The sequence below is a fragment of the Heterocephalus glaber genome, unplaced genomic scaffold (genome assembly GCF_053883595.1).
Source record: "Heterocephalus glaber isolate CG9 unplaced genomic scaffold, H.glaber_assembly_v1.0 deba00000071, whole genome shotgun sequence".
NCBI classification, from domain to species: Eukaryota; Metazoa; Chordata; class Mammalia; order Rodentia; family Bathyergidae; genus Heterocephalus; species Heterocephalus glaber.
Genome location: NW_028258137.1, coordinates 5,493,541 through 5,614,912, shown reverse-complemented (window position 1 = coordinate 5,614,912; position 121,372 = coordinate 5,493,541). Strand labels below are relative to the sequence as shown.

At 47.9% G+C, this 121,372-nt stretch overlaps 2 protein-coding genes and 2 long non-coding RNA genes across 4 annotated transcripts; 2 read left to right on the top strand and 2 right to left on the bottom strand.

The window, feature by feature from the left end:
* Positions 1–22,171: 22,171 nt before the first annotated feature.
* Positions 22,172–28,510, bottom strand: LOC147830589 (uncharacterized). The gene is made up of 5 exons (XR_015448349.1): positions 27,712–28,510; positions 26,537–26,588; positions 25,541–25,706; positions 23,019–23,070; positions 22,172–22,378 (listed from the first exon to the last, which is right to left on the bottom strand). It is a non-coding gene; the product is annotated as an uncharacterized LOC147830589 (long non-coding RNA).
* A 12,246-nt stretch (positions 28,511–40,756) lies between these two features.
* On the bottom strand, positions 40,757–59,921 carry LOC110348750 (uncharacterized). The gene is made up of 6 exons (XM_087189988.1): positions 59,819–59,921; positions 59,462–59,776; positions 54,905–54,974; positions 46,856–46,934; positions 45,576–45,674; positions 40,757–44,564 (listed from the first exon to the last, which is right to left on the bottom strand). Exons 1-6 carry the CDS (start codon positions 59,919–59,921, stop codon positions 44,355–44,357), a joined length of 876 nt encoding a protein of 291 aa, XP_087046114.1. The 3' UTR covers positions 40,757–44,354.
* Positions 51,500–53,455, top strand: LOC147830588 (uncharacterized). The gene is made up of 2 exons (XR_015448313.1): positions 51,500–51,963; positions 52,911–53,455. It is a non-coding gene; the product is annotated as an uncharacterized LOC147830588 (long non-coding RNA).
* Positions 59,922–67,161: 7,240 nt separating the features above from the next.
* On the top strand, positions 67,162–78,041 carry LOC101714597 (1-phosphatidylinositol 4,5-bisphosphate phosphodiesterase gamma-2-like). The gene is made up of 7 exons (XM_021256488.2): positions 67,162–67,469; positions 71,269–71,373; positions 73,831–73,920; positions 74,332–74,507; positions 74,613–74,813; positions 75,757–75,891; positions 77,612–78,041. The coding sequence occupies exons 1-7, from the start codon at positions 67,194–67,196 to the stop codon at positions 77,622–77,624; spliced, it is 996 nt and encodes a 331-aa protein (XP_021112147.2). The 5' UTR covers positions 67,162–67,193; the 3' UTR covers positions 77,625–78,041.
* Positions 78,042–121,372: the final 43,331 nt, after the last annotated feature.

The following is a 121,372-nucleotide window of genomic DNA, read 5'->3' as shown; positions in this document are numbered from 1 at the left end:
CCAATTAGGACAATTTCTAATCACTGTTAGAAGCTTGCTTTGTGACTAGGATTACTGGGGCTGTGGCAGAGATCTTGGGACCTCTGTTTTAAAAGTCAGACACCAGACACTGCTGGGGGGTTGGCCAGCTTCTTGCCCCTGCTCTCCCTGCTGGAAGGCTCTGGACTCACTCTCCATGCCCAGAGCCTCACTGAGTGGCTGGGAGGGTGCTGGGAAAGCCCTGGGGTCCACAGACAAGAACTTTAAGGGGGCAGATGAAAGGTGTGTGGAGGAATCTCTCTCAGCTATGCACTATTCTGGAGGAAGGAGTCAAGGTTTAAAGCTCAGGCATTAGGGTGTTACAGCAAACCTCAAATGCAGCTGCTCCCAGAGGGGTAAACACATCCAGATCGTGACTGTACATGTGGTTGGCTGGGATTTTACACCTCTGCATTCTGAGGTATAACATCAGTGATTTAATAAAACTGTTGAGACAACAGTCTGTGGGGCACGTGGGGTCAGTAGTCACAACTGCTCAGAGAGAATCAGAAACTGACCCAGGAAAGCAGGTGTATGAGAACTGCAGATATGGTGCACAGGAACAAACTAGCAGGACATAGGTAGAAGCAGGTCCTAGAAACCATTCAGCCCCACCCCTCCCCTGGTTATCCAAATCTGGGCTTAGCATGTGTGCATTGCTGAAGAGCTGATAAGAACCAACTAGGCTCCATCTGACCTCAAAACGCCATCCCTTCATGCCACAAAATCTTGACCTTCCACATGCCAAGTACCCTGCCAAAGTCTTTGATATTGAAAAACATCCATAGTTTCTGATCTCCCAGACTATATCCACCCATAAGCTCCAAGACATCTACCTTCCTTAAAGCTAAGGGATCTGGAGCCTGATCAAGGTGGGGCCACTACCTTGTGACACTGGTTGATCCTGGGTTTGGGAGCTGCTGTTTTATTCAGCAGTCAGCAACCCAGGGAAGTGGAGTCCTCACAGTAGCCAGTGTTCAAAGCAACTTTCAAGAAAGGTTGATGGGAAGGCATGGAGCTGAAGGCTGGAAGGGAGGAAGTGTCAGGTGATGGCCAGTGCCTTGTTAGCTGGTGACCAGAGCCTACTGCTCACAGTGCCAGTCCCAGCCCCTTTCAGCTCTCTCATTACAGCTACACACCAGAGCTCAGGGGTGCTGTCACTTCCTTTCAGCTCCTGCTTCACTCTACTTTGAAGCTGGATTGCTAAGGCCTGTACCTCTTTTGATTAAAAGAGTATTGCCACAGTATCAAAGACATTGGGTAGAAGAGGCATCCCTTCAGCTGGTTTTGTGTGCAGTCTATATGCAGCCCACCTCTGCAGAGAAGGAACAGGACAGGCAGGTGACAACAGCAGCGGGGCTGGGAAGGACCCATTTCCTCCAGTGACAATCACTGGATTCTACCACTAGACAGTATTTGCTGTGGTTCTGTCCCACCCTAGTACAGCAACACAGGAATCTGGTTCTTGGTGGTGTCGGGCCTCAGTGAATCTTCTCAGGAAAGAAGTGGATGGAATTGTGGCTTTTCCCAGGCAGAGTCTGTCAGAAGCCAGGTAACCTAACCACTCAGCTGGGATGAGCTCATGGCATGGCTGTTAAGCCACAGGCAACTCATGTCATACAGCAGGGTGGTGGGGACATCCTGAAAGATGGCAGCAACACTGGTGGAGCCAAGTCCCAACCACATGTGCATCACCTCTCCTCTGCTCACCACTGCCTCACATGCACTATTCTGGAGTATCAGTTATTACGTGGAATATAAAGCGGGGAGCCTGGAAGGTCACAGATTGGGAAACTTAACTTATACAAAGATAATTTCACCACGATGAGACTTGATATGCAGGGGTTCAGGGGGCTGTCAAGGGTCACATTCCCCAAACTTGATGGCAGAATCCTGTTGTCAAGCAGTGGCTCATGTGACAGGTGGGCTGCAGAGAACACATGAGGGCCTGGTGCTCCTAAGAAGGTGGCCAGGCAACAAAACCAGTAATTCAGATGCTCTGTGACCAAGGCCAATGGCTTTTGTATCACAAGGTGATGGCAACCCAGCTTTACCCCTGGGGTGTAGCAGAGTTTTTCAGAGCATCTCTTTTCAGATCCTCCTGTTGTTCTTGGTGTACTGTTTAATAACACTCACCTCTCTGAGAAAATGATCTTTTCTCAGCTTACAAAAGAAATACAGCTTCTCCCATCTCCTCCCTATCTATCAGAGATTATGACCCAAGGTGTAGAACTCAAAATATGGATGTTTAGAAAGTGAAAGACTAAAAAGGGTACAGATCCTTTGGAAAATCCAGTGGTTCCCAATTCTTTAATTTCACAAAATGGACAGAACACCCAGTAGATTTTTGTATTTTGACATGTACCTGTAAAGGAGTTGCAAGGACTTAGCGATACTGCACCCACAAACATTTCCACTCCCATCTCATATACGTGAATAGGGACCAGTGACCCGCTCCATGCATAAAATTTAAAAGGGAGACTAATCTGGGTATGGTGGCACACTTCTATAATCCCAGCACTCTGGAAGTGCTGCACGTTCAATCCCAGCTTGGGCCACTTACCAATTTAGCAAGACCCTGCCTCAAAATTTAAAAAGAGGCCCAGGGATGTAGCTCAGTGTGAGCTACATCTCTGGGTTTGATCACCAGTACTGGAAAACCAAACCTAAGCAGACTTGGTGCTACATCTCGTTTCATTCTGAAAATATTAACCTACAGATAGATGCAACTGGAGAGAAAAACCTTCATCACATTGATACATTTTCAATGAAGTTTTGCTATGTTTGTGTATTAAAATTTGTACTTAACTGATCAAGAAAAAAAGAAAAAAATTTTCCAGAAGAAAGTTTTAAAGGTTTAGAGTATTTTGATTATAAAATACCATGTAAATGTGTTAAAGATACAATTAAGCAATATAAAAGCCAAGAGTAGGCTAAAATTCTGAGGAAGAGGTATTAAAATGCAAATTCAAAAAGTAAAAGAGAAAGTGTGTCATTTTCTACTATGAAAAATTGTTTTGTCCTTTAATTTTTGAAAGAAGAGGTATTTATAAGTAACTTTTATATGTAGAGCCTCTTGGTTAAATTTAAAAAGAAAATAACAGTTTTATTTGAAAATGTAGTAACAATTTGTCAGCACTTACATCCTTTGCAATTATTCATGATGAGAAATTTTAGTGGTCAATTTAGAAATGTATATGGGGGGGAATGTATAAGGGGATATGATACCCAGATTTTCAAAATTCACTTAAGTATCTGAGCATAACATTTTCCGTGATTTTTTTCTTCTTTTTTTTTGGTACCGGGGATCGAACTCAGGACCTTGCACTTGCAAGGCAGGTGCCGGAACCACTGAGCTAAATCCCCAGCCTGAGCATAACATTTTAAGATTGCTGATCTAGGGCCACTTAATTATATCTAGAAGCAGAGATTGCTAAAAGGGGCTGCAATCCTTTTTACTTCAAAAGGAATGTAATTTTACTACTAACTTTTATGCCATTGTACTTTTTGGAAGCAAACCTAAAAGCTGTATTCTAGCCAACAGAAAGTTAATTCAGAAATATGCAAAATTGGCATTTTAAAAATTACTCAATGATTTGTCCTAGGGTTAATTTTCAAAAAATTACCTTGAAGAGACAAGAGTCTACAGTGATCTTATCTTAGACATTTATACATTCCTTATTTTTCACTAGGTTTTGAAAAGGTGCATCTGGAAGCTTATGTTTCATTATTAAAGTGTAATTTATTTTTCATATAAATAGTATGTACTTGTGTGTACATAGAGAATTATGTGAATGAGTCACGTGTTGGCTGCTGTTGATGTGAAAGTAAATAGCTGTATCACACTTGAAAAAATAAAAATTTGATCTGGATGAATACAGCGGTCTGCTCAGAACTTTGTTTTTAACTGCTATTCACTTTTTCTGTTCTCAAAAGAAACAAAAAGTAATTCAGCCAGGACATAGGTACAGTTATAATTCTTTTTTAAAAAAATGTTTCTGGTAGCTCAGTGGCAGAGTGCTTGCCTAGCATGCACATGGCCCAAGATGTGTACAGTATATAAAATGTGGGACATTTGTAAGGTGGAAGAATATAAGGAGGTGACACAGCACACATTCATATGATATTACAGATGCCTTATTAATATGGATACATTTGTGAAACATGGAAGAAAGAGAAAATGCCGAACAGTGCTACCCACCAATACCATTTATAAAACTTCAGATTAGGAAGACAGACTCTTTTGCTCTCTTTTTCCTGCTACTGGCCTCATTCTTGTGCATAGGACCACAGTGCGCTGCAACATTTTTATGGGAGGCACCAAAGTGACCAGGCCCAATTCCATTAAGTTGAGTAGTTCAAAGAGGTAGACACACACCAAGATGAAACAAATCCAAGAGCACATCAATGAACAGAAGAAACTAACTACAGAGATCCCACATTAGCACCTGTCTTTCCATTGTACTCCTGAAACCTCAGCACACGGGCACTGCTCACATATGTGCACACACTCCAAAACAGAAACATGAGAAAACAAGGCAACAAAATGCCTCCAAAAGCAACTTCCCAAAACATATCCAAGGGGTACTAATGAAAAGGAAATAAACCAAATGGCTGAAATATGCAAAATAACAAAAGCAAAGAAACTTTGCAAGCTCAAAGATGGTATACTAAACAGACAGTGTACCTAATAAACTGATTAGTGAGCTTAAAGATACAAATACAAAACTAGCAGAGCTAACCAAAATAATTCAAAACATGAATGACCAATTTAACAAAGAATCAGTTAAAAAAAAAAGACCTAGGTGTGATGATGCACACCTATAATCCCAGGACTCAGGAGGCTGAGACAGGAGGATCACTGCAAATTTGAGGCAGCCTGTCTGCTAGTGAGCTCGAGGCCAACCTAAAGTACACAGTGAGACCCTGTGTCAAAAACCAAACCTCCAAATTAGAGTCCATGAAAGTACCAAACAGAAATCCAGTACATAAAATTTATCAAAAGTATAGGCAGTAGAAATGACCAAAGTGAGGACAATGTCAGATCTAGAAGATAGAGACGACAGGTGATCACATAGATATGTTGTACCTTAAAAACAACAGTGAGGCATATAGAATCCCAAATAGTCATGACCAGAAAAGACTTTCCCCACAACACATCACTGTCAAAATCTTAGAAGTTCAATACAAGAATAGAATCTTAAAAGCTGTTAGAGAAAAGCAACAAATCAGTTATAAAAGTAAGCCCATAAAAGTTATAGCAGACTTCTCAACACAAACCTTAACATGTTCCTGCTGGCTTGAGCCACTGATGTTACATGCATAACTGTCTCATCAGGCAGCTTGTACCACTTCTACCACTGGTGGTACAAATGGTACCAGCAGCGAGACATACAAATTATGGCTCCGTCAGGAACATATTAAAAGCCAGGAGCATTCACAATAAAGTGCTTCATCTCCAAAAGAAAAAACTTTCAACCCAGACTAATATATCATGCAAAACTATCCTTTAAAACTGATAGAAAAATAAGGACATTCCATGACAAAAAAAATCTTAAGGAATTCACAGCAAAACCAGTACTTAAAAACATGCTCAAAAATATATTGTACACAGAAGACATGAAGCCACCAATGCCCAAAAAATCAGATGGAAAGAATACAAGTAGTTAAGCAAAAGGGAAAAAGGAATCAACAAGAGAAAAAATACAATGACAAGTGTTAAGTCAGTAATGATCTTATCTTCTATATCTGAAATTCCGTCCTCACAATGACTCATTCTGCTGCATAGACTTTCAATGGAGTTTTTAATCTGGAAATCTGTTTGCATCTGTTTTATGGATTCCATTTGTTTCCTATGTTGGGATTCCATCATGTTCCTCAGATCCTCTGTTTTTCAATCTGTGTCCTCTCTAGATTTATTAATCATGTCTTGCACTATGAGCACAATCTTTGCTGTTATCTGAGAAATTATTTATTTCATTTTTTCCAGATCCTCTTTTGTTGCCAGTTCAGGGAGTCCATGTGGTTGAGCATCAGATTGTTCCATCTTGTTTCCCTTTGCGGTTGCTGTAGGTGATCCGGAAGTCTGTTTTTGAGGCTTGTTTACATGTCTTCTCATTTCCACGGGGGAGAGGGGGTTTGCTGCTGGCACCCCTGCGGCTCACCTCCTCTGCCCTAGGAGTGGTGGAATGGCAGCAGGGGAGCCTCCTTCTGGGCGCTGGGACTGGCTCACCTCCTCTGCCCTAGGAGTGGTCTATCAATCTTTTTAATAATAAAATGGTATAAGCTGCCCAATAGGACAGTTATGTATATATCACTGGTGGTTGAAGCTGGCAGAAACACAACACATTCAAATTGGAGCCACCTGGCAGCAAGACACAGAAAGTACAGTCCCATAGTGAACATATGAATACCCAGCTCTCATAGATCAACAAAACAGAAAATGAAAGAAATATCAGGGGTGAACCACACTTTCATACAAGTGGACTTAATAGTTATCTTTAGGGCTGGGGATTTAGCTCAGTAGTGCCACTGCCTGCTTTGCAAGCGCAAGGTCCTGAGTTCAATCCCCAGTACCCCCCAAAAAAGTTATCTTGACTGTTCCACACTACAACAAGGAATTCATCTCACCATCACACAGAACTTTCTCCAAAATACACCACATACTAGCCCATAGAGCTTGCTTAAATACAAAAGAATCAAAATTATTTCATTGATATTATCAGATCATAGTGTAATGAAATTGGAAATCAATAGCAAAGAAGCAAGAAATCCTGCAAAAACATGGCAATTAAATAATACAATCTTGGGCCAGGGATTTAGATCAGTGGTGCCACTGCCTGCCTCGCAAGTGCAAAGTCCCGAGTTCAATCCCTGGTACCAAAAAGATAAATAAATAAAGAAAACAATTTTTTTTTCCTGGTACCAGGGATCGAGCTCGGGACCTTGCACTTGTGAGGCAGGCATGGTGCCACTGAGCTAAATCCTTGGTCCCAAATAATACAATCTTGAGTAATGAGTCACAGAAGAGATCAAGGAAGAAATTAAAGTTTCTAGATTCAAATGATAATGTCATTACAACATACCAGAACTTATGAGACACAATAAAAGCAGTCCCAAAGGGGAAGTTTATTGCTATGAATGCCCACAGTACAAAAACAGAGCAAGCCCAAATAAATACCCAAATGATGCACCTGAAGATTCTAGGCAAAACAAGAACAGTCCAAATCCAAACCTAATTATAAAGATGAGAGCAGAAATTAATGAAACTGAGACAAAAAAATCAGTGAATTAAGGAGCTGGTTCTTCAAAGAATAAACAAAATAGACAAACCCTTAGACCAAATTTACCAAAAGAAAGAAGGGAAAGACCCATATCAATCCAATTAGAAATGAAAAAGGTGAGGGCCGGGGATTTAGCTCAGTGGTTTCGCTGCCTGCTGCGCAAGTGCAAGGACCCGAGTTCAATCCCCAGTACCAAAAAAAAAAAAAAGTAAAAGAAATGAAAAAGGTGAAATCAAAATGCATACTGCCAAAATTCAGAAAATTCCAAAATTCTGAAGATTAGTAATTACTTTGAAAACTTGTATTCCAAATAAACTGGAGAATACTGAAGAAATGGATAGATTCCTTGACACATATGAATTATCAAAACTGAATCAAGAAAATAAAAGCTTGAACAGTCTGATAAGAGGCAACAAAATCAAGGCATTAATAAAAAAACCTACTAAGAAAAGCCGAGGACCCAATAGATTCACCACTAAATTGTATAAGAACTTCAGAGAAGATCTGATACCAATCCTCCTCAAACTCCTTAATGAAATTAAAAGGGAAGGAGTACTTCCAAACTCATTCTTACAAGTGAGCATTATCTTAATTACCAAACCGGACAAAGACTTAATTAAAGCCGGGTGTGGTGGTGCATGCCTGTAATCCCAGCACTCGGGACGCAGAGGAAGGAGGATAGCCTTGAGTTTGAGGCTAGCCTGGGCTACATACAATTACAAAGTGAGACCCTGACTCAAAAAAATAAAATACAAAAAAAAGACAACTGAAAAAGAATACTACAGGCCAATCTCTTTTAACACATTTCTGCTGGCTTGATCTTGATCCACCAATAATACATGCATGACTGTCCCATTGGGCAGTTTGTACTACTGGTGGTTTAAGTGGTACAGCCATGCATGGGACAGTCATACATGTTCCACTGGTGCTTCAAAGCACATAGCAGCAAGACATACGAACACTGGCTCCATCATGAATATGTTAAAGAATATAGATGAAGAAATCCTCAACAAGATAATGGCAAACAATGTAACAAATCAGTAAAAAGATCATACATCATGACCAAGTAGCTTCATCCCAGGGATGCAAGGATGGTTTAACATATACAAATCAATACATCACATAAGCAGAAGCAAGCACAAAAGCACATGATCATCTCAGACACATAAAAAAATGACAAAATCCAACATCCACTCATGACAAAAATAGAAGAAAATAGGTACAGAAGGACTTCATCTCAATCTGACAAAAGCCATTTATGACAAACCTCCTGCCAACATCATATTAAGTGGGGGATAAACTGAAAGCTTTTCTTATAAAATCAGGAAAAAAGATGTTCACTATCACTACTCCAGTTCAATATATTACTTGAAACTTTAGCCAGAGCAATCAAGCAAAAGAAAGAAGTAAAAGGGATACATATAGGAAAGGAAGAAGTCAAATTATCATTATTGGGCCAGAGATTTACCTCAGTGGTTCTGCCCCAACCCTAACCCTAAATGTATACACTATATTAACAGAGTCAAGGACAAAAACCATATGATCATCTCAATAGATGCAGAAAAAGCATTCGACAAAATCCAACACCCATTCATGATAAAGACCCTACAGAAAATTGGAATAGAAGGTCTTTATCTCAACCTGATTAAGGCTATCTATGAAAAACCAACAGCCAACATAATACTAAATGGTCAAAAACTGAAAACTTTCACGCTAAAATCAGGAACAAGACAAGGATGCCCACTATCACCACTCCTGTTCAATATGGTTGTGGAAACATTAGCCACAGCAATTAGAAAAGAGAAAGAAATAAAAGGAATAAAGATAGGAAAGGAAGAAGTGAAACTGTCATTATTTGCTGATAATATGCTACTTTACATAGAAGACCCAAAAAACTCCACCAAAAGACTTCTAGACTTAATTGACAGATTCAGCAGAGTAGCTGGATACAAGGTCAACACTCAGAAAATAATAGTCTTCTTGTACACAAATAATAGACTCACTGAGCGAGAAATTAAGGAAACAATTCCTTTCATAATAGCATGCAAAAAAATGAAGTATCTAGGAATCAGTCTAACAAAGGAAGCAAAAGACCTCTACACTGAAAACTACAGCACTCTGAAAAAAAAGAGATCAAAGATGATAGAAGAAAATGGAAAGACATCTCTTGCTTCTGGGTAGGAAGAACCAATATAGTGAAAATGGCCATACTGTCAAAACTACTATATAGATTTAATGGAATGCCAATTGAAATTCCAACAATATACTTCACAGAACTAGAGAAAACAATCCAAAAATTCATTTGGAAGCAGAAGAAACCTAGAATAGCAAAAGCAATTCTAGGTAACAGAGGCATGGCAGGGGGTATCACAATCCCTAACCTGAAACTATACTACAAAGCTACTGTGATAAAAACAGCATGGTACTGGCAAAGAAACAGTGGAATAGATTAGAAGATGCAGAAACAACTCCAGACATACTCAGCCACCTCATCTTTGACAAAGGAGCCAACCATCCTCACTGGAGGAAAGATAGCCTCTTTAATAAATGGGGTTGGAAAAACTGGATTTCAACCTGCCAAAGATTAAAACTAGACCCATACCTCAGCGGTTCCACTGCCTGCCTTGCAAGCAGAAGGACCGGAGTTCGATCCCTGGTACCAAACAAAACAAAACAAAACAAAACAAACTAGACCCATATCTATCACCATGCACTAAACTAAGATCAAAGTGGATTAAAGATCTAAATATTAAAACAGAAACACTAAACTTGCTGGAAGATAAGTTAGGTAGAACTCTTGAAGACAATGGCACAGGAAAAGACTTTATGGACAAAACCGCAGTAGCACAGGAACTAGCACAAAGAATCAACAACTAGGATCTATCTTATTAAAAAGCTTCTGCACTGCAAGAGAAACCACCAACAGAGCTAAAAGACAACCTACAATGTGGGGAAAAAAATTTTAGCAGCTATACCTCAAAGGATTACTATCTAGAATATATAAAGAACTGAAAAAAATCAGATCCCCCAAATTCAAAGACCCAATTCAAAAATGGGCATCTGAAATGAACAGACATTTCTCAAACAAAGAAGTAAAAGCAGCAAATAAATATATGAAAAATGTTCAACATCACTGGTCATTCGAGAGATGCAGATGAAAACAACACGGAGATTCCACCTCACCCCAGAAAGAATGGCTGCTGTCAAGAAATCAACCAATAACAAATGCTGGCGGGGCCATGGGGAGAAAGGAACCCTTCTCCATTGTTGGTGGGAGTGCACACTGGTGCCACCATTGTGGAAATCAGTATGGGGATACGTCAAAGAAGTAGTGCTAGAGGTCCCATTTGACCCAGCTATTCCCCTGCTAGGTATCTTCCCCAAAGAATTAAAAGAATCATACCACAGCAATGAATGTGCACCCATGTTTATAGTGGCACAGTTCGTAATAGCTAAAACTTGGAAACAGCCCAATTGCTCATCAATGGGAAACTGGATAAAGATGTGGGTTTTTTTTTATAAAATGGAATACTACTCAGCCATAAAGAACGAGAAACTAGAAACATTTATAGCTAAATGGATGCATATTGAGGCCATACTCTTAAGTGAAATAAATAGGACACACATGTGTAAATACCAAATAATTTCTCTGGTGTGAGAAAGTGAAAGTGTAAATAAGGATTAAAATGAATAGTTGATAATTTGAAGCAGGAAGAAAAGGTCCAAAGGGGTAGGGGAAGTAGGAGGGGAAGGGGAAGGGAAAGAAGAGAAAGGAAAAATTATGAGAAAAGAAAATAATGGAAACAAAGTCTATGTAAATAGGGAAGGGTGGAAGAGGGGAAGGTTACACAGGTAATGGGAAAAAAATTAGAACCAAGATACATCATGTACAGGTACAAGCACCCAATGATAAATGTAAATGTACTGTATACCTAAAATGTACCAATAAAAGAATTTAAGCCAAAAAAAAGAAAGAAAGAAAGAAATGCAGGGCCTCTCCGTTAAGCAGACAAAAGGTTATCAGGGATCAAGGTCATGGAAGACTTGAACACTGTTCGCCAACCTGCCCTGATAAAGACACCACCTGCAACAACTGGGGAACACATATTCTTTTCAACTATGCACAGAATAGGCTCCAAGAGAGATCATATTAGCCACAATATTTAAGTCTCAAATGTTTAAGGATTGAATCATCCAAAGTGTTCTTTGTAAAATAATTAGACATGAAAAACGAAGATATCTGTGAAAATCCCAAAAGAGGGGCCGGGGATTTAGCTCAGTGGCACCACACCTGCCTCACAAGTGCATTTTGATCCCTGGTACCCTCCCCTCAAAACCCAAAATATTTGTAAATTAAACACATTTTGAGATAACTGTAACATGAGTCAAAGAAGACATCTAAAAGCAACCTAGACCTTTTCAATTTAAATGACATGGAAAACGCATGTTAAATGTGGAGAATGCAGCTGAAGCAATGTCTAGGAGGAAATTCACAGCTTTGAATGCTTATGTTACAAAGATTTAAAAGAAATTAAACTTCTACTTTAAGAAACTAAAAAAAAAAGCAGATTAAACCCAAAGTAGAAGGAAAAACAAAAGGACAGAATTACTGAAAAACAAAAATATATAAATAGAATAAAGAAAAAACTCAGTGATCCCAAAGTCCATAAAAAAGACTATATACAGAAATACCTGAACATGAAAGGCTGTTTCTGATTCAATAATGCAAATTTTAAGTTACCTGGGACCTTTTCTACCTTCTTTCAAGAATGCCTTCAAAATTGCTAATGACAGGTAGAAGGAAAATATTTCCCTAACATCAAACTAGAACCATCTTTTAAAGATTCAAATACAAAAAGGACTTTGGTCACCTCATACAATCCCAGTCATCCAATAAGAATACTCAAGTCAATGAAATCCTGGGAAATTATTTTTAAAAAACATAAGGAAATATAAATAAAGAAAACCTCTCTTTACTTGCCACTCCAAAAGAAAACAGATTTCTTTCTTTTCTAACACAAAAGGACAATGTGTCCTGCACATCTGGCAAGCACTGTTTTCTGTAGCCATCAATGATATGAAGACAAAACATCTTTTCCAGGATTTTCTATGGAAATTAATTTGGATACATGCATTGAAAGAACACCAAAGACATCAACTATTATCAAAACACACACTTTTTTCACCTTCAGCAAAATGTTTTGAAATTCTAGTCATTTCAAATAATCTGCCATGTTCATATTCCTTTAACCACTTCTGGGTAAAGACAATCATACAGCTTTATATTGTAACAAAATAGGAAGAAAATGAAAAAAGAAAAACTTCTTGAATAAGAATAATGAATAAAAAATACCTAACAAAGGAGCTAACAACAAGCACTTATCATTCAAACTCAAAAGGTTTGGCGCCACGACGTAGCTCTATGGTAAAGTGTTTGCCTAGCATGGGTGAGGTGCTGGGTTACATCTCTAGCACCTCAAAATACACCCACACCCACCCACACACAGTGATAGTTTGCAGAACAAAGGGCAAAGGTTTCAATCTAAACTAGGTTAATGATATTTCTATTTTGTAACTATATTACTAACAGAGGACAACAACTAATTTAACCATCAACATGAAATACTGGAGAACCTTTTAAAGTATAAAGAGCAATTATTTACTTAAAAATACCCACAGAAGGAAAACTTACCTGAAAACAACACAAAAACACCAGGTTCAAGATCAGCAGGCTGTTCTAGAGCTTACTCTAAAACCAGTCTACACACTCTAACAAAATTGCCTCATGTAAAACTGTCAAGCAGGTGATTCTTTGGCAGCAAAAGTCCCAGGTGTTTCCAAGATTCTTCTCCTTCCAATAATTGCCAGGGTTGTGAAATGATGAGCTATCCCTCCCGTGATCAGGCTGTGCTATGCAACACAGCTGACTCTGAGAAAAGGATATCATCATCTTGGGGCTTGCCTAATCAGACCACCAGTGAACCTAAAGGTTTGTTCTGAGAATGAATCAAGATAGTGAGCAGGTCTCAGGCCACACGAGCTCTCTCTCTTCAGGGAAGCCACTGTTACAATCATCCAAGTACTAGGAACTACTGGAGTTGTGAAGATAACTACAAATGACAGTTCAACTTGAGTTGCTGAGTGCCTTCTTTACGCCGAGCACTGTTGTAAGGATGTCACACAGATGAACTGACTTCTGCCATACAGCAAGCAAACAAGTCTTGCTCCCCTGAGATTATCCACCTGGTTGTGGTGGAGGTGAGATTCAAACCCAGAGTCTCTGGCTGCAGTCTGTGCACTTAACTGGTCAAGAATTTTCAAGGTTAGAGTCTAATGTGAGTTTAAGGGAAAAGGCCAACTTCATCATTGGAAAAATAAGGAAATGGAGAGATGAGTGACTTAGGAAGAAAGTGGGCAAAGGAATGTGGCCAAGAGCTCTGAGTTGGGGACATTTGATCAAAACTCAGCTGCTCCATGCCACTTCATGGCTGTGTGACCTGTTAGTCTCTGCCTTCCCCCTCTCCAATGGGAATGGCAACTCGGCCAAATTCCCACTGTTGTGTAGATGGAAGCCCAGCACACTGCAAACCCCCAATAAGCGCTGGCCATCACGATCCCCGGGTGAGGGAGGCCCGCAGCAGCAGCCGCCGCCACAGAAAGCACCACACCCAACCCCTAGGCCAGCACCGAGCCACCCGCAGGTCTGCAGCGCGGAGGGAGAGAAGCCAACGTAGAGGGGACAGTGGGGTCACCAGCAACTGTTCCAGTGGCTTCCTCGGCTATTAACCCACGGGACGCTCACTCCTCCGGGATGCCGCGAGGGCTCCTTCCCTCTTCACAGAGGCTCCGAGGGTTCACGGCCTTCTGCCCGAACCGCGCGCCTCGCCCTCGCGAGGGTGCGCTTCCCGGGGCGCGGGCGGCCGAGGCGGCCGGGCAGGAGCTATCAGCCCGGGGCCCCACTCACCTCCTCCTTCCGCGAACGCTTGGACACCTTCTCGTCCATCGTCCATCGTCCATCATGGCGGCCTTCTCTGCAGCGCGGCCCTTCGCGCCCTCTTCGCACCTCCGCCCCACGCACCACAGGTGGGCGGCGCACCAGGTGCCAGCACGCGCTGGGGGCGGGGGGGGGGACGACGCAGTGGGTGGGCAGAAACACGTCACTTCCGGGCTGACAGTGTCCAAAACCCGGAAAGGGCTGAGGATGCCCCTCGGTGGGGAGGCCCTGGCTCAACCCCAGTACCACAAATAGAGATGGGTAGGGCCAGGGGCAGATAAAGAGATCACTAAAGTAAAGAAATGAATAAATAAATATTGAAAAGTAGGAGCACCAAGACCCCAGCGGACATGAGCCCTAAGAAGCATTCACTAAGTGTGCTGCAGCATTTCCTTACACTATCTTTCCTCAGGCTTACTTTCCTTACAGTATCCACACCCCTCCCAGCCCTGCCACGACCTCCTACTTGGAGGACGAGGACAAAGACTAAAGACCGCTGAACCCGGACCCAGAAATGCTGGAAAGGGGGAAGAGCATGCTGGCCGATCATGGTCACTGATGCTGGGCTGTTGGCTCGTCCCGCCCAGCTGAAGTCTTGGCCAGGTCTGGGTGGCCTGGGTTCCTCCTGCATGGCCGTGTGGCAGGAGCAGAGACTTCACAGAGGCTGCATGGAACCTGGTAGGTTCACTTCTCAGGGCCAAAAAAGGACTCACAGCCCAATCCCTGTCTCTGTGCTGAAGAACAACGTCCCTGTCTCCCTGCTCTGCAGGTGTCTTGAGAAACAGGAGGTGCTGCCTGAAGCTGCTGCCTGGCCTCTACAGAGGACCCTGGCTTCCTGCCCTGCCTTGTGTTTGTGTTCTTTTTCCAGGTTGTCAGTCTTGGTACTGTGAAAGTTGCCAGGTGGTGGAGCAAGTGCCTAGTATGCATGAGACCCTGAGCTCCATCCCCTGCACTGCATATGCACACACAAGCACAAAGTCTGAAGTCTGTAAGGAGGGAGGTGTTGCGCAGGAATGCCTTTCTGAGATCTTCTCACAGGGGGTTAGAATCACAGTATTCAGATAAGCTGCTTGGACAAGAGCCCCTCCTCCGAAGCCACAAGCCCCAAACCAAGAACTTTGTTTTCAAACAGCTTAAGTGGATGTCCTCTCTTTGTCTTTAGAAGTCCTCTTTGCCTGAGCCTCTGAGATAAACCTCATGCTATCTGGTCACTATCACTATCAAGGCAGGCTGATGCTGCAGGGGTGGTCTGGCACAGTAAGAGGTGGATGAGAGGCCCATCTGCCCTGCAGGTGTCTCACTGGCAGCACTTAACACCCAGGGGGCCAAAACTTAGGAGGACAGAGACAAAACTATAGGCAACTTGGTGCCCAGAAGGGATCTGGGGACAGGAAAAGTGTGAGAGGTAAGACCAGAGAAATCTGCACCGTGTGGGTCTAATTACCAATCATTTGTTCATGATGGTGCATCAGCGTGACTGTTCATACCACCAGGGCGGAGGAGCCAGGGAGCTTCCTGTGCCTTCCTTAGCCTTCTGCAAACTGGAAATTCTTCTAAAATAAAAATTATATTATTTTTGAGACAGAGTCCAGGCTGGCCTTGAACTAGCTATGAAACATCAGACACCGCCCTCAGCCAGCCCCACATTTACTAGAGGACACACCGAGGCACAGGACAGGGCAGAAAGGTGAGCGCTAGGTGAGGTCACACGGGCCTCTGACAGTCCCGGCCCTAGAGCCAGGCCCCAGGCCCTTTCCATAAAATCACCATGGAAGGGGCAGAGGCTCCGATCTGAGGCCTCAACCTCACTGTGGCTAAGTGGACCACGTGGAGGGATGGGAATGAGGGTGCCAAGGCTGGAGAGAAGGGTTATTCCAAAGCGGGTCAAGGAAGAACAGAAAAAAGCGTTGCTCAGAATGGAAGGAGACAAGGGCGGGCAGTGAGTGTGGCCACAGCCCAAGGTCCTTTCTAATGCTTCCTAACTAGACCTACAAACCGCTGCAGGGAGGACGTGACAGTATACTTCACCATCCTCTCTCCCTCTGTTTTCCTAGCTTGGCAGGCTCTTTGGGAAAGTGTGTTCTCAGTCCTTGAGCTGAGTGTGCAGAGTGGCACAACACAGTAATGCAGACAGCATTTTCTGAGTTGCTATTTTCAAACCTCATCATACCTGCTTCAAAGGGCTGAGACTAAAAGCTTTTTTTTGGAGATTTTACTTCATGAAAATAACTGACCCAAAGAAGCTGGGCATGGTGGCGCATGCCTATAATCTGAGCACGCTGGAGGCTGAGGCAAGAGATTCCAGGCCAGCCTGAACTACAGAACAGGACCTGGTATTAAAAAACAAAAACCAGATGACTTAATTCTTCAAACATAAAACCTTTAAAATGTCCAGCTGATTTAATCAGTGGGCTGTGAAATCAATATGGTGCAAGGTAAAGTGTAGATTCCACATATAAAAATGAAAACAATGCTGAATTCCATTATGAGCAACAGGAGGCGCATTGCTTTTCCTTGTGAGTTTCAATGAAATTAATACTTCTATCTTACACTATTTTGTATTCCAGGTAGTCTGGGGTCATGTTCTTCCAGCTGAGAGGATGTAGCTCGCAATCCAACCACTGCCCTGGTTCCCTGTAGCTGCTTCCGGGTCAACAGACAGACTGGCTGGGAGGCAGGGGGGCCCCCTGCAGGCTGATGGAGGTGCAGCCCTTGTGCGGGGTGAGCACACGCTGGGGCCTGCTGAGCTGCTGACCCCAGAGCACGGAGGAACAGTGACCCCTCTGATGGGATGGAGCTTTGTGAAGACACAGCCACCCCACCCCACGCTCTCGCCATGTAACGAGACCCTCACAAGTGTGCTCGAGGTGCTCATCTTACTTCAAGTCACTCAGGCTGGGACACGGGAGCTACAGAGACCGAGGACGACCCAGCCGTTCCTGTCACTGCTCTTCATCTCGCCATCTCTCACGGCCGGCTCCTTCCCTCTGGCCCTCTGGGTTCTCTCTTCCCTCCCACAGTTTCCAGCCAACCCTCCCTTGACAGGCGGACTGCTCTAAGCGGCACCTTGTCCTGTGTCCTCACTCATCTTACGGGGTCTTGACAATGGCAGCCCTGGGTTCAGGTTGCCCACCTTAGCTTGCTGAAATGCCCCTTCTCTTCTGAGGCCATGAGACACAGTGGAGCCGCACTGCAGACTCTAACTGCACGCTGGGGAGGGAAGTGGGAAGGCAGCAGGGACTCAGTGCCTAAGCAGCTCACCAGCTGTGTGGTGGGAAAACCTCCCGAGGCATCTCCATCTGGACTGATGGCCCTTTGTGGGGCCCAGCAGAGCACCCCAGCTAACGTCAGCTTCAGCGAGTCCATCCAGGGGTCCAGACCTGATCCTGGGAACCCAGGTCTTTTGGCCCAGGGCTGTGCTTCTGGGGATGGAGACAAAACTGACCTGAGGCCAGGAGGGGGCGCCCGCCTGCAGCCATGGTTGCCATTTCCCTTCCTAGTAAGGGCACTTTCACAACTCAAACTCGGCCTTTATAGGTCCCCGCTCAGAGGCAGGGCTTGATGTAGTCTGGTCCCCAAGAGAGGCCAAGAAGGGGAGCTGAGTGCACGTGATTGGTGAGGCCCTGCTCCCGGGAGGAAGAGGTGGTGGAGCTGGCCAAGCCGGGAAGGCAAGGCAGAAAAGCCAAGGAGCTGTGTGGCCTCAGGGAACGCGGCCCTTCGTGTGAGGAGGATGACAGTCCCACTGGGCTTCCCTGCGGCAGTTACTGGGCTGTCAGGACAGCAGCCGTGGGAAGAGCAGAACTGAGACTGCAAACAGGACACAGGGAATGAAAGGCTTGGCAGGGGCAGCCCATGGAAAACACAGGAGCGACCTCACGGGGTTCCCTCAGCTGCTGGGGAGCACACGAGGACAGAGGAACTACAGGCACTGCGCACGGTCCTAGGGGACAGCTATGGGGAGTGAGCACCCAGAGGCACAGAAGTCATTACCTCTGTGCCCTAAGCTCAGGGCCTGGGAATCTGCAGGTCATTTCCCACTGGCGGAACCGTGGTTTCCTTTTCATCATCGTCTGTCTCAGGGCAGTGGCTGGATCAGGAAGGCCGTGGGCCAGAATCTCATGGGTGGAACATCCTGAGCCTTCGAGAGCATCACGCTCTGCATTGGGAGGGTTCTTCAATCCAAGGGAAGCATCCACATTCAGCTCTGAAACACAAGGACGGCCATCAGGACCCGGTGTTACTCAGGGCCTCACTGTGTCACGTGCTTCCACCCAAGAGCGTCATCAATAGAGAAAGAGGCTTTGCACGAGGAAGTCCAAGGAGATGGAGTCTACAGAGACTGGCATTCCCTTGTTGTTGGTGTTTCTGACATGAGCAGCAATGTTGAGATAGCGAGGAGGCAAAGTATTCCCGATTTGAAATCACTCACGAAAAGGAATCTGTGACAAGCACCAGCTAACAGGAGAGAGGGCAAAGATGAGGAAGCCGCAGTGGACATGCAATGTGCTTTGTGGAGGAAAAGGTGGTGAAAAGGGAGACAACTCAGTTTAGGGAAAACCTCACGAGAGGAGCACTAGGAGGCCGCACCGTGGGAAGATGCACTTCGGGGAGCAGGAAGCAGCCTGGTCTCTGCACCGTGTGCATGAAGGCTGTCAGACACAGGGCTGGGCTCAGGACTTACACTGGCCCTGAAAAACTGCTGGACCCAGGGTGAAAATTCCCTGCGATCACTTTGTGTTCAACCACAGGTTCAGGTATTCGATCTTTCATACTGGAAGCTTTGATTGTGCTGCTTGTATGGAATCGGGTACTGGTGACACTGAGAATTAACGACAGCGCAGAATAGTCAGTGTGGATCAGGCATGTGCAAGCATTAGGCCACAGGCAGATGCCCCTGATGCAGAGTGTGTTTCCTGGGCTCAGGTACGGGCACTGAGATGTCAGTATCTAAGAAAATGCACAACCTGCCAGGTAGGATCAGTGACCCGCAGGTCAGGACCTGAGTGTCTGAACCCCAGGCTCCTGCGGGCTCCTCGCTCTGCTAGAGAATCTCGGATTCCAGTCTGGCCCTGAGAGAGCACAGAGGCTCCTGTCTCCTCCCCCAAGGGGCCCTGGCAACCCACACACAGACGGGAGCCTCGGACCCTTCCCTCCTACCTGAGGAGAGCAGCCACTGCTGTCCAGCATCAGTGTGGGCTGTGAATCTCCAGGGGGCAGAGCAAAGGCCCAGGGCCACTCTGCCAGCTCCAGAGTCAAGGTGCTGAGCAGGCTGCGTTCCCACACAGTTGTTCCCGGGGAAGTATGAGTCCACGGGCACCTCCCATGCTTGGCTGGGAAGCCCTCGTGGCCAGGCTACCTGGGGGCAGCTGAAAGGAGAAGAGCCTTCAGGACACACAGCTGCGCTTCTCCCTTTGCTGTGCTCTCCCACAGCACCCATTTCTGACGTCCCCGCCTGTGGGTGGCACCACTGAGTGATGCAGGCCCAGAGGGAGACATCGTGTGCATGCAGGAGACCTCACCTTCTGTGTCCCTGGGGATGCTTGGTTGGCAGTGCCCAGACAGGACTGGCCCTAAACAGAACAGTCACCCACCCGAGCCCGAGGGCTGCAGTGACAGAGGAGGCCCCATCTAGCACTCCCCCCTCCTAACCATGGTCCCTTGTCCCATCAGAAGGCTCCACAGGGGGTGCCGGGCCCAGGACACAGAGAGGGCGGCTCTCTCCACAGGAACAAAAGGACATGGAAAGACAGGGCCTCACAGCGGGCCCAGGGGAAGGGAATGGAGTAACTGCGCAGCGGGCAGGTTGTTGTAGGAACTCTCCAGGCCTTGGAACCTGGCGACCGCGCTGTGTCTGAGGTTTCTGTCCTCCCTGCATCCCCAGTGTGCTGCACACAGGGGTGACAGGAGCTGAGAGCAAGGCAGTGGTGAGGCCAGTCCCTTACAGCAGGTGTGGTGGAATCTGGATCCTTGGCTGTCTAGGGGATGACGCCAGTGTGACCCTTACGTCACCTGTCCCTGCAGTGGGGCCAGCGCCCCTCATGAACATCAGCTCTATTCCCGCAGGGACCTGAGAGGCTGTGCTGGAGAGGGAGAGGGCTGAGGAAAGGCACGAGCTGCAGGGATTGAGCGGGGCCACAGATGCAAGGGCCTCTCAAGGACTCCATCACATCCTGCAGTTCCTTCTCAAATGTCCCAGGCGGCGAGCTCATGAACAACCTGCCTGTCGGCCACACCCAGCTCTGGGGTGGGAAAGCTGCCCATCTCTGCCAAACATGGACATCCTGGGCCCTGGCTTCACAGAGTTACTGATTTAGCCCCAGGAGGGCAGGAAAGGAGTCTGTTCCCTTCCCTGAATCCCTTCAAAGAGCTGAAGCTGGATGCCTCCCTGTGTGACGGCATCACCAGTGGGAACTTTCTCTCTCTCTCCATGGGAGTCCACACCTCTGGCCCTGTCTCCTGCACTGTGCACTGGGAAGAGCGCCCCAGGCGAGCAAGTGCGCGGAGTCCTCTCCTCCCTCCTGCATCTCACACTTGAAAGGCTGCAGACTCAGACTGATGGGACTTTGCAGGCAGCAGTGGCTCAGGATCAGCCTCTGCTCCGTGTGGACCCCTGTTCCTGCCCCTTCTGGGGAGGGGCGCACAGCCGGGTCTCCCTGTCCAGGTTCTCTGCCATGGACCAAAGCCATCTCCTGCGCTTCCTTTACAAAGACACACAGAGGACCAGAAATTGAACCTCCCAGATCCGGGCTTGGGACAACTGCACAGAATGAGGGGACCCACGGGCTACGTCCAGAGCAGAGTGCACTTCATGCCTTCCCTGTCGGCTGCACGGAAATGGTGTGGGATGACAGGCTGCGCCTATGCACAAAATGTCCCTGTTTGTGGGGGACTATCGTGGCGTCCTGGGAGAGTCACTGGGCCAAGTGCACAGATCTAGGGCAGCTGAGCCCCGGATGCTCCTCCCTCCTGTCATCAACTGGGCTGCAGGGTCAATGCCTCTCCATCTCAGCTCGGCCCTCGCCTGCTAAAGAAAACACGAACAACCCTGTCCCACAAAGCCCCACACCAGAGACCTCCCGCCCCTAATCTTCCTCCTGTCGTTTAACGAGGGAAAGTTCTCTCCTGTTACCTGCTGAGAATGCTAGTGTCCCAACGTCCCACCACCACATTCTACCACATCCAGTCCCTATGCCACCGCCTGGAGTCACACCCCACACTGAATGTACTCGCGGAGATTCCCTGTTTGACTCAACAAACACCATCAACACACAGACTGACTATTTTAGAGGTGAGGAAACAGAAATGCAGGGAGGGCTGGGTGTGGTGGCACAGGCCTGTAATCCCAGCAGTTGGGAGGCCTGGGCGAGGGGACCAAGGTGAGTTCAAGGCCAGCCTAGGAAGGATAGTGAGTTCAAGGCGTGCTGAACACAGTGAGATCCTATCTCTAAAAATAAAATACAATAAAATTTTAAAAAGGAAAGAAATGTAAAGCGATCCAGAGCAATCCATGACGCCCTGCAGCACAGTAAGTCAGCACACTAAGCACATGCGGGAACTCACCCTCAGCCGGGGATGTGAGGAACCACACACACCTCCCGCTGCCGCCTCTCCTTCCCGTGAGGATGCTGAGTGATGCGGCTGTTCCCCAGGAGCCCCGTCCTGTCAGGGAGGAAGGGGAGAGGAGAATCGTGTGGCTTCCCATCCTGTGTTTCTGCTTGCTCCTGCCCCGAGGAAGCCCCCATGTGCCCACACTCCAAGGAATATGTAGACGGTAGGAGAAGTGATGCGAAGGCAGCTTGTCTGGGGGGGTCTCCCAAGAGCTGCATGCCTTGGAGAGGCCCAGGGCTGACCAGGCCCAGTGGTCACCTCACCTGGGCAGGGCTGGAGGGCGAGGGGCTCAGTCATCTTGTGCCTCTCAGCATGGTCTCGGTGACTCTGCCCCTCTTGTCTCACAGGGCCATCCCGGGACCGCAGGTTCCTAATGCTGTGACAGAGGAAGAAGATGATATCCTTCTAACTGTGGAAAGTTTCCCCCAAGTTGGTCGACATCTGGGCCAGAAGTTCCATCACAGAACTGAAATCCCTAAGGGAGGAGAGAAGGTACCATTTATAACGAGAACTCAGCTTTTGGGCATGCTCAGGAATGATGACGCAGCAGGTCCTAAGGGAGAGAGGGCATGCTGGGTGAGTAACCAAAGAAAGTGACGACAGCAATGCGCCAGACAAGGCGCTCAAGCAAAGGAAGCACCATGCTTTGAACACATACTTTGTGGGCGCCTGGCTGGGAGCTTAGGTGCGCTCAGGAGGTGTGAGGCTCTGCTGAGGGAAAGAGACCATGGGCCCAGGGCTGTCCTTTCAGGACTGGGATCTCACACCACCTCTTTTTGCCCTGGTTCCATTTCTAGCTATGGAATCCCAGCCAAGCAAGGCGAACCTTGCAGCAAGAGGGGAGCATCTCCTCCCCACAGCCTCCCACAGGAGAGCCTATCCTTCTCCTGAGCACAGGAAAACCTCACGTTACTGCCCCTTGGGGCAGAGGGACGCTGGCTGAGTAAACATGAGAAGAAATGAAGGGGGGAACTGAAGGAAGCAGCACCAAGAACAGAATGCCCACTCCCGGCTGGTGCAGGGAGGCGGTAGAAATACAGAGCACTTCCTGCTTCCCTGCACCTTGGAGCTCAGGTGTCACCACTGCGTTCACAGGCCCTGACTTTCACACTCACCTGCGCAGCTCAGTTGCCTGCTCCTCCTGTGGTTTGCGGATGCCTTCAGGTTCTGCAAACAATGCACACACAATAGTCATGACACAGACTCACCTTATGACCCATTACACACCCTGTGCCCTGGGACACACGGGCATCAGTGTTCTTGGGGTGAGAACAGGATACTTGAGCAGAATATCCGAGGGATCTCAGGTTGTGTCTTCAAAAAGAGCTGGAAGGGGGCTGGGGATTTAGCTCAGTGGTTCTGCCTCCTGCCTTGCAAGCGCAAGGCCCAGAGTTCCATCCCCAGTAACAAAAAGCAAAAAGAAATGCTGGAAGGTCCCCTTCCCTATGGCACTGGGCAGACTGTCCCTGACCTCGTGAAACAAGATCACTCAACGCCCCTGGCACTGAATCTAGGGAACAGTGACGACAATCCTTTATCACACTGTTCAGGAAATGTAAAATAGTGGCTCTCTACAAAAATGCCTGCAGTGCCGACCCCGTACCCCGTCAGACACTGCTTGGTGTTGGCGCTTTGGAGACTGAACTGAGGTCATGTGGACGGATGGACTCTACAGAGGCTCACGGAGGAAAGATGTTGAGCCTCCCCTGGAGACGGTTGCCCCTCCTCAGCCCAGCCAGGACCCAGGTGTCTCCCACCATCCTCCTCACTGTCCACAGGCACACACTTGGCAGCTCCGTCCCCACACTTGCTCAAGACACTGTTTATTCTGGCATGACAAGCCTTTCTGGACACTCAGCAAGATTCTGAATACATGCACTGAGCAGAGGGAAAACATCTTCAACCTATCAACCTGCTCTTTAACGAACTGCCAAGAAGGGATAACAGGACGTGAGAACTGGAGGGATTGGACAGGGCACGGATGCATGGATCTCTCCAAGGACTCTGCCACATCCTGCAGTTCTTCTCAAATGTCCTGTGAGGTGAGCTCACTCACAGTCTCCCACTTGCCACCCTCAGCTCTGGGGTCAGGAAAGCATCAGATCACAGCCAACCCCAGACATCCTGGGTTCCTGTGTTTCAGGCTTCCTTGTGTAGCATCAGGATGGCAATAAAGAAATCTGTTCTGTTCCCTGTACCTAAATTCCTTGAAAGAGTTGGTTCTGGTGCTGCCCTGGGTGATCTGTCACCGACCTTAACATTTTCGATTGTGTCAACTGTGTACAGACATCTGGCTCCTGCTTCCTCTACCACCTGACAGGAAAAGGCCCAAATCAAACAAGTCCCCGTGGAGTCTTGTCCTTCCTCAGGGATGTTGCACTTTAATGACTGCAGACTCAGATGTTTTAAAATTGAGATGTGTTTTTAAGTTTGAAATTATCCAAAACGAGTTGTTAGATGGAGAAAGCAAATGGGTGAACCCATGCAATCTCTGTCCCTGACCACTGAGGCTGCAGCACTGAGGACAGGGCCTCAAGCGTGGACTCGGGCACATGCTCCCTGGGGATTCCTGGGCAGGTTGGTGACCTTGCTGAGCCTCAGTGTCCTCAGCTCTAACATGGAGACCCCACCCTGCCTGAGGGGGGACTGGAGGATAACAACCTCTGCCTCTTCCACCTCAGCAGAACAGGAACAGGAATAAGAACAGGTTGGTCGCGCTGTGAAGAGGCGCTGACTGCCCCACGGGGCTAGGGAAGGACATATGTCATGCCTACATTCACTCTACAGCATTCAGATTCACGGAGGGATGTCACACAGCTTGGTTTTCCCTAACAGTTGAATCAATGAGTACAAACACCCACAAATTCCAAGACCTTCTCTGTGATCAAAGACCAGAAGAGGTTGAGTGAGAAGAAAAGACATGCTAGGAGGCCTGGCCATGGGCTCCTGCCCAAGAAGACAGAGACAGGAAGCCTGCTGTCACCTCGTCAATTAGGGCAGGGCCCATCGCATGCAGCCTTGTTCATGACTGACAGGAAGCATAACTCTGAGACGAGACATGTGACTGAAATTCTAAAGCCAGACAGGGACAAAAGCCCTGGTGCTGGGAAGAGGACGAAACCGGGCCGTGGAGGGAGGAGGAAAGCACATTGGAGTGCTGCCCCAGAGGAAGGCACCGTGCAGGAGCAGCTGCTGTGAGGGGAGCTCCCAGCCTCGCTGATACACCTCCAAAGACCTGGGAAGTCCGCTGGCCCGTGTGCATGTGCAGAGCAGAGGGGGGACTGGTCAGGAGACGCCACTCCCAGCAACGCGACGGGAGCCCCGAGAGGACCCTGCAGAAAGAGGTCTGAGCCCGCTGTGCACAGGCTGCAGGGCGCCCTGAGGGCCTCCTGTCCCCTCCCCTCACTCTGTCCCATGTGCTGATCCGTGGTCTGCAACCTGAGGCCCCCTGACAGAGCCCTGCCAGGCACAAGGAACATGGCCCCAGAGCCCCCGGACCTCTGCCCCTGCTCTGCACCCTAAAGGGACTCCTGGACGGCTGCAGATGCCTCTCTCAGCCGAGACACCAGAGCTCAGCACAGAACTGGGGGATCCTGGACCCAGGAGCTGTACTTGTAGCAGGATGACAGGGACTCACTGGTTCCATCGGGCACAGAACTTGCTTCAGGCTCCTCTGCAGGCCGGCAGCGCGGATGTGATGTTGCCATTGGTAAGGTGCATCAGGATGCCCAGAAGCGAGGGGGCAGTGTTCTTCTACTGAATCTGACAGGAGTTCATCCACTTTCCCATCCTGCTGCTCACCACTGAGGGACGGGAGAAAGAGTGGGAAAAAGACTCAATCAAGATGGATGAGGAAATATAGCTTCCCAAGTGGGCCTCAACCAAAGCTTCAGGGTGAGTACAACACGTCTGACACTTGCTACAAAAGACAGAAGGAGACTGCTCCCCTCTGACCCAGGCATTGCTCGCCTACTGTGAGAATGTGACAGATACAAAGACAGGGAGAGAGACAGACAGATAGGCAGAAAGAAAAAGAACACAGGGAAGAGAGAGATGCCTCTGCTCAGGGCACTGTCCAGATAAGCAGCTCATGAGGGGAGAGAGCCAGCTTCCCGCTGAGGTGCAGGCAGGACAGGGAGCACGCAGTGCGAACCACAGCAGGGCCCCACCTTCTGTGTGAACAGGGTCCTGTGAATACAGGCTCCAGTGGTGGAGACTGCAGAACCTGGGCCTTCTGAGCCTTTGCTTAACAATGTTGAGACAAGAAATAGTTTTCTGTCGGGTGATCCACAGCTTTCCTTGCTGTGCCTCAGCTCTCCATGCACTCAGAGCAACAGTTCAGAGCCAATGTGCACATTATCCTGACTTTAACCTCTCTGAGGCTTCTTTCAGGACAGTAACGCCCCCAGACTGCTTAGTTCTCCCTGCACAGATGCCCTCTCCAAATCCCCAGAGGACACACAGGGCCTTGGTGAAGGCTGTGGTGCCTTTGGCTGGGTGGATGACACCGTGGCCATCGGCAGGCTTTTCTCACCCTGACTGAAATCTGTGGCCACTCCCGACCCCGGGTCTTGGCTTTCACACAACCCCTCTCCCGTCACACTGGCTTACAGCCCTGACCATGCTCAGTTACCTGGAGTCCAGGGACTCTGTTTCTTCCTCATCATCCCCATCACAGTGCTGCTCTGCAAGCAAATTCAGACAGGTGCAGGCAATCACTCCATGGTGCCACTTCCGCATGCCCACCCCGCCCACCTGAGTGCAAGGACACGAATGAGCAGGCAGGGTTTCCAGAGGGACGCGGGGAACTGCACTGAATGACCTCTGTGTCGCCTCAGCAGAAACAGTCTAGGGTGCATGCTGCTCCTCCATGCACAACGTCCCCATCTGGGGATGATTATCCTGGGAGCTCTGAGTTTCACTGGGCCAGGTTCACAAGGACCCTGGTCTGCTGAACCTGGAACCCCCCCGCTCCTGTCATGTGGTGGAATCGCCTGGTCAGTGGATCTACATCTCTCCGAGGCTCTCACATGCCACCTACTCCTCCTGCTAAGGAAAGAAGCAACAACTTGGCCCATGGTGCTCCACATACTGGGGACTCCCCAGCACCCCACATTCTCATCCTACCATTTGTACAGTAGGAGTTCTCCTGTGTTCCCTGCTGAGAATCCCAGTGGCCTCAAATCCCAGCACTAAGTTCTAATACATCAAGTTTCCAAAGCCACCCCTGGGAGTGGCTTGGCCCACGGACAGGACACTCACAAGGAGTCCCTATTAGAGTACTCCAAGTGTGATGCAACACACATTGGGACATTTTAGAGATGAGGGAACAGCAGTTCCAAGGATCAAGACCCTGTCAGCCATAATAATGTCAGGGTGAAGATACTAGGAAAAACCACCCTCACCCCAGGGTGTGAGAAATCTTTTTTTTTTTTTTGGTACCAGAGATTGAACTCCGGTCCTTGCACTTGCAAGGCAGATGGCGGAACCACTGAGCTAAATCCCCGGGCCCAGGTGTGAGAAATCTAACCCAACTCCCTCTGTCCCTTCCTTCCCGTGTGGATGTGGGATGAAGGCTGCTGGTGTCAGAAGCCCCATTCTATTAGGGATGTCAGTGAGAGGGGGAATCACGCGGCCTCCACCCCATGTGTTCCTCCTCTGTTCTCCAGTGCGGCATCCTGATGAGCCAAAACTCCCAGGAAAATGTAGAGTAAGGGAAGTGATGCAGACATGGCCTGTCTGCTGGGGTCTCCAGGAGCTCGGCACGTTAGAGGAGTCCAGTGTTGACCAGGGCCTGCAGCCCCTCACCTGGGCCGAGATTGAGGCTCAGGCTCTCAGCCAGCTTGTACCACTCTGCCAGCTGTAGGAGGCTCTGCCCTTGGGGTTCATCCAAGTCATTCTCAGTGATCAGGTCTTTGAGATTTTTGTGGAGGATGAATGTGACATTTCTTCCTTCTTCCAACTTCTTCCTTAACTGGGTCAGCTCTCGGGCTTGAAACTGAATCAGGAGGTTGAAATTGCTGAGGGACAAAAGAGGGGAAATTAATAATTACAACTCAATGGATGATAGATCAATAGGCTTGTTACAGTGATTCCTAGGAAAATATCCTATTAAAGCTTTCAAGAGATTCCTGGCAATGAGTGAGCCTCAATATTTTAAATATCCTATTCACTGGTCGTGTAGATCCTGGACATCTGCGAACTGCTAGGGTCGCTGCGGTTTCTTTTCCTCTGAATGTGCGATAGGACACATGTACATACACACGTGTGTGTACATTCGTTTGTAACGGCCTTCTTCTCAGTGAAATCCCTGACAATCAGCTCAGAGGATGTAATGTAAATCACTCACACTCTGCCTTTTGACCATACACAAGAGGACAGGTGTGACCTGGGAGGGCAGAGATAGCCTGAGATGGACTCGGAGGAACGCTCCAAGTACCAGAGAGAATGCAAACCTTGCTACGAGGAAGGCAATGGTGGGTGGGGGAATGAAGCCAGTAAAGCCAGCAGTCTGTGCGCCCTCGGCAATTGTGACTGTGGCCACACACTTCCTTGTCCTTTCAAGGACCCTCTCATGTCTTACCTGCTCCGATCGTCCATTTGGTAAAGTGGCTCTTTCTCGTCCTCATCTGTCTTGTTTCCAGTTTGCTGCAAATTGTGAAATGTCTAGTCAGTTATGGAGTAGCTCAGTGTCGTGCTGATCTATCTGGGCCTGATGATATCATTTTTTCTGGGTGATTTTAGGGTATAAGGAAGGAAGTGTACTGAATGGTCCCATAGTCTCTTTAAAGAAATGACCTGGCGTGGTTCTGTGATCCTCTAGGAAAACGACTGATGTCCTGGTGGGGTCACGTTTAAAATGCCTTTTGTCCTGAGGTCCCAGGTACTGGTCCCACTGCCCTCTGCACGTCTGCACTGCTCACCTCGGTCCTGACACGAGCTTGGTGCCCAGGCACGGGCACTGTCCCTTCCCAGCTCTCCCTTAACGCCGTGCCAAGTCCCTTCTCTGAGACAAGGACAGAGCCCTGCCCCGGGCCCCTCTGCTCTTCCAAGCACCACCGCGGACTGCAGGGCGGTGTCTGCTCTGTCCTCCAGGAAAAGCCTCTGTGCAGGAAATCATGCCCGTACAGCAGCCTGCCCACCACCATTTCATCCACAGTAAATTCCTTCTCTACCCCGACACAGAGCCTTTTCCTTTGCCAAAGTGGCTCAGAGAACATGCCTACATGTTTTACACAGCTACCATGCAAAGCATGTGTCACCAGTTGAGCCAAAGGAAAAGAAATTTCTCAAGGATCCTTCCAGCACTCCACCACATGGAGTCCAGTCAGCACCAAGGACAGCGCCAGAGATACTCCTGAGTTGTCCAGTGCTTTCTTCATTCTGCAAGTGGCCTCCTGTCCCTCAGCAGCGGATGCCCTGCGTGGTGTCCCTGACTTTCCAGCCCGCAGTGCTCATCTTGTCTAGGCACAGGTGTGATGGGAAAGGACAAGGCTGGTAAAGGGTTGCTTGTGGCATGTGCAGTGGCCCGTGAGGAGGGACCGCACGGCAGGTCGTGTGCTTAGGGCCTGGGGTCCCCTCACCTGCGTGGAGCTGGAGGACAAGGTGTTTGGCCAGCCTGCAGCCCTCCACCAGCTCCTCTCTGTGTCTCTGGGCCCAGGAGGCATCACCAGCAGGTTCTTCCTGGGTGTGGAGGTGCTAGAGACACTGTCCAAGGGAGAAGGCAGCATCCTTCCCTTTCTGTAGCGGGTCACAGAGTCGGATCAGCTTCTGGGCATTGTTGTGGATTATGACACACCATGTCCTAAGGAAGGGGGGCCCAGCAGAGTGTAAATGGGGTCAAGAGAGTGACAATCATGTGGAGAGGGAGATCTCTGAGTGCATCCCAGGGGAGTCTTCCAAGAGAAAGCTCCGAATGTTGGGTGGCCAGTGCATGAAAGGTCTGGAGCATTCACAGGCAAAAGCAAGTGAATTTCTGAGCCACTCTATACAAAGATACTAGGTTTGGTCAAAGTTTTTCTGAATAATTAGTTTTCTGCTTATAAAAACTCTGGCAATGAGCTAAGGATCCAAATGCAGAGACCAGTCCTGCCTTCCTATCTGTCTTTCATCATAGAGAACCGGTCACATATGTGTGAATGTTGAAGCCATGAACATTGATTTTGTCCCTGATTTGTCTGTTGGGTAACATAGGAAATTGATAAGAAGTGACATTCCATATAAGAAAACCAAACAAAGTGAGCCACATTCCTTAAACACATACTTTGCAGCCTGTGATGGGAGGAACAGGTGTACCCAGGACATCTGTGGCCCCTGGGATGTGCACAAGAGGTCTCCCTGGCACCGTAGTTACCATCGCTAGTCCTCGATTGTCAGTTACCTGGGGGCCTCTTGCTCCCGTGGATCCTCATCCTCACACGGATTCTGATGTGCTGTGAATAAATCAGATGGGGAAGGTCACATCACAGCTGCCCTGCCTCATACACTGCGGCCCAGGGAGCTGCATTCTCTATGTAAAATGGAGCTTTCTCAGCATGACATGGCAGGAGCCTAGCACGTTTTCTGTAGGAACTAATGGGCTTGTTTCCCGAGCCACTGAACACACAGCCCATTCTGACAGGTCAGCAGCACAGGGCCCCAGCCTGCACCTTGGGACACAGTTAAGCATGCATCTTCCCCCGATCCTAGGGACCTTCCTAACGGCTACCCAGAGCTCTTGCTGCCACCGGCCCCAAAGTGGATCCCCTGTAAAGAACAGACACAGAGACGACACTGAGGTGAAAGATACCAGCTCTCCAGACAAAGAACCCTGGGTGCTCACTAAGGCACAGGACCCGTGGCTAGCGGTACAGGGTGTGGGTGCCAGGATGCAGCTTCAGGACTCTTGTCTTCCAAAAGCCCATGCACAAGCACAGCCTGTGTACAAGTTTAGGCCCTAGGAGCACTGCTTATTGAGAGCAAGCCACAGAGCACAACCTGAGCTCAGAGCCTGGAAACCTCTGTACCTTCTCCAAAAATGCAGGGGAGACTAAGGTCCCCATGAAGAGCCACTGATATTCAAGGAACACTACTGAAAAAAGACAATCACGGGCCTTTGTGGCCTATCTGTGCAATGCAGTGATTAAAGAGAATCTGTCTGTAAGTAAACAAATTGAAAAGGGCTGGAGATGTGGATCAGGGCAAAGCAAATGACTTGCGTCCACAATGTCAAAACAAAACAAAATACATGCAAGAAAATCAATGAGAAGATAATGGCTCCCAATGCAAAACATGCCGGTGGGCAGAAAAGGTATCATCCTTTTAGAAGCACCGTCCGTGTGTGCGGGACATCCTGGCTCTCCAGAGCCTTGCTGCCCGGGACCCACACGCTGCATTTCCCAGTGAGTATCCAGGTGAGAGTCCTGCGCCCTGGGGTCAGGAAGAGTATATGCTGCCTGACACACCTGGCCCCTGTGCCTCAGCCCTTCCTCCAGCTTGACCCACAGCAAGGTCCACACAGGCCCATCCGAGGACACCCCTGACCTGCAGACAGGGTTGAGGACAAAGCACATGGAGGCAGCTGGGACACACAGGAGCTGGAATCTCTTCTCGGGGGGGGCACTCACTGGGCTCACCCAGAGCAGAGGGAACCCCACGCTCCTCACCTGGGAAGCCTGGACTCTTGGCAGGCTTGGTGGACGCTGATAAGTCCTGGCAGGTGGAAAATGCCAAATACCTTTCATCTAAAGTGTACACCAGTGAATCGCTGACATCGTCTCCGTCCTCCAGGTACCTGGAAGGAGAACAGCATGGTAACCAGGAAGGACTGGACTTCACAGCTATCCCCTGGTCCACCCTGGACCCCTAAAGAGAGGTCACAGGATACACAAGGGACATTCTTGAGCAGTCAGAGTGCTGAGGCAGGAGGATCCCAGGAAAGGCCCAGCAGCCTGCACACATCAGCAAATTCTCAGGGTCCCTACTCAAAAGAAGATTTCCATAAAGGGCCTGGAGGGGTAGATGCAGCTCAGGGCGAGCAGGTGTGTGGCGCACACAGTGAGAAGCATCCAGGGGCTCCAACACCAGAAGCACTGGGCTCCATGTTACTTGCAGGGCACCTGGGAACAAAGGGACCTGAGGAATTGCTGAATCCCAGGGATCCCGGGTCTGCCAAGCCTGTCCTTTCCATACTGCAATTCTGCAGGATTTGCTTTTTGGCCTGGTTCTGTTTTGTGCTGTGGAATCCCCACCACCAAACTAAGCCCAAACTGCAGAAAAAGGGGGAGTGTCTCCGCTCAATGGCCTCCCACACGAGAGTGTCGAGCTTCCTTGATCTGAGTGCAGGGAAACCTGAGTGTAGTTCACTGTGGGCGACAGGGACTCCAGGTGATGAACCCTGGAAAGTAAGGGGAGGTGCGATCCAAGACAAAAAACCTCTGAAAGTAGTTCAACTCCGGCTTGGCAGAATGGATCAGGTAGGGAAGTTGAGCACTTCCCGCTTTTCCCTGCCCCTGAGACCTCAGAGGCCACCTCTGCCTCCACAGCCTGTGACTTTCACACTCACCAGGTCACCACTACCACCTCCCCCTCTTCCTCTTGCTTCAGGGTGGCTTGAGGTTCTGCAAACACACACACACACACACACACACACACACACACACACACACGCACAACAGTCACGACATGAACTCACCTCAAGACCCAGTACAAACCCCGGTGCCAATGGAATCGAATGAATGGCTCTCTGAGTGCTAGAACAGGACACCTGGGGGAACATCCTTGGGAGCCTCAGACTGTCCCCTAAGGAACGGGAAGACTTCCTCACTTCCATCCCTGGGCAGACCACGAGAGACAGAATGGTACTGATACACACACAGATGCCTGGACACACGGAACAGAAGAGAGGGTGCAGAAACAACCTGGAACACTTTCAGCCATTGGATCTTGGACAAAGGGGGCAATAACCTATGCTGGAGAAATAACAGGCCACAGACAAACGGCGCTGGGAAAACTGGTGATCCACATGCACAAGACCGACTCTGCCCATCTCTCTCACCCTGTGCTGAAAGCAAACCCCAGTGGACCATAGGTCTGGGATAAAAACACAAACTCTTGAAGACAAAGCATAGGCATGGAGGTCCTCAGCAGAATGCCCACTGTATAATACTAACAAGCTACAAAATCTACAAATGGAATTGTATCCGATCACAAAGGTTCTACAAAGTAAAGGAAACCACCAAGAGAATGAGCAGAGACCTACCAACTGGGAAAGACATTTATGCCAGCCAATTCCTCAGACAGAGGCAGAATATCTACAAATAGGAGAACTGAAAAATATCAGATGTTACATATAAAAGGTCCTGGCATGCCCACTGTGGGACACACCTGGCCTCTGTGCTTCACTTCCTTCCTACAGCTTGACTCACAGCACAAACTGGGTAACTGAAACCAACACATCCCATCAAAAGCAGAGGAAATGGCCAATAGGCACGTGACAATATGTTGAGCATCTTGGGAAGTCAAGAAATAACAATCAAAATAACACCAGAGTCTGTGTTATTCCAGTAAGAATATCTATCATAAAGAACAAATGCTTGAGAGCTTGTGAGGAAAAAGGAACCTTCTGCTTTGCTTAGGAGAATATACATTGATACCACCACATTGGAAATTAGTGTGGACTTTCCTCAGAAAACTCAGAAGAGAATTCCATTGGACCCAGCTATCCCTCTCCTTGGCATCTGCACGAGAGAGTGGAAGTCATTGTAGCACAGTGCTGCATGCACATGCATGCTTACCATTATGGCTTACATCTAGATGTCCCCCCAAAGCCTTCTGTGCTCAGAGGCAGTGCTTCTGGGAAGTGACTGGATCCTGCCTCTGATACTGGGCTAGTTTACTCTGATACTGGATGGGTTTACATCTGGGTGTGATGCTGGGAGGTGAAGCCGGTGGTGGAGTGGGTCCCTGTGGGCATGGCCTGGAGATAGCTATACACCTCCTCCTGCCTCCAGCCTTTGCTGCTTCCTGCCCACCATGTCATGAACTCTTTCTTTTCTACCATGTCATCTTGCCTTAGAACCAGCAGCCAACTATTCATCGAAACCTCTACAAATTGTGAGTCAAAATAAACCTTTCCTCCTTTCATTTATGTCAGAGATTTTGCTCAAGCAAAGAGAAAGTAACTAAGACGCTTATACTAGCACAAGCATTATAGACATGTAAAATATGGAAGTGGTCCATAAGCCCATCAAAGATGAATGGACAATGAAAAGGTGGTAAACGTACACAAGGAATACTACTCAACCATGAGGAAAGATAAACTGGAGACACTGATGGGAAGGTGGATGGATACTGAGATCATAATTATAGGTAAAACAATGAACTGAGGAAGTATAAATGTGACAGGGGTTCTCCAATATGAAAAACCCAAAGAAAAAGGAGTTTCAACAGCCAAAGAAAAGCCAGATGACTGGAAACAGGGAGGTAGAGTCTGAAGTGGCAAGGGAGGCTGAAGGACAAGGAGGGGAGGCGTGGTGGTGGGTGAGGCAGAGAACAAAGGATCCAGACGGGGTACGGACACCCTCCAAATCCCCAAGGGTGATGCAGTTCTCCTATGCTGCAAGCACACACTGTCTATCAAAGAGAATGCCGGAAGAAAACACTACACAACATTAACTCTGAATGGGTGACATCTGATTCCTGTCACTGGGCACTGTCCCCGAAGTCATCATGGAAGACCACACAGTGCCCTTTATACTGAATCTACCCGTCAGTGAGGACAGTTTCTCTTCACAATCCTTAGGAAACTCTAGGCAGTGGCCATCTGAATACCTGCCATGCTCAGTCCTCATGCCGTGAGGCGCTCTGCTTGTGGGAGGCACTGAGAGAATGCTACCTCTGCTGTCCGATGGGTCCCTTTGGGTCTGCAGAGCCTCAGGGAGGAAGGATCTGGGCTCGCCAGAGAACAAGACCTTTTCAGGGCAGAGGGTGGAGAGAGCCAGGGCCCAGGCCCTGCCTTCAGGAGTCAGGTCAGACAGTGAAGGAGCGTGTGTGTGTGTGCTGGCAGCCAGAGGACAGCTTCTCATGGACAAACTGAATTAGAAGAGACAGAGACAGTGACCGGAGTTTAGGAAGGGTGACAACACTAGCTCCAGTGAAAGACTCCAGGGAAAAACATGTGCACAGTCACTAAAGATGAAAGCGCGCCAACAATTAGCAAGAACACTGCAGGACAGATGAGCCGTCACGGCTCCACAGAGTGACGTTCTGCAGAGCCTGCCGCCTCTGTCATCTCTCCCACCTCGTTGCTCCTCTGCTCACCACCCTGAATTTGCCACTGCATCCCCACAAATACGGCTGAGTATGAGCAGAGATCGCTTTATACTGGAGGACTCACAAGCTGTATCTGGAGAAGGGGAGACCTCATCCACAGGAAAGCCGGCCTGCAGGGAGGCTGCTGGAGGTCACTCGGCTCACCGGGACTGGACGGTGTCTCATGGTCCTCATCTTGCGAGCTCTGAGGCACTTGTTCTTCCGCTTCTCCACTCCTCCTGTGCTCATCCTGATGGGATGAAGACATGAAACCAAGAAGGATGGGGTGGAAGGTTCCAGGTGGTCCTGACAGAGGTGGAAGGGAGTGGTCACAGAATGTAAGGGGCCAGACCTGAATTCAGGGAGAAAGAAAACCCTCCCTAGGAGGAGACAGATGCAGCTGCTGTGATGCAGACAGGGCGAGTGCTCAGTGCACGGGCTGCACAGTGGCCAGATGAGGACAGAATCGCATGGCTCCCTGTGTGACACAACCACAACCCGCAGGACACCCAGAGGACCACAGCAGGGTCCACCTTATCTATGAAGTGGGCTGACTTTCCCATGCCACCCTAACACATGTAGAGTCCAAGAGAGCCATGCTGTCCATGACTCTTCCACACGGACGGTGATATGACACACATCTGATCTTGCTAGGTTCCTCGTATGAAATCCCTGCCAACGAGCTAGGGACACCCATACAGAACCAGGCCCGCATCTCAGTCTTGACTTCTCCACACAACAGAGCAGAGAGGATTCTGGGAATTCAAAATTTTGGTGAGGCTGGGGAGGTCCGCTAAGGGACAGACGAGTACCACAAGGACAATGGCCACATGGATATGAGAGGTGTTCTTATTTGGTTGAGGTTACCTCAGCAGGGGACATTTTGCTTCCCTTTGCAGATGAAATCTGTGGTACTTTTTTTTTTTTTTGGTACCAGGGATCAAACTCAGGACCTTCCGCTTGTAAGGCAGGTGGCAGAACCACTGAGTTAAATCCCTGGCCGTATCTGTGGTACTTTTGACCTCCTGTCCTATGCATTTGGGAGCCACCTCCTACTGTCCCCATCCTAGTAGAGGCCCTGAATATTCATTGTTACCTGGGGAGCAGTGATTGACATTCTTTTCCACTCTCCTCCTCTAGATTCTCTGAAATGAAATTCATAAATGTCCTGTGAGGTACTGAGTAGTTCCCTGTCCACCATCAGAGACCCCATGGCCTCTGTAGTTGTGGAAATGGAAATATCTATGGATCTAGGGCATGGGCATAAGCTCCCCTCCTCTCTGGAGGCAGCACATGAGGACCCCATTGCATAGAGAACTGTGTTCTTGCCAGTTATATTTCTGGTGGTGTGCTGGCAATTCGGGGTCGTATACACAGAGCATAGAGGAGGCAGGGACACTGAGACGCCCCTGGGAAGGTGACAGCCCTGGTCGCAGGCTCACTAGAAACAGACACTGCAACACAGGCCTGTGCCCTTCTTCCTCTCCTTTCACACCTGCCCACCCATCACCAGGGCTCCCGTGTGAGAGCGGAGCAGCAAAACTGAAGGAACGGCCGACCCAGATTTTTAGCAGAACTAGCGAGACACTAGCATATACAAAAGTAAAAATAGCCATAGGGACGTTTGACTGTGGTACCTGGAGTTAAAACATATACACACACAACGCAGCTGAACCCCCGCCAGAGAAACAGAAACCATCCCGAAGCACTTGGTTGACCTCCACTCGTGTCACCCAGTTTATCTCGGGTAGCTTCTGACATACAATCTGAAGACATCCCAGAGGCAAAGGACAGCTTTTGAAAACAGACCAGAGAAACTAAATTTAGAGTTCTCAGCAGAGGAATTTCAACCCTGTGTTCTCTAGGGCTTTACAGGCTAACAGCTCTAATGGGAAAGGTAGACAGAATTGAGAAGAAATAGCAGATAACAAACAACCATCAAAGAAGGCCTCGGATGGGCTCCCCTAACCCCAACCTAAATGTCAGCAGAAACTTTGGAAACTCAAATGCGAAGAGAATGAGAATGAAAAAGTAAAAAAGGACCCCTAGCTGGTGGCTGGGTGTATACATCTCAAGAGTAGAGCACATGCCCATCATTACAAGGCCCTGAGTTCCACCCCAGGATCACTCAAAAGAAAAACATAGAAGAGAAAGGAACATGTGAAAACACTGGGAAAAATTTTTTTTTTTGGTACCAGGGATCGAACTCAGGACCTTGTGCTTGTGAGGCAGGTGGTGGAACCACTGAACACTGGGAAAATTTTAAGTGGTAAAACTGACGAACAATAAAAATAGCAGAAGAAGAGAGACAAGCTCAGCAGAAATATTTAAAGTAACAATACCTGAGGAAGCCCCTAAGGCAATCAATCATGCACACAGTAGCACAGATACTAGAAACTCTGAACACAAGCAGGGTGATCACGAAGAACCCACACACAGCCTAAGCACATGACAACGTCAGAAAAGCAGACAGCAAGGAAACCTGGAAGTAAGGCCGAAGGTGTCACAGGCTAGTACTCCACGAGATTTCTCTTTAGAGATGCTAAAAACAGAAACGAATAGAGGAGGAGCGATGGAAACAAAAGCAAACTCCCACTATCCAATAACTACCCAATGAACTTGGAAGGTAAAATGAAAGACAACTAGCCCAGACAAATCAAAATTAAGACTATTTGTTTTCAACAAAACTGCTCAGCAAGCATGTCTGAAAAAGCATCCTCAGAAAAAAACAGCATGAGGTAGGCTAGAACTCATAGCTACAAAAATGAAATGTATTACAGAAAGACAGCAATGAAAGGATATGATAATCACTCACTAAAAAATTTCCAATACAGGGGCCGGAGATTTAGCTCAGTGGTTCTACCTCCTGCCTGGCAAGTGCAAGGATCTGAGTTCAATCCCTGGTACCAAAAAAAAAAAATTCCAACATAAAAAAGTACATAACATGAAAACATGGAAGTGTAATTGATGTCACAGTGAAGGAGGGAAAATGAAAGGACAGGAGATTCTCAAGTAATGGAATTCCATTAAAAACCAGCAGATTATTTTCAACAAACAAAGATTCTCAAGTTTCAAGGGAAAGTCCAAAGACTCAGGTCAAACAATATTAAAAGGGACAAAGCCAAAAGGCTGACATTTCTCAAATGGAACTTACTGTGTAGCTACAGAAATCTAGACAAGGCCTTGCTGGTGAGGACAAGCAGACATATCAGTGGATGGGAACAGAGCTCAGAATTAGACCTCACAAACAGAGTTCACAAGGAGCCAGGGCCATTCATGGAGAAATGAGTCTTTTAATAAAAAAATCCTGGAAAAAACAGTCACAGGCCACAAAAAAAATACTTAGAGACTGCATACTTTTCACAAAAATTAAATCAGAATGACTTTAGACTAGAGTGAAAACCCCAAATTTTTCACAAAACATGATGAATAAGAAAAAAAAAGAAAAAGAAAATCAAGCCGACCTTGGCCTGGGACATCACTTCTCAGACAGTACAGAAAGAGCACAACGCATGAAACAGAGAATGAGTGAGCTGGACTTTGATGAAATGAACCACTGCTCCATGCAAACTGTAGAAACTGCTCAAAGGTGAGCCACACACTGGGAGGAAATCTTTGCAAACCACATGACTGATGATACACAGAGACTGAGTCTCTGGGGATCTGGGTGAGGGAGGGATGGATGCTTGGATGGACACGGTGGACTTTTAGGGCAGGGAACTGTTCTGCGTGACACTGAAGGGGGCTGATGTCAATACCCACGTTTCCAAACCCACAGGATGCCCAGCACAGAGTGAACCCGATGGGCACTGTGCTGTTTAGTTACTAGGAACTATCACTGTGGCTCCTTGCTCACAGGGAAGGAAATGCAGCAGCCTGGCTGTGTCATGACGGGGAAGTCCTCTCTGTGGAGGTCTTGAAATCTATTGTGTGTTACTGGATCGAGTACCTAAACCAACCCCGAAGAAAGAGGGTCTTTATCTTAAGGGTGCTCATCGGTATTCCATTCCCACATAAAGTAGCTGCACTGATCATATAATCCACTTTTATACAGCAAGAAACAGAAATTCAGGACAGAAGAAAGGATCAGTCACCCACAGAAAGCTTTCAGACTGGAGCACCGTTCTTAGTCTGAAATGACCTTCCCTCTGAGAAGCTACTGCCTGTCACATTCCCTCCTCTGATTTGGCCCTGGATGGATGCAACCTGCTCAGCCAACAGCATGCTCCTCAGGGACAAAGGGCACAGTAGACGCTGTGACCTCCATGCTGTACATTTACCTCCTATGCGGCCACTCAAGAATTCCTGATTTTGCCATGGGCCTAAATATGACATTGGAATAGACCGGCTTGTCAACAAAGTCACTGTGCATGTGGTGTCCCCAGCCCTCATCCTGGAGCGGCTCAGTGTCCTCAGAGCCTGTGACCCCCTCAGCTGGGCTCAGCTTTCCGGCAAGGTTCTCTGCCAGCCTGCAGCCCTCAGCCAGCTGCTGTCGGAGATCCTGACCCAGGGTGGTGTTGGGGTCATGCCAGGTGAGGACGGCCTTCAGGTGCTCCTTGAGGAGCAATGACTCATCCCTACCCTCTTCTAACTTCTGCCTCAGCTGGGACAGCTTCCTGCGCTGTTCTCCTATCAGAATACAGGACTTCCTAGGAGGAAGACAGAGGACAAGGTGAGCCTGCAGAGGTGCACAATGGAGTCCACAGGCATGGACAGACATGGGCATTGGGCAGAAGGAATCCTCCAAGCAGGATTCAGCCACATGTTTGGTGACCGCTCTGTGGCAAAAACAAAATGGAAAAAGGAGACAAGACAAAGTCCTGTGTATGAGAAAGTGCTCCTGTTGGGTTCCTGAGCATTCCCTTCCGCACTTCTTCTGGAATAAAAGCCAGTGTCTCCTAAACTCACCTTTCTAAAGATGCCCTGAGACTTCCTCTTTGACTACAGACATTTCTGTGTAAAGAGAGACTCTGCGCTGCACAGAGCTGGGACACACACCTGACACAGACATGAGTCTCAAGACAGCTGGGGTAGCTGGAGACAGTGAAGGACCCAGAGCTCTGCAGGCTCAGGGAGACACAGGAAAGGACGCACCTTCACCACGCAGGAGGGACAGGAGGAAGAGGGATGAGGGAGGGACAGCATCACAGCAAAGGCTGGGACCTCAGCAAATGGCATTCTTCCCAATTTTTTATGAGTGACCCTGGGGGCTGTGCCTGCCAGGTGGCTTCTGCCCTCCCTGGCCCATGCCAGCTCTTGGCTCTGACACCCAAGCTGCCCTTTCGGGGATGCACGCACCTTCCCACCTGCCTGCCTTGCATGTACCCCCTTCCCTGAGCTGCCCGGCAGTGAAAGCTTCTCCACCAACTCCTGCTCCTTGGGCTGCAGCCTCTCGCCGAGCACGGAATCGATGACATCCTTGAACTTTGTACTTTCTGAGAAAACAAAGATGAGCCTGCCTCAGCGGACAGCTGGACATGCAGCTGTGGGCACCGCCTGCAGAGGAGCAGGCCACGCCCATCGCAGGGACAAGGACAGCTCAGGACCAGGCTCTCTGCCAGCATTTCCACATTTTGATTTCCTAGTCTCTTAAACAGGTATGTCTGATGGTCTCCATTAGAGACAAGCTGCCAGGCGAGTACAGTGACAAATGACTCTGCCGGTGTGACAGAGTCAGAACTCACATCCCCAAGTCTCAATGGGCATCCAGGACCATCGGAATGGCCAGGCCTGCAGCCTCTGAACTCACACCCTTAGCTGGGCATGAAGCGGTGCCAGGTGTTCTTGGAGTAGAGCTGAACGTTCCCGTGGGATGGGATTCCTGTGAGGAACATGGTTCTCAAAGACTAAAGAAAAAAATCTTCCCTGGCAATGTGTATTCAATGTGCGGCAAGACAGAGTGAGGAGCCGACAGTAAACACCCAACACTGTAAAGCTGGTGCTCAGGTGGAACAGCAAGGCCCACCGTGAGTGGGCACCTGTGCCAGGTGCTGCTGTAAGAGTGTCACTGCAACTAACTCAGAGCTCACTGCGACCCAGTGACGGCCGGACTGGTGGAGACCACAGAACAGGAGGAGCCTGAGGGCACCAGGAGGAGACTCCAGGATTAGAGCCCAGGGACGGGCCCGGCACCTGCGCTCCACACATGTCCTCCACAGGGCCTGAGGACGGCTTTCTCTTCGGTCACGGTCACCCTCAACATCTTTTCCTGCGATTCAATCTGACTCTATGGACGACATGAGTGAAATGCAGTTGGCCCCTTCCCAAAGCTCATCTGGAGACTCCTTCACAGGGCTCGCTTTTTCTCATTTTGAGCCCCTCTCAACTGACCAAACCCCTGCCAATGGATTGCTGGAAGGAACACTGGGTCAGTGTTAGGACTTCGGGCTCAGAGCGGGTGACGGTCCCTCTGGTGGTGGCGCTGGCCCAGGTGCCGTCCCTGACTCCTTGGTCACCACAGCCCCTCTCCTGCACAGGCTGATCGCTCTGCTATGGGGCCCAGCGAGGGAGGGTGGCGCCCTGCTCGGGACCGGGCCGGGCCACAGCTGGCCTCCTCCACACCGCCTCTCCTGCAGCCTCACGTCTGACTCAGGCCCCCGAGGTCCACCTGGACCTGCTGCCCAGCCCCTCCCGAGTCCACCCACTCTTGCTGCTACAGTCTGTTATCCCAACTCGGCCTCCACTGAATCACAGTGGCCGGCTCGCCTGGACCCCTCAGAAGAGCCTGTGCCCCAAGAAGCCGGTCTCCCTCTTCTCATGGCAGTTCCTGGACTCCATGGTGACAAGGATGGCAGCTGCACATTCAGTTAGGAGCAGAATCCCCGAGCTCCTTTCAAATTGTCATGAGCACTGTCCCCAGCTTTCCTCAGCATAACCAGCAGGGTGCTGTGCCCTAGAGACCCAGAGGATCCCAGTCAAAATGTCCTGACCTTCCCTTGAGAAAACCAGACTATTCCATGCCTGCACCGGGAACCAGTGACTGGGATGTCAGCCCTAGTCTCAGCCCACACCTCACCATATCTAGGAGAAATGGGTGAATGCTCTGAACCTGTTCTCCGTCTTCACCAAATGGAGGGGAAAATACAAACTTCTACCTTTCTAAGGCTACAGTACGGTATTTTGAGGAAGGAGAAGAATCACGGTTTGGGGCTTTTCACTTCTCAGAGAGAAAACGTGTTCCTTCGTCACTCTGGTGACTGTGAACCTACAGAACTTACTGTGTTTCCGCAGCTCGGTGGCCAGGACACAGAGAGTAGCTTCAGTTATACGGAAGTTTGGTTCGCTTGTCTCGCAGTTGCTGTTGGCTCTCTTCCAGCTGGAAGTTCAACTCCGGGTTGATGTCAAAGTAGGTCATTTTAGCCCCTCGATGACAGGAGGGGCTGGGAGTTACTGTCATGCTTACGGCCTCTGCGGCAGAGGGGGCAGAACTGAGCCTCGTGGAGAAGAAACCCAAACACAAGGTGGCTTCAAATCAAAGGAAATCAAACAAGTTGGATCAGGACTGAGGGAGGACAGTGAGTACACGGATGAACTCACGGCTGAGAACAAGGTGACCGACACCCAACACACTTGAGAATTTCACAGTGAAAACAGGTGTGCAGAATCCGAGTTCAGAGCAGAAGGTACTGCCTGCGGCTCAGACTCAGACACGCGTAAGGCAGTCATGGCCCAGTGTGCCTGGCAGTGGCCGACAGTTGCAGCATAGAATTGGAAGGTGGAGATGTCACGGAGCGCCAAGGAGCCCCTGCCTTCCAGCTGCCCGGGCTGTGCTGATAAACAAGGCCCCTGGTCTCTTTGCAAAGGCACCCTGATGTGCACCCTTTCCCAAAAACCCTGAGCATATTTCCCAGCGTTCATTCTTCTGTACAGACAACATCATCAAAACACAAATTGTTTTCCCGCAGATTATATCTTCCACAGGGCTGGAGTCATCTCACCATTTCTTTATCATTATGTTTCTTACTGAAGTGAAAACTGCAAACCCATGGAAATGTAAGAATATAACCCTATCATGATGTTCTTCTGTTCACCCATTATTTCTAAATCACTGAAATGTACAGAACACAGACCAGTATGTAACACCAAGTGGATCGATTACAAAAGCTGAAAACTGTTTATGTCCTTTGTCAATATCATCCTTGCTGCATTCCATTTTTATGTTGGCTTCCTTTCTCTCCCTGACATAACTGTTGGCTTTTCATAACACCTACATTAAATTTCATATAAGGAGCTAACTCAAGCTCCTTCTCTCTGATGGGTGGCTTTTTGTTGCTGTAGTTTTAGCCTCACTAAACAGTACAATACACAGGGGCCATTGAACAATTTTATTCTAGCACCACAGGAGCTTTCTGCAAGGGTCAACCTGATTAAAAGTTTAAAAACCTTGAATACTACAGGACCATGACCCCTGTCCTGCACTGAATTCTGCCTACTTCCCTTCCTGATCAAGATATTGACATTGCAGGAGATTCAGTACCCAACCTCACAGTGCTCAGGCTCTGTGTCCCATGTCTGCGTGGCTTCTCCTGTTTCAGTTATTATGTAAACATCGCCAGTGAAAGGAAACCACAGATGCGACCCGTGCCAAGTGTGTGTGAGCCCTCCCCTGTGAGACACTGTGGAGAGATTCCCCAGGGTCCTTTCATCCTAAATCTTCAGGAGACAGAGAGCCCAGGGCTGTGCCCCGTCACTGTCCTCTTCCTTCTCCAGGGTAGGCTCAGCAGTGTCTGTGACGGATGTCATCACCTAAGGTAATGACAGTTTTTAGTGACCCTTGGTGACGCAAAGTTCCTCTCAGTAAGAGCTGCCGTGGACGCCTCTGTGTCCTCCGTGTAACCGGCACAGCGCTTTAAGCACAGGGCCACAAACGCACTGCCTGAGCTGAGCTACTGCAGACCCAAGCTCTGGAGCCCAGGAGAGCTTTTCTACCTGATGTGGATGGAGCGGGCGGCAAGACAGGCACAGCATAGGTATTAGTTTGTGTTCGTTTTAGTGAAATGAAACTTACTGCTTCTCCACCATTTGAGCATCAGATAATTAGGATTTTGGTCACATAGTCACACACCTATGTTTTCAATACGAACATAGTATTTAATTTACCTTTACCTTTATGAGGGAGAAACTAGTAGAACTGGAAGGACTACCAGAGGGATTGGAGGACATCATGATCGTCGAAATGATGAGCTTGTAAATCTTACTGAACTTGCCTCCTCATTTCTGCAGCTGACGGGAACACAGTCAGGGGACACTGATGAGGTCACCTTCATCCTCAGACCTGAGCAGTGTGAGTGGCCTTCAGCCAACCTGGAGCCCAGGAGGTGATGATATTCTGAGAGGTCACAGTCATTACAAACTTCAGACAGGGGTTGCAACTGCGGGAGAAGCCAGCCGGAGAATCAACACAAACACTGATGCAGTCCCACCCAGCAACAGCTCCCCTGTCCAAGGAGCCCATGGTCACTGCCTGTCACTTGCTGGTTTCCCTGTCTGAGAGCTCTGGGGATGCTGAGGTGACAGTTTCTCTGTCTCTGTCTGCACCATTCCCAGCTCAGGCCCCAGCATCTCGGATCTGAACAGCACTCACTCAATGACAGCACCAAAGTGCCCGCAAACCTCCCATCATCAAAAGGATGATTCTGCACATGTGTCCTGTCACCCACAAACTGCTCGTGTCCTCCCTCTCACAGTTTTGGGTTCTTTCAGAAAGTCTTTCTGTTATCTAGACTCCTAAGTTTTTGGGGTTTTTTGTTTGCTTTTTTGTTTTTGGTACCGGGGATTGAACTTGGGACCTTGTGCTTGGGAGGCAGGCAGTGGAACCACTGAGCTAAATCCCTGGCCCTAAACTCCCACGTTTTAACACAGGGTGAGAAAAACTGAGCAACTACCAAATATACAAGAGATGCTGTGGGCAAACTTTCACCTAATGCAAGTGGAGAAGGACAGGAGGAGATCACTTCTCGGCCTCTGGCTAAGATCAAGTGAAGGACAGAAGAGTCTCACTAGTTCTGAGGCAAAAGTCCCCTGTCCTGCACCTCCCTAAGTTATAGCAGGTGAAGAGACAGAAATGAAAGTAGCTTAGGTTACAAAATGCAGAGCCAGCTGGGCATGGTGGCATATGCCTATATTCCATTACTCGGGAGGCTGAGGCAGGAGGATCACTTTGAGTTTGGGTCTAGCCTGGGGTACACAGTGAGTCCAACGCCAGCCTGAACTACATAGAGAGACCCTGTCTCAAAACAATAACAACAACAGCACAGCAGAGCCAGGACAGTTCTGAGGCCCAGGCTCTTTGCAGGAGGCTGCCTGTCACTCAGAGACTACCAGGGCCACCAGACCCATACGTGGGAAGGGGAAGGAAGGCTGAGGGTCAGTGCTGATGTCACCTGGTGAGCACAGCACCTCCACCATGGGCCAGAGATGTCACCTTCTGTCCAGGTGTCCTTTCTCATAGTGCAGAGGGAGCACTCGTCACATAGAAAAGTCTGCAGGAAGAAAAAGGACCTTCAGTGTCATGAACGACTTGCTAGGCAAGTGACAGGAAATGGCGAGGATTCTGGCAGTCACTAGAACTGGCTGGGAAGCTTCTCTCCTAGAGCAGTGTGCATCCGACCAATGCAGGCTGACAGTGCAAAAGTCCCAAGGTCCTCTGGTGTGACAAGACAGATGCTCGTCAACGTGCCTTGGGACCAAGTCCCAAAGAGCATATCGTGAGCTGAAAGTGCATTTAATGCACCTAACCTCCCAAACCTCATAGCTTAGCCAGGCTGGCCTCAAATGTGCCTGGAACACTGGCATCAGCCTACAGCTGGGCAAAACCATCCAGTGCGGCCTCTCATAACAAAGTGTGATCTCTCACGACACGTACTGAACACTGTTCTGAAGGTAAACACCAGCATGGTCACGTAGGGACCCTTTCCCACTGTCGTAAGGTCAAGGACTTGTAAGCAGAACCTTCCTCAAGTCAGGGACCATGGTATAAAGAAAAAGGCCTCCGGGCCCCGCCCACTGACCTCTAAGGCACCCAGAGCCTGCCTGCTCACTCAGCCTCCTCACTGCTTTGAGCCTGGGGTCTAGAAACGCATGCAAATGCCCAGAGGAGGCTGGGGGAGGCAAGTCAGACTCGGAGCTCCTCGAGGCTCGAGGGACCTGAGATCACGTTTTAACTGCTCCCTACATGAGTCTGAAACACTGGGCTTTCTGGTCTGCTGAAATAACCTTGGGCCCCGTTCACCAGCAGCTGCTGTATTCCAATTAACTCTGAGGACCGGAGGCGTGGCTCAGTGGCAGAGCACTTGCCTAGCACCTGCAAGGCCCTGGGGTGGCTCCCCAGCACGGCAAGACTTTGCACACTGTGAACTGTGACTGTGAAAGTCACATGAGCAGGAGAAGGGCATAGGTCCACCTCCAACACGTGCGGCCAGGAGTGACTGCAGGGACAGCTGAGTCCCAGAGGACAAGGACCCTGCAGAACCAGGGAAACACAGTCACTCAGCCCTCAAGGGGTCCTGGGGACACGCAGATGCCCTACATCGGGCTTGAGGCTCACGAGGTGGGACACAGGAGAGGGGAGGGAAAGGACCAACGGCCATTTATACTGTGACCTAACTTTACTCCAAATGACACCTGGGAAGTTGGGAGGAAGAGAAAAAAATATATACTTTACTTTTTGGCCATTGAAATATTCACCTCCGAAAAGGATTAACTCATCTTTCTCAGGATGTGCAGAGAGGGAGGCATTCAACCTGTAAGAGATAGGAACAGCGGATGAGCACAGTCCCAGCAGGCCCCAGCAGGAACCAGGCCCCTCCCACCTGCGCGGCTGTCACCAGAGCCTGGCCTTCCCTAGACCCCGAGAGAGAGGGCCTGGGCCTCAGGACGGAAGCACAGGCACCACCCTGGACCCGACCTGCTGGTCGCCAGCCCGATGCCAGGCTCGTGCTCCAGGGAGAGCCCTGGTCTGGCTGCTGCACTCAGAGCCAGCCGCTGACATCACCGTGGGAAGGAGCCTAGCCCTGACTTCCGTGCCCAGTCTCCAGCCCCATCCTGCTTTCGGTGTCTGGTCGCTCACTTCACAGTCAGAACTGTTCTCCAAGGTCCTGCCTGGGAAGTACTTCAACAGTGTGCCAGGAGCCCTCCATCTAGAAAACGTTACTGACTTCATTTACTTCCCACTCAGGACAAAAGTCAAAACACGCACACTCTGACTATCTCAGTAGAAAGCTGGAAAAGATGCGGGGACTACGAGGCCCACACTGGAAAGGGCCCTGCGCTCAGAATCCTCTGCAGGGCTGTGCACAGCGTGTCCACACCACTCCTCCCAAGACAGCTTCTCAACGGATAAACAGGTTTCACGGTCAAGTAAGCTGGGGCAATCTGAAGCCTCAATTTTCTCTTGGGGATTTACTGTGCACCGGAACATTCTATAGGCTGAGAAATTTAGCAGTAAAAGCCAGTACGAAAGAGTGCAGCGGCCATGGAAAACAGCTCGGGAGCCGCTCAGATGGCTCAATCCAGAATCACCACGCGTCTGTGGTTCTCCTCCTGGGTCCAGACACAAACAGATGCCCATCCAGCAACGCTCACCGCAGCAGGATTCACAGCGGCCAATAAAGGGAAAGCCGCCCAAGCCCCGATGGGAGTGGATCCACTACATGGATCATCCAGCCCCAGGAAGGAAGCAGGCTCAGATCCCTGCTGCAACACGGATGACCTGGGAAACAGACAGGCGGAAGCAGCGATCCCCACACACAAACACGGCGCGGCCCCACCTTTGTGGAACACCCGGAACAGGAAGTCCACAGCAGGGGAAATCGGACTGGAGCTGGCAGCAGGGGAGCGAGCAGTGACTGCTTCATGGGGACAGGGCTGCTGTGGGGCGAAGACGAGGTTTTGGAACTGGACAGCGCTGATGGCTGCACAGCACTGTGAATATCAATAACCCACTGAGTTTAAGTCAAAAATGGTGTAAACGGCAAATCTCAAGTTTTACATATGTAACCAGAATACAAATGCTTTTTTATAGTTTCCCAAGTTCCTCTGGTACTCCGCTTTTAATTTTCTGTGGAAAACTAGACAGCATCACATCGGAAGAATCTATACCAGGCCTATGGCGCCAAGCACACCTTACCCAGGCATGCATGGAGGTGCAGGCAGCGAGAAGCACGAAGGAACCGCGTGCCCAGTCCTCAGGTACCCTTAGACACACCTGGGCCAATGCTCAGGATCTGCATCCTCAAGAACTTGTAATTCAAGGGTTTTTGGTTTGTTTTTTTTTTTTGGTACTGGGGATTGAACTCAGGTCCTTGCACTTGTGCAGCAGGCGGCAAAACCACTGAGCTAAATCCCTGGCCCAAAAAGAACTGATAATTAATGTTCACTTTTTTTCTTTTTTTGTGCCGGGGATCGAACTTGGGACCTTGCACTTGCGAGGCAGGCGCCGGAACCACTGAGCTAAATCCCCGGGCCTCAAGGGTTTTTACCTACCACGCCCAGAGGAGGGAGGGAGGTCAGAAGTTACTAAGGTACCCAGCGAGGTCTCATTCCATCTCTCTTGGTCAGTAATGGCTGCCTGCAAACAGCAACACTATACCCTGACCCAGGGAGCCACCCACATATTGAACCGCAGCCCGACACTAAACCTGACTTTTGAAGCAATGAACCTTTGGAAAAGGTTCTGACACATCACCAAAAACTAACAACACTCCACACTCAGCGGCTTCCCTCAGGAGTGCTGGTGCATACGTGAAGCCTTAGGATCTCAGGTTTGCTTCAACAAGTCTGACACAAATGTCTACCTGCCATGCGCAAATCATGTTTCACCCAATTATAACATGCCAACTACAGGGAAAAACGAAACCCAGTTCCCAGCAGAATTTATTAAAGGAAGATGAGAAAGGCCTCCCACCCTGGGGCTGCTCCAACCTCACACATTCTGCTCCGGGGCTCAACACTGCGTGCCTCCCTCAGCTGGGTGCAGGTGACGACTAAAGCCCACCCATGGGATCAGAGGGATCCACACTGTCACCTGCACCTCACTGACGCAAAGGGAGCACAACAGGGAGGCCTCCCTGAAGGCCTGCATCACAGGCTGTGACAGCCGCACTGAGAGATGCGGCCTAGAAGCTTAACTTTATTCTGAAGGAAATGAAGCAAACGATTCCACAGCTACACAAATCCGGCCCGGATGCCGGTAAAGCTTACGCTATTCCCTACCCTGAATGGCACCATACCTGTTTATGAGGGCACTGGGCCTTTCCCAGGTTCCTAGTGTGCAGCACTCAGCGTGCCTCTTCTCTGTGACCAGCAAATAGAAGAGTTACAAGACCCTGACCCAAATTAGCTAATAATTAGAACCCAGAACCTGGGGAAGAAGCCACGTGGAGACCAAAGCATGTTACCTTTGTGTGTTCCACGGGAGTTTGAAATCCTTTAAGACCTTGGGATATTTTCCGTAACTCATACATTCACTGAAAGTGGCTCACACACAAATTGATGTATGTCTGTGTGTAACGCATGTACTGGGGATGGAACCCAGGGCCTTCACAGGAGCTACACCACAGCTCCTTTTCATTTTGCAACAGGGTCTTGCTAAGTTGCCCAGGCAGGGCTCAAATTTGTCATCCTGCTGCCTGAGCGTCCCAGAGTGCCGGGATTACAGCTGTGTGGCACAAGGCCCATCGAAGTTTATGTTTAACCGACTTTTCACCTGAGGATTTAGAAGCATTAGGAGCAAACACAGCACAATGCTATGGTGACTTTTCAGTTTTCCACCTGTGATGTACATTGTTAAAATAGCCCCAGATCCAAAGGAAAGCTTATTGGGGTATACTTTTATCCATAAGGTGCTGCTGGCCAGAGAGCTTTCAGACCCAGGCAGATCCTCAGGGGAAACCACACCTCCTGCCACTGCAGGGCAGCACAGCAGACAGCCATAGCCCAGTTCTTCGGGGCAAGGGACCACACAGCAGGTGTCAGTGGACAAAATGTCCCCAGGGCTGGGTCATTTAGGAAAACATGGTGCTGATGGAAAGAAAGCAGCTTTCCAATTGAGAAGGGGAAAGGAAATGGTCAGAATCGCAGGACAAAGAAGTCAGCTTGCTTACCGTGCAGACGGCGGGGAGCAGGGCGTCTCTGTGATCTTCCCCTTTCTAGCATCCAGTGTCTGGAAATGGGCAATAAGGGTGTTGCACCCAGTGAGAAAGAACCAACCAGAGACCGATATTAAATCCACACAGGAGTTTATTACCGGCCGGGACCGAGGCGAGCATCGGACTGGAGCCCCGACTGGGGAGAGATTAACATATTTTATACACCTTTGAGGCCCGCAGTTTCTAGGCCCCACTATGGGATAGAACTAGCAAAGCAAGCAAAAGGTACAGAAGCGGAACGTCCTGTGGTTAGAACATTTGTAAAACAATAGTTGATTAACTGTTGTTTCTAAGAGACTCTCTAAGGGGAGGAGGTTTCTAAGCTTCCTCCTTTTGAGTTCATCTAAAGGGCAGGCAGGTGTGTCGTCCAGCAGCTATACGGAGTCTGTCTTGCTAACTAGGGTCCTTCAGAGGGCTTCCAGGTCTTCCTAGGGACACACAAGCAGCCCCGGGTGAGACTCTTAAACCTGTCACGGAGGCAAAAGCCCGCTCAGCTCTCCCTCTGTGTCAATCTGAGCAGACTGAGCTCTGGTCACGTCTGCAAATCCTAACTTGCTCTGCTGAGTCTGAAATGCATAGAACCTGACACACGGAAAAAGGGTTCAGCACTTGAGTTGAAAGGCAGTCTGTGTGCCGGTGCCGATGCAACCACTCCTCAGGGTGATCTCGTGACAGACCCCCGGGCTCCCGAAGGGCCTTCCGGTTAGACAAGCCCATCTGGCTTCACCTCCCCTCCAACCACCTCTTGGCACCCAGGCCTGCCCACGAAAATCCGATCCCGTTATCTGACAGATAAGGAACGGAGACATGAGTGGCAGGAAGAGAGCAGGCGGAGGAATGTGCCCCCGAACTGCAGGCTGGGGACATCTGGTCAGACTCCACTCCACACGACGTCAGGGCTGCGTGACTCTGCGTAACCTGTCGGACTCCGACTTCCTCTCTGTCGCGCGCCCAGGCCATCTCCTCCTTCCGCGAGCGCCTTGCCACCTTCTCCATCCGGGGACCGCCGCAGTGCTGCTTCTTGTCCCTGCCAGTGGCGCGAGGCAGGACGCCAAGCCGGACACCAGAGCTTGCCAGCGCGCGGAGGAAACAACGCTCGCGGGGCGGGGCGGCCGGGCACGGCGTCACTTCCGGAGGGCGCGGTGGAATTTCCGGTACGGCGGTCCGCGATCCGGCACCTGCTTTGCTGGTGCGCTGGAGGCCCGCGTGGGAGCGTGATGGTCCCGCCAGCCCTCCCTCCGTCCCTTCTCAGTCTAGAACCGGGAGCCGCCGTCTTCCCACCACGGTTGCCCGGGGAAGGGGCAGTCAGTGACCGCTGAGGGGGCTGGGAGTCCTTGGCCCCCCTCTGTCCTCTTCCCCACTGGATCCCTGTGGCAGGAGGCTCAGGGCCTCTCCCACCTTCCCATCCTGCAGGTGTTCTGCAGGGAGGCCGAGGACTGGCAAGCTCGCAGAGATGGCATGGAGGGGGCTTGAAGGGCCCCTGCTCAGGGCTGGGGACGACAGAGAAGCCGGGTGCCCCGCAGCCTCCCTCCCGGGCCCGGAGTGCAGTGCAAGATCTTCGAGTCTCCCCCACCCTGGCTGTCCAACGCTCTCACCTGGGACTCCGTTCATCTCTAGGGGACAGGTGGACACATCGTATGGCGGGTGGGTGGGAGGAACTGGGGACCCCGGACAGGTGCTTGTTTTAAAATACGGAGACAGGTGTCTGGAAGTAGCCCATTTTGAGGTGTAAAATGTCGCGTTCTGCCAGATTAGCCCCAGTGCCTGGGCTGGTTTGAGGGGACAGGTCACTGGTTGAATTCAACCAACCCAGAGCCTCTGAGTATGTGTATGCATTTTTGTTTTTTGTTTTGTTTTGTTTTTTGTACTGCGGATTCAACTCAGGACCTTGTGCTTATGAGGCAGGCAGTGGTGCCACTGAGCCAACCCCCTCGGTCCTATGTGTGTATGGTTTTTGTTTTTCTTTTTTTTTTTTTGGTACCAGGGATCAAACTCGGGTCCTTGCGCATGTGAGGCAGGGGGTGGAACCACTGAGTGAAATCCCCGGCCTTACGTGTGTAGGGTTTTGTTGAGAGTATTCAGACTTGGATCCTGTAACAGACACCCCGGGGCTTGGCTCAGTCCCTTTGGGTCGTCCTCCTTGGTAGGATGGCATTGTCCTTGGTAGGCAGGGCACCTGCCAGCTCCTGGGCACCTTTATCTCTGTTGTAAATATTCTGGCTCCCTTGCCTAACCCCAAAGTGGCTGAGTCCGGGCGACCCACATCAATGCAAGGTGGACAATTGAATCCCTTGTACCAGGATTCCTGAGTTTTGCCACATTGACAGCAGATCACTGAACCAAGCCTGGGCCTTCTGTGTGGCCACCCAGGCTTCGTGCCCCAAAGCTGGCCCATGGGATCGGCCTGCCTCCAGCGCCCCAGAGCTGCTCCACAGCTGCCCACGGACACCCGGGGCTCCTCACCCTCGCCTGACTGTCCCTTCATCCTCTCCCACTTCCCTTCCCTGCCTCTTTCCCCAGGACTCTTCCTAATAAGTGGTGTCCAGCAGCCCCTCCTGTGGTCTCTTGCAGAGAGGCCCAAGTTACACTGGGGAGGCTTGTGGCCCACATGTCCAGGGCTCCAAGAGCAGAGCTGAGTCAACACTGATCCTGACAGTACCCATCGGCCTCCGCCCCCAGGATCAATCAGGGACCAAGATAGAAATGCTGGAGACCAAGCCTCATTTTGTCATGAGCCCCCAACCTCATCCCTGGCTTACGTTTAGGCTTCAGCACATGCAGTTTAAGGCCATCGAGTGGTTAAAACTGTGACTCACACATGTAAGCTCAATGCCATTCAATGATGGGCAAATGTATTCTGAGAACATCTGGAACAGGCACTGCCTCCCAGAGCAGACCCGGAAGTAATGTGCAAAATACGCCAAGATGCTGAACTCCGATGCAGAAACAGGGTCATGGGCTGGAAAGCAAGCAAGGGAGGCAGGAATATGAGCTGCCATGGGGCAGGAGGTGGAGTTGGTCACAAGTCTGTCGCATCTGCTACGTCCATGGCCTGGCCAGAAGCACCAGGAAAATGCCAGCTTTTGTGAGGATTAAATTCTTGACTCCCAGAGAAACTCATTCTTTGCTGCTTTTGTTTACTGGGGGTGGGGATGGGGGTGGACCTGGGACTGAATTGTCACTGAGCTACATTCCCAGCCTTTACATTTTAAAGACAGGGTCTTGCTGCTAAACTGCTAAATTGCCCAGGCTGGGTTTGAACCTGCAATCTTGCCTTGGCCTCCTGGTGTGTACCACCATATTCAGCTCCTGAAAAATCTCAAGTATTCTCTGGCTCAGTTCCTGACCCATCCCTCACCCTCATTCCCACTCTGTAGACAAGGAAACTGAGGCTGAGAGTCACTTTCTTCAGGTCACACAGCGAGGGAACAGGACCCGAAAGCCAGGCCTGGCTGCCCCAACGCCCACCCCCACCACGCTCTCCGCTGGGACTGGAGGCCTCCGGCTGCTCCTCAGCCAGAGCTCCCTGGTGAAAGCTCACAGGCCCGGTGGGGGCCGATACCAGCCAGGGACAGCTCAGGCCTCCAGGAAGAGACTTGCTGGTGTCCATCCCACCGCTGGGGATCTGCCTGGAGGGCCCACACTGGTACTCTGGAAGCTGACAGGTGCTGCTTCCCTTCCCAGTCCCCGGGGCTGCGTGTGTCTGCAGGCTTTCCTGTGCCCCTGGAGCCCAGGCTTTCACACCGCCTGGGTGGGGTCTCGGGTGACAGGTGACAGGTGGAGACCTGGATGCTGTGACCTCATGGCCCTGTGCGCACACAGCCCCTGCTGTGGCTTACTCACACCCGCAGCCAGAGCCTGCACCTGCCTGGCTCCTGGGGTCAGCCTCCTGCACGTCTGCAACCTCATGGCCCTGTGGGGCCTCCCTTCAGTTCCCCAGAGCTCAGCTTGTCCCCCTCGAGACCTCTGCTCCTCCTGCTCCCTCTGCCCAGGCGCCGATCCCCAGCCCATCTTCCCTGGCAGCACCTTCTCGTCCTCAGTCCTTGGCTCCGTGTCACCTCCTCACAGGACCTTCCCTGCCCCCCATGGAGTTCTGCCCCTCATCGCCTGGCACTTCCTCCTGGACACTTGTGACAGTCTGTCGCTCCATGATCTGCCAGGAAGGGACTTAGCCAGATTCCTTCACCGCCTTCCCCTCAAACAATGCCTGGGACAAAGTAGACACCCAGAAACTGCTGCCTAGGAGCAGGGTGCCTGGGACCTGGGACCTGCCAGTGGCCCCTGATGGCACCGTTTGGCAGAAGTGGGGGAGACAGAGAAGACTTAGGGACATCGGAGATGCAAATGCTGAGGCCTGGAACGGAGAGTCAGCCCCTAGTGTGGCCTCGGGCTTAGGTCCCTGGGGGCACAGGGATGCAGTGGCAGTGGAGTTCTCTGGTCCCTGGGAAGCTACAAGATTCTGCCTGCCAGGAAAACGCTCCTCTCTCCCTCCTGCTGCTGACAGGTGACGAAAGCTCCTAGGACCCCGACTGCCCACGTCCACCCCTCCCAGCGCCCCCCCTTACCTGCCTGATGCCCCATTGGAAGGGCCCCTGTTGTTCCTTCCTGGATCTGCCCCATACTTGGAGTCACCATCTGCAACAAGAGCAAGATGCCGTCAGGGCAGGCGTGTCTAGCCCAGCTCAGAAGCCTGCCAGGGGAGGCACGAGTGAGGCCTGTTGAGCTAGGCCTGGGCCCCCACCCCGGGATGCATCCGTCAGTCCCCTCTGCAGGCCCTCGCCTCAGCAGGGCCCAGGTGCATGCTGGCCTCACCTACGGCCATGCCCCTTCCTTGTCACATGCCAGCTGCAAGGATGGCCACACTGCTCCCAGCCAGAGGCTTCTCACCATGCCCGCCTGCCCTCCATTCCCTTTCCTTGGGCTGAGCTTTCAGGTCCCCTCCTTAGGAAGCCTTCCTGGACAGCAGGGCCCACGTTGTCCCTCTGGTACCCAGGATGTGACATCAGGACCTCTTAAATAACCACCTAGGAGTCAGTAGTGCCTGAATTTCCTAGCTGGTGTTAGTTGGCTGGGGGCAGGTGCTGGGTGTTTCATGTCTATGTACATAGGCTTGACCTCCAGCACAGAATGACCAGCAATGCTTGGTAAACTCATGCTGTAAATTCTTTTTTTTTGGTACTGGGAATTGAACTCAGGACCTTGTACTTGCCAGGCAGGCACTGTGCTGCTGAGCTGTATCCCTGGCCCTATAAATTCTGGACAAGGACATGTGGGACAGATGGAAGGCTGGATAGAAAAAAGGGTGGAGAATGGATGGATGGATGCTGTTATGGCTCGTGTCTAGATGTCCCCCCAAAGCCTCATGCTGTCAGGTGGGAGTTTTGGGAGGTGGCTGGATCTAGAGTGTGTGATTACTAAATTAGTCCACTGACTGGTTTGGCAGAGTTCTGGATGTGGATAATGAGAAGGCCCACAGTGGGTGTGACTGCTACCCACCCTAAGGCCACATAGCCTGGATAGAATATGAGGGACAGAGAGAGGCTGTTGTTGCTGCTTGCTGCTTTGCTGCTTTGCTGACTTCTGCCTGCCATGATCAGTTTCTCCTCTGCAATACCCCTCCGCCATGCCACCTGGCCTTGGATCCAGCTGACCATGGACTGAAACTTCTACAAACTGTGAGTCAAAATAAACTTTTTCTCCTTTAACTTTAGGTGTCAGTTATTTTGTCTCAGTAATGAGAAAAGTAACTAAGAGATGAATACATGCATGCATAGATACATGGATAGATGATTAGATGACGCATGAGTGGATAAGTGGTATATGGATGGCTAGATAGGTAAATGCACGGATGGATGAATGTGTGGATGGATGAATGTGTGGATAACCAATAGGATGAATGATTAACTGGATGAAGGAAGCATGGTGCTAGCCATCATTTCTGGTTCCCTAATGAAGGCAGGAAGGACATGAGGATGTCCAGGGGCGGGTTCTGAGATCCAGCATGAGGCCATGTTTGCAATGTGGGACCTCCTGGCGCATGCCTGTCCTGCCTGCTATGAGATGATAGGGCTTCTACTCCACACTTGGCCTCAGCCAAAGGCCGGGAAGCGACGATAGGGCTTCTGCTCTACTTCTCACTCTTAGCTCCCATTTTCCTCTATGTCTCAGCTCTGGGGTTTTATTTTTTTCTTCCTCTTCACCTAAGAAATGAAATGCACACTGTTCTTTTTCATGCCCTCTGCAAAGAAAGAAGGGCTTCTTCTCTCACCTGGGCATTCTTTATAAAACTTGTGTCGTAGGAATCGCCCATCTGCAACACAGTGAGGAGAGAAAGTCCTTTCAGACTTGACGGGGCCAAACTTTTCCAAAACAATGCTAGGGAATGATTGACATCTTTCACACTCCTTTTCCCGTGGTGCACAGTGGGATTTTCCCGGGGCTACGTGATCAATGATGTCACAGCTGGGCTGGCACAGTAGAGAGTGGGACTCTCTTCATTCATGGACTAAAGGAATTGCACAAAAATGTAATACGATGCCATCTTTGGTTTTGTAAAATACGATTAAAGACAAATATTACTTCTATTTAACATTTAATGAGTTTATGCTGTTACTGTAAGTCTTGGCATTAGTTTCTAATATGGTAAATCTCCGTAGCCGTAACCCTCACAGGGGAAAACTATGCAGAGGGCTCAGCATTGTTTTGAGGGTAAAGGGCCCTGAGACCAAGATGTTTGGGACCTACTTTCCTAAAGGATGAATATAGCACACTCTTCAGCAAATGTCACTGCAAAATATGCTCATGCAGGGAGCAAATGGTGCCTTGAGTCTGTTCAGAGAGACTCGGGTGTCCTTACTGCCAAGGACAGAGGGACTGGAGTGTGAATCTTCACGCACTGCACACCCTGTCCGGGCCTCAGCTTCTCACCCCGAAAAGGGCTGAAATCTGTACCTCTTAAAGGCATCACAAGGATTCTAAATTTTCTCCTTTAGGACATAGATATGCACATATTAGGAGGAACCGTATAAAACTGTCCCTTTCATAGGCGAGATGTGGTCAACTGCTGGCAATTTCATGTTTCCTGTCGCACAGTTCCTGCTGCTGTTTGTCCCTGACCCCATCTCTTCCCTCAGCCCCACCCCACGGCAGCACAGGAGACTTGGGGAGCGGGTGGCCAGGGTGTGGTGGTGTCTATGTGGTCATCTCCCCAGCACTGAGCTGTGTCCCCTCTTGGTGGCCGGCACTTCTTCTCTGCTGTGATGCTGATGAGTCACACTTCTGCCGTAGCTGATATCTTCTCTCTTGTTTTGTGGCCACATACAGATGACCAGGGTTTCTGGGACCAGCGGGGACATTACTGTTCGAGGTGGTGATGCCTGTGCAGCTGACCCCGTCATCAGTGGACAGCTGAGCAGCAATGGTGGCAAGGCTTTTCCAAAGTAAATGACTGGGTGCCTGTCCCAGGCTGGGAGCTCTGAAACATTCCTGCTCCCAGCGATGCCACAGGGGACAGAGGTGTGTGCACGCTGGATACTGCCTCAGGCCAGACATAACCAAGTTCCAAAAGTGACTGTGTCCCTTGTGTCACGCAAATTCCCTCCTGCCCAAGGGTGCATGAACCCCCTTAATTCCTCCTGTGCCTCATCCCAGCGTCCCAGCAACCTTGAACCCATGCAGAAAAGGCACCAATGGCCCACCCACTCCCTGATGCAGACAGGCTGATATCCACCTTCCTCCCACAGGGGACAAGAGTCCCCCAGTGCCCACTCTGGCCACACCGGAGCGCTCACATGCCACAGACCCGGGAAGCCTGGCAGAGGAGACTTGTCCTTGGGGCCCCCCAGGTCTGCTACTTACTCTCAGAAGGTCCAAATATAAATAGGGAGGTTTATACAGCATGGGGGAGACGGAGAGGGAGGAAGCACAAGGGACTTGCTGGGCATTAAGGGCTGTGGGGCTCAGCCATAGCTGCCAACCATTACTGACGTGACAGCCCCTGCTGGGATTAAAGGCCTGTGCCATCGCGCCTGGCTACATTTCTCTTTTGCAGGATGCAGTGAAACTCAGAGAGGGCACTGGCGAGGGGGTAAGCAGCTGCTGGCCTCCCTGATGATATGGCCATCATTTGTCTGCTCTCTTCCTTAGCTCCATCCTGGAAATGGCTCTTTTTGCACTGATCGGCACCCTCGAGAACAGCTTTGAGCCAGCCTGTCTTACTCCCATCTTACAGGCCTTACAACAGCCCTGACCGCCTATGATTGTTGCTGACCTCCTCTCATTTCCTCGTTCTCTCTGTGGGCTTTGCACCTGAGATTTCAATCAATCACATAACAGCATGATATGGCCCCATTGTACAGGTGAGGGAGCTGAGGCTGGGGCAGATGTGGAATATGACTCCAGGGTCACTCAGTTGGGAACCTGGAGCTGGGATGCAGTCAGTCTGCTGGCTCGAGTTCACGTCTGTGCCTGGTGGCAAGACAGGAAAGAGACTCTGGCAGTGAGGGGTCCCAGATGAGGAGCAGTGTTGCACCAATGGAAACCGGGCAGCCTTTTACCTGCTGTGTGGCCTTGGGCAGGTAGCTTAACCTTTCTGAGCCTGGTTTCCTCCTGTGAAATGTGACGAGAGCCCCCATCTCTCAGAACTGCGGGGATTGGAGAAGACTGCAGTGCGCGACTGTGCGTATGTAGAGACTCTCTTGTATTTAAAATTCTTCTTTATATCATTGGTGTCTCATTTATTACATTTTTGTCTCAAAAGACTAAGCCAGGTGTGGTGGTACATGCCTATAATTCCAGCACTCCATGAGGCTGAGGCAGGGGCACTGCAAGTTTGAGCCCAGGCCGGGCAACCTAGAAAAAAAAGGCTTTATATTTTAAGAACTTTTAGTTTGCAGCAAAATTAAGTTGATTTACTTTAAAAAAGAAACTGTGTTGCCGGACATTTCACGCACACACGAAAGTGGACAGGCAGGGATCGTCAGCCTCCCGATGTGGGAATCCGATGTCGCAGTCTGACTGCGCCCGCCTGTCTCCCCGCTCCCTTCCTTTGCTGGGGAACCCTAAGGAAACCCAGGCTGGCCCCCTTCAGTCTGTGACGCGCAGTCCCCCGGGTGGGGCCTCACCTGTCCACCCGCACACGCTCCTGTGCACCCACCCGTGACCGGCCTCGATGCGCGCAGGGCCCGGCCAGGCTCGGAGCCGCTGGCACCGTGCGTGCGCTGCCTCCCGTGCGCCCTCGCGCTGAGTGAGGCGCCCGCGTCCCTGCGTGGGTCCCGAGTGAACCCGAGGCCAGCGCAGGCGCTTAGATGACAGGGCTGACCTCTCTGCGGCCCTGGGTGGGCGTCGCGCGCAGGCTGCGGTTCCCGGAAAGGAGCAGCCTTGTTCAGGAAAGGAGCGCGCCGCCTGCAGGCGGGCCTGAGGTGCGGGTTTGGCGCCACCTCGTGGTGAGGAACTTTATTCCAGAGAGAATCGCAGCCCACCAAACTGGGCAGCCAGGTCAGGGGGCCCAGAAAAGCCCAGGGCAGCCCCTGAGCGAGCGTCTCTGTGCCCTTTGGGGTGGCGGGTGCTCCTGGGAACGGCCATCGCAGCACCATTCTGCAGATTAGTACTTTTCTAGAAAGCACTCTGGCTCTATGTGGTTAAAAGGAAAACTTTAAGAAAACGTGTGTGCACTTTGATTGAGTGGCTGCCCTTCGACCCAGCACGGTGGCCCACGCCTGTGATCGCAGCACTCTGGGCGGATGAGATGGGAGTGATACAGGGGAAATAATATGTAACTCCCGACCGGCTAGGTGTCAGATACCCCGAGTTCGTGTTCCCCCAAATTGAAGAATGACTTCTAAGGAACAATTGAGGTGAAGAGTAGGAAAAATTCATTGAAAGAGATAGCTTCTGAGGGCGGGAGGGGATCTGAAAGTCGGTTGCCAACAAGCTCACTTCTCAAAGGAAGTTCTATAGCAAAATCACGAGGTGGGCACAATGTGGGTCAAAACTATGATCAACCAATAAGATTTAGCTGTTCAGGTAATGTTGATCCACTGGGGAAGCAGGACATGTAGCAAGTGTACACGGAGAGAGCAAAGACATTTTTAGCAAGAATAAGAACACCAGGTCCTGGTCACCCACCCAGGTAACTGATGTGTGTCTAGACTTTATTGGACCAGGTGATTCTGATTATCTTATCCCCTGGGGAGGTATGAATGCTTGTCATTCTGGCTTTATCTTGAGGCCTTGCCTTTGACAGATGCAGCTGCAGCCACAGTTGTGATGTGTTCTCATCCTCTGCACTGACTCCTTGGAGGGCCCAGCCCTGTCTGACTGCCTAGAATATTTCTACCTAACTTAGCTGTCTATAATAATTTGAGAGCTGTGTGTGTACCAGGCTCTGAGTTAAGCACATGGGCTTATTTCACATAGCCCCCTGCAGAGGCCTTGTGCAGTAAATGCTTTTAGTCCTGTTTCAAGGCTGAGGAGGCCCAAAGAAGTCATGTAACTTGACAGGGGCGCCCTTGGTGAGAATAGAGGCCAAGCAAGTGACCCTGACAGGCCGGCGTAACCACTGTCCTCCCTAGTGCTTCATACAGATGTCATGAGCTGGTGTAGGGTAGGAGTTGGTAAACCATAGCCACAGCCCAGTGCGGCCACTTGTGTTCGTAAATAAAGTTTTATTGGAACTCAGCCCATGTCTTGGCTGTGGCAGCCTTGGCTCCGCCCTGCAGGGATGTGTGGTTGCACAGGTTCCTTGAGATACTCACTCTCTGGTCCTCTGCAGGAAACATTTGCTGACACCTGCACAGGCCATGTCCAGGATGAGGCCTTTGTATGTGACACTTGTTGGCCACTGAATTCAGAACTGGCTGATGGTTTGTTCTTTGATTGCAGCTGGATGGACCCTGAGAGATGAGGAATTGGGTCTGTTCTCTTTTTGGTGATTTCTTGTTCTCTTTGTCATTTGCAGGAGCTTTGGGCTCAGGATGTAAACAAAGTCCGGGAGCAGATGACAAAGTTTATTGACTACACCATGAGGGAGACCGCTGAGCCCTTCTTGTTTGTGGACGAGGTGAGTGCTGGGCTCTCTGAAGCCTGTGTCTTCCGAGGTTTATTTCTGGCTCCTCCCTTGGAGGGCGTTGCTGTCAGAGCCCCTTGACCAACTCCATCAGGGGTGCTTTTTCCAGGTCTTGGCTTTTCCCAGCTGGGCCCTTTCTCCTCTTTTTTCCACGTTTCTGGGGTTCTAGATTTGGCCACTAGAGGGCGTCTGCCACCATGGAGAGTGGAGCCTTTACACAGAAAATGCAGGTTCCTGGGTGCCCAAGGGTGGGGGAAATGTCTGCACTGGACCTTGGGTAGGCAGCGGGATGGAGAGAAGTGGGGACCCCCGCCCCAGGAGATTGTGCCCAGTCAGCAATACTTGGCCCCAGGTCACTCCGGCTTCTCTTTTTTTTGTTTTTGGTACCGGGGATTGAACTCGGGACCTTGAGCTTGCGAGGCAGGTGGCGGCACCACTGAGCTAAATCCCCAGCCCTCATTTTTGTGCAAAGGGGCTCGAAGTTGGGGTGGGAAACTTCCAGCCCTTTGATGCTGTGCCCTGGGTGATGCTCGGTTTCTTCCATCGGGTGGTGGATCCACAAATGCCAATGTTAGTGTTATGACTAAAACTGCTGTACAGGAAGCGGATACCTTGCAGAATCAGATATTTTGGGATAAACATTAGGAAAGGAAAGGATTGTCCAGGTCCCTGAAACATGTGTCATTGAGGCCTATGGTGGTCTGAGCCACCCTGAAATCCTGGGTCACCGAGGTCAGGTGGCCACCTCTGGGTTTCTCATGCTGCCCTCTCCCATGTGGCTTGGAGCAGACGTCGCTGCCATCACCACCACAGTCCCATCTGTGACTCTTGCAGTTCCTCATGTACCTGTTTTCCCGAGAAAACAGCATCTGGGATGGGAAGCACGATGTGGTGGACATGCAGGACATGAACAACCCCTTGTCCCATTACTGGATCTCTTCGTCCCACAACACGTGAGTTCTACCGAGAGCCTGGGGTGGGTTGGGTGGCATCAAGGGTGATGCAGCTGGTGCCCCACGGTGGTGCCTGGCAAGGCCTGTCGTGAAGGGTGCAGTGTGAACCACTTCCTCCACACTGGGGGACACAGAAGCTTCTGGAGGGGGTGGGGACATAGCCTCCTCTCCCAGGAAGTGGTGGAATAAAAGTCCCTTGTCTGTGGCCCTAAAAAGAAAGTCAGCCTGCCTGCTCCTTCAGAGGTGGGCATCTCACAGGGGCCACAGCAAAGCAATGCAAGTAGCTGTGGAACTGAGGCTTATGATGTGTCTGCTGGGGGTGTAGCAGTGAACAAGGCTCTACTGGGTGTCTGATAGGAGGAGCTGGTGGCAGGAGAATGGCGTGAAGTGGAGAGGGAGGAGAGTTTCAGAGAGAGGAGCAATGGTGCAAAGGTCCTGGGGTAGGGGCAGCCAAGGGGGGTGTCTATAAGGCTGGAGGGCAGCACAAAAAAAGAGTTGGCTGCATAGCCAGCTTGGGTGGGAGCTTATATGTCACAGGGCAATGAGGAGCCACTGTCAGCTTTTAACATATTCCTATGGGCTTGAACCAGTGATGGTATGTGCATGACTGTCACATCAGGCAGCTTGTACTGCTCGTGGTGGAAGTGGTACAGTAGTGCATGTTCCACTGGTGGTTCAAGTCACCTGGCAGTGAGACATGCAAAGCATGGCCCCATTGTGACTGTGTTCAACCAGGGAGCACCACACTCAAGTTGACTGTGTAGGTGATTACAGTGATTGCAAGAAAGAGGGTAGACTGGAGGGGAGGAAGGACGGTGCACTCAGGTTCCGATATTTAGCCTGCCTTATAGGGCAGGGAGGATGAGTCCTTGGTGAGCAGGCTGTGGGTGGTGCTCTCCCAGTGTCCTCACAGGCAGGCCTGGGGGAAGGCCCTTGCGCATGCGTCCTCAGGGATCTGGACAGGTAGACTCTTTCAGGGGCAAATTGATTTCACGGTTCTCTCTTCCTCACCACGTCCATTCTTTCAAGAGTTTGTGTCTTAAGATGGTGGATTCTGCCCAACCTCGGAGATGCTTAAGGAACCTGACACTTATAGAGGGGGCAATGGGTGGAGGCAAGTGCAGAAACACAAGTATTTTATGGCAGTTTGGTGGACAGCATTCACAGTGTAATATATCCCACCTGTGGTTGTTGGGTGCCTGGTATGGCTTGTGTCTAGATGTCCCCCCAAAGCCTCATGTACTCATAGGTGGGGCTTTTGGAGGTGGCTGGATCTAGGGTGTGAATGTGGATTAAGAGTGTGATGATGAATTAAGGTGTGAGATACTAAATTCGTCCACTGATTAGAATAGCATAGTTCTGAGTGGGACCAACCAAAAAGCGTGTAGCCCGGTTGGAACATAAAAGGACAGAGGAAAGGCAGGGTTGCTATTTGCTGCTTCTGCTGCTGCTGCTTGCTGCCTTCTGCCTTCTGCACTCCACACCATGAGCTGTTTCTTCTCCATGACACCCTCTGCCATGCCGCCCTGCCTTGGAGCCAGTCAACTGAGGACTGAAACCTCTACAGACTGTGAGCCAAATAACTTCCAAATTTCTTCCTTTAACTAGTGAGTGTCAGGCATTTGGTCACAGTAACGAGAAAAGAAACCAAGTCAGTGCCTTTCTGTGCCAACTTCAGGTCCCGATGGCACAATACAAGCCCATCTCTGCTTCTGCTGAGGCCCTGGTGGGCAGCTGTGGGCTTGTTTATTTATTGTCTTGCCCCATGGCCAGCGTGGCGGGGCTGAGGCTGCTGTTTTCTCTAGTGGACTGCTGGGACGGCCCTGACAAGAAGCCCATCATCTACCATGGCTGGACATGGACCACCAAGATCAAGTTTGATGATGTTGTGCAGGCCATCAGAGACCACGCTTTTGTTACCTCGAGCTCAGTCAGCTGATTTCTGGGTGGTTTGCCATTAAGGGAGAGTAACCAGAGTTGGACAGACAAACGCACAGCCGGGGTTCAACAGACAGTCACTGCCACTTCCCCAAACACTAGAGCCCTGTGCTCCATCTTAGCCACAGTCATTGCCAAGGGCTGGCAGGAGGCTCTCTATTGCCTCTGTGGAGTAACAGTGGCCTCTTAAGTGCTCCTGGTAGTGCCTAGCAGAATGGGTTCTGGGATCCCTCTCTCTCTCTGTTAATTACCAGTGCTGTTGTGACATCTAATTGGGATGACTTTTCTGAGTGCTCAGCACTTCGCCTGGTAGATGGTGAGTGTGGAGTACCTAAGATCATTATTTTTAGTGTGCTCATTACAGACATTCCTTCAGCTGGGGGGAGGTGTCACACTGAGACTGTGAATGTGTGAACTTTGTTTCCCTCATGGCGGGAAGCCATTAAGTGGCTCCCCCAGGCCTCCATTCCCACATCCTGCCTGGGTAGCTGACTCCACCAGGTGTTCAAGTGCTGAAGGGCTGTTGTTAACACATGGTGAAATTGGTGCTCAGGTGTTGTCAGCGTTCTGTCACTATAACAAAATACCTGAGACGATTAACTTACGCAGGGAAGATTTTCATTGTGGCTTGCAGTGTTGGAGGTTTTAGACTGTGACTGATGGACCCCTTTGTTTGGAGCCTACATCGTGGTGGAGCAAAACCACTTACACCATGAGCCAGGGAGCAAGAGGAGGAAGGGGCCGGAGCCCACTGTTCCCTCATGGGCACACCCTCAGTGGCCTTTGGACCTCCCCTAGGCAGGCACTTCCTGAAGGTCTCACCTCCTCCCGACAGCACCACCCTGGGGACCAAGCCTTCAACATCCAGGCCTTTGGGGCAGTCAGCACCCAACCATGGCCGACTTCTGTCTCAGTTTGCTCTGGTGTCTGTGGATGCAGGTGCTTGTGAGCAGACCCTTTTTAGAGGACCTAGTCCTGTTCCCAGCTAGAGGAACTTTTCCTGGTTGAAAGGGGTCTTGAATCATCCAGCACCTATGGGCATGGAACCCCTAATCAAATATTTAATATTTTTGCAGTGAGATGGATGAATATTTACATTAAGTTTAACAAGATTATAAGCAGCAATATTCAGTTCTGCTTCAGCTGCCAGTTGAGTTTTGGCACTGAACCTCCTGGCAGCATTAGCTGCTGGGTTCTCTGGGGCATGCAGACCAGGACAGGGACTTGCTTGGGTCGGGTCAACACCTCCCAGTTCTGCTCAGGCCCAAGATAGTCTTGAGACAAAGTGAGGCTGAGTAATTTTATTTTAAACATTATATTTTTTCATATTTACTTACACTCCCACCTGCTGATGTTGTTTCCTCTTTGTGGTGGTGACATAAGATGCATTTAAAGTAATTTTGCTTCATAATAAATGCATTACACGAACCTCAAGTGGATTCTAAATGGGAAAAGATCACTTGGTGTCATGTTTCTTTGGTAATTGGGGAAATCTGAGTTGGGACTATGTATTCAGTGACACTGGATTATGAAAAACTTTTGAGGTTTGATAATGGTGGTGGTGAGGTCACACAGGGGAATGGTCTTGTTCTTAGGATGTGTGTGGAGATGTCACCAAATCCTTTAAAATGGTACCAGAAAAATGTAAATACACTGGCCAGTATGTATATGCATGCATGCACAAAAGTATATGCAGTGTTTTAGGAGAGGTAATAAACATATACCTGCGTGTGTATTCCAGTGATCTCACACACACACACACACATACACACACACACAGAGTCAGTTCTGATTGGTGCATTCCGTATTTGTAAATTCCCCTATTCACTGAGATTTATTTGTAACTCCAAATCAAATTGCAGAGCAGTTTTGAGGCCACCCGCGGACGTGTGCAAAGCAGAATACTTGTCACCCAATATGCTCGGGCCCTGCTGAGGTCAGACAGGGCTCTGCTTTGTCTTCTTGCTTCAGTTCTCGTAGAGCAAATGAGTATCCTTTGGGTCATCTCTCTCACTACATTTTTCATATTTTTGTACTTTTGTTGGTGATTTCACCTTTTAAAATACCTCCAAACGCAGCATGGGGTGCTGTCCTGCATCCGCGAGGACAGGAAGCCAGTGCTGTGCCCGATGGAGGAAGCATGTTAGGTTAGCTTCCTTCACACATGAATTACAGCTCTGGGACTGCCAGTTCCATGTTAGCAAACCCACAAAGTGTACTAAAGAAGATGTCTTTCAGCAGAAGCACACACCAAACCGGGTCTTGTGTTGATCGGGTGGCAAAAATGTTGTGAGCAGAGGCTCAAAAGACCCTAACCCTGCATTTCCCCTTAGGGGCAATGGCTCAGGCGCTTGCTAATCAGAGTAGTGGGCAACTGCTGGACCCTAACTCCATGGATAACGAGGACCAACTGTATGTGCAGACATGCACCATGCCTCACCAGTACACACGTGCAGTATGTAAATACACACTTATACATGTATATAAATGATGAATAAATGTACACACATGCATATACAAAGTACGTGTAAGTGTGATACCTGAATGTGGAAAACTGATACACTTTATGAAAAGAGGAAATAATAAATAGGCTTATATTAAAATTAGTAGATGCACATGGGAAGATGCTAATGTCGGTGGCTCTCGGTGATGCATACATGAATGCTTATCATGCAGGTTTTTGCCTTTTCCATAGGGTTTGATACTTAAAAAACTTAAGGTCTTTTTCTTTGTCAGTTTAAAGACATGAGTGGATTAAGAGCATGGCACTGAGGGGAATTGCTGTGGAGTTTGCGCATGGGCGAGACATGTCTTGGGGTGCTGCAGAGCCCTCTGGTGATGGGAGAGCCCCTGTTACTTGGAAGCTGAGTCCTGGGGCACGTGCCCCTCCCTGGACAGATGGGAAACCCCCACCCTGGGCTGTGGCGTGGCTCAGGCATTTGCAGTCAGGCAGGGCACGGGGACAGCGCCTGGCCGACCCCAGCCGACCCGCCCTGCCGCTGCAGCTTCCCCGTGATCCTGTCCATCGAGGAGCACTGCAGTGTGGAGCAGCAGCGGCACATGGCCAGGGTGTTCAAGGAGGTGCTCGGCGAGCTGCTGCTGACCAAGCCCACGGAGGCCAGCGCCGACCAGCTGCCCTCGCCCAGCCAGCTGCGGGAGAAGATCATCATCAAGGTAGGACAGCAGGGCTGCTGTCATCCCCTGAGAGCCCAGGGCCCAGCTCCAGTCCTGCTTCCTCACTGATGCCGGCACCTTGGGCAAGGTCATGGGCCTTTCAGAGCCTCTGTGTCCTCTCTGGTCTCAGGAGGATAATACAAGGTGTGATGGAAATATACAGTGAATATTTACATTTTTAAAAATTACAGTAAAAGACACATTGCCATTAGTCCTCCTCAAAATACTCTCTCTTGCTTTGAACACACTTATCCCATCATTCTTGCCACTTTCTAACAGTTCTGGAAGTCCACTTTTGTGAGTGTTTTTATGAGATGTGCTCAAAAATATGGTGAATGCTGCTGCCAAGTGCCATCCAATGGAAAGGCAGGCTGGTAAAACCATGGTGCATCCTTATCCACCTTCCTTACTGGGTCTGGCACCATGTGACTTCTGGCTCTTCCCCAAAGTCAAAATGACCGTGGAAGAGAAACATTTTGAATGGATTCAGGACATCAGGGCAGCCACAACAGCTCAACTAAAGACCCTCACAAAAGAATACTTCCAGAACTGCTTCAGAAAGTGGCAAGAGTGATGGGATGAGTGTGTGTGATGTGTGTGTGGGGTACTTTGAGGGGGTTAACTGGCCATGTGTCTTTGGTGTAATAATTTCATTAAATATAAGCGCTCACTGTATTGCTCAATTCCAACATGTCTAGAGCCCACCTCCCCCTCTTCCTGGGAGCATGGCCCAAGGGGGATTCGTCCCACACTCGGCCATCCAGGCCAGGGGCTCCGGAAGTACTAACTCATGACTGTTCACTGGTTTTGGTCAAACTCTCCCCATACCCTTTGCTGAGTCAGCCTCAGGCAGGGGTTGGTGGTGTGCGGGTGGCCAGGCACCGCTTTGTCTTTGGCTCCCTGGTTGGTGTGGGAGGTAGACAGTTGGAAGGAAGGGCCAAGGACAGTAATGGTGGGGCTGGCGTCCCTGAGCTATGGGGGAGATACCTGATTGTATCAGGGCCCAGGGAAGCCAAGGGAACAACTGGGAACTTGTATTATCAGGATGAAAAGATCAGACCACAGTGACTTCCAGCAGGTGTGAGTTTATTTCTTCCTGACAGGAAGGCAAATATTCTTGGAGTTTGAGCTCTGGCCTATAGGTAATTCAGGGCCCTGGGTCCTCATGTCCTGCTGTATCTTCTCCCAAGGCAGGGGTTTTGACTGGGATCCCATAGACCCCAAAGAACTGGTGGTTATAGTTTGGCAGGGAGAGGATGTGAACTTCAGTGGGAAAAGGCTTGCATCTTATCTTCATTAAGCTGTGTGTAAAACTTAACATTTCCTTCCATTATGCATGTTGGCAGCAAGCCACGAGGGCCTTGTCAGCAGAAGTTGGGGATATTTTCATATCACATTTACAGTTGTTGCAGATGTCTCAAAATAACACCGTGCTCGTCAGTACTTGTGAATTATGAGGTTATTAGATCTGCCTCTGAATCTCACTTAAGATGTTAATGAGGAAGCATGTTGATTAGCATATCGCAATTATTTTATTTAATGTCTTCATAATCGTATTTCAATATAATTGACTTCCCCCACCCTATGCATTGCTGACCTTCTGAGAAGGGGTGCGTGCTGTCCCCAGATTTCAGAGCACAGAATGGTGAGGACTGTCTGCTTGAGGGCACTGTCCTCGTCTGGGGTGAAGCTGGGCCTCGGGCACCTCTGAGTGGGGTTCCTGGGGTGTCTAGCACTGATCATGTCTGGTAAGCAAGTGGACATCAGCTGTCCATGTCCCATCTGTGGTCTGTCATGAGAACTCGGTCACAGGACCTACCGTGGAGTCTGAAGTATGAAGGCACTGCTAGTCGGGGAAGGACCCCTCACGTGGCCTCAGTGGACAGCTGGCAAGCTCGTAGGGGAGGATGAGCAGGTCCGTACAGCTGTGTCTTAGTCACCTTCGCACCTGTCCGGGTGCCGTAACAAAAGCCACGCGGCTCATCCACCAGCTGATCCCTCACTTCTCCGGAGGCTGGAAAGGTCCAGGCCAGTCCGAGGGCCTCTTCTGGGTTGCAGACTGCCACCCCCTCGCTGTGTCCTCATGTGGTGGCAGGGGTGATGGGGCTCTCTGGGGCCTCTCTGCAGAGGGCACTAACCCCACTCATGAGGTCTGCACCCCGACCTCCTCACCTCCCTGAAGGCCCCACCCTAACACCGTCCCCGGGAGGAGACTGCACCGTGTGACTCTGAGGGGACACAGTCATGCCGACAACAGGACCAGGCAGAGCAGGGGGTCCCCGTCCAGGTGGGGGGAAATTACATACATGAGGCTGTGGTGGCGACAACACATGGCCCATGCCCTGTCATTAGACTACCAGGATCCACTGGCAAATGGCCGTGATCCAGGAGGTCATGGGCTCATGGGGCAACATCACCATGGAAACAGCAGACAACAGCAGGGGCCTCTGGAGCAGCCCACAGGGGAGGGGAGTTGGTGCCCGGTCGATGAGGGCATCAGGGCCGGGAGAGTTTGGGCAAGGTGCCCAGCTCCTGGGGCAGGTGCCCAGGAGGGGCATGGACACTCCCTGCAAGGTGAGGGCAGGGTGGGGCAGGAGCTCAGCCAAGGGTGCCTGGGTTGCTCAGGCCTCAGGACCGTGGGGCTTCAGGGTGTGCCTGGCGGCATCTGCTCCCATTTCCAGCTCATCCTCGGCTTCCCGTTTCAGTTAGCAGTGCCCTGAGTACATTCCCGGTGCTTCTTCCGCTCTCACTCAGAGGTGTGAAGTCCTGAGGCCCCGTTAGAGCTCCTGGTGCCCCATTCCTGGTCCCCTGCAACTCCCGTTTCCATTCCAGCAGAGGGTGGCATTGGCAGGTGTCAGAGTCACCGTGTGCTGCACACGCACTGGACAGGCATAGGTGTGAATGTCAGTGTCCTCAGACTGCAAGACGACAGCCCCACCGCACCCCAGGCCACTTCCCAGATGTGGACGCTGAGGGTCGGAGGTCAAACAGCTCAGCTGAGGTCACGGTGTCTGCCTCTGAGGACTGTGTCCCCTGCGTGTGCCACGGGGCCATGCCCGACAGGACGTAGGGGGCCTGTTGCCCTCTTTGCCCTTACTTTTCACACCCTGGTTCACGGGCTGCGGTGGGGGCTGTCATTTCCCCTCTTCACATGATAGGTTACTGAGACTCAGACTGTCCCTCGGCTCTGAATTGGAGCCCAGGTCCCACTCCCAAGCCCGAGTTCCTTCCCTAGCGCTCCGTGACCCCAGCTCGTCAGTGCTAGCTGAGGCAACGTCAGCTCTCACCTGGGTGAGCGTTGTCATCACTGCCTTGCTTGTGCAGGTGAGGCGTGTGAGGCTCAGAAAGCGCAGTGCCTGCCCAGGGTCACACAGCTCAGGGCAGAGCAGGCTGCTGTGCTGAGCCCCGTGTGTCTGCCCGGCCTGCGTCCTACTTGCTGAGCACTCACTGTCTGCTAGGCGCTGCCCTGGCACAGCCACTCAACAGGAGAAAGGCAAAGTGCCTTCCTTCCTAGCAGAGAAGACAGAAGACACAGAGATAGGGAAAGCAGGGTGGGAGGAGGCAGAGAGCAGCTGGGCCGGAAGTGAGCTGGGCTGTTGCAGGGAGGGCTGGGGGAACTCCTCCTCCTCCTCCGAGGAGGGGACCCAGGGCCAGAGCCCACAAAGGGCGGGACAGTGCAAGGGGCTGAGGTATGAAGCGCAGATGGACGTTGTGGGCTGGTGGATGTGCATGCACTCTTGCTGGCTTGAAGACCCTGAAACCTGGTTTCAAGGGAGGCCATGTGCACATTTTTTCTTAGCATAAGAAGCTGGGCCCCCGAGGTGATGTCGATGTGAACGTGGAGGACAAGAAAGATGAGCACAAGCAACAGGGTGAACTGTACATGTGGGACTCCATCGACCAGGTGGGCCTGGGTCCCTCCCCACACCCGCTGTGGACGCTGACCTCCCGCCCCTTCCTAGGCCCTGCCGCAGAGCCTGTGAACGTCCTGGCGCTGCCCAGTGAGCCAAGCGACTGCGTCATAATTAACCTTTCTCTTTTGCATTCTTAATGTTTGACTTTGAAATAATTTTTATGCACTGTAGCATGTATTCACACTCACACAATAGTATGGGAAAGTCCCATACCTGCTCCTGCCCGCTTCCCCAGTAGGAGCATCCTGGGTAACCACGGCGTAATTACCGTCATCAGGAAATGAACAACGGTACAATCCCACTAGCTGATTTGCAGACCTTATTTCCATTTTACCACTTTGTTTGCTAATGTCATTTTTCCGGTCCAGAATGCCACATCACTTAGTGGTCCCAGGTCACTAGCGACTCCCACTCTGGTAGAGCTCCACCGGAAATCTTCGTTTCTGATGAGAGAAAGGCATTTCAAGCTCTAGTGCCTTCTCATATCCCTTAGCCTAACATGCTAATCCATTTGAGTACATTTTTACATGTCTGTTCTTACATCCTGAATAAAAAATATAACAATAAGGGCCGGGAATTTAGCTTAGTGGTTCCACCGTCTGCCTCATGAGTGCAGGAACCTGAGTTTGATCCCCAGTAACAAAAACAAAACAAAACAAAACAATACTATATATATGTATATATATATATATATATATGCAAAAATGATTAACATTTAAGTAAATAATTAGGTCATAATTAAATGTTTCAGAAAGTCTTTGAGACCAACTGGCTGAAAATTCCAGAAAGTCTTTAAGAAAGTAGGTGAAGGGGTGAACGGAGCGCGGTGCTGAGGCCCCTCAGCAAAAAAAAAAATGTCCGCCTGAGGAGACCCACAAGTTCTGTGGGGGGACCGCAGCCAGCCCGGAGGAAGGCGGCCGCCGAGCCCGCCTGCGCGTGGCCCGAGGGAACTTTCGCTGGAGCCAGAGGCTGGTCCTGCTAGAAGGGGCCGAAGATGAACCCCAACCGCAGCGCATGGCCGCGCGGGATAGGCACCGACCAGGAGCTGAGCGACCTGCTGGACTTCAGTGCGAGGTTTCCCTCACCTGTTAATAGTGGGAAAACCAGGCACCGACACTGGGAAGCAGCCACTTCAGTGGATCAGGCAATGCTACGCTCCTGTTTCTTTGGCAAAAGGAATTTCCAAAGGATAACAACAACAACAACAAAGACAAAGCAAACTACACTTCAAGAATAATTAGCTATAGTCAGGGCTATTGTGGTGGGGAAAAAAACCTGCTCAGGCATCTAAAAGCTTAACTATTATTATTATTTTGGTAGGATTTGGGCTGGAGCCTATCAGTTAGGTGAAGGGGTTAGAGTTAAATTCTCAGCTTGGTGTGCTGGTGCATGCCTGTAATCCCAGCACTTTGGGAGACCGAATCAGGAGGATCACAAGTACCTGGGCAACTTAACAAGACACTGTCTTAAAAGAAAATAGGATGGGCTGGCCCATAGCTCCGTGGCAGAGTACCAACATTTCCACCAAAAAAAATCTGAATACACATCAAGATGAAAGATCTAAATAAATAATCAACAGAAGATTGAACCTGGAGGCCATTAAGCTAAATGAAATACATCAAGCACAAAAAATAAATACCATGCAATCTCACATATATATGGAATCTAAAGAAGTTGAACCCAAAGAAGCGGAATAGAATAGTAAGTTACCAGGGACTGGGATGGAGAAGGAATAGAGATCGGTAAAATGTTTGTGAAAGAATACAATTTCCTTTGCTGTACAACATAGCAACTATATGTTAATATCAACATGTGTTGCATATTTGAAAATTGCCAAGAAAGTAGATAATGACTCTTGCCACAAAGAATATTAACTATGCAAGGTTATGCATATGCTAATTAGCTTGACTAGCCATCATAGTGTGTATATATTTGAAAACATCAAGTTGTTCACGGTAAATATATACAATTTTTATATCAGTTTTTAAAAATAAAACTTATTTCCCCAAGGGAAAAAAAAAGCAGATGAAATAGGAAAAGATAGTTAGGAGAGTGCCCCAAGTAAGTCCATCCCTCATAAAGGGCTGCAAATTAAATATGCAGTGGAAATTCAGAATTAGGTTGTGTTTGTTCCTAGACACACTGATTTTAAAAGTCCCAGAGGCTGGGTATTTAGCTCAGTGGTGCCATCACCTGCCTTGCAAGCACAAGGTCCCAAGTTCGATCCTTGGTACCAAAAAAAAAAAGTCCCCAAATAACAAAAGGAGCCAAAAAATAAGTGTTTTAAAAATATCTCTCAAAAGGGAACAAATTCCATGAAATCGCTAAGTGCATGAATCTGGGAAAGGGGAATCCCCAGTGCATGCTGGGGTGATGCCCTGCGGGATCCCCCAGCCTGAGGTGATGTGGCTGACTTTGGGGGAGACTAATGCAGCTTTGCTCTCTAGAAGTGGACTCGGCACTACTGCGCCATTGCTGACGCCAAGCTGTCCTTCAGTGACGACATTGAGCAGGCCGCGGAGGAGGAACTGTCCCAGGTAAGTGGGACCAGCTGCTCTTGCCTCTTTGAGCTAGGGTGGTCCTCAGGGCCTCAGACCTCCTGTTCAGCTCCTCCTGTCCTAAGGCTGGCATGGGGATCCTCAGCCCTAACAGCTACCTCTTTGGGTACCAGGGCCTGGCTGGCTCTTCTCTGATTGGCTGGCTGCTCTTGGTACCTAGCCAGTAAGAGTCCAGGCTCTTTCCTGCAGGGCCTGACTGGCCTTAGGTTGTGGCCTGTGTAACCTGGGAAGGACAGGGTCACGTGGATGCTCTCTCCAGCGCCATCGACCATGGAGGTCAGGGAGTCTCAGGACGCCAGGAGGCCCCCACAGCAGTAGCTGTCCGGAGAAGGTGGTGGGCAGGGGAGGCAGCAGGAGCTCTCAGAAGCCCCCTTTCTGTCCGTGGCCCAGGACCTTCCACCCACGGAGCTGCATTTGAGGGAGAAATGGTTCCACAAGAAGATGGAGAAAAGGACGAACGCGGAGAAGCTGCTGCAGGAGTACTGTGCCGAGGCGGGTGCCAAGGACGGCACCTTCCTGGTGCGGGAGAGCGAGAGCCACCCCGACGCCTACACCCTGTCCTTCTGGTGACGCCCTCCTGCCCTGGAGCGGTCATGGGGAGGCGGGTGGCGGGGGGTGGTGTCCACCTGGCTGCACCTGGCCTCATCTCTGACAGCGGCCCTGTCCTGCAGGCGGTCGGGCCGTGTGCAGCACTGCCTGATCCGCTCCACCTTGGAGAATGGCGCCATGAAGTACTACCTGACCGACAACCTCAAGTTCAGCAGCATCTACGACCTCATCCAGCACTACCGAGAGTCGCACCTGCGCTGTGCCGAGTTTGAGCTGCGGCTGACCGACCCGGTGCCGAACCCCAACCCACATGAGTCCAAGCCATACGTCCCTGGGCTGGGCGGGAGGCAGACACCCACACGGTCACATCCCTGTCCCCTTGTCCCTGGCCCTGGCCCACCAGAGGCTCAGAGGTCCTGGGTGGCCCCTCGGCAGATTCTTGCTCTCCATTAGCTTTGCCTGCCTTTCTCTTTCCTTTTCTCCTTTCCTTTCCTCCCTCCTTCCCTTCTGGCTTTGTGTTCAAGATCCCGAGGTCTCATGCTTGAGATTCAGAGTTTAGTATTGGCCCTGTGATATCTTACTGCTTGTCCAAGCCCTTTCCTATTTAGTTGATGGAGAAAAATGAAAAGAAAATGATGGCAAGAGTATTCCCTTTTTTTCTTTCTTTCTTTTTTTTGGTACTAGGGATTGAACTCGGGACCTTGTGCCTGCGATGCAGGCAGCAGAACCACTGAGCTAAATCCCTGGCCCTCCTTCATTTCTTTATGCAAGTTATGTTATACGTTGTGGAAATGAAGGAAGAATTTTTAAGCAGATCACAAAATTTATATTTTGAAGGAAGCCAAATGACTTGCAGCAACTTTTTAAATATTTTCATATGGATTGGTAAAAATGTGCTATTTCATGTTTTAATAACTAAACACAACAACAAAAAATGCCTCCTAAACTTGCCTGTGTTCACCTCCATTTCCCCAGAGGTGGAAATAGGCCCCTCAGAGGTGGCCTGCAAGGCACTGGTGGCACAGGTGGGTGAGGGTGTGGAGATTTATTCTCTGCACTCTGCCCAGATCCACTTGGTCTCCTAGTGTTCTTTTCAGAAACCACCGTCTCTGGAGGTGCTCACAGCTGGGCAGGTCTGCAGCTGGCTTCTATGGCTGTTTCCAGGACCCAGTCCCAGTTATCCCTGGAGCCCGCTGTTCTGTGTCCTGCAGTGGCTCCTGACAGCCTCGAGGGCTCTTACCTGGCTGTTTTCCTGCCCGGGTGCAGGTGGTACTATGACGGGCTGAGCCATGGAGAGGCGGAGGACATGCTGATGCGGATTCCCCGAGATGGAGCCTTCCTCATCCGGAAGCGGGAAAAGAAGCATGAAGGGCCGGAGGACTCCTATGCTATCACCTTCAGGTAGGCGCCACAGTAAGGACCCGCACTTGCCGGGGGAGGCATTGGAAGGACAAGTGTGAGCACGAGGGTGGGGCTTTGGATGTCAGCAGAGTGACAATGGCAGTGACAGCCAACGCAGCCCACTCTGGTACATTCCAGACACACACGGTGCTGTTCTGTGTGTGCGCCTGTCATCTTCAGCAGCTCTGTGGCATCTGCTTATCTGTGCTTTTCCAAGGTAGAAACTGAGGCACAGTGGGGAGGAGCACTTTACAGAAGCACACAGCAGAGGCTGGGTTTGAACCTGTTTGATTTTTAGTCTATGAATCTCTTTTTGAATTAGATGAGTTTCTTGAATGCAGTGGACTGGTGGATTCTATTTTTTGATGGAGTCTGACACTCTGTGTCTTTTAACTGGAAAGTTGAGGCCATTTTCATGGAGAGTTATTACTGAGAAGTATTACTTATTTCTGTCATATTGTGTGTGTGTGTGTGTGTGTGTGTGTTTTGTTGATAACTCCTTTATTTTTCCTCTTTTTTTTGTTTAACTATTTGCCTTGCTTGATACATTCATTCCATTAGATTTTTTGGCTTTATTGGCTTCATTGACTCTTCTATTCCTCAGTATTTTGTTTCAGTGGTGGCTTGGTGTTCATGTATCTCTTAAGTTGTTCTTTGTCACAGAATGTCCTTATTTCTCCATAAATTTTGAAAGATAATTTTTCAGGCTACATATTTTAGTCTGGGTTGGAAGTTGTTTGATTTTAGAGCTTGAAACATATTGTAATGCCCTGGCTTTCATTCTGACCATTGGAAGAAGAGACCTGATATGGTTACTGTGTCTTACTTATCATATGGATTCATCTATTTATTGAAAAGAGATTTGTTTGGTGCCAGGAACTGTTTAAGATATGGAGAGTTCTGCAGAACAAAAGTCTCTTGGAAAATTTAGGTCCTGGAGAAAGAAAGAGAGAGAGGGAAGGAGGGAGATAAGGAGGGAGGCGGGGGGGGGGGGAGAATGCACAGTTACATAAGTGGGGTATTTTCAGGCAGTGGGGGTTCCAGTGGAGCCAGCAAGATTGGGTGACATGAGATAAGGGGGCACCACAGTAGAATGGGGGTGGTCAGAGAAGGCCACCATTAGAGGATGGAAATGTCACTGAAGTCTGAACAGAGGAGAGAACAGGTTTTGGGGAGGTGAGAAGGGAGATGCAGCTGGTTGTAGAGGAAGGCCACTGGCATGGCCCTGGAGGAGCAGGAAGGCAGGAGTGGGGCACAGAGGACAGAGGTAGGAGTGGTGCTGGTGACCATGTGAACAGCTCTCTGGGGAAAGGCCCTGGTGGGTGGCATTCACCAGTTTCTGGGTGTGACTACTACCATGGTGCCCTGGTGGACCATTGCAAGCTCTTATGTGCTGTCTGTGAACATGGATTCAGCAGGAGAAGCCAAGAGCTCACTCCAGCATGCAGTGGGAGCTTTGGATTTGTGTCATCCTGGAGGAACACGATGCTTGGCACACAGTAGGCCAGCATATGGCCTTTCCGATTTGGGGTAGTTTCCATATTTTGAGAAACTTCTTTTTACGTAGCTTCTTGGTGTCTGCATGTGAGCCGCAGTAAATTCACAAGGTTTCATCCCTCAAACCAAAGGACAGGGAACTGGAAGGGAGCCTGCAGCCATGCTGGGTATAAAGACTATTTTGCAGGGTATAGGCTGTTTACTTCTCTTTGTTCTTTTTTAGGAAAGAGACATAAAGTCCGTATATGACGTCAGCAGGATGTTTGTGGGCTCAACCCTTCCGTGGTACAATCCCAGTCTTCCTCCTCACTAGATTAATGGGGATTTCCTCCAGCAATTATAATGGAGTGAGAGAACATTCTGGACAACTTGGCCCCAAAAATTTTTTTTTAAAAGAAGAAATGATGATTGGCAATTACAGCAAATACAGTTTCAGGGAAAAGGTTAATAGAATTCCACCAAATGCAGCTGTGCTTTGCTAAAATTTTAGATTTGATGAACCACCTTCGAGCCAAATGGCTTCCAATTAAAAGTCTTCCAAATGTTTCTTGCTGGCTGACTGAGCCTGTGGTGTTTATACATTCTATCTGGTTCGCTGACCTCCTTGTGATGCAAACGCTATCTCAGATTCCCACCCTGCCTCTGTCGTGGAGTTTGTTGCAGGTAGGGATGGATTTTCCTTTTAGCCCCCTGCTCCTGGTTTTGTCTCAAACTTAGTCTGAGCTGGTGGAGGAAGAACATTTTCTGTCTGGCCTGCGATTAGTATACAACACTCACTTAGCAAGGGGCCCTGCTGGTGGGCTCTATTGCAATTGCAGGCACAATGTTTTTTAAATTTACAATCCTTGGCCAATGCAAATCTTCAGCAAGAAATGAACCCTTAACAAGTTGTGTGTGAAGGGCATTTGGTAGTAGCAAAATGTTTTATTAGAAATGAGCAGTGTTTGGAGCTTATTTTGAATGGCTTTTGTGTCTCTCTTTCCTTTTCATAAAACAAGACTGCCAACTCAAATGTCCCTAAAGGCCAGGCAGAAAACACAGGTGAGTAGAGCCATCCAGGCAGGAGAAATATTTCTCAGTCTCTTCATTCGGCCATGACAATGATAAAAAGAGCAAAAGTTTGGTGACAAGTGGCAGCTGGCATTTGGCCTCATGTCAGTTGGTGGCAGGGGTGTCAGCAACCACGGTCACCTGAGGGACACCCCTCCACCTCAAGGGTAGATGCCTTCAGCTGGTGTGTATTTTTGAGAGGACAGGCCAGGGCTTCTGACTTCTCAGGACAAGCTAGAAATCTGAATGTTTTATGTGAAATCTCCCAATATGAAAATTGTGGCTCCTAAACACGCTGTAGAGAAAAACCTTCTTGTATAAACCAAGTAGGTGCCCTAGAACATGATTGTGTGCTGAGCTTCCTGTCAAGCTGCCGGGCTAAAATGAGGACCTCAAAGTAAAATTACTACTGTGATTTTGAAAAGCACAGTAAGTACTGAAGAAAGCACACTGACAGAGGCAGGTCTGTGCAAGCCCTACCAAGGTCCTGAGTCGCACAGAACATGCTGAATCAGCCCGCTGCAGACAGGCAGGTTTGCTCATGCCCTACTGAGGTCCCCAGTTGCCTGGAATATGCCAAATAAGCCCGCTGCACACAGGAAGGTCTGTGCATGCCCTACCGAGGTCCTGAGTCGCACGGAAGACACTGAATCACCCCGCTGCAGACAGGCAGCCACCTGGTTCCACACTACAAAGACACAGAAGACACCAGACCACCAGACCAAGGTACTGAGTCCTGCTGTTCCCGGCCCAGACGTAGGGGCTTCTGAGCCGTCGTCCCACTGCTCCTGGTCCAGAGGAAGTGGCTTCCCAGTCACCATCCCTCCCGCTGCTCCCAGCCCAGAGGAAATGGCTTTTGGGCCACCTTTTGTCCCACTGCTCCTGGCCCAGAGGAAGGGACTTCCAGGCCACCATCCCTCCCACCACTCCTGGCCCAGAGGGAGGGGCTTCTGAGCCACCATCCCACTGCTCCTGGTCCAGAGGAAGGGGCTTCCCGGCCACCATCCCTCCCACTGCTCCCAGCCCACAGGAAAGGGCTTTTGGGTCACCATCCCTACCCCTGCTCCTGGCCCCTGTCCCACCTCACCCAGCTCAGAGGAGGTAAACCGTGCATGTGCTAACAGCCCCCTGCCCCAGTCGAAATGAGAAAACAAGTAAATAAGTCTCAAAACCAGACTTCCAGATCACCTACAGCAACCCCAAAGGGAAATGAGATAGAACACTCTGATACTCAACCACCTGGACCCACTGAACTGGCAACAAAAGGGGATCTGGAAAAAGGAAATCAGAAATAATTTCTCAGATAACAGGAGAAATTGTGCCCCTAGTGCAAGACATGATTAATAAATCTAGAGAGGAGCTCAGGAACATGATGGAATCCCAACATAAGAAACAAATGGAATCCATAAAACAGATGCAAATAGATTTCCAGGACATGAAAAATTCCACTGAAAGTCTACACAGCAGAATGAGCCAATGTGAGGACAGAATTTCAGATATAGAAGATAAGATTGCAATTAGTGACCAGGAAAAGAAAAATTGCTTCAAAATTATATGGGAACATGAGAAATCAATCCAGCAGCTGCTAGATGATCCAAAGAAGAATAACATAAGACTGATTGGAGTCAATGAAGAAACAGGAGAGAGTGGAGATGACATAAAAAAATCTCTTCACAGAAATAATGGCAGAAAATTTCCCAAGCAGGGGAAAAGAACTTGACATACAGATAAGTGAGGTATATAGGACTCCAAATAGCCTTGATCAAAAAAAAATCTACACATAGGCATATAATTGTTAAGATTCCAGAAACACAACAGAAGAACAAAGTTCTACAAGCAGTCAGAAAAGAAACAAATCACATACAAAGGAAAGCCCATCAGAATCACAGCAGACTTCTCAACACAAACCATCAAGGCAAGAAGAGCTTGGAGTGACATATTCCAAGCCCTAAAAGAAAACAGCCTCCAACCCAGATTGATGGACCCTGCAAAACTATCTTTCAAAATGGATGGAGAAATAAGATACTTTCATGACAAGGAGCACCTTAGGAACTTTGTGAATACCAAACCGGCACTCCAAAGAATTTTACACAATCTCCTAGGAACAGACATTGAGGATCACAACCCCAGGAAGCAAAGCAGAATGAACCCATCTGGCATGACAAGAAATTAAATGTAAAGGGGGAGAACCCAACAAAAAGAAAAAGTCATGGCAATGACAAGTCAATACGTTTCAGTTATAACCATCAATGTTAATGGTCTCAATTCACCAATCAAAAGAAATAGACTGGCAGAATGGGTCAAGAAGCAAAATCCAACAATATGCTACATACAAGAAACACACTTCATTCAAAAGGAAACTCATAGACTGAAAGTTAAAGGGTGGAAAACAATACTCCATGCCACAGGAACCCAAAAAAAAGCAGGAGTAGCTATCCTCTTGGCAGATCAAGTAGATTTCAAACCAACACTGATTAAGAGAGACGAAGAAGGACACTACATCCTTGTAAAGGGAAGAATCCAAGAAGAAGAGATGACAATCATAAATATCTATGCACCAAACACTAGTGCACCCAACTATATAAAACAAATTCTAACGGACATGAAAAGTCATATATGCACTAATACAATTGTAGTGGGGGACCTCAACACCCCACTGTCACAAATAGATAGATCAACTAGACTAAAAATAAGGAATGAAATACTAGAACTCAATCGAACTCTTGAATAAATGAACTTAACAGATGTTTACAGAGTCTTCCACCCCACAAAATCAGAATACACATTCTTCTCAGCTGCACATGGGTCATTCTCCAAAATAGACCACATACTCACACATAGAACATGTTTAAGTAAGTGCAAAGGAATTGAAATTATCCCCTGGGTATTATCAGACCATAGTGTGATGAAATTGGAGATTCATAGCAAAAGAAACTCAAAAAATTTCATAAACACATGGAAATTGAACAACACACTTCTGAATAACCAATGGGTCACAGAGGAAATTAATGAAGAAATCAGACAGTTCCTTCAATTAAATGACAATGACAATACAACATATCGGAATCTATGGGACACAATGAAAGCAGTCTTATGAGGGAAATTCATAGCAGTGAATACTCATATTAGGAAAACAGAATGAGCCCAATTAAACAACCTGATGCTGAACCTCAAGCTTCTAGAAAAAGAAGAGCAGGACAACCCAAGAGCTCATACAATGGAGGAAATTATAAAGATCAGAGGAGAAATCAGTGCAATGGAGACTAAGAGAACGATACAAAAAATCAATGAAGCCAAGAGTTGGTTCTTTGAAAGAATCAACAAAATTGACAAACCCTTAGCCAACCTTGTCAGAAAAAGGAAAGAAAAGGCCCAAATCCATGCAATTAGGAATGAAAAGGGTGAAATTACAACAGACCCAGCAGAAATCCAGAGGATCATCAATACCTACTTCCAGAACCTATAAGCCAATAAGATGGACAACACAGAAGAAATGGACAGATTCCTAGATACATATGAATTACCAAAGTTGAATGAAGAAGACCTAAAAATTCTGAACAACCCAATATCAACCAATGAAATTGAAAATGTAATTAAAAACTTATCAACTAAGAAAAGCCTGGGCCCTGATGGCTTCACTGCTGAATTCTACAAGACATTTAGAGAGGAACTGCTGCCACTACTGTTTAAACTCTTCAATGAAATTGAAAGGGAAGCAATACTCCCAAATTCATTCCTGGAAGCAAGCATCACCTTGAACCTGAAACCAGAGAAAAAGACCCAACTGAAAAAGAGAACTATAGGCCAATCTCTCTAATAAACATAGATGCAAAAATCCTTAATAAGATACTGGCAAATAGAATGCAGAAGATCATCAAGAAGATCATACACCCTGGTCAAGTGGGATTCATCCCAGAGATGCAGGGATGGATCAATATACACAAATCATTCAATGTAATATACTATATCAATAGAGCCAAGGACAAAAACCATATGATTATCTCCATAGATGCAGAAAAAGCATTTGACAAAATCCAACATGCATTTATGATAAAAACCCTACAAAAAATTGGAATAGATGGTCTCTACCTCAAACTGATAGAAGCCATCTATGAAAAACCAACAGCCAATATCGTACTAAATGGTCAAAAACTGAAATCCTTCACACTAAAATCAGGAACAAGACAAAGATGTCCACTATCACCACTCTTGTTCAGTGTAGTTCTGGAAACATTAGCCACGGCAATTAGACAAGAGAAAGAAATAAAAGGAATAAAGATAGGTAATGAAGAAGTCAAATTGTCATTATTTGCAGATGACATGATACTCTATGTAGAAGACCCCAAGAACTCCACCAAAAGTCTTCTAGACTTAATAACCAAATTCAGTCAAGTAGCTGGTTACAAGGTCAACACACAAAAATCAATAGCTTTCTTCTACACCAATGACAGACTCACTGAGAGAGAAATAGGGCAAACAGTTCCTTTCATAATAGCATCCAAAAAACTGAAATACCTAGGAATCATCCTAACGAAAGAAATCAAAGACCTCTTCTCTGAAAACTATGGCACTCTGAAAAGAGAAATTGAAGATGATATCAGAAAATGGACAGACATCCCCTGCTCCTGGGTAGGAAGGATTAATATAGTAAAAATGGCCATCCTTCCAAAACTGCTATATAGATTTAATGCAATTCCAATTGAGATCCCAGCAGCATACTTCATAGACCTTGAGAAAACAATCCAAAAAATCATTTGGACCAAGAAGAGACCCAGAATAGCAAAAGCAATTCTAGGTAACAGAGACATGGTAGGGGGTACCACCATCCCCAAACTACAACTATACTACAAAGCTACTGTGATAAAACAGCATGGTACTGGCAAGGAAACAGACTTGAGGACCAGTGGAACAGATTAGAAAATGCAGAAACAATGCCAGACACACTCAACCATCTCATCTTTGATAAAGGAGCCAAACACCCTCACTGGAGGAAAGACAGCCTCTTTAATAAATGGTGCTGGAAAAATTGGGCTTCAACTTGCCAAAGATTAAAACTAGACCTGTATTTCTCACCATGCACTAAACTAAAATCAAAATGGATTAAAGATCTAAATATTAAAATAGAAACTCTGAACCAGTTGGAACAGAGGGTAGGTAGAATCTTTGAAGACATCGGTGTAGGAAAAGATTTTATGAACAAAACCTCAGTTGCCTGTGAACTAGCACAAACAATCAACAAATGGGATCTCTTCTTATTAAAAGGCTTCTACACAGCAAGAGAAACCACCAGCAGTGTGAAGAGACAACCCACAATGTGGGAAAAAATCTTCACCTGCTCTTCCTCAGACAAAGGTCTACTATCTCGAATCTATGAAGAACTTAAAAAGATCAGACTTCTCAAATTTAAAGACCCAATCGAAAAATAGGCATCTGAAATGAACAGACATTTCTCAGGTAAAGAAATAGAAATAGCAAATAAATACATGAAAAAATGTTCAACATCACTGGTCATTTGAGAGATGCAAATGAAAACAATGCTGAGATTCCACTTCACTCCAGAAAGAATGGCTGCTATCATGAAATCAACCAATAACAAATGCTGGCTGGGCTGTGGGGAAAGAGGAACCCTGCTCCACTGCTGGTGGAAGTGTAGACTGGTGCAAGCACTGTGGAAATCAGTATGGAGATACCTCAAAGAACTAGGACTGGAAGTCCCATTTGACCCTGCTATTCCACTGTTGGGGATCTTCCCCAAAGAATTAAAAGAATCATACCACAGTGATATATGTGTGCCCATGTTCATAGCAGTGCAGCTTGTAATAGCTAAAACTTGGAAACAGCCCAAATGCCCATCAACTGGAGACTGGATAAAGAAAATGTGGTTTTTTAATAAAATGGAGTACTACTCAGCCATAAAAAATGAGAAATTAGAGACATTTATAGCTAAGTGGATGCACATTGAGGTGATACTCTTAAGTGAAATAAATAGGACACACATGCGTAAATACCAAATAGTTTCTCTGGTGTGAGAAACTGAAAGTGTAAATAAGGACTAAATGTATAATAGGTAATGTGAAATAGGAAGAAAAGGGGCAAAGGGGAAGGAAATGGGAGGGCTAGGGGAAAGGATAGAAGGGAATGGGATTAATATGAGAAAATGGAAAAATAGGAAAAAAATCTTTGTAAATAGGGAGGACTGGAGGGGTTGAAGGGAGGGCTGGGCAAGGGTGAAAAATAAGAACCAAGAGAGACAATGTAAAGGTGCAAATTTCCAATGATGAATGTCATTATATTGTATACCTAAAATGTACCAATGATTAGAATGAATAATTGATAATGTAAAATAGGAAGAAAAGGTCCAAAGGGGTAGGGGTAGTGGGAGGGGCAGGAGAAAGGAAAGAAGGGAAAGGAAAAATGCTGAGAAATGGAAAACATGGAAATAAAGTCTTTGTAAATAGGGAAGGGTGGAGGGGGTGAAGGGAGGGCTAGGAGTGGGGAAAAAATAAGAACCAAGAAGCATTATGTAAAGGTCCAATTCCCAATGAGAAATGTAATTGTGTTGTATACCTACAATGCACCAATCAAAGAATTTAGTACAAAAAAATAAAAAAAAAAAGAAAAAAAAAAAAAGAAAAAGAAAGCACACTGACAAAAGGAAAAAAGAATTGGCCATGCCCTTGGCCTCCCTAAGGAGCAGTTGGTGCAGTTGGGGTCTTCCTTCTCTGCTGGTCCTCGCAGCCCCAAACCTGCCATTTTGAGTCTACTCTGCTGCTTGCTGCTTCGTCCCTGTAGTCTTCGCCACTGGGAATCTTCGTGGCTGCTTTGTCAAACCCGGTACGCTGGGCAATTCGGATGAGGTACGTAGATTGGGATTTTAACATGGTCTTAATGCTGAAGAATATTCTGGTAACTGCCAGCTTAGCTCTTTCCCTGGCATCAGCCATTTGGGTCAGTCCTAGGTTTGCTCTTCTAGTTAACACTGAATGGAACTTCTTCATGCACAAGGCCCTGGGGATCTTTTGCATTTTTCCCTCTCAGTTCTTAGAACTAGAAGGAGCAGACTGGTGGGAACAGATACCATGTGTTGACAACCACACAGCTGGCCTTGTTCTAAGCTCATCTGTCCTCCTGCAACTCCATGCAGCAGGTGCTATTCTGGTGTCCACTGTACAGATGAGGAGATTTGGGTATGTGGAGGTCAAATAAGTGCTGAGGAGAGCTTGGTTGGATCTGGAGTCTAGGCTGAAGCTGGTTCCTCCCCTTCTGGGTGGTTGTGAGGATTACAGGAGATGCGGTGGGTAAAAAGGGTTATAGCAGGGCTTTGACCTTGTTCAGAACATAAGGATTTCAAGTCCTGTTACTTTTGTCATTACATGCACTGCCTCATTTAATAGTCTCAGCAGTCCTGGGGAGTATGTAAAATTTTATTTCCCATTTCACAGATGGGGAAGCTGAGCCTCAGAGAACCTCCAGCTTACATAGCTAGGAAGGAGCAGTGGAATTGAACCTGTGTCTGACTCTGTTTCCCATCTCTGAGGAGTTTTCCTGACTCCCCATGAGCCCCTCTTTCCATTTCTTTCAGGTGGGAAGAGAGGAAAGCTGCTGATCTTAGCAATTTGTTGATGTTTGAGGCTTCCGTGAGTATTTTCTTGCCATGTGGGTGTGCATTTTGGCATGCTTTATGCTTGCTTGGCAGCAGACAGATGTGTTGAAGAAAAGTTGTATCTCAGGCACCTTCCTTCTCTCCCTGTCCACCCAGAGCCCACCTGAAATGAATTTCACAGGGCAGCATTTCACATCCCTTGAAGAATGCAAGGTTCTGCAGAAGGGAATCTGGGGACAACTGACCCAGGTCAGAATGGTGGTGAAGTTCCCACGTGGACAGGACCCGGAGCTGCCCTTGAACCTCTGGGAGAGCTGAGGACTTCAAGGTTGGTGGTTGTGGCTTAATCTGAAGGGCAAATTTTTTGCTGAGGGACTGGAGCAGTGTTGGGTCACTCCCAGTTGCCCTTGGCTGACCAGGCCGGTCTGCTCAACACCTACTCCAGCCTGGCTCCTCTGCAATGCCTGCTCCTCACCAGCAGATGGCAATGGAACCCAAACGTCTGCCACCTCCAGCTCCTAAATGACAAGAAAATGGCTCCAGCACAGGAGCTGGTGTCCTGGGCTCCTGTCACCTACCTGACCTCCTCCCTCCTGTTTTCTCCGAAAGCCTCAGAGAACCATGAAAGCTCTGTATGACTACGAAGCCAAGCACAGTGACGAGCTGAGTCTGCCGAGGTGCCCTCATCCACAACGTCTCCAAGGAACCCGGGGGCTGGTAAGGCTGCCAGGGGCTGGTGGCCTTGATGTCCCTCTTCTGCTGGTGACACATGCTGACCCAGCTCTGAGCCCCTCTGACATTCTCGGTGTAGACCTGTCATGCTGAGTCCCTGGGAAGGTGGCCTGGTGCATCCTCCATGAGGGGAAGTGGGTAAAGCGTTGATATCAATCAGATTGTATGTTCTGCATCACCATGTGGTGTATATTACCGCAAGTGCAGCAGCTGCTACTGCTCACGGAGAGCTCCTGTGTCCCAAGCACTTGACTGCTGTCATACATACCAAATCTGTGGAGTTGCGACTATGACTGCATCCACTTCACGGATGAGGCCACCGGGCTTTCCAGGGTCACACGGCTGCAGGCTCCTCCCATGGCACAAGCCTGCACCCTACCTTCCATTCAAATTCTTATGCTATTGCTTAGTCATGTGCTCTGGCCCACGGGCCCCTCCTACACGGAAGCAAGGACATTTTCAGGGCACAAGTGTCTGGGTTTCCTCAGATTTGCTAGTAGTCTCTTTCTCTTTGTTCACCTTGGAAGAAAAATTTGCTGCCCATCAACAGGTGCCAGGGCAAGTAGTTCTGTGTGTGAGAGCAGTGAGGACCTGGCCTTAACCAGGACCATGGGCAGAGGTTCTGGCACCCGACAAGACCAACATTTCTTCCTCCCACAAGGTCACTGAACCTGGCTTAGAAATCGCAACAGCAGCTTGTGCTGAGCTTCAATATGTCAAGCACTGTTCTAAGCACTTCCTTTGAAAGCTCATTTAATCCCCCAATGACCTGGTGCGGTCAGGGTGTTATCTTCTGTTGCTGTGACACAATCCTGGACACAAATCACCTAAAGGAGGAAAGATGTATTTTGGCTCAGTTTCGATCGGTGGTCGGTAGCTCCAAGGCAGACACATCAGAGTAGAAGGGCACAGGAGGAAGCTGCTCATCCAGGGCCGCTGGGAAGCACAGAAGGAAGGAGAGGACAGGGTCAGGGACGAGACCGTCCCTTAAGCTACATTCCCAGGTCCACTCCTTTCAACTAGGCCCCTCCTAAGTTTCTGTCACCTCCCAGTGCCACCAAATTATGGACACGATGATGGATGAACCCACTGATAGAGTCGGAGTCCTCATGATCCAGCCCCTCCCAAAGCCCCACCCTGAACACCCGAGCCTTTGGGGGATATTTTAGGTCCACAACAGTTCTGTTGGTAGCTGTACTTTATGGATGAGGAAACTGAGGCGTGGAGAAGTATAGTGACTTGTCCAGGGTAACACAGTAACTTGAGATTTGAACTCAGGCCTCTGACCCCAGAGCCCACAACGTAACTGCATTCACATGGGGGGCCTTTTCCCGTGCTCCTGCAGGGGCCCTCGTCATGGATTCTATATTGTTTTAAAGTCAGGAGAACCTTCTCACCCCAGAGCTGTTCTTCCCTGGGTCCCAGACTCCAAAGCAGGTCAAAGATCTCTGTTGCAGCTAGAACAGAAACTTGGGGCTGCCCCGTGTGGCCTCTCTGCTGGCGTCTCTGTCCCTGCTGAGCCCCTGGCCCTCCACGTTGGCCTATTGTTTTCTAGCAATGGTCTTGTCCGTCCTCTTCTCCCAATTCAGGGACTTGGCTTTGCCAGGATTGCTCCTCTCTGCTGGGAATGACCAGAAGTGGGTCTCCGGGCTGCCACTGCCCCCTCAAGGCCCTCCTGCAACAACTCCCAGTTCCCCAGCTGTCTGTTGTGAGGGAGACATTCTCTTGCCCTCTCATGCCTTTGACATGCACCTCCCCAAGCTCCTCAGGTTTTTTCCTTGGGTTGAACTAAGACACCAGTGTATGTTCCCTTGGCAAGGGAGTATGGGTAAACAGCCTGCCCCATCATCCTCATTCTGGTGGAGACAGCGCCCCCTAGTGGGCTGCCTGAATTAGAACATTGTGAACTGGATCCCAAATAGACAGGAACACCAAAAAATGTTTCTTCAAACCAAGAGGCTTTCGAGAGGGACAGAAATGCTGTGATTACACACGGGTAACAGGTACAAACCACCCCACCTTGGGCAAATGGTGCAAAGGGTCCCCCTAAACGCAGCCGGCTTTTCCCGGAGGTAGGTCTGGAGAAAGGAAGGTGAAGGGGCGTGGAAAGGAGTGACAGTGACATCACTAGGCGAATGGTACTGATCTTCAGGCCTCACTCAGCTTATTCCAGCCAGTTAAGTGATTCCACCCAGCACAGCAGTGAGCGAGATCAGGGAGGGCCCGGGAGAGGGAGCCGGATAAATGGTTCCAAGGTAGATATAAAGCAGCAGCCTGGCATTTTTTGCCTTCATTTAAAGACAGTGTTATGAGAAAAAACTTCAAAGGAAGTGTTATTACTTCCATACGTACACTAACTGTATTAGATATCTTACATGTGGCCCAAGAGAATTCCTCTTCACTCAAAGACAGAGGGCAAAACAAAAGGCAGGCTGTGGGCTGCTCAGAGGTCGAGACCAGGACACGCGGGAAGCACAGAGGAGCAGCCAGCCCTGCTAGCAGTCAGGGAAGGCGCCCTGGAGGAGGAAGCGAGCACAGAGTCTGCAGTGGTCAGCAGGAGGAAGGCCGCTAGGAAGGGAGCCCGGCAGCCCAGCCAGGGCAGAAGGCAGTGTGGAGCGAATGCCACGTTGGGGTTGTGGAGCCCTGGGTCAGAGCGTGCTGGGCCGGGATTGCTGGGTAGGGTGTGGGTCCTGGAGGCGCGGGAGCCATCCGGGGCTCAGTCACAGGTGCGTGTGGCGGCAGAGAGGGGCTCACGAGGTGGGCAGGTTGGAGGGAGGAAGTGGGTCTGCCCAGAGTGGGTGTGGGGAGCGGGGCGGGGGCCCACATTCCGGTGGCATCGAGGCAGCCACAGGCCGACTGCGTCCCGGGCTGAGTGCTGTGAGGAAGGTGCAGGAGCGGTGCTCAGCTGAGTAGCACCAGGCACGCGTCCCCTGGTCACCTGGCTTGGCACCGAGCAGCCGGGGCTCTGAGCAGACTTTAACGCCCTCTCCCCTGCCCAGGTGGAAAGGAGACTATGGCACCCGAATCCAGCAGTACTTCCCGTCCAACTACGTGGAGGACATTTCCACGGCGGATGGGGAGGAGCTGGAGAAGCAGGTGAGTCTCCCTCACATCCTCAGGAAGAACCTGCCGAGGTGGTTTAGGGGTCCCCTGAGCCATGGGGCAAGGGCGAATTTTAACACTTACAGTTGTGGTGTCCGAGGCTTTCCAGAACAGACAAGATAGTGATGTGGAAACTGGGATTGTCCCCAGGGTGCTGTGGGTGAAAGTCACCATGAGAAGCCAGTTGTGTATTAATCAGACTGAGCTGGGCTGGAAGGCATGAGAGAAGAGGAGGGAGAATTCCCACCAGAGCAAAACTGGCCCAATGGGGATTTGTCCTGTGCTCAGAGCAGCTTCAAATGAGTCACGCAGGGTTCGGACGGCGCGCCTGGTGTGAGCAAGCAAGGGGCCTCACTGGACAGTGACACCAGGCCTTTCTGGGGACTCTGCAGCCAGGTTTCTATCCCCAGCTGCCTTTTACCCAGAAGGCTTGGCGAGCAGTCACTTTCACCGCGACAGCTCTGCACCAGGGATGACTCTTTGTAGTAAGGACTTTGTGTCACCTCCCAAGTGTTACTTTCTCTCAACCAGTAAGGCAGATAAGGACAAAGTAAGACACAGCCTGTGGTCTGCTTGGAACACTGTCCGGCATTGAAGAGCTCAGAAATCTTAGCTACTTATTTTATTGGGAAGATGATTTTCCCGCCATAAGTTTAATTTCTTCTCACGTAACTTTCCTCTGAGTGTAGAGAATCCATTCCACATCCCACTCCTGGCTTCTGCTGAGCCCCGGGTGTCTCAGTGTGTGGCTGTGTCACTGCAGACTACCTGTGTGGCTTTCTCCCATGTCTGTGTCTCCAGTGTCCCTAGCCTCTTTCTTATGAGGACAGCAGTCCCTGGATTTAGGGTTTCCTCAAAACCTGGGATGTCTCATCTCAAGATCCACAGGCACATCTGCAAAACCCTATTTCTAAATAAGGTCACAGTCACAAGGACTGGGGACTTGATTTATCTTTGGGAGGACAGCACTCAGCCCTCTGGGACTGTAAACGGTCACATGTGTGTGTGAAGTCAAACCCTGGCCAATGGAAAGGGCACCACCCAGGTGGCGCCAACCGTGATTGTAGCGATGGAGGCCTGGGTTGGTTCGTGAGAAATGGCTGGTGTTTGTCGGCTTCTTCTAGGCTGATTGGGACTTTTCTTATCCTCTCCCAAAGTGAAAGCCCCACAGGGGAAAAACCAGAAGCCTTTCGTCTTCATCCTGGAACCCAAGAAGCAGGGCGACCCTCCGGTGGAGTTCGCCACTGACAGGGTGGAGGAGCTCTTTGAGTGGTTTCAGAGCATCCGGCAGATCACCTGGAAGATCGACACCAAGGTAAGCCACTGTTCACCTGGGCACAGGCGGGCCCAGCACGCTCTTCCGGGCCTTGGGGCTCTTCTAGGGCTGTGTATGGCCCAGGCAGCAGGAGGAGCAGGCCAGGAATCATGCTGCACAGAATTCCAGGGCAAGGAGATGTGGCTACAGATGGTAGGAGGTATACAGGTAGAGGAAGGGGGCGCCAAAGCCCCTCTGAAAGCTGGGTCTGGTCTGAGCATCAGGAGGCTCATGGTGTGTGTAGTGACTCTCATGTCTGGAGCGTCCGTCCATGCCAGTACCTGTCTGGCCCTCCATGTCTTACCGAGGAAGTATCGCTTCCTCACTTTGAATGCTTCCTCGATTCTAACACTTTACAAAGCAAACGCTCCCTGAGCTTGCCTCCCTGGTCCGGGAATGGGCCATGGGAACACATGTCAGTGCGACCCGATGCTCTCTTCTCCTCTAGATGGGAGCGGCCTTTTGGGGGTTTTCTCCCCTGGAGTATCAGTGTTGGAGGCGCTGTGAGGTGCTGAGTAAGAGCAGGAGGTTTGGATCTAGGCAGGCTGGAGTCAGCGTCCTGACAGGGTTGGACACTGGGCATGGGACCTAACACACTTAAAAGAGGAGGCAAAGACACGGTGAGGTGGTGCGTGAGAAGCTCTAGGCTTGGTGCCTGATGCACAGCAGGGGCGCAGCCTGTGACAGCCTTTAATCTACCAGGGCGACACAGGAAGGTGTTTCCACACCTCGAAGGGGGAGGGATATGCCTCTGCTCTTCCCTGTAGCTACAGGACGAGCCAGACATTTTAGAGTTCCCCATGTACCCACCTGCTTCTGAGACAGATGCTGATCCAAAGAACTGAGCCGAGAGCTGTTCTGGGACCTCTTGGGCCCCTGTGACCTGCGGCTATAGTTGCGTCTCTGCCCCAAGGTCCTCGGAGTAGTCACCCAGTGGGAGCTCACATCTTGGCCAGTCCTTGGTCACCAGGGGTCCCTGGGCTCATCCTTCCAAGTCCTCTGGAGGGAAGCTGTCATCTCTCTGAGGTCCCACAGAGAGCCTGCCAAAGGGACACCCTCCCTGGTGAGGCCTGTCACCTTTCCCCGACCCGGGTCTAGTCAGGGTCCTCACTTAGAGCTCCCAATTCCTCCACGGCTTGTCACACCATCAGAGCCACTTGGGATAGACCATGAGATTGTGGCCACTGAGGGTGTATGTTCCTGTTTTCCCTGACAGGAATATGTTGCCCGCACACTAGTGCCCCTGAGAAACTGCAGACCTGATGAGGCACATGGGGGGATGCCACAGAGCTTCCTTTGCAGAGTCACCCTCCTCATCTTCTAAGGGAATCCTCATTGCTGGTTGAGCAGCTGGCATCACCATCTGTACGGCACCCCTTGATGCACGTGACCCTCCTGAGCATGCTCTAGTTGTTGAGATTCTGGGTCCTTTCTAGCTGGGAATGGAGAAAACCAACAGCGAGGAAGCCCTTAGCATGGTCCCCATGGACCTTATTCCCAGGCACCCCCTACTGTGAGAATGGGCACAGAGGGTGCTGGCTGGGTGCTGGTGGATGCCCTCCCCATACTGCATCCTGGCACTGCCTACCTCCCTTCATGGGGAAGGATGTGACTGAACTGGAAGGTTCTCTCCCCACCACCTTCTCTCCTGCTACATGAAGGTTTCAGAAATTAAACCCAGCAGTCAAGGCTGCTTCTTGCTGCCTTTGATCTTCATTTCTCCTTAATTGGTTTTTACATTAGGTAAGATGTCATGAGAACCCTTTTTAAGGTCTTATTGCATGTGAGGGTTAAAAACACAGAAGTCAGCAGAGCTGATTGAGTTTCTGCTCTAGGCATAGCCAGCCTGGGAGAGGGGCTGGTGTGGAGAGCAGCAGAAAGGCCGGGTACTGCCTTTGGGGTATGACATCAAGTGAGGAGTCAGCCCATTGCCAAAACTCTTGTTCAATATTTCTCTGAGGAGAGGGTGATTTGAGGTAAATGGGCCCCTCTGTTTCCTTGGAGCTAGCTTTGAATAAATCTTTGCTTCTTTTTGCCAGAATAAATGGCCTTCTTTGATTTGGCCAGTGGCAAACAAATAAACCTGAGTGTATGGACCTAAGGACAGTTTTGGTGAGCCAGCCAGAGGAAGTTTGGAAAAGTTCCTTCTCTCTAAAAGAAAAAAAATTAACTTTTAAAATTCCATTTTGCACTGCTGGTTCCAGCTTTTCACTGAGGCTTCCCATGCACCCATCTCTGAGAACCTGCTCAGGGATCTGTATATTCAGTTTCTGGTTGCGTGGATGGCAAAGACCACTCAGATCCTTCAGTTAGTGAGTTTCCAAAGCCTAACCAAGAAGAGTGTGTGCCTTCACATTCTGTGTTGGCTCAAGGGGAAATATCTGCAGGGCAGGAGAGTAAGCTTGAAGCAGATTTGAAGCAGCAACTGGCACTTCATCTTGCACAAATATTGTCTTCTACTGAGGTTGAAAAAAGAGAAGCCCCATAACCTGTCCTAGCTCTATGTGTCTGACTCCAGGTCCTGCTGTCTTAACCCCATGTAATGTCACCTCTCACCAAATTACCCCTGATCCATGGCACTTGCTTCCTGCTGGGCCTTGCAGTGTGGGACATGTTTTGGAGGTGGACAAGGTCTCAGTGTTAGCATTAAGTGGCATTAGTGTGGGACAGCTGGATGAAGGATTGAGTAAGGCAGAGCTGTGGCGAGGCTGGGAGAGACCTGGAAGCCTTCACTGCCTCTTTCCCAGTCCTGGTTAGAGTCTCCAGGTACCTTCCAGAGAGGATGGTGTGGGGGCCCCAAGGAGGACTCTGATTGGCCCACAGAGGAGGGCATGGGTGATGGGCAAGGAGCCCAGAGGTTCTTGCTGTGGGTCAGGGCTTCAGGCTGTGAGTTCTGTTGCTGAAGGCAGGAGGCATCCTAGTGCGATCTTCTGAGCACCTGTTAGCCAATAGTGAGTAAGGGACAGAGTTGTAACATGGCACAGGTGGGGCAAGAGCAGGGACTTGGGTCAGGCAAGCACTTTAATTATCTGGTCTTGACACTGGCTGGCCATGTCGCCTGGGGTAAGCTACTCAGCCTCTCTGTGTACATGGAGATAAATTTTGCCTTTCAAGGGTTGTGTGGGCCAAGCTAGCAATGTCCATCCAGCACTTAGCACGTGATGCTTGTCACTGAGAACCTCCCAAATGGCACCAGTTGCCATGTAATTATTTTCTCAGGGGTCCCCTTGGCCAGTGAAAGGCTGGTGGTCAGAACTGGGGTTGGGGGCTAGGAGGGCCACCTGATCTGGGGGAAGGAGAAGCTCACCCTTACCAGGATGGAGGTTGCTCCAAGGGGAAGCACCTCTGGGTCCATGTCTGGGCCCTCTGGAGCACTCAGTGATGGGCAGAGTTAGGAAGGAGGAGGCTTCACACATCTCAGTGGTGCAGGGAGTGAAGTGCACTGTTCTACAGGGCTGTGAGATTCGGAGGGCTGGAATTTGATGACTGTGTGGTTTTAGGGGAGGGCACAGGATGGGAGGCAGAGAGCAGAGGGTTAAGGAAAGTGACAACACGTCCCCTCTTCTGCCATCCTGACCCCACCTACTTTTGAGAACCATGGCCAGGACTGAACCAGACACCAGACGTGGGTGGAAACAACTTGGTGGAGACTGTGAGCAGTGAGAGGGAGGGGAGAGAAAGGAAGGCAAGGTTGTCTTCAGAACAGGAAGATATTTGGCTCTGAAAGGTCTGAGTGTGTAGGGGTGAGGGATGGAGGAGGACTGTGGGGTCACTCAGGGGCCGGCCTGAGGGTTGTGACTAATCAGGGTGGTTTCCACAGGAGAACAACATGAAGTACTGGGAGAAGAACCAGTCGATCGCCATTGAGCTCTCTGACCTGGTTGTCTATTGCAAACCAACCAGCAAAACCAAGGATAACTTAGGTAACCTTTCCCCATGACCCTGTCCCCATCTGTGGTGAACACTTGTCTTCTCCTGAGTCTGATGTCAGAGGGCACAGTGAGTGTTTGCCTGCTCATTCTTAGTTCTCCACTGCTTGGCAGAAGCCTCAGCTCGAGTTTGTCCTCAAGGCCCTTTTGGTGTTGCAGTGGTAAAACCCAATTAGAGGGCAGACTGGCTTCCTATGGCTGCTGTAACAAATGACCACCTACTTGGAGGCTGGAAACAGCACACATTTATTCTCTCAATCCCGGAGGCCAGAAGGCTGAAGTCAGTATCTCTAGTCCCAAATTGAGGTGTGAGCAGTGCTGCACTCCTTCCAGAGGCTCCAGCCTTGCTTGTTCCTTGCTTCTTCCAGCTTCTGGTGATTGTTGGCATGTCTTGGCTTGTGGCCCCTTCAATCCATTGTTTGCCTTGGTGGGCACATGGCCATGACCTCTTCTATCTCCCTGTTATAAGGACCCCGTGATTGCAGTAGGTCAGGGTAATCTCCCCATTTCAAAGTCCTTAATTTAATCACATCTGCACCTTTCACCATATAGTGCAGCATATTCATATGTTCTGGGCCACAGGACCTAGAAATTTTTGGAGACCTTTATTTAATCTACCACAGAGGGATTAAATAGTGTCATACTTGGAAAGGTTTCCCCTGGTTTTTTTTTTCACTTTATTAAATTCTTTGATTGGTACATTGTAGGTATACAACACAATTACATTTCTCATTGGGAATTGGACCTTTACATAATGCATCTTGGTTCTTATTTTTTCCCCATTCCTAGCCCTCCCTTCACACCCTCCACCCTTCCCTATTTACAAAGACTTTATTTCCATTTTTTCCATTTCTCAGCATTTTTCCTTTCCCTTCTTTCCTTTCCCCTGCCCCTCCCACTACCCCTACCCCTTTGGACCTTTTCTTCCTATTTTGCATTATTGATTATTCATTCTAATCACTGGTACATTTTAGTATACAATATAATGACATTCATCATTGGAAATTTGCACCTTTACATAGTCTCTCTTGGTTCCTATTTTTCACCCTTGCCCAGCCCTCCCTTCAGCCCCTCCATTCCTCCCTATTTACAAAGATTTTGTTGCTATTTTTCCATTTTCTCATATTAATCCCATTCCCTTCTATCCTTTCCCCTAGCCCTCCCACTTCCTTCCTCTTTACCCCTTTTCTTCCTATTTCACATTACCTATTATACATTTAGTCCTTATTTACACTTTCAGTTTCTCACACCAGAGAAACTATTCGGTATTTATACATGTGTGTCCTGTTTATTTCACTTAAGAGTATAGCCTCAATGTGCACCCACTTAGCTATAAATGTCTCTAATTTCTCATTTTTTATGGCTGAGTAGTACTCCATTTAATAAAAAACCCACATTTTCTTTATCCAGTCTCCAGTTGATGGGCATTTGGGTTGTTTCCAAGTTTTAGCTATCACAAACTGTGCTGCTATGAACATGGGAGCACATATATCCCTGTGGTATGATTCTTTTAATTCTTTGGGGAAGATCCCCAGCAGAGGAATAGCAGGGTCAAATGGGACTTCCAGTCCTAGTTCTTTGAGGTATCTCCATACTGATTTCCACAGTGGTTGCACCAGTCTGCACTCCCACCAGCAGTGGAGCAGGGTTCCTCTTTCCCCACAGCCCAGCCAGCATTTGTTATTGGTTGATTTCATGATAGCAGCCATTCTTTCTGGAGTGAAGTGGAATCTCAGCATTGTTTTCATTTGCATCTCTCAAATGACCAGTGATGTTGAAAAATTTTTTATGTATTTATTTGCTATTTCTACTTCTTTGTCTGAGGAATGTCTCTTCACTTCAGATGCCCATTTTAGGTTTGGGTCTTTAAATTTGGGAGGTTTGATCTTTTTAAGTTCTTTATAGATCCGAGATAGTAGACCTTTGTCTGAGGAAGAGCAGGTGAAGATTTTTTCCATTGTGGGTTGTCTCTTCACACTGCTGGTGGTTTCTCTTGCTGTGCAGAAGCCTTTTAATAAGAAGAGATCCCATTTGTTGATTGTTTGTGCAAGTTCACAGGCAACTGAGGTTTTGTTCATAAAATCTTTTCCTACACCGATGTCTTCAAGGGTTCTACCTAACCTCTGTTCCAACTGGTTCAGAGTTTCTATTTTAATATTTAGATCTTTAATCCATTTTGATTTTAGTTTAGTGCATGGTGAGAGATATAGGCCTAGTTTTAATCTTTGGCAAGTTGAAGCCCAATTTTTCCAGCACCATTTATTAAAGAGGCTATCTTTCCTCCAGTGAGGGTGTTTGGCTCCTTTATTGAAGATGAGATGGCTGAGTGTGTCTGGAGTTGTTTCTGCTTCTTCTAGTCTGTTCCACTGGTCCTCAAGTCTGTTTCTTTGCCAGGACCATGCTGTTTTTATCACAGTAGCTTTGTAGTATAGTTGCAGGTTGGGGATTGTGATACTCCCTGCCATGTCTCTGTTACCTAGAATTGCTTTTGCTATTCCAAATGAATATTTGGAATATTCTTGGTCCAAATGAATTTTTGGATTGTTTTCTCAAGGCCCATGAAGCATGCTGCTGGGATCTCAATTGGAATTGCATTAAATCTATATAGCAGTTTTGGAAGGATGGCCATTTTTACTATATTAATCCTTCCTACCCAGGAGCAGGGGATGTCTGTCCATTTTCTGATATCCTCTTCAATCTCTCTTTTCAGAGTGCCATAGTTTTCAGAGAAGAGGTCTTTGATTTCTTTTGTTAGGTTGATTCCTAGGTATTTCAGTTTTTTGGATGCTATTATGAAAGGAATTATTTGCCCTATTTCTCTCTCAGTGAGTCTCTCATTTGTGTAGAAGAAAGCTATTGATTTTTGTGTGTTGACCTTGTAACCAGCTACCTGACTGAATTTGGTTATTAAGTCTAGAAGAGTTTTGGTGGAGTTCTTGGGGTCTTCTATATAGAGTATCATGTCATCTGCAGATAATGACAATTTGACTTCTTCATTACCTATCTTTATTCCTTTTATTTCTTTCTCTTGTCTAATTGCCATGGCTAATGTTTCCAGAACTATATTGAACAAGAGTGGTGATAGTGGACATCCTTGTCTTGTTCCTGATTTTAGTGTGAAGGATTTCAGTTTTTGACCATTTAGTATGATATTGGCTGTTGGTTTTTCATAGATGGCTTCTATCAGTTTGAGGTAGAGACCATCTATTCCAATTTTTTGTAGGGTTTTTATCATAAATGCATGTTGGATTTTGTCAAATGCTTTTTCTGCATCTATGGAGATAATCATATGGTTTTTGTCCCGGCTCTATTGATATAGTGTATTACATTGATTGATTTGTGTATATTGAACCATCCCTGCATCCCTGGGATGAATCTCACTTGATCAGGGTGTATGATCTTCTTGATGATTTTCTGCATTCTGTTTGCCATTATCGTATTAAGGAATTTTGCATCTATGTTCATTAGTGAGATTGGCCTATAGTTCTCCTTTTTGGTTGGGTCTTTCTCTGCTTTGTGGATCAAGGTGATGCTTGCTTCCAGGAATGAATTTGGGAGTATTGCTTCCCTTTCAATTTCATTGAAGAGTTTAAACAGTAGTGGCAGCAGTTCCTCTCTAAATGTCTTGTAGAATTCAGCAGTGAAGCCATCAGGGCCCAGGCTTTTCTTAGTTGATAAGTTTTTAATTACATTTTCAATTTCATTGGTTGATATTGGTTTGTTCCGAATTTTTAGGTCTTTGTTCAACTTCGGTAATTCATATGTATGTATGAATCTGTCTATTTCTTCTGTGTTGTCCATCTTATTGGCATATAGGTTCTGGAAGTAGGTATTGATGATCCTCTGGATTTCTGCTGAGTCTGTTGTAATTTCACCCTTTTCATTCTTATTGCATGGATTTGGGCCTTTTCTTTCCTTTTTCTGATAAGGTTGGATAAGGGTTTGTCAATTTTGTTTATTGTTTCAAAGAACCAGCTCTTTGCTTCATTGATTTTTTGTGTCATTCTCTTAGCCTCTATTGCATTGATTTCTGCTCTGATCTTTATAATTGCCTTCCTTGTATGAGCTTTGGTCTTGTCTTGCTTTTATTTTTCTAGAAGCTTGTGGTTCAGCATTAAGTTGTTTATTTTATTTTTATTTTTATTTTTTGGTACCGGGGATCGAACTCAGGTCCTTGCTCTTGCGCAGCAGGCGGTGAAACCACTGAGCTAAATCCCGGACCCTAGGTTGTTTATTTGAACTCTCTCTGTTTTCCTAATATGAGTATTTACTGCCATGAATTTCCCTTGTAGGACTGCTTTCATTGTGTCCCATTAATTCTGATATGTTGTATTGGCTTTGTCATTTAATTGTGGAAACTGTCTGATTTCTTCTTTAATTTCCTCTGTGACCCACTGTTTGTTCAGGAGGGTATTATTCAATTTCCATGTGTTTATGAAGTTCTTGTGGTTTCTTTTGCTATTGATATCCAATTTCATTGCACTATGTTCTGATAATATACAGGAGATAACTTCAATTCCTTTGCATTTACTTAAACGTATTCAATGAGCAAGTATGTGGTCTGTTTTGGATAACAAACTGTGTGCAGTTGAAAAGGATGTGTTGAAAAGAATCTGATTTTGTGGGGTGGAACACTCTGTTAACATCTGTTAAGTCTATTTGTTCAAGAGTTTGGTTGAGTTATACTATTTCATTCTTGATTTTTTGTCTAGTTGATCTATTTGTGACAGTGGAATATTGAGGTTCCCCACTAGTATTGTATTAGTGCTTATTTAATTTTTCATGTCTGTTAATATTTGTTTTATATAGTTGGCTGCACTAGTATTTGGTGCATATATATTTATGATTGTCATCTGCTCCTCTTGGATTGTTCCCTTTACAAGGATGCAGTGACCTTTGTCTCTCTTAATTAGTCTTGATTTGAAATCCATTTTTTTCTGCAAATAAGATAGCTACACCTGCTTTTTTTCAGGTTCCTGTTGCATGGAGTATTGTTTTCTACCCTTTAACTTTCAGTCTATGAATTTCTTTTCAAGTTAGGTGTGTTTCTTATATGCAGCATATCATTGGATCTTGCTTCTTGATCCATTTTGCCAGTCTGTTTCTTTTGATTGGTGAATTGAGACCATTAACATTGATGGTTATAACTGATATGTATTGTCTTGTCTCTGCTATGTTATTTTCCTGCTGTTGGCTTCCTTCATTCCTTTTCTGTTTAATTTCTTGCCTTGCCTGGTGAATTTATTCTGTTGGAGTTCATGGAGTTGTAATCCTTATTGTCTCTTTCTAGAATATCCTTCAGAACAGTTTGGAGTGCTGGTTTGGTGGTCATGAATTTCTTCAGGTGTTCTTTGTTGTGAAAGTATCTTATTTCTCCATCAATTTTGAAGGATAGTTTTGTAGGGTACATCAATCTGGGTTGGAGGTTGTTTTCCTTTAGGGCTTGAAATACTTCACTCCAAACTCTCCATAATTTGAGAGCTTGTGTTGAGAGGTCTGCTGTAATTCTGATGGGCTTTCCTTATAGGTGATTTATTTCTTTTCTCTAACAGCTTTTAATATTCTGTCTTTGTGTTGAATTTCTGGAATCTCGACTATTATGTGCTTTGGGGAAGACATTTTTTGATTATGGCTAATTTGAGTCCTATATGCCTCACTTATCTGTACGTCAAATTCTTTTTCCTTGTTTGGGAAGTTTTCTGCCATTACTTCTGAGAACAGGTTTTTATGTCATTTGCACTATCTCCTGCTTTTTCATTGACTCCAATCAATCTTATATTATTCTTCTTTGCATCATCTAGCAGCTGCTGGATTGATTTCTTGAGGTCCCTTGCTATTAAGTAATATCTCTTTTCCTGATTGATAACCAGAGTCCTATCATCTACATCTGATATTCTGTCCTCGCATTGGCTCATTCTTCTGTGTATACTTTCAATGGAGTTTTCAATCTCCTAGATATCTGTTTGAATCTGTTTCATGGATTCCATTTCTTTCCTATGCTGAGAATTCATTGCTTTTGTCATGTTCCTGAGCTCCTTTATTTTTTAAATCTGTATCTTTCATTCTGGTCACCATCTCTGTAGTTATCTGGGAAATTGTTTCTGCTTTGATTTTTTTCTAGAGCTTCATTCACCTGATTTGTTACTTCTGCTATTACCACTTCAGGGAATCCAGGTGGGTGGCTTTCAGATCATTCCACTTCATTCCCTCCAGGGGTTGCCTTCTGTGAATTGAAAGTCTGTGGGGATTACATCTTGTTTAAGTGTCTTCTCATTTTCTCTTTTTTTTTTAAGTTTGATTCCTGAGTTGATGCTTGTAAATTGCTTATGGTGAGTAGCTTTATTGCCAGTATTGAGAACGCTTAGGAAATGACTACTTCTCAGAAGCATCTTCTATGTATATCTAGCTTTTAGGTTTTGGGTCTATTGCAGAATCCTACCTCTTCAATTTATTGGGGATGAGAAATTTCTGCCTACTTGGCCCAGCTACCAGTTCTTTGGCACTGACCTTAGGCAATCTCAGTCATGGTATACCAGGAGGAATAACTGATTAGCACAATTATGTCACTTTGGCTAAAGTAGTACAATCAATAACAATAGCATCAAATACAGCCTAGAAAATGACAAATTGTAGGCCTTAATATGGCTTTTTATTCCTTACGGGAGAAGATTTAAAAGGGTTAGGGGGTAAAAATCAGAAATAAAAGAAGAAGAGGTCAGAAGCAAGGCTGGGGGACAAACTTTAGGAAACTGGTGAAGAAGACAGGTGGGAAAGAGAAAAGGAAGAAATAAAGACAAGAATAGAATGGAACAAGAACAGAAAATTAGAAACTGTGTTCAAACAAGAAAAAACAAAACAAAACAAGAACTAGAAAGGAGGAAAAACAGAAAGAAAAAAAAAGAGGCAAAAGATTTAAAAATTTAAAAACAACCAATTCAAGGTATGTCTGTGCTGTCGCTGTTATGGCAATGTGGGCAAACAGAGTCCAGAGCCAAACTGATTAATCCCAGCAAGCTAGCTGCAGCTTCACAGTGGGGTAGTGGATAATCCCAGCCAGCCTGCCCCTTTAGTTCCTCTGAAGTTCAGGCCAGTTTCTGGCTATGAGGCTGGAACTGGATTCTTTGAGGCTGCAATAGTCTGTGTCTCCTGCTGGCTTGAACTCAGCACCTGCACCAAGGCACCAAAAACCACTAGATGGAGTCTGCCCACAGCTGTTCTGAGTTCTGAGCTCAGTTGGCCCCTCTCCAAGATGCCTACCAGCCAATCCCCCTCTCCTGGGTGAGGTCTGAACCAGATAACTCACCAGCCGCTGCAGTCCAGTTCATCCACTGCTCCGTTCCACTGGTGTTTTTCTCTGTGGAGGGCTCTGGGGTCATCAGTAGTCACTGTCTGTCTGCAGTTTGGCCCACATTTCCCTCTCAGAGAGTCCAAGCTCTGGGGGAGAGTACTGCTTGGTATCTCCCTCCTCTTCATTAAAGTCTCTCTCTTCACTCTCCCTGTAGCCTTCAATTCTTGCCTCAGATCCTTCCTGGGTCCCGGGGATCCACTTCCTTCCTTCTTCTCCTCCTTGAGCTGCTATATTCCAGTGTCAGGACACCAAGTCTCAGAGAGGCTCTTTCTCTGCTACTCACCACGTTTCCATCTTCCTGGAAGTCCATCTGTTCCTTTAGAAGACGTCCTTTAGCTTGAAGATTCAAGAAAGCAAAGACCAAAACCTGAAGGATGATTAAAAATTGGACCCCCCCTCCCTAACTGTGAGATGCTCCCAGCAGCACCTGGCACACCCTCGTTCAAGGGAAGAATGAAATGAAATGAATAGTCCCTTTGTGCACTGAGGGCCTCCTGAACTTGAAAATAAACTTTGCCCATTGTGGTGAGTGATGGATGCACTTAGGCTTTCAGACCAGCTAGGGCTCAGGAAGGAGGGAAAGAAGAAAACATTATTCATGTTATGCACCTTAAATTCTTTCTCTTTTAATCCTCACGATAATCCCTGTGATGGGGATTTTCTCATCTCTGCTTTTCAAATCTGAGCACTTTGGGGCCTAGAGATGTGTTAACCAGTTTAAGGTCACACTGTCATAGGACCAGAGCTGGGACTCACCTCTCTTCCCACTCTGCATGCTGCCCTTGTGAGGCCTCTTATTCCAGCTGGGGGCTGAATGCCCCAAACATGAATCTTAAAGATGTCTCTGTTCTTCTTTCCTCCATGAAACAACCATAACCAAGAGAATAAAAATCCTATGTATGGAGAAGGGAGAAATGCCTTCCATCCCTGACTCCAGCTGTACATGCAGAGGGCTGCCCAGTGCATGGGCACAGTGTGGGCAGTGAGGAGGTACCTGGTGCTGGGGCAGTTGGCTCTGGGGGCAGAGCTCAGGCCACACGCTGAGTGCCAGGCAGGCCAGCCCTGCTTGGAAGCATGGCACTGGGTGCACAGGCTACCGGATGGCCTCGCTGGTTATCAGAGAGCACCGAGCATTCCAGTTCCTTCCGAGGGTCCAGGACATAAAACTGACAACTTCCCCACTGTCCCCTGGGAGATGCAGCATCTCACACCCCAGGTCAGACTCTGCACTTTCATCAGACTCACAGCTATGTGAAAGCTGGAGCAGACCTGGGCTAGACTGCAAGGATTCTGTGCTGATGCACCAGGGAGAAAACAAATCACAAATAAACCACCAGAAAAAACACATCACCCAGAGGGGAACAGAGCCCAGTAAACTGCTCTACAGCAGCACTCAACGAGAGTAACGTTGTCCAGATCCCACGAGAGAAAGAGCCGTGACCTGAGAGTTTTATACCACTCAACCTGTAACTTGACTATAAAATCAAAGGGTAGATGCATCTAATACTCCAGGGATTGCAGGGCCCATGAGCTCATTTTGGTGAAAAGAAAACAAACTTGACCAACCGAGACTTCCACAGGGCACCAGTAAGTTAACAACAGAAGTTCATATGTTTCATTATGTGTACATTTTACATGAGAAGAGGAACAATGCCAACTAATACTAAGCTCTGGCTAATGGGCCAGCATATGCTGGCATACTCAGTAGGAAGTGGGTGGATAAGGCAGTATATAAAAAGCTATTGGTAGACTCTAGTGGGGACATACAAGTGTTCATTGTCTTTTCATTGTGCTGCATATTTGAAAATTTGTATAATGTGAAAAAATTCAGCTCCCCTTTATGGGAGCACTGTAGCTATGAAATGGAATGCAAACATTATACACCATGTTGAGTAGAAATGTAATACAGCTTTACCCTAATTGGGGGAAGAAAAGGACAGAAGGTTTGGGGTTGTGCAGGTGGGATGGTTTCCTCACCAGAAGCAGTGGAAAGGCAGAGATTCTGTGGATATTGTTTAAAGGTGGTAAATCAGTGTGCAGAGAACCTTTTGTACAAGAGAAAGGAGCCAAGACTGGAATGGAGGAAGGCACAGGAAATGGTGGGGTTCCATATTTTGGGCAATGCTCATCCTGGAGAAGCAGGAGATGCAATATAAGAAAAAAGCTTTCAAGAACAATCAGGGTCTTAGAGTAGATGGCTGAGATACAGTGTCACAAGGAAACCCTAAGGCACTGTTCATTTGTGATTTAACAGAAATGCAAACATACCCATAGACTATCTTGGGAAAGACACTGTTGACAATGACTTTAGCATAGGGAGTATGATTGGGTGGGAATGAGAGTCCTGTTTTTTTACTGTGTACTCTTTTATACTACATAATTAAAATAAGCAAATAAAGCAGCCTTTGAGACATGTTGCTTTACATTTTATTTAATGGGGATCAGAGGAAATTTAGCATCAGTTCACCCTTTTTGAACCCAATAAAGAGAATTATTTAAAGGACTGTCAAACATACATCCTAATTGTAAACCAGGAATGGCTTTCAGAGGCAGATGATCGATACTGCATGGACTGCCAAGGACAGGGAGACTGGAAATCTTTAATGATGTAACATCCTCCCTGGTTCTAAGCAGAGAACATAGGTGGGAGGATTCATTACTCCTTTGAGTCTTTTGGCCTTAGCAGTGTTTAAGGAATTGAATCACAGCTGCAATCACAAGAAATTCAGTGGAATGTTCTGTGGGTATTAATTTCTTCTGAGTGAATCACTTTCATTTCTAGATGGCAGATAGTTTTACCTTGTGCACTTGTTTGTCAAAAGGCTCCTTGCTGCTTTCCTTGACCTTCAGGATAGACCCCTGTCCTACAGAAAGAAAGTCAGCCCCCAGCAAGCGGTGCACTGAGCTCTCTCTGAATGGCATGGGATCCCAGGATACCTCAAGAAAGCTAAGGTCCAACATTAATCACTTGCCTTTGTGTTTCCCTCCATTCTGCTGCAGGGTTTCGATCTGTTCCTCTCAAGAATGGGTACAGTGAGGACATCGAGCTGGCTTCCCTCCTGGTTTTCTGTGAGATGCGGCCAGTCCTGGCAAGTGGAAAACACCAGCCAGTTGGGTGAGATGTCGATGGATTGTGACTACTCTTGCCTCATGACCTTAAACCCACTGAGACTAAGACATCATAAAAGAAGAATTCCTTTTGGCTAATTTCCCGGAGACCCAGCAGTTTGTCCTCTGAGCACCCTTCTTCCTGGGAGAGTGCTGTAGGATTCTGGGAGTAGACAGTGTAGTCAGAAGGGTGCTGGTCCTTGTGAGTTTCTCCTTGTTTCATGTCACCAAGAGCAGAGCCAGCTGGCGCACTTCTAGATAAGCTCATCACTCTGGAAGCTTTTTTTTTTTGATAACCAATGTAATCCATTTATAATAACATATTTAGAATTTAAACTTCAATGATAACCAATGTAATCAATTTATAACATATTTAGAATTTAAACTTCAATGATAACCAATGTAATCAATTTATAATAACACATTGAGACGATATTTGTTGTGGTGTGTCTCCCATAAGATTATGAAAATTACTAGGGGATCCCTTTAGTGAATTAAGACCAGAATAATTATTTTCTGGGTGACCACTTCTTTATTCACCAAAGGGAGTACCCACAGTCTCTATTTACTTTGACAAACAAATAATAAGAATATATATATCTTATTTTACAACTGCTTATTGCAATTTGATTATTGCATGTAGTTGACAATACACATTACTTTTATAAAATAAATCTCAGTGGCACTTTGATCAGTTAGCAACCTGGGAAGGAGGGCATGCCTTTAATTTAATAACAGTTATCTGTAAGCCAATTTAACAATAGGTGAATATCTTTTAAGAGAAAAAAAATTTTTTTTCAAGAGGTGAAAAGGAAAAGAGAAAAGAAAAAAATTGAGCTCAACTGTACAAACAGACAAACAGACAACAGACAAACATATAAGACAATTTATAAAATTAGAGTGCACTCAAATATATTTGGCCAAATTGAATTATAATAACCCTTTTATGATTTTTAGGTTTATAATTGTATATAAGACTGGTCAAAAATTTTTGTAGTCAATTAACAGAGATCTCTTGAGATTAGAATCAGAAGGAATGCAAGCACTTTTATACCTGTAAATATAAAAAGAATATTTTTAAGTTGTTCCCCCCTTTTAAAATTTTTTACCATAAATCTATAATTATTATTCCTCTGGGGGCATCATCTCAGTCCTGGACCTCGCTGTGGATTTGTTGGTCATCGCTAGTGAGGTGGGTCATTCAGGTGCATCTGGCTCATCACTCTCAGCGGAGGTGCTATCCCTGGTCTCAGAGACGTTGGCAGTTCCACCAGTGTGACCCATCATCGCACGTTCCAGGAGGGCAGCCACAAGGTTTCATCCTTATCACCAGTGTCCCTCGTCCGAGTCGGAGTCCGGAAATCGTCCTGGGAGATCCGTGTGTTGTCTCTTTTACTCTGAGTTTGTCTCACAGGTGAGTTCACGTGTGGATCCGATTCATCCACATTGGGCAGCAAATGTAGGGAACAGGGGAAGGGGACATTTCCAGAACCTCTGCAGTAAGTCCAAGTCTCCTGCAAGCCATGGCAGCACATGGTGAATTACAGGAAAGGTAGAAAAATGAGACTGAGAAGAAGCTGAGCTTTGGGTCTGATCAGTGCTGCTCTGGGCAGCAAAGACCACTCTGGAAGCTTTTGGTCTTTGGTCAAAGGGTCTGTGAGCAATCAATAAGGACCTGTCCTGGGAAGGAACTTCCACTAGCAGGAGAATTCCTCTTGCAGCTCTCTACACTGGAGGTGCCTTCCTTTTGGGTCTTTTTGTTTTGCCAAGACCTAGAAGATTCTTGGTCTCTCCTTCAGTTAACTAGCTTGGTAGGCTTGGCAGGAAGGTCTTGACCTCACTGAATGGTATTAAAGGATGTGATCAGGATGAAAGGTTAAGAACAGCACCAGGCTGTGGATAGCTGGGGCTTGGGTTTGATGGCTGAAGTCTGGATATTTATTGTGATTCTAGAGCTTCAGAATCTTAGTGGTGGCCTCTCCCATAGTCACATACCCACACAGCAGGTGTTTTTGTGATGCCTGATATGTAGCTAGTCTAATGTTCCAGATCTTTCCAAAGCTCGACCTAGGCTGGGGAGTTCCATGGTCTTCCAGGTTCTCTTTGGCAAACCTAAGAGACTGTAGTTTTGGCCCCCCAGTGGGGTGATGTGGGCTTGGCCCTGCCCCTGGATATTTGTTGTTTTCTCATCCTGGTGGCTTTCTGGAGAGAGAATTCATTGCCAATCAAGTCGTTCTTTGGGCTGCAAGAACTCAGCAGGGTTTCGCTTGTTTGGCACCTTTCGGAATGCAGTGGAAACCTTCACATGGGGGAGTGGAGAGCAGAGATGGGATGCCTGTTCACCTGCCACAGGAGCTGGTATCCATTCTTCTGTTGCCTGTGGAGGGAACCAGTGCTGCCCCTCTTTGCACATAAAGCCCATCTGCAGACATTTGACAGAAGATCCAAGGGATAGGAATGGTTTCTGAGGGCAGTAGGACAGCGTGTGTTGAAATGCTGTTCTGCAAAGCTGTCGTAAACAACCGGGAACTGTTATAGTTTAAGTGACTAGGTACTACCTGCAGCGGAGAACATTAATATATTTAGAAGGAAATTGTGTTTATTCAGCTTTGATTTTCTTGGTAAGGGAAGCTCACTGTGCTGGCTGCTGTGGAACAGGCATAGGGGTGTGGGGTGTCGTGTGGGCTCCAAGAGCAGTCTGTTCCCTGACGGGAGCTCAGTGGAGAGCTGTCTGTGTGCGATTTCACTGCAGCTGCTGGCTCTTGTGGTTGTTTAATTCCACATCTGTCACCTGGTTCTGTGCCACTTGGCATTCCCATCCACATGGGCATGAGGGCCTCTCTCGTGAGACAAGCTGGATACTCAACCTGAGCTCTCTCCTTGATGCCCAGGGGTGAACCTTGTTTTATTTATCATCAGCTGCTGGGTGCATGGGACAGACTTTGGTAAACAGCCTCTAGCAAGACTTGTCTGAGCAGATGACTGACCCAGTGAGGGCTTCAATGAATCTACTCATAAAACATTTCCTGAGAGTTTAAAGCCTCCGAAAATGTCAATAAGCACTTAAAAACCCCTTGTAAGAAGCCATTTACATGTCACAGTTACTTTATCCATTCCCAGCCCTTTACTTTGTTAGCAGTATGTAAAGAGCATTTTTAGCACCATTTTATTCCCTACTATATTTAATTTGAGAAGAACCACTGTTAACACCTTAGTTGATCTCCTTTTCCCTTTGACTTTTGCACGGGGCACTTCTGTCACTGGATTCACACGTGTCCTTTCCCCACTTCACAGGTGATGTTGAGCACCGTTTCCCATATTATGATTTTTAAAGCCACTGCTGCCCCAGATGTGGGTCCTGATTCACTTAGCCACTCTCCTACTGATGGACAGTTCAGTGGTTGGCAGTGTTTTATTTTATAAATAATAAAGGTCCTCCTTAACTTTTTATGATTAAAGGTTATTCCCTAAGGTTAAATATTTAGTAATGGAAGAATAGGTCAAAGAACCAAAGGACCATTTTTTGTGATGGAGGTTCACCTGTTCTCTGGAAGTAAACAGTTTCCTTTCGGTTGATGTGTGATATTCAGCATCCCTATTAATTGGAAGGGGCCTCCCCGGAAATGATCTAAAGTGTTGAGATTCAGAAGAATGGGACTGGGGACAGTTCGGGGCTTGAGTACGGCTTGGAGTTATCCTCAGCGGGAACACTGGCAGGGCCTGGAGGGGACATGGGGAAAAACTGGCCTCCCCAGGATTTCCCACATCTTCATCTTGGCGGGCTGCATTTTGCTCTGGGCTGGGTAGGGGGAGCTGGGTACAGAGGGTGGAGAGGCTCAGTAGAAAGACCTGTTTGGGGGTTCTAGGTGCAGCCAAGCAGACATGTGCATCCTTTGGGAGAACAGCCACAGCACACACACTAGAATCCTGGACAGTTGAGCCCTGTGCTTCAGCTGAGCTGGCCTGAGTTTTTGAGGTTGAAAGTGATTTTCTTCCACCTGGGGAGACCTGGATGCACATGGAACTCCTATCTTGTGCTTCAACAGCTACAGTGTGTCCCACCTGGGTCCACAGAGCAGGAACCACTGTGCCTACCACCTGAGGCCCAAATGCTAACATAGCCATTGAACACACAGTGCACATGGGGTGGGAAAATGGGCACAAAGGCACAGCAAAAGACAGACCCACGTGCACACCTGGAACAGGTGGCTGGCAGGTGACACCAAGCCTGGGAGCATCAGATGAGAACCTAAGTCCTAGGAGCTTTCAGAGATATACAGATGGCACTGGAAAGGCCTTCTGGAACTGGACACAAAACTAATTTCCTGAATCTAAAAATCTATTATGTAAGTAAAGAGGTCCCCAAAGGTAAATGGTTGATGACCCCAAAGGTAAAGTAGAAGAAAAATCTAACAGTCCAGGGCAGCACCACTGTGAGATGGAAATCATGAAGGAAAAGACAGGCTGGGAGCTATTATGGGAACCTTCACACAGGAGATTTTCTCTGATTTGCTGCTTGAGGGGGCTCACTTGGTCCCAGGAGGGATGAATGTAAAACACATTCACAGTCCTGGTCATAATTTAGTAAGAATTTTAAATTCCGAGGATAAAGAAATAACTTAGACCTCTTGACTCTCAACACTGTCTATGAAGAAAAACAGGTACGTCTCACATCAGAGTAACGCTCATCAACTCTGAAGACTGCAAGACATGGCATCGATAGGCTAGGAAGATGAGAGAATGCAGTGTCCAGCTACTCCCACATCCAAGCAATAGAAATGCATTTGTGGCTATGCAAGATTTTAGGTGTGTCCTGTATCCCCCATGCAGGAAGTCTCCAGGCAGCCCCTGAATTAGTGGTATTTTATTCAGAAGAGAAAGCTCTAGATAGGGAAGAGAGGAAAATCAGGGAATAACTAATTTTGCAGTACAATTTTACAACTTACAAGATGATGATACTGTAATTAAGACTTGGTGATGGTAAACCTCAAATAAATTTTCTGAAACAGAAATACACTAATGACAAATTCCATAATCAGAAGCTAAAAAAAAAATCACTAAATTCAGGTGTTCAAAGATCAGGTAAAAGTGGGCTGGGTATTTAGCTCAGTGGTGCTGCCGCCTGCCTTGGAAGCTCAAGGTCCTGAGTTCGATCCCCAGGACAAAAAAAAAATCAGGTAAAAGTGTCCTAGAGCGTTTCAACTTTGATGACTGAGAATTAAGGCAAATACAGTAAAATATCTTGAGGATGGCAAATTCATTCTAAGATTTTTGATGTTTAAAACAATGTAATTTTAATGGGGACTGTTGAAAAACTAAGAACCATTCTAAAAAACTGAGAAACAAAGGAGCAATATGAAGAAAAAGAGATAAAGAGAAATGACCAATAAATAAAAACAAGGAAAAGAATGAAAGAAGAAATAAATGCAAAGTAAATGTGTAGTAATCAAAATGACATGGATAAGCACTTATACTTAATTTGTTAAATGGGCTGAATTGTTAGAGAAATCTAACTAAGCAATGTTTATAGAAGCAAGCCTAAAAGCAAATTATAAAGACAAACAAATAATAAAGACAAGCAAAAAAACCCAGACCAATACAAAACAAAACACCAAACAAACAAGAATGGATAGAGGAGTAACTAGGAAAATTGGGGAGGAAAAGTTACTATCACTAGAACTAAAGAGCATTAAGAATATGTAATGATAAAAATGCTTGGTTTGCCAGAGGGCATAGGAGTCATCAGGATGCAGCACAGAGCCAAAATATGTAAAATAAATGTTTCTACAAAGCCAACTAGATAAAGAAAAATCCTTCAGAATTTGGTTGATCCTGTATACAAAAAATCACCATGGACAGGAGATTATCATTTGATTTAAGAGATACTCAAATTTAAACCATACAAATGGATAATATATCCTGTTTTCTTCTTTGTCTTGGGAATTTTATAAATGTGATTACATATTAGGTCAGAAAGAAAATTTTACTACATTTTAAAAAATCACTTCATAAGTCATTATATGGATATAGCCTGATAAACATTTTTTGTCCCCCTCCAGTACCAGGGATTGAACTCAGGACCTTGCACATATGAGGCAGGCATAGTGCCCCTGAGCTACATCCCCAGCCCCTAGCCTGATAAGATTTGAAAGATAAAAAAGATGTTGAGTGGCTGGGAACTTAGCTCAGTGGTGCCGCAGCCTGCCTCAAAAGCTCAAGGTCCTGAGTTCAATCCCCGATACCAAAAGAAAACAAACAAAAAGATGTTGAAAATTTTATAATTTCCTACATAAGAACTTTCTATGCAAGTACATGACTCAAGAAGTAGGAAAACATTCAACAAAGTTCATTTTGTTGTGCTTCACAGATACAGCTTTATTGTACCCCACTGAAGTTTGAGGCAACCCTATGTTGAGCAGGTGTCCGGTGCCCTCATCCCATCCTCATGTGCTCACTTTGTCTCTGTCACATTTTGACAACATTTCGAACATTTCCATTACTGCTCTACCTGTTAGGATGATCTGTACTCTTTCCCATTACTACTGTAATTGTTTGGGAGCCACAGATTGCACTCATTTAGCTGGTGAGCACTGCCTATGTTCTGAGGGCCACACTGACCGGTCCCTCGTCCCATTCTCCTGCTTCTCCTTGGCCTCTCTATACCCCGAGACACAAGTAATGACACCACACCACAATGGCCTCTGAGTGTTCCAGTGAAACAAGAGCCACACGTCTCTGACTAAAGACGGAACTAGAAGGGATTCAGCTTCTCCAAGAAGACATGTGGAGACCTGGTCAGGCTGAAAGCAAAGCCTCTTACTCCAGCCACATTGCAGATACAAAGGAAAGGTTTTGGGAGGAAATCGAAAGCACTCCCCCAGGGAACACACGAATGACAAGGAAACAGCCTTATTGCTGGTCTGGGGACAGTTCCAGTGGGCTGGATGGATCAGACCACCTCCCTATGCCAAGGCCTCACCCAGAGCAAGGCCCTGACCCTCAGCAATGCTGTGAGGCTGAGAAAGGTGAGGAAACTGCAGAGGAAGAGTGTGAAGCTGGTGGAGGCTGGCTCAGGAGGTTTCAGGTAAGAAGCTGTCTCCATCAGGGAGCAGCGCAAGGCAGAGCAGCAAGTGCTGACAGAGACGCTGTGGCCAGTTACCCAGAAGATGGAGCTCTGATCAACGATGAAGGTGGCTGTGCTGAACAACACATTCCCAGTGCTGATAAAATGCCTTCCCTTGGGAGAAGACGGCAGCTCTGACTCACAGCCAGAGAGAGAAGTCAGGGTCAAGCTGAACTCTCTTGTGAGGGACTAATGCAGCTGCTGACTTTAAAGTCAAAGCCACTGTTCATTCACCATCCTGAAAATCCTAGGGCTCTGAACGGTTATACTAAATCTACCCTGCCTGTGCTCTATAAGTGGAACAACAAGGTCTGGGACAGCACATCTATGTACAACATGGTTTACTGGCCTACTGCTCAGAATAAGGATCCCTTTCAAACTCTTACTGCTCATTGACAATGTGCCTCATCACTCAAGGGCTCTAGTGCAGATGTACAGCAAAGATTAATGTTGCTTCCACGTCTGCTAATGCAACATCCATTCTGTGGTCCATGGATCAAGGAGTCATTTTAACCTTTAAGTCTTATTTAAGAAATAATTTGGTAAGGCTACAGCTGCCATAGATAGTGATTCTTCTGATGGATCTAGGTAAAGTAAATTACAAACCTTCTTGATAGCATTCCCAACCTTCAACAGCCACCACCCTGGTCAGTCAGCAGCCATCAAGACTTCTAATACCAGAAAGATTATGGTTTGCTGAAGGCTCAAGTGACTGTTAGCATTTAAATGAAGTTTTTTTTTTTTGGTACTGGGGATTGAACTCGGGTCCTTGAGTTTGCAAGGCAGGCAGTGGAACCACTAAGCTAAATCCCCAGCCCTAAATGAAGTATTTTTAATGAGGGTTTGTACATTGATTTTGGACATACTGCTACTGCATACCCAATAAACTACAGTATAGTATAAATATATATATATATAACTTTTATATACACTGGGAAACTAAAAACTTCGATACCTGCTCTTTTGTAATGGTCTGGAATCAAATCTACAATCTCTCTCAGGTTTGCATGTATTTAAAAAAGTGCTTGCCTTAAGACCTGCAAGAACCTACATGCTAAGGACTTACACACTAAGTATTTCATAAGAACTTTTCAAATACCAGTAGGAAAAGAAACTAAATAGAGTAAAAGCCAATTGAATAAAACACAAAACAAGAATTATACAAAAAAACCAAATCATAGTTAATAAAAAAAAAGACCCATCAAGCAACCCTTTGCCTATTTAAATATAAGAACACCTAAGCAAAAGCACCCAAGAGTAAATATTGAAAAGGAGACTGAGCCCCAGTTACTAAACTACACATAGGAATGATTGCTTTAAAGCATGTAAGTGGGCCAAAATTCTTCTGAGAAAAAATAGAAAAGTCAGAGACAAAGTCCTATAGAAGTTACTGGAAGGGTGATAAAACAAGTGTCAGATCTAGATCTTTTTTTTTTTTTTTTTTTTTAGCTCAGTTCTATTAGAATCTCAAGAATATAATTCTGATTTTACTCCATTGACATTACTAGAAAAATGGAGATTCTGCAATTGTCTTGAAGCCATGTAGTTTTCATACCAAAACCAGAGAAAGACAGAAATCCTAGCTTTCTACCTACTCCACACAGCCACAGTTCAATGTCACAGATGTTAAGCTGAAGAAAAAAGTGGCAAGTCATTTCCAGCTACTTACATAAGCACAATGCAATTAAGTACTGGAATTCAAAGATAGTTTAACACTGGGACAGTCAACGAATTAAGTGAAGAAAAGCATGAATCATTAGATTCCACAAATGTAACCAAACAAATACTCAGCATCATTTGTGGGGGGAAATGCAATTATCTTTATTTGGAAATTATGATTAAATATTTTTTAAAATTTTAAGGAGATTGATGTTTTATATTTATATAATCAGTTCACTCTTCTAGAAATGACACATGAAGATGTGGGGTGGGAGGCAGGGACAGATGGGAAATTCTACTTGTGATATTGACAAAAACTAACACATTTAGGAGGAATTTCAATAAGAAAGGTATAAGCCTTATGTAAGCCAAAGTATAAAATCTTGTTGAATAACAAATCAACACCCGAACCACTAAAAATTTATACTAACCTTTCCCAAATTAATATTTGACTAGAATTTGAGGTATCAATATAAACACAATTAGATGTACACAGCAAAACAAGGAAAGAGGTAAATATTTTTGCTCTGTTTGCTGAGAAAGTCTAGTTCCAGTGACCCCTAGGAGCAGTGACCACACAAACACCTAGATTTTACTTTCCAAATGTTACTGTCCAGTAAAAGAAGTCAAGGCTCCTTAGACAAGTAATTAAATCCAGATCTGGGAGGATAACATAAAATAAGTCTAAAGCATTTTAAAATTCCAATCAAGAAGTGCTGAAGAAAGTATGAGGCCCATTAGGTAGATATGAGTCAACCAGAAGCTATTTGAACAAAATAATGATCATATTGAATTTTAACCCATAGAATAAAATATACATCTGTCCACAAATGAACAAAAGAGATACCTCTTCCTTACAGAAGAACTCTGATTAATATAAAAGGAAGGAGAGGGCTGGGGATTTAGCTCAGTGGTGCAGCCACCTGCCCCTCAAGTGCAAGGACCTGAGTTCAATCCCTGGTACCAAAAAAAAAAAAAAAAAAGAAAAAGAGAGCTAGGAAATCCCCACTGGGACACCACTGTGTGACCTGCTGGAAGTCAGATCTACCTATGAATGCTCAAATTAGTGAGTGAATGCCAGAATGGGCTACCTGCATTATCTCAAAAGTAGCTTCCTCCAAGAAGTGTGTTACAGAAAAATAGCTTTACAGCGAATAAACCCAGCAGACATCACCTTAACCAAATGATCAGTGTCAACACCACAAGTAGTAAGATGCATTTATATCATGTACCTCCTGATATAACACACCAAGACTGAATAACCTCAAAGAAAAAAGGAAATGCCAGACCAACGTGAATTGTGGGACATTATACAAAAAACCAAGTGCTCCTTTTCCAAAGTGTCAAGGTCATAAAAGATGCAGTAAGACTGAGGAAAACTCAGAGGAGCTCAAGGAACTGCAATGCCTAAATGCAGAATGGGCTCCTGGGATTGGATGCTGGAACAGAAAAAAGACATTGATGGGCTGGGGATTTAGCTCAGTAGTGCTGTGCCTGCCTCGCAAGAGCTAGGTCCTGAGTTTCATCCTCAGTACCAAGAGAAAAAAAAAAGACATTGATGGGGGAAAAGTAGTGAAACTTCAATAAAATCTTTAGCTTAGTAGTGTATCAGTGTTAGTTTCTTGTGATCACTGTTTTATGGTTTTGCAATATGTTTACATGGAAATTTGATGATGAGAGATACCAGAGAACTCTGAATACTGCAATTTTTTGACAAATAACGAGAAAGTAGCATTGCTGGTGGAATTTTTTTTTTCTCCCATGAAACAGAAAAAAACTAAAGGTAGAGAATGTTACAAAGCTCATGTCGATGGCCAAATGCAGATCGTATAAAAGGCCAAATAAAACTTTTTTTTTTTTTTTTGGTACCGGGGATCCAACTCAGGTCTTTGTGCTTGTGCAGCAGGTGGCGAAACCACTGAGCTAAATCCCCAGCCCCACATAAAACTTTTTTAAAGAGGAGTTTCACCTTGTGTCCAGGATGGCTTCAAACTTGCAATCTTCCCAAATAGCTAGAATTACAGCCACCAGCAGAGCTGGCCTAGGTAAAACTTTTTGACAAAAGTTTCCTACGTTTTCTAACATAGACATTTGGAAAATAAAAATCTTATTTTTCAGTGTGAAAAGTGAGATTCAAAAGAATGTCAGGAAATGGTTATCACAAAATTCTGAGGGGTGTGGGGAGGGAGGCGATTGGAGTGTGTGTAGAGTGGCCAGTGCTCTTTTTCTTGACCCGAGTGGTGCTTCCACAGCTGTTTGCTTTGAATAAGAAATAACCATTAGCCCTCCCCTCTGTCCCAGTCTCAGTTCCACCTGTGACCTTGGGGAGTGTACATGAGGTTGTGTTAGGTTGTTAAAGTGGAAAAACATTTACAAAGCAAAGTTATGCTTGGAGTACCCGTTTTTATAAAAAGAAATGGCCAGACCAGCCTGTCTGTGTGCATCAGGACACATTCTGAAGCCCTGGACTCTTGCTTGACTTAGGGCATCAGCAGGGCAATGGTGGTTGACAGACTGACCTCATGCATGGTTGGCCTTCACACAACAGTCAGCTGTATTTCAAAGCCACGTGATGTAAGGAATCCACACTGAAAACCAAACTCCTTGTCCTCATAGAGCCCCACCTACCTGAAGCACACTGGAGGGGAAACTGTGTCAGTCTTGGCTGCACTTTGGTGCTCATCCAGTGGTTCTGTCTGCCTCTCTTCTGGCCTCATTTCTAATCCTCTCTACATTATAGAAAAGGGCCACAACAGGGTCACTAGGCACTGGATACATCCAACAACTCCTCCAGCTCATCCCAGGAAAAATAACACGAAGAGCTCTAACTGAAGTCCTGTGGATGCTTCTAACCGGACTGGCTGGGGACATCCCTGGAGGTGGTGATGGTGGGGGAAAAGGCTAGCTAATGACCAGCCAGCAGTCACATGCCCATCCTAGTCAGTGTAATCTATGCTAACTTGGCTTTATTTTGGGGGAGGGGGACAAACACTACTGAGATATGATTCATATTCCATACAATCACCCCACTAAAGTGTCACAATAATGTTTAGCTTACCCAGAGTCATACAGCCATCATCACACTCAATTTTAAAACATTTTCATCACCTTGGAAAGAAACCTTGTGCTCATTCATTATCACACCCTCCCTTTTCCCTGGCAATGATTAATCTTCTTTCTGTCTCTATGAATCTATTTTGGACATTTCATATAAATGGCATTGTGTAGTATGTGATCTTTAAAAATTATTCTTTCACCCCAACTTGAAACTATATTACAAAGCTACTGTGATAAAAACAGCATGGCACTGGCAAAGAAACGGACCTGAGAATCAGTGGAATAGATTAGGAGATGCAGAAACAACTTCAGACATACTCAGCCACCTCATCTTTGACAAAGGAGCCAGCCACCCTCATTGGAGGAAAGATAGCCTATTTAATAAATGGTGTTGGAAAAACTGGATTTCAACCTGCCAAAGATTAAAATTAGACCCATACCTATCACCATGCACTAAGATCAAAGTGCATTAAAGATCTAAATATTAAGACAGAAACACTAAACTTGCTGGAAGATAGGTAGAACTCTTGAAGACACTGGCATAGGAAAAGACTTTATGAAGAAAACCTCAGTAGCATGGGAACTAGAACAAAGAATCAACAACTGGGATCTCATCTTATTAAAAAGCTTCTGCACTGCAAGAGAAACCACCAACAGAGTTAAAAGACAACCTACAATGTGGGAAAAATTTTTTAGCAGCTGTACCTCAGACAAAGGACTGCTATCTAGAATGTATAAAGAACTGAAAAAATCAGACCCCTCAAATTTAAAGATCCAATTCAAAAATCGACATCTGAAATGAACAGACATTCCTCAGACAAGTAAAAGCAGCAAATAAGCATATGAAAAAATGTTCAACATCACTGGTCATTCCAGAGATGCAGATGAAAACAACACTGAGATTCCACCTCACCCCAGAAAGAATGGCTGCTGTCAAGAAAGCAACCAAAACAAATGCTGGCAGGGTTGTGGAGAGAAAGGAACCCTTCTCCATTGTTGGTGGGAGTGCAGACTGGTGCAACCACTGTGGAAATCAGTATAGAGATATCTCAAAGAAGTAGGGCTAGAGGTCCCATTTGACCCAGCTATTCCCCTGCTGGGTATCTTCCCAAAGAATTAAAAGAATCTTAAAGTGATATATGTGCACCCATGTGTATAGCGGCACAGTTTGTAATAATTAAAGCTTGGAAACAGCCCAAGTGCCCATCAACTGGAAACTGGATAAAGAAGATGTGGTTTCTTAATAAAATGGAGTACTACTCAGCCATAAAAAATGAGAAACTAGAGACATTTATAGCTAAATGGATGCATATTGAGGCCATACTCTTAAGTGAAATAAATAGGACACACATGTGTAAATACCAAATAGTTTCTCTAGTGTAAGAAACTGAAAGTGTAAATAAGGATTAAAATGAATAATTGATAATCTGAAATAGGAAAAGGACCAAAGGTGTAGGGGTGGTGGGAGGCGAAGGGGAAAGGAAAAATAATGAGAAAAGAAAAAAATGGAAACGAAATCTATGTAAATAGGGAAGGGTGGAGGGGGTGAAGGGCACACAGGTAATGGGGGAAAAAAATAAGAACCAAGATACATCAGGTAAAAGTACCCAATGATAAATGTAAACATATTGTATACCTAAAATGTACCAATAATTTTTTTTAAAAAATGATTCTTTCACTTAGTACAATGTCTTCCAGGTTTGTTCATGTCGTACCCTGTTACTTTGCCCATTAAAGCCCTCACAAGGTCTTAAGTTAGCTGCTTCCTGCCTGTCTTCAGATTGTTCTGCACCCCTCTTTATTGTATTTTATTTTTTTTGGTACCGGGGACGAAACTCAGGTCCTTGCGGTTGCGAGGCAGGTGGTGGAACTACTGAGCTAAATTCCTGGCCCTGCATCCCTCTTTATGCACACAGATTCTTGGCTACCTTTGTAGTCAGATAAAAGTGAGAAGGTGATTCAGACCAAGGAAAAACTAGACTGGACTGCCAAACATTCATTGTATTATTTCAGTACTTCGAGATAAAGCAACATAGTAAAGACCAAGGACTTTATAAATGGCCAGCTTCCAATACAATATTTGCATTTTATCCTGAGTTAAAACAGCCCTTGGATTTTCTAGGATAATCCCAGTTGCTAAACCTCTGCCCTCTGCTCCCTTTGGACACACATGTGGGACATCACGTCCCATGGGCTGGTTTGGAAGATATCACCACATGGTTATTTTCTCCTACTCTGCAGGAGAGTGAGGAAGAACTCTACTCCTCCTGTCGCCAGCTGCGGAGACGGCAAGAAGAGCTGAACAACCAACTATTTCTGTATGACACACATCAGAACCTGCGCAATGCGAACCGGGATGCCCTTGTCAAAGAGTTCAACGTCAATGAGAACCAGCTCCAGCTGTATCAGGAGAAGTGCAATCGAAGGTAGGTTGGGCTCTCGAACTCTCTGCTGGCCATGGGACAAAATTTTAGGAAAACCTCCCGCCTACTCATGCTTTCTTTAGAAATTCTTTTGTACAGGGCCGGGGATTTAGCTCAATGGCGCCGCTGCCTGTCTTGCAACCGCAAGGACCCAAGTTTGATCCCCAGTACCAAAAAAAAGAGAAATTCTTCTGTACCTTTGATTATGGTTCTCTCTGCTCTATAAATGAACTTAACACCATTAAGCACCTTCTACTCCCTAAGTAGAACTGTCTTCTATAGAAGGACATTTCAATGTAACAGCGAAAATACATGACCATTGTTTTGTTATTGTGCTGGGGATGGAACCCAGGGCCTCATGGATGCTAGGCAAATGCTCTACCACTGCTCTACCACAGCTCTGATGACAACTGATTTTTAAGAAGTCCAACTTGAGTTCCCAAGAAGGCACTAGGCCGGTAGCAAGAGACTGGAGATCAGGGAGATCCCCTTGCCCGGGGGAGGCTCCTGGCTGTGCCAAGGCAGGTGATGGGCTAGAAGGGCAGCCAGGGATACCTCGAGTCTCACAGTATGCTGGGGAGCAGCCAAGCATCCAACCATTATCTGGGTGCAGCATTCTCTCTGTCAACAGCAGCCTCCAAGGGCAGCACTGTGCCAAGCTCCTCCCCATAGTATTTTCACTGACCTTCAGGTCAGCCTACAGAGCAGCTGCTCCCCCTTCTTAGCAACAAGTTGGTTGAACCTCTCTGAGTTGCAGTGTCTTGCCAGGAGCTCAGAGCACCTCCTCCGACTCTCAGCACCATGCCATCTGGGCATAAGTGACCCCAAATGTTCCAGGCTTCTGCACAGAGCCTGTATCGTCTGCCCTGCTGGTGATGGTGAAGTCTGCTTCATTTCAGGTTGCGAGAGAAGAGAGTCAGCAACAGCAAGTTCTACTCTTAGAAGCCAGTGTACACGTGTAAGGGTGTGGTGTGTGCGTGTGTGTTGCATGTAGAAGACTGTGCTCTGTTCGATCCCTTGAAAGAGGATGCTGTGTGACACCATCCTCTCCGTCTGCCATCAAGATGACATTTGTGAAGAAGACCAAAGGGCACAAGTTGGGTTAACTTCCTGCTAATATGTGCCCCTGGGGCAATTTCTTAACTTATATTCTTTACAGAGGACTCCAAAAATGTGCTCATTTCTGGCCTCTCATGTTCCAAACTTCATTGAATAAAAACAACAAAATTCTCAATCAATTAAGGGTTTTATGCATGTCCTACATGCTGAATAGGATTTTTTTTCTGGCCAACAAGACTCTGCTAATGGCCCAGGTAATTGACTTCCACAGAAGATGAGCTGGGAATGTAAGGAACTAATTCATTCAGTTCTGAAAAAGATTTTTACTAAAAGGCAAATGACTCCAAAGTTAAGGCCTTTGGATTCCACAAGGACCCAAAAGGAAATGTGCCCCAGTCAGTGGGCTCAATTCAGTGTGCTAGCTACCACCGGCTGGCTGGACAGGCCTCCTGTGTGGACCGGCTGAGTCCACAATA

What these genes read in the sequence shown, in the direction of transcription:
- LOC110348750 (XM_087189988.1), bottom strand. Translation starts at nt 59,921, where the DNA reads ATGGCCGTTCCCAGGAGCACCCGCCACCCCAAAGGGCACAGAGACGCT. An exon ending in TGACCTGGCTGCCCAGTTTG is followed by an intron (nt 59,777 to 59,818) that starts GTGGGCTGCGAT and finishes CCTCACCACGAG; the next exon opens with GTGGCGCCAAACCCGCACCT. An exon ending in GGAGGTGCTGTGCTCACCAG is followed by an intron (nt 44,565 to 45,575) that starts GTGACATCAGCA and finishes CTTCTCCCGCAG; the next exon opens with TTGCAACCCCTGTCTGAAGT.
- LOC101714597 (XM_021256488.2), top strand. Translation starts at nt 67,194, where the DNA reads ATGGGAAACCCCCACCCTGGGCTGTGGCGTGGCTCAGGCATTTGCAGT. An exon ending in GGGAGAAGATCATCATCAAG is followed by an intron (nt 67,470 to 71,268) that starts GTAGGACAGCAG and finishes ATTTTTTCTTAG; the next exon opens with CATAAGAAGCTGGGCCCCCG. An exon ending in GCCTACACCCTGTCCTTCTG is followed by an intron (nt 74,508 to 74,612) that starts GTGACGCCCTCC and finishes CCTGTCCTGCAG; the next exon opens with GCGGTCGGGCCGTGTGCAGC.